Genomic DNA, 144179 nt, shown 5'->3' with positions numbered 1-144179 from the left:
GTTGGCCCCAGCTTGCCAGGGACATTTTGTAAGACAAGGAGCTAGTGAAGTACAACTAGACCTCCATGTTCTGAAACAAGTTGATTAAAGCCTTGCTTTATGCTCAAACCAAGTGTGTAGTGAGTTTTATTACGTCAGTGCCATATTAGATAGGAGCAGACTAAGAAAGACTACGAAAAATTCAAAAATGGGTTTAGAATGCATGTACGTAAACGCCCAAAGTGTGGTGAATAAGGTTGGTGAGCTACAAGCAACATTAGCTGTGTGGCAATATGATGTTGTGGCAATAACGGAAATGTGGCTTAAAAATGGTGAGGACTGGGCACTTAATATTCAAGGGTACAAGGTTCAGAAAAGATAGTGAAGGAAAAATAGGGAAGTGGGTGGCACTGCTGATTAAGGAAGACATTGTAGTGTTGGAAAGGGAGGATGTTCTTGAGGGGACAAGGACAGAATGCATTTGGTTAGAGTTAAGGAGCAAAAAGGGTATGATCACACTATTGGGGGTATTCTATAGGCCTCCAAATAGTGAGAGGGAGGTAGAGGAGCAAATCTGCAGGGAAATCACAGAGATATGCAAGAGCTATCGAGTGGTGATATTGGGGGACTTTAATTACCCAACTATCGATTGGGATAATGCTAGGGTAAAGGGAAAGGAGGGGGAGGAATTTCTGAAATGTGTTCAAGAGAATTTTCTTGATCAGTACGTTCTTGTCCCAACTAGGAAGGAGGCATTGCTGGATCTGGTGCTGAGCAATGAGGTGGGCCAGGTCGACCTAGTGTCTGTGGCAGAACACTTTGGTACGAGTGATCATCATATCATAAGATTTAGATTAGCAATGGAGAGGAGCAAGGAACAATCTAGAGAGGAACTTCTAAACTGGAATAGGGCTAACTTCAATGGGATGTGAAAGGATCTAGCCAGGTTAAAATGGAACCAAAGACTGACAGGAAAAACTGTAACAGAACAATGGGTGATCTTTAAGGAGCAGATGTTCCAAGTACAGGCTAGGTACATTCCAACAAGAGGGAAGGGTAAGGGAACCAAAGCAAGGGCTCCTTGGATGACGAGTGGGATAGAGAAGATGATGAAACAAAAAAAGAGGCTGTATGATGCATGTCAGGTGAATTCTTCAAGGGAGACCAGACCGAATACAATAAGTTGAGAGGGGAAGTGAAGATGAAAATAAGATTGGCAAAGAGAAAATATGAGAGTAGAATGGCAGTTAACATAAAAGGGAATCCAAAAATCTTCTACCAGCATGGAAACAGTAAGCGGGTAGAAGGAGGCGGGGTGGGGCCTATTAGGGACAAAGAAGGTGATATATGCTTAGAGGCGCAGGGCAAGGCTAGAATACTCAATGAGTACTTTGTATCGGTGTTTACTAAGGAGGTGGATGCTGACAAAATAGCGGTAAAATTGATGGACAGGATGTACTAGAAAGGCTGGGTATGCTTAGAGTGGATAAGTCGCCTGGTCCAGATGGCTTGCATCCCAGGTTGCTGGGGGAATTGGGGGAGGAGATAGCGGAAGGGCTTGCCATAATTTTCCAATCTTCCCTAGATGCGGGGGAGGAGCCTGAGGATTGGAAAGTGGTAAATGTGACACCATTGTTCAAGAAAGGGTGTAAGGACAATCCTAGTAACTACAGGCCGGTCAGTTTAACATCAGTGGTGGGTAAAGTTTTAGAAACAATAATCAAGGAAAAAATTAACAGGCACTTGGAGAGGTTTAAGCTAATTAAGGAGAGCCAACACAGATTTGTAAAATGCAGATCATGTTTGACTAATCTAATTGAAATTTTTAAAGAATTAACAGGGAGGATTGATGAAGGAAATGCAATGGGTCTTGTCTACATGGATTTTAGGAAGGCGTTTGACAAAGTACCACATAGAAGGCTGGTTAACAAAATTGAGGCTTATGGCATAGGTGGGTCAGTGGCAGCTTGGATAAGGAATTGGCTTAAGGACAGAAAACAGCGAGTTGTGGTAAATGGCTGTTCTTCAGACTGGAGGATGGTAGACACTGGTGTTCCTCAAGGGTCAGTGCTGGGGCCACTGCTTATTTTGATATATATATATATATATATATATATGAATATATATGACCTGGATATTGGAATGCAGGAAACTTTCTGGTATCCGGCACGGACGGGACCGAGCTGGTGCCGTTAGATCAAAACTGCCGTAGAAACCAGCACTAATGATAAAACATACGGAGCTCAGAGCTCCGTGTGAAGCAACAAACCCTGTTGCTTAGCAACAGCTTCAAAACAGTCGGCGCAGCTTGCAAGCGTCTAGCTGAAGCTGTTGCTTAGCTACAGAGACGCTTGCAGAGCCAGGACTGGAGAAAAGAAGCAACGAAAAGAAAAAAAATTATCTGAACCAACTCCTGAATTTTGCCGGTAGATACAGCTTTCCGGACATTTAAACTCCGGATAAACGAAAGTTTCCTGTACAGAGTAGAATTTCTAAATTTGCCGATGACACCAAACTTGGGGATGTGGCAAACAGTGATGATGATACCAATCAAAAGGACATAGAAAAGCTAGCAGAATGGGCAGACAAGTGGCAGATGTAATTTAATACATGAAGTGTGAGATGATGCATTTTGGCAGAAGGAACAGGGAGAGGCAATATACACTTAATAGCACAGTTTTAAAGAGTGTGCAGGGACAGAGGGACCTGGGAGTTAATGTGCATAGGTCCCTGAAGGTGGCAGGACACATCGAGAGAGTGGTTAGCAAAGCCTATGGGATCTTGGGCTTCATAAATAGAGGTATTGAGGACAAAAGTAGAGAAGTTATGCTGAACCTTTATAAAGCGCTGGTTAGGCCACAACTGGAGTATTGCGTCCAGTTCTGGTCACCACACTTTAGGAAGGATGTGAAGGTCCTTGAGAGGGTGCAGAGATTATTTACCAGAATGGTTCTGGGGATGGGGGATCTTAGCTACAAGGACAGGTTGTAGAAGCTGGATTTGTTTTCATTAGAGCAAAGGAGGTTGAGGGGTGATTTGATAGAGCTGTACAAGATTATGATGGGTTTGGATAGGCTAGACGGGGAAAGGCTGTTCCCACTAATCCTCACCAATCTACCTGTCGCAGATGCATCTGTCCATGACAGTATTGGTAGCAGTGACCATCGCACAGTCATTGTGGAGACGAAGTCCCGTCTTCACACTGAGGACACCCTCCATCGTGTTGAGTGGCACTACCACAGTGCTAAATGGGATAGATACAGAACAGATCTAGCAGCTCAAAACTGGGCATCCATGAGGCGCTGTGGGCCATCAGCAGCAGCAAAATTGTATTCCACCACAATCTGTAACCTTTTGGCCTGGCATATCCCTCACTCTACCATTACCATCAAGCCAGGCGACCAACCCTGGTTCAGTAAGGAGTGTAGAAGAGCATGTTGGGAGCAGCACCAGGCGTACCTAAATATGAGGTGCCAACCTGGGGAAGCTGCAACACAGGACTACATGCATGCTATAGACACAACTAAGCGATCCCACAATCAACGGATCAGATCAAAGCTCTGCAGTCCTGCCACATCCAGTCGTGAATGGTGGTGGTCCATTAAATAGCTAACAGGAGGAGGAGGTTCCATGAATATCCCCATCCTCAATGATGGTGGAGCCCAGCACGTGAGGGATGGCATTAAAAGGGAAATTAGAGAAGCCTGCAATAAGGTCACAGCAGTCATCATGGGTTATTTAAATAAAGGAAACTACGATGGTCTGAGGAGCGAGTTGGGTAGGATTGATTGGGGAATGGCACTCAAAGGGGTGATGGTGGATAGGCAATGGCAAACATTCAAAGACCGAATGGGTGAACTACAGAAGTTGTTCATCCCAGTTTGGCATAAAAATAAAACAAAAAAGGTGACTCAACTGTGGGTAACAAGGGAAATTAGGGATAGCATAAGATCCAAGGAGAGGACATACAAATTGGCCAGAAAAAGCAATAATCCTGAGGATTGGGAGCAGTTTAGGATTCAACAAAGGAGGACAAAGGGATTAATTAAGAAAGGGAAAATAGAATATGAGAGTAAGCTAGCAGGGAACATAAAAACTGACTGTAAAAGCTTTTATATATATGTGAAGAGAAAAAGATTGGTGAAGTCAAGCGTAGGTCCCTTGCAGTCAGAATCGGGGGAATTTATAATGGGGAACAAAGAAATGGCAGACCAACTAAATACATATTTTGGTTCTGTCTTCACAAAGGAGGACACAAATAACCTCCCAGAAATACCGGGGAACATAGGGTCTGATGAAAGGGTGGAACTGAAAGAAATCAGTATTTGTAGGGAAATGGTGTTAGGAAAATTGATGGGACTGAAGGCCGATAAATCCCCAGGGCCTGATAATCTACATCCCAGGGTACTTAAGGAAGTGGCCCTAGAAATAGTAGATGCATTGCTGGTCATCTTCCAGAACTCGATAGACTCTGGAACAGTACCCATGGATTGGAGGGTAGCTAATGTTACCCCACTATTCAAAAAAGGTGGCAGAGAAAAAGCGGGGAATTATAGACCGGTAAGCCTGACATCGGTAGTGGGGAAAATGCTAGAGTCCATTATAAAAGATGTAATAGCAGAGCACTTGGAAAGCAGTGACAGGATCGGACAAAGTCAACATGGATTTACAAAAGGTAAATCATGCTTGACTAATCACAGAATCACAGAAACCCCACAGTACAGATAGAGGCCATTTCAGCCCATCGAGCCTGCACCGACACATATCCCACCCGATCCCCGTAACCCCTACACCAACACATATCCCACCCTATCCCCGTAACCCCACGTATTTAATCCCCCTAACACTAAGGGTCAATTTATCATAGCCAATCATCCTAACCCACACATCTTTGGACTGTGGGAGGAAACCAGAGCACCCGGAGGAAACCCACGCAAACACGGGGAGAATGTGCAAACTCCACACAGACAGTCACCCGAGGCCGGATTCGAACCCGGGTCCCTGGCGCTGTGAGGCAACAGTGCTAACCACTATGCCACCGTGCTAGTGGAATTTTTTGAGGATGTAACTGGTAAAATAGATAAGGGAGAACCAGTGGATGTGGTGTATTTGGACTTTCAGAAGGCTTTCGATAAGGTCCCGCATAAGAGATTAGCGTGCAAAATTAAGGCACATGGGATTGGGGGCAAGGTATTGACTTGGATAGAGAACTGGTTGGCGGACAGAAAGCAAAGAGTTGGAATAAACAGGTCGTTTTCCGAGTGGCAGGCAGTGACTAGTGGGGTACCGCAAGGATCGGTCCTAGGACCCCAGCTGTTCACAATATATATTAATGATCTGGATGAGGGAATTGGATGTAACATCTCCAAATTTGCAGACGACACAAAGCTGGGTGGGAGGGTATGCTGCGAGGAGGATGTCATGAAACTCCAGTACGATTTGGACAGGTTAGGTGATTGGGCAGAAACATGGCAAATGCACTATAATGTGGATAAATGTGAGGTTATCTACTTTCGTGGCAAAAACAGGAAGGCACTTTATTATTTGAATGGCAATAGATTGGGAGAAGGGGAAGTGCAAAGAGACCTGGGTGCTCTTGTACACCAGTCGCTGAAGGTAAGCATGCAGGTGCAGCAGGCGGTTAAGAAGGCAAATGGTATGTTGGCCTTCGTAGCAAGAGGGTTCGAGTACAGGAACAAGGATGTCTTGCTACAGTTGTACAAGGCCTTGGTGAGACCGCACCTTGAGTATTGTGTGCAGTTTTGGTCACCTTACCTGAGGAAGGACATTCTTGCCATGGAAGGAGTGCAGCGAAGATTCACCAGGCTGATACCTGGGATGGCAGGAATGACGTATGAGGAGAGATTGTGTCGATTGGGCTTATACTCACTGGAGTTTAGAAGATTGAGAGGGGATCTCATCGAAACCTATAAAATTCTGTCAGGCCTGGACAGACTAGATGCTGGAAGGATGTTCCCGATGGTCGGGGAGTCCAGAACCAGGGGTCATAGTCTAAGGATAAGGGGTAGGACATTTAGGACTGAAATGAGGAGGAATTTCTTCACCCAGAGAGTGGTGAACCTGTGGAATTCTCTGCCACAGAGGGTGGTGGAGGCCAGTTCATTAAATATATTCAAGAAAGAGTTGGATATATTTCTTACAGCTAAAGGGATCAAAGGATATGGGGAGAAGGCAGGGACAGGGTACTGAATTTGAATGATCAGCCATGATCTCATTGAATGGCGGAGCAGGCTCAAAAGGCCGAATGGCCTACTCCTGCTCCTATCTTCTATGTTTCTATGTTTCTATGTGACTTTAATCTACATATAGATTGGGCTAAGCAAATTAGTAACAATACTGTGGAGGAGGAATTCCTGGAGTGTTTACGGGATGGTTTCCTGGACCAATATGTTGAGGAGCCAACCAGAGATCAGGCCATCTTCGACTGGGTATTATGTAACGAGAAAGGATTAATTAGCAATCTTGTTGTACGAGGCCCCTTGGGTCGGAGCGATCATAATATTATCGAATTCTTCATTAAGATGGAGAATGAAGTAGTTGACTCAGAGACTAGGGTCCTGAATTTAAATAAAGGAAACGACGATGGTCGGAGGCGCGAGTTGGGTAGGATTGATTGGGGAATGTCACTCAAAGGGTTGACGGTGGATAGGCAATGGCAAACATTCAAAGACCGCATGGATGAACTACAGAATTTGTTCATCCCAGTTTGGCATAAAAATAAAACAAAAAAGGTGACTCAACCGTGGCTAACAAGGGAAATTAGGGATAGCATAAGATCCGAGGAGAGGACATATAAATTGGCCAGAAAAAGCAGTAAACCTGAGGATTGGGAGCAGTTTAGGATTCAACAAAGGAGGACAAAGGGATTAATTAAGAAGGGGAAAACAGAATATGAGAGTAAGCTTGCGGGGAACATAAAAACTGACTGTAAAAGCTTTTATATATATGTGAAGAGAAAAAGATTGGTGAAGTCAAGCGTAGGTCCCTTGCAGTCAGAATCAGGGGAATTTATAATGGGGAACAAAGAAATGGCAGACCAATTAAATTCATATTTTGGTTCTGTCTTCACAAAGGAGGACACAAATAACCTCCCAGAGATGTAGGGGAACATAGGGTCTGATGAAAAGGAGGAACTGAAAGAAATCAGTATTTGTAGGGAAATGGTGTTAGGGAAATTGATGGGATTGAAGGCCGATAAATCCCCAGGGCCCGATAATCTACATCCTAGGGTACTTAAGGAAGTGGCCCTAGAAATAGTAGATGCATTGCTGATCATCTTCCAACATTTGATGGAATCTGGAACAGTACTCATGGATTGGAGGGTAGCTAATGTTACCCCACTATTCAAAAAAGGTGGTAGAGAGAAAACGGGGAATTACAGACCGGTAAGCCTGACATCGGTAGTGGGGAAAAAGCTAGGGTCCATTATAAAAGATGTAATAGCAGAGCACTTGGAAAACAGTGACAGGATCGGACAAAGTCAACATGGATTTACAAAAGGTAAATCGTGCTTGACTAATCTACTGGAATTTTTTTGAGGATGTAACTGGTAAAATAGATAAGGGAGAACCAGTGGATGTGGTGTATTTGGACTTTCAGAAGGCTTTTGATAAGGTCCCGCATAAGAGATTAGCATGTAAAGTTAAGGTACATGGGATTGGGGGCAAGGTATTGATGCGCTATCAATTACTCATAAAAGACTGAGAGTTAAGAGAGTAACTAAAGGCTTTTATTAACAAAAGAATGAAGGTCTGCCTCGAGTGGTCGACCGGTCCAGAATACAAAGGGCTGGGGAGCAGTCACCTTTATACTAGGACTTGTGGTGCGGAGGAATTTTTCGAGGTTTGCGTCATGGTCCTGCAAGTCACGGCCGCAGATGGTCACATTGTCCAGATATGGGAAAGTGGCCTGCAACGCATTTTGATCTACCATCCGGTCCATCTCCCTTTGGAAGACGGAGACCCCGTTGGTGACGCCAAAGGGAACCCTAAGGAAGTGATAGAGGCGGCCGTTTGCCTCAAAGGCAGTATACTGGCGGTCTTCAGGGCGGATAGGGAGCTGGTGGTACGCTGATTTCAGGTCAATGGTCGAGAAGACGCGGTACTGCGCGATCTGGTTGACCATATCAGCTATGCGGGGGAGTGGGTAGGCGTCCAGCAGGGTATAGCGATTTATTGTCTGGCTGTAGTCGATGACCAGGCGCTGCTTCTCGCCGGTCTTAACGACCACAACCTGGGCTCGCCAGGGGCTGGTGCTGCCCTCAATAATCCCTTCCTTCAGGAGCCGCTCCACTTCGGTTTTAATGAAAACCCTGTCCCCGGCACTGTATCGCCTGCTCTTTGTGGCGATGGGCTTACAGTCGGGGGTGAGGTTAGCAAACAGTGGGGGGGGGGGGTGACTCTGAGTGTGGAGAGGTTGCACCTGGTGCGCGGCGGGCAATTTGGAAGCTGCTGGCTGCGGACTGTGAGTGGGGGTAGGGGTCCACCGTACGCCATCGTAACACTTTTAAGGTGGCACTGAAAATCCAACCCCAGCAGGACGGCAGCGCAGAGGTCGGGCAGGACCAGAAGTTTAAAATGATCGTACACAGTCCCGTCTACTACGAGTGTCACCACGCAGTAGCCGCCGATGTCCGCCGACTGGGACTCGGAGGCCATAGAAATCCGCTGGTGCGCAGGCAGGACTGGGAGAGAGCAACGCCGCACCGTGTCGGGGTGGATGAAGCTCTCCGTGCTCCCAGAGTCAAAAAGGCAGATTGTATCGTGACCATTTACCTTAATGTCCATTGTGGAACTGGCCAGCTGGTGCGGTCTCGCTTGGTCCAGTGTAACGGATGCCAGCGTAGGGGTCGGTGTGTCGCTGCAGGTATCAGATGAGGCGGTGTTGGGGGCCTGCTGCGTTCCGGCTGTCGTCCAAGATGGCGGCGTCCATGATCCCCATGTGGCTGGAGGCGTCCAAAATGGCTGCTGTACCGGTGGTTCGCACATGGCCGGGGAGGCCCAAGATGGCGGCCCGCATGGCCCACACGCGGCGCTGCTGGGGTTCGGGGTGGCTTTGGCCCTGCAGACGCTAGCGTAGTGTCCCTTCTTCCCGCAGCCCGAGCAGATCGCGTTTTTCGCCGGGCAGCGCGCTCTGGGGTGTTTTGCCTGGCCACAGAAGTAGCATTTCTGGCCTTGGGACACTGCTGCGGTAGTTGGGCCGTTGCTGGGGTGTGGCTGGGGTGGCACGGCGCTATGAGGCGGTCCTACCGTGTCCCAGGCTGTCATTCCCCGCGGCGTCCACGGTGCAGAGGAGTAGGCATCCATGCCCCGGTAGGCTGCATCCAATGATAGTGCGAGTTCAGAGGCCTTGTTGAGGTCGAGGTCACTCTGCTCCAACAGTTGCTGTCGGGTGTAATTGGATCTGTGGCCCGCTACAAAAGCGTCCCGGATAAGTTCCTCTGTGTACACGGCGGCCTTTACATCCTTACAACCACAGGCCCGGCCAAGCACAGACAGTGCCTGAAGGTATTCCACGGTCGATTCCCCAGGTTGTTGTTTACGACTCCCCAGAAGGTGCCTAGCGTACACTTCGTTCACTGGGCGCGTGTACTGGTCCTTGAGGAGCTTGATAGCGTCCGCGTACGAGGTTGCGTCTTGGATGACCGAGTACACTCGGTGGTTCACTTTGGAGGTCAGGACATCCAGTTTGTCCTCGTCCGATTTGATTGCTGCGGAGGCGGTCAGGAATTTTTCGAAACACTTAAGCCAGTGAGTAAACTTGGTGGATGAGTCCGCCTCCCGATGATCTAAGTCCAGGCATGCTGGTGTGAGGATCTTCTCCATTATAAAAATTTTGTTAATAAAATTGATGCGCTATCAATTACTCATAAAAGACTGAGAGTTAAGAGAGTAACTAAAGGCTTTTATTAACAAAAGAATGAAGGTCTGCCTCGAGTGGTCGACCGGTCCAGAATACAAAGGGCTGGGGAGCAGTCACCTTTATACTAGGACTTGTGGGAGGAGTCAGCCGAGGCATGTCCAGGCATGTACACAGTGGAATACAAACAGTGGTTTACCACAGGTATTGACTTGGATAGAGAAGTGGTTTACAGACAGAAAGCAAAGAGTTGGAATAAACGGGTCTTTTTCCGAGTGGCAGGCAGTGACTAGTGGGGTACCGCAGGGATCGGTCCTTGGACCCCAGCTATTCACAATATATATTAATGATCTAGACAAGGGAACTACATGTAATATCTCCAAATTTGCAGACGACACAAAGCTGGGTGGGCGAGGAGGATGCCGAGAAACTCCAGGATGATTTGGACAGGTTGGGTGATTGGACAAAAGCATGGCAGATGCAATATAATGTGGATAAATGTGAGGTTATCCACTTTGGTGGCAAAAACAGGAAGGCAGATTATTATCTGAATGGCAATAGATTGGGAGAAGGGGAAGTGCAACGAGACCTGGGTGTCCTTGTGCACCAGTTGCTGAAGGTAAGCATGCAGGTGCAGCAGGCGGTTAAGAAGGCAAATGGTATGTTGGCCTTCGTAGCGAGAGGGGTTGAGTACAGGAACAAGGATGTCTTGCTGCAGTTGTACAGGGCCTTGGTGAGACCACATCTCGAGTATTGTGTGCAGTTTTGGTCGCCTTATCTGAGGAAGGATGTTCTTGCCATGGAAGGAGTTCAGCGAAGATTCACCAGGCTGATACCTGGGATGGCAGGAATGACGTATGAGAGATTGGGACGATTGGGCTTGTACTCGCTGGAGTTTAGAAGAATGAGAGGGGATCTCATTGAAACTTATAAAATTCTGACAGGACGGGACAGACTAGATGCAGGAAGGATGTTCCTGATGGTCGGGGAGTCCAGAACCAGGGGTCACAGTCTAAGGATAAGGGGTAGGCCATTTAGGACAGAAATGAGGAGGAATTTCTTCACCCAGAGAGTGGTGAACCTGTGAAATTCTCTACCACAGAAGGCAGTAGAAGCCAATTCATTAAATATATTCAAGAAGGAGTTGGATATATTTCTTAAGGCTAAAGGGGTCCAGGGGTATGGGGAGAAAGCAGGGACCGTGTACTGAAATTGGATGATCAGCCATGATCGCATTGAATGGTGGAGCAGGCTCGAGGGGCCGAATGGCCTACTCCTGCTCCTATCTTCTATGTTTCTATGTGAGTGCAAAAGACAGGGCTGAAGCGTTTGCAACCATCTTCAGCCAGAAGTGCCGAGTGGATGATCCATATCGGCCTCCTCCTGAAGTCACCACCATCACAGAAGCCAGTCTTCAGCCAATTCAATTCACTCCACGTGATATCAAGAAACGGCTGAGCGCACTGGATACAGCAAAGGCTGTGGGCCCCAACAACATCCTGGCTATCGTGCTGAAGACTTGTGCTCCAGAATTAGCCGTGCCTCTAGCCAACCTGTTCCAGTACAGCTACAACACTGGCATCTATCCGACAATTTGGAAAACTGCCCAGTATGTCCTGTCCACAAAAAGCAGGACAAATCCAACCCGGCCAATTACCGCCCCATCAGTCTACTCTCAATCATCAGCAAAGTGATGGAAGTTGTCATCGACAGTGCTATCAAGCGGCACTTACTCACCAATAACCTGCTCGCTGATGCCCAGAATGGGTTCCGCCAAGACCACTCGGCTCCTTACCTCATTACAGCCTTGGTCCAAACATGGACAAAGGAGCTGAATTCCAGAGGTGAGATGAGAGTAACTGCCCTGGACATCAAGGTTGCATTTGACCGAGTGTGGCATCAAGGAGCCCTAGTAAAACTGAAGGCAATGGGAATCAGAGAGAAAACACTCCACTGGTTGGAGTCATACCTAGCACAAAGGAAGATGGTTGTGGTGGTTGAAGGTCAATCATCACAGCCCCAGGACATCGCTGCAGGAGTTCCTCAAGGCAGTGTCCTAGGCCCAACAATCTTTAGCTGCTTCATCAATGACCTTCCCTCCAACATAAGGTCAGAAATGGGGATGTTCGCTGATGACTGCACAGTGTTCAGCGCCATTCGCAACTCCTCAGATAATGAAGCAGTCCATGCCTGCATACAGCAAAACTTGGACGACGTTCAGGCTTGGGCTGATAAGTGGCAGGTAACATTTGCGCCACAGAAGTGCCAGGCAATGACTATCTCCAACAAGAGAGAGTCTAACCACCTCCCCTTGACATTCAATGTTGTTACCATCGCCGAATCCCCCACCATCAATATCCTGGGAGTCGCCAATGACCAGAAACTTAACTGGACCAGCCACATAAATACTGTAGCAACAAGAGCAGGTCAGAGGCTGGGTATTCTGCGGCGAGTGTCTCACCTCCTGACTCCCCAAAGCCTTTCCACCATCTACAAGGCACAAGTCAGGAGTGTGATGGAATACTCTCCACTTGCTTGGATGAGTGCAGCTCCAACAACACTCAAGAAGCTCGACACCATCCAGGACAAAGCAGCCCGCTTGATTGGCACCCCATCCACCACCTTAAACATTCACTTCCTCCACCACCGGCGTACCGTGGCTGCAGTGTGTACCACCTACAAGATGCACTGCAGCAACTCGCCAAGGCTTCTTCGGCAGCACCTCCCAAACCCGTGACCTCTACCACCTAGAAGGACAAGGGCAGCAGGTGCATGGGAACACCACCACCTCCAAGTTCCCCTCCAAGTCACACACCATCCTGACTTAGAAGTATATCGCCAAAAATTCATCGTCGCCGAGTCAAAATCCTGGAACTCCCTCCCTAACAGCACTGTGGGAGTACCTTCACCACACGGACTGCAGCAGTTCAAGGCGGCGGCTCACCACCACCTTCTCGAGGGCAACTAGGGATGGGCAATAAATGCTGGCCTTGCCAGCGACACCCACATCCCAAAAACGAATTAAAAAAAAAACTAGTTGATGGTACAAGGACTAGGGGACACAGATTTACGGTTTGGGGCAAGAGATACAGTGGGGATGTAAGGAAAAACTTTTTTATGCAGCAAGTGGTGAGGACCTGGAACTCACTGCCGACAGAAGTGGTGGAAGCGGAGACACTCAATGTTTTCAAAAGGATACCGGATAGGCACTTGAGGGAAATAAACTTGCAGGGCTATGGGTGTAAAGTCCGCGCCTCAATAATACACGGACTTCAGGAGAACAGTTTAACAGGTACTTTACTGAACGCAGGGTAACGTCAGACTGAAATACAGAAGCCTGCTAGGGCCTTTTATACAGGGGTGGTCACTGCCGGTACTGCAGTCTAAAACCAGTTCTTCCCTTAAAGGTACATACACAACAATTCCTCCCCTTTTAGATAAACAGTACATAACATTCATTTAACAACTAAATAATAACTAATTACAATTACAATTTTCTGGGTACTATATACATCAACTGAAATAATCATTTATAAGTTCAGTCTTTGAGGAGGCTTCCTAATCCTGACTGGATAGCGCCTTTCCCGAGTATCCTGTTCTTGCGGTGGAGTCGATTCTGGCTCATTGTCATTGGTTGGTTCGTCAGCTTCCAATACCACTGCTTCTGAGGTAGGCTCAATCTGTACTTCGGGCTCATTACCAGGTGCACATGCTCGCGGTATAGGTTTGGCTTGTTCCTGTGACTCCAGAATCTGGTCAGCATGGCGTCTCACGATGCTCTCTCTAACGTCCACTGTGTACATTAGTGGCCCCTGCTGTGTGCATATCGTTCCTGGCTGCCATTTTTCTGTTCGGTAGTCACGGGCCAAGACTGGTTGCCCTATCTTGAAGCTCCTGGTTGGCCTCTCGTTGATGTGCTGGAATTGCTTATCCTCAACATCTCATCTTATGTTTGGTTTGAGCAAATCCAGGCGACATCTTAGCCTTCGGTTGAAGAACATTATGGCTGGAGCTTGGTTGGTGACTGCATGTGTCGCATTCCGGTAAGCAAACAAGAAATTATCTACTTTGTGTTGTAGTGGTATGTCGTCGTTATACATCGCCTTTATGGCCTTTTTAAAGGTCTGAACAAACCTTTCAGCCAATCCATTTGTGGCTGGATGATATGGGGCAGATGTGTAATGTTTCACCCCATTATTCCTCAGAAACCTCCGGAAATCCTTAGACACAAACTGTGGCCCATTGTCAGAGCAAATCTGTTCTGGCAACCCATTCCTGGCGAAGATGGTCCTTAGGACTGCAATAGTTTTCTCTGTGGTGGTGGAGGACATTTTAATGACCTCTGGCCATTTCGAATGGGCGTCCACAGCGATTAGAAACATTGAGTCCATAAATGGACCAGCAAAATCAATGTGTACCCGTTGCCATGGAGATGAGGGCCACTCCCATGGATGTAGCGGGGCCTGTGGTGGAGCGTTTTGGACCTTCTGGCATCCTGTGCATCTCTTGGTCATATCCTCGATTTCGTTATCGATTCCCGGCCACCACACACACACCCTGGCTAGGCTCTTCATTTTTACCCCTCCCAGATGACCCTCGTGAAGCTCATTGAGCACTCTATCTCTCAACTTGGGTGGAATTACCACTCGGGATCCACACATCAAGGTCCCCCGGCACACTGACAGCTGTTCTCTCCTTGGCGAGAATGCTGGCAACAGTGAGTCGCCATATGCTGGCCATCCCTTCACCGTCAAATCATAGACCCGAGAGTGAGTCGGGTCATTTCGGGTTTCCTTCTCTATATTTGAGTTTGTAACAGGCAGACATTCGACTATGGTCGCATGGAATATCTCAACAGGGTCCACTGCAGGTGCTTCTTCTACCATAGGCAACGGTAGGCGCAACAGCCCATCAGCGTTTCCATGCTGTTTCGTACCCTTGTACTCTATGTCATACTGATGTGCCCCTAGAAAAAGTGACCATTTTTGCAGCTGTTGCGCCGTCATCACCGGAACGCCCTTCTTTGGGTTAAAAATGGAGACCAGGGGCTGATGATCAGTCAGTAGGGTGAATTTCTGCCCGTGCAGATAGTGATTGAACTTCTTCACCCCCCACACCAAGCTGAGGGCCTCCCTGTCAATCTGGGCGTAGTTACGCTCGGCTGAGGTTAACGAGCGCGACGCAAAGGCTATTGGCCTCTCTGAACCGTCAAGGAATTTGTGTGACAGCACCGCTCCAATGCCGTAGGGTGACGCATCACATGCCAACCGAATCGGTAGTGTTGGGTTGTAGTGGGCCAATACTTCTTTTGAAGTGATTAGGCATTTACATTCCTGAAAGGCACGCTTACACTCATCACTCCATTTCCATGTAACTCCAGTTTGCAGCAGGGCGTTCAGTGGGTGCAGAATTGTAGATAAATTCGGCAAGAACTTATGGTAGTATTTCACCAACCCGAGGAACGACCTCAGTTGTGACACATTTTCCGGTGCTGGAGCCTTGACTACAGCCTCAATCTTGTCCGGCGACTTATGCAACCCTTCCTCATCAATCATGTGGCCACAATACGAGATTTATCTCCTGAAGAACTCGCATTTGGGGCGGTTGGCTCGTAGCCCATATTCCTGTAATCTCGTGAGCACCTGCTCCAGGTTGGCAAGGTGTTCACTGTCATTTTCGCCCGTAACCAGGATGTCGTCCAAATAACACTGGGTCCCCGGAATCCCTTGCAGGACTTGTTCCATCGCCCTCTGCCAAATAGCCGGGGCTGATGCTACCCCGAATACCAGTCGATTGTACTGGTAAAGGCCTTTGTGAGTGTTTATCGTGAGGTATTTCCTAGATGCTTCTTCCACCTCCATTTGTAGATACGCTTGGACCAGATCAATCTTTGTAAAACGTTTCCTTCCAGATAGTGAGGCGAAAATATCTTCTATCCGTGGAAGTGGATATTGTACTGTGTGCAGGACTGGGTTCACAGTCACCTTGAAGTCCCCACAGATGCGAACCTTCTTCGGCTCCCCAGGTGTGCTGCTCAATGCTTTCTTCATTACAGGAACGATGGGTGTGGCCCACTCGCTCCAGTCCACCTTGGACAGCACACCCGAATGCTCCAGACTCTCCAGTTCAGCTTCAACGGCTGGGCGGATCGCGTACGGCACCGGTCTGGCCTTAAAAATTTTTGGGTTTGCGTTATCTTCGATCTTTATCGTTGCCTTTACTCCTTTTAGAGTCCCAAGTCCTTGTTGGAACACCTCTTCCGCGTCAGTTAGAATTTGTGACAGACGTCCAGGTGCAACGTCATCATCCTTTTTGTCAGTCACAGTTAGCGCCTGAATGGAATGCCAATCCAATTGTATTTTTCGGATCCATTCACGTCCCAATAATGGTGGTCCTCCATCTTGTAGTATATACATATATAGTTTCTGTGTTTCCTTGCCGTTATATTTAACTGGCACCCTTATTTTTCCTCTGGGGTAGACCTTTTGCCCCGTGTATGTCTTCAATACAATGGACGTGTCCTTTAAGGGTATGTGTGAGAATAGCCGCTCATAGTCTCGTCAATTCATGAGAGTTAGGGCTGATCCTGTGTCCAATTCCATCTTTACTGGGGACCCTGCTATCATGAGGGTGACCCAAATGGTTCGGTGATCCTCCTTTGCGATCACGTTGTGTAACTTTAGACAACTTAGTCTCCTGCTCCCAGAGTCCTTATCACTCTCCTGATCTTCCGAACTATGTCTGTCAATTTCTTTACTTTCTTGTACTTTTCCTTAGTAGTTCTTGTAGTGTTGGTTTTCTTTCCTGACCTGCAGACTCTTGCTATATGTCCCATTTTTCCGCATTGCCTGCATACTTTGTCCTTAAACCAGCAGTCCTTCTGCTCATGGGTTGTTCTGCCGCAGCGATAGCACTTTTCTGCTCCATACGCCATTTAGTTAGCACTGTATTCTTGTGGTTTCTGTTGTATTTCCGCAGCTCCCCGTGCTGCTGCTTAGTAGGATACTGCCACGCTGAAAGCCTGTTCTAGCGTCAGGTCCTTTTTCGAAAGTAGTCGTTTCTGGGTTCCTTTACTCTGGAGCCCGCAGACAAACTTATCCCGTAAGGTGTCTGCCAGTCCTGCTCCGAACTGGCAGTGCTTCGATAACTTGCGTAGTTTCGTAAGATAGTCAGCATTGCTCTCATCTTTGTGCTGGTTTCTTTTATGGAACTTGAATCTTTCTGCTATCAGCAGCGGTGTAGGGTTTAGGTGTTCCTGTAAGATATTAACAATCTCCTCAAAACTTTTCTCCATTGGTTTAGCTGGGGTAATTAAATTCCGCAATAGGCCGTATGTACTCGCGCCCATCAAATTCAATAATACCGACGCCCTCTTTCCATCGGCCACCTCATTTGCCTTGCAGTACACTTCAATTCTTTCCACATACGTGGTCCAGTCTTCTACCTTGTTGTCGAAAGCAGTGATACTGCCACTTTTCGGCATCTTGGGTGATTTAAAATGGCGCCTCCCGCGCTTTTTCTTCTTCCCCAATGGAATAAAATGGCACCTCCCGTGCTTTTCCTTCTTCCCCAATGGGATAAAATGGCGCCTCCCGCACTTTTCCTTCTTCCCCTTGCTGCCACGCTGCTCCTAGCGTTCTACAGGGTAATAGCGGTGACCCGCGGCTTCGGCGCGTCTCACTTTCCTTCCCCCCGTTTATTTTCTCTCCGCTGCCCGGTTCTTGAGCACTGACCGTGCCCTGTGCGCTCCACCCTCTCTCTCTCTTCTTTTTTTTTCTTTTCCCGGCGATGCTGCGCGGCCCGTTTTGTAGAGCCGCTCAATCGAGCTCGAGCCCGCCGCAGTCCGGAAGGGTCAGCGCACTACCTGCTACCAGCACGATTTGCTGGAACACCTTAACTGGGGAACCAAGCTCAGCTCTCCACAGCCTCTCCCGCAATTCTCCGAACACCGATGAATCCTTGGGTGGTTGCTCGCAGTCGACACCCGTTGCTCAGACTTCGACCTCCAAGAAACCTCCTCTCAGGGTGAGATCCCCGTGAGATGATGCAACACTGCAGGTGAGTTCGAACTTACTCGTCGCCACTGTAAAGTCCGCGCCTCAATAATACACGGACTTCGGGAGAACAGTTTAACAGGTACTTTACTGAATGGAGGGTAACGTCAGACTGAAATACAGAAGCCTGCTAGGGCCTTTTATACAGGGGTGGTCACTGCCGGTACTGCAGTCTAAAACCAGTTCTTCCCTTAAAGGTACATACACAACAATGGGGAAAGAGCGGGGGAATGGGACTGACTAGATTGCTCTGCAGAGAGCCGGCATGGACTTGATGTGCTGAATGGCCTCCTTCTGTGCTGTTATGACTCTATGATATCATTAATGATAGAATGATACAGCACAGGAAAGGGACATTCAGCCCATTGTGCCTGTGCCGGCTCTTTGAAAGAGCTATCACATTAATCCCACTCCCCTGCTCTTTCCCCAGAGCCCTGCAAATTTTTCCCCTTCAAGTATTTATCCAATTCCCTTTTGAAAGTTACTATTGAATCTGCTTCCACCGCCCTTTCAGGCAGCGCGTTCCAGATCACAACTCGCTGCGTAAAAAATGTTTTCCTCATCTCTCGTCTGGTTCTTTTGCCAATTACCTTCAATCTGTGTCCTCTGGTTGCCGACCCTCCTGCCACTGGAAACAGTTTCTCCTTATTTACTCCATCAAAACCCTTCATGATTTTGAACACCTCTATTAAATCTCCTCTTAACCTTCTCTGCTCTAAGGAGAACAATCCCAGTTTCTCCAATCTCTCCACATAACTGAAGTCCCTCATCCTTGGTACAGTACCAATCTTGCAAATCTCTGCACCCTCTCGAAGATCTAGGCATCCCTCCTAAAATGTGGTGTGCAGAGTTGGCCACAATAGAATGCCCATGTGCAAAGCACATTGAACAATCAGAGGCACGTTACATTCGCCCCTTTGATGAACCAGCTGTTCGCCCATCAGCGTCCTTCTCTTGACCTTTCTAAGCATTCGCGAGATTCAAGTTTCCAGCAGGTGAAACACTCACCTTGTGTCCATTGGTGGCCTGTGGGTGCTGCAGTCGAGGCTAACTGGAGACATACTGTGAACTGGGGACATACTGTGAACTGGAGACATACTGTGAACTGGAGACATACTGTGAACTGGAGACATACTGTGAACGGAGACATACTGTGAACTGAGACATACTGTGAACTGGAGACATACTGTGAACTGGAGATATACTGTGAACTGGAGACATACTGTGAACTGGAGACATACTGTGAACTGGAGACATACTGTGAACTGAGGCATACTGTGAACCGAGACATACTGTGAACTGGAGACATACTGTGAACTGGAGACATACTGTGAACTGGAGACATACTGTGAACTGGAGACATACTGTGAACCGAGACATACTGTGAACCGAGACATACTGTGAACCGAGACATATTGTGAACCGAGACATACTGTGAACCGAGACATACTGTGAACCGAGACATACTGTGAACTGGAGACATACTGTGAACTGGAGACATACTGTGAACTGGAGACATGCTGTGAACTGAGACATACTGTGAACCGAGACATACTGTGAACTGAGACATACTGTGAACTGGAGACATACTGTGAACTGGAGACATACTGTGAACTGAGGAGTATCTTCACCAAGCTGAGCACACTCAAAACAACATGATTATTAAAATTAAAAGGGTCATGGCATATAGAGTGTTTATTGGGACAGTGTAGAGGGAGCTTTACTCTGTATCTAACCCGTGCTGTACCTGTCCTGGGAGTGTTTGATGGGACAGTGTAGAGGGAGCTTTACTCTGTATCTAACCCGTGCTGTACCTGCCCTGGGAGTGTTTGATGGGACAGTGTAGAGGGAGCTTTACTCTGTATCTAACCCGTGCTGTACCTGCCCTGGGAGTGTTTGATGGGACAGTGTAGAGGGAGCTTTACTCTGTATCTAACCCGTGCTGTACCTGTCCTGGCAATGTTTAATGGGGACAATGCAGAGGGAGCTTTACTCTGTATCTAACCCATGAAACACTTTATGGAATCCACCTGCCATTCACCCGGTTTGCTGGAGTTGTCTTTTCAGTGATCAGGTTAAGACTGAAACAAGACTTCACACTTTGCATTGATCAGTGATTAGCTGCATCATGGAGTTGGGACAGAATGAGGCAGTAAGTACACCGCGCCACCAGATGGCAGCAGAGTGCCTATCTGCACAGAATGGGTTGCACGGAGCTCAGTGGCAACACGCTGCTGTTTCTCTCCCCGAGCCTGAAGTACAAGCCAGAGACAGACTCGCACCTCAGAGTACTAGAAGTTTACGGCACAGAAGGAAACCTTTCAGCCTATCGTGTCTGTGCTGGCTGAAAGAGCTATCCAGCCTAATCCCACTTTCCAGCTCTGGGTCTGTAGGTTACAGCACTTCAAGTGCAGATCCAAGTACTGTTTAAATGTGATGAGGGTTTCTACCTCTACCACCCTTTCAGGCAGTGAGTTCCAGAACCCCACCACCCTCTGGGTGAAAAAAGTTCTCCTCAACTCCCCTCTAATCCTTCTCCCAATTACTTTAAATCTCTGCCCCCTGGTTATTGACCCCTCTGCTAAGGGAAATAGGTCCTTCCTATCCACTCTATCTAGGCCCCTCATAATTTTATACACCTCAATTAAATTTCCTCTCAGCCCCCTCTGTTCCAAAGAAAACAACCCCAGCCTCTCCAATCTTTCCTCATAGCTAAAATTCTCCAGTCCTGGCAACATCCTGGTAAATCTCCTCTGTACCCTCTAGTGCAATCACGTCTTTCCTGTAATGTGGAGACCAGAACTGCACGCAGTACTCTAGCTGCAGCCTAGCTAGTGTTTTATACAGTTCAAGCATAACTTCTCTGCTCTTATATTCTATGCCTCGGCTGATAAAGGCAAGTATCCTGTATGTCTTCTTAACCACCTTATCGGCCTGTCCTGCTACCTTCAGGGATCTGTGGACATGCACTCCAAGGTCTCTCTGTTCCTCTACACTTATCAGTGTCCAACCATTTATAGTGTATTCCCTTGCCTTGTTAGCCCTCCCCAAATGCATTACCTCACACTTCTCTGGATTGAATTCCATTTGCCATTGTTCTGCCCACCTGACCAGCCCATTGATATCTGCCTGCAGTCTATTTTGTATCATCTGCAAACTTCTTAATCATGCCCCCTACATTCAGGACCTCATCTGACTGCCCTCCGTCACCCGTGAGTCCAGACCGTTCATCAGCAACACCACTAAAACAGATTATCTGGTCATTATCACATTGCTGTTTGTGGGAGCTTGCTGTGTATAAATTGGCTGCCGCGTTTCCTACATTACAACAGTGACTACACTTTGAAAATATTTCATTAGCTGTAAAGCGCTTTGGGTCATCCCGTGGTCGTGAAAGGCGCTATATAAATGCAAGTTCTTTCTTTAACCCTGCACTATGATCCTTGGCCCTTCAATGAAAACAAAGGTAAACAGAAATGGTGAAGTTTGATGAGGATCTGCTGCCAGTCAGTGAGACTGGCATTAGCCCAAAGCTAACTTGCAGCGTCTTTACCACAAGGATTTGCACCATAATTTTTCAAAGGCTTATTTTGTAACGCACGGCAACTTAAAGCAAAGCCAGAAACAGATGTTTTATAAACCACTGACCACTACCCCTTATGAACCATCGACAAAAGGAAATAAAAGCAGTCTTCATTCAGGAAACATCTGTTTGATGCTCTAGTTTTCAAACGGGTCATTAGGTTGATTACAAGTCAATCAGTCAACAAAATAAAGTGTGGGAATATTTGGAGGGGCGGACCGCAGAGCTATCAAACCGCACTGAGCTACACCAAACTCCGCGCTAACCTCCTTATTCCCCGGCTCCCGAGGGAGACACAGACTGCAATAATAGGCCCACATTTCCTTGACTTGAGTGGAAATTTGAGGCCATTTCCAAACCTTAAACAGAGAAATTCAAATCACATTCTGTGAGGGAAAACTAGCTGTGTGTTCAGTAAAAAGATATTGAAATTTAGGCTGTATTGCAGTGATGAATGCTTCGCTTAAAACATAGAAGATGGGGGAAAATTCGCATTTACCCAAAGCCTCCGAGAACGATCTCGGCAGTTTGTAGCGGCCCGAAGGCCCAGCTCCAGCTCCACCACTGGCTTGTGTTGAGTTAGCTGATCTGAGGCAGCGTTGCACTGGCCTCTGCAATTAGCCACAACCATCCCTGGGCTACAGAAGGATTAAAGCAGCCAAGGGACCTGATCCTGATCAGTGAATGCTGCTGGAAAGTGCCCATGTGGGCATCAGAGAGTGGCAGGTTTGGGCTCAGCTATGATGCTCCCTGCTGTCCAGTGTCCTGCCAACTTTCACCATTTAGCCTCACTTTAAAAATGGCCACCTGGTGTGTTAGCAGAATATAAATGGTGCCTCGGGCCTGTCCCCGGTCCATGGTCCCACCTCGGGCCCAGAGTCCCGCCCCCGCCTCGGGCCTGCCCCCGGCCCATGGTCCCATCTCGGGCCCGCCCCCAGCCCATGGTCCCGCCTCAGGCCCGCCCCCGGCCCAGAGTCCCGCCTCGGGCCTGCCCCTGGCCCATGGTCCCGCCTCGGGCCCAGAGTCCCATCTCGGGCCTGCCCCCGGCCCATGGTCCCACCTCGGGCCTGCCCCCGGCCCAGAGTCCCGCCTCGGGCCTGCCCCCGGCCCATGGTCCCACCTCGGGCCCAGAGTCCCGTCTCAGGCCTGCCCCCGGCCCATGGTCCCGCCTCAGGCCTGTCCCCGGCCCAGAGTCCCGCCCTCGGCCCAGAGTCCCGCCTCGGGCCTGCCCCCGGTCCATGGTCCCACCTCGGGCCTGCCCCTGGCCCAGAGTCCCGCCTCGGGCCCAGAGTCCCGTCTCAGGCCTGCCCCCGGCCCATAGTTCGCCTCAGGCCTGCCCCCGACCCAGAGTCCCGCCCCCGGCCCATGGTCCCACCTCGGGCCTGCCCCCAGCCCATGGTTCCGCCTCGGGCCCGCCCCCGGCCCAGAGTCCCACCTCGGGCCCAGAGTCCCGGCCCGGCCCAGAGTCCCGCCTCGGGCCCAGAGTCCCGTCTCAGGCCAGCCCCCGGCCCATGGTCCCGCCTCAGGCCTGCCCCCGGCCCAGAGTCCCGTCTCAGGCCTGCCCCCAGCCCATGGTCCCGCCTCAGGTCTGCCCCTGGCCCAGAGTCCCGCCTCGGGCCCGCCCCCGGCCCATGGTCCTGCCTCGGGCCTGCCCCCAGTCCATGGTCCCGCCTCGGGCCTGCCCCCGGCCCAGTGTCCCGCCCCAGAGTCCCGCCTCGGGCCTGCCCCCGCCCCAGAGTCCCGCCTCGGGCCTGCCCCCGCCCCAGAGTCCCGCCTCCGCCCCAGAGTCCCGCCTCGGGCCTGCCCCCGCCCCAGAGTCCCGCCTCCGGCCTGCCTTTGATGTATTTCGGAGAAGAGAAGCAAACTGGTTAAAAACGAACTGACAGCCAAATTCAAAGTACCGTGATAAGTTGAATTAAGCATATTTAATTATATCAAAACGAGGAAATGTGTAGGTGTGACTGTTGATGTTTTTAAAACCAGCCAGATAATTGGAGCAAGTATTGGAGGGTCCAGGCAGCAATAAATGAGGATTTGTAAAGTGACTTCAGATTACAGGAAGTGCATCAGCTCCTCCTCGGGGCTCAGTTTAAATAAAATTCTGACCTTCTCTCCCTCATTCTATTTTTTTCCTGTTCCTCTTTCTCTTTCATCTATTTTTAATTTTGATCATCTGCCCGGCTCGAGTTCCAATCTCCGGCTAGGCATGTGGTGCAGGAGGATAGTGAGCAGAGGTTAGGTACTTTCCTCTAGGGAGGAAGGGAAGGAGTGAAGAGAATATCGAAGTTATTGTCCCCATGGCGCTCGCTCTCTCGGTCATATATTCCACCGTTACTGGACAGCACAGATTCATTGTCTGGAGCTTCTGCACAAGCGGATTACTCCCCAACAGAACCCCAGGAATGAAAACCCAATGCTCAGTTTCCAATCTGTTCCATTCGAATTCAACTCAATGGCATTTATAGCATGCCTTTCATGTCAATGAAATTTTAAAATGCCTTATTGATCCATGTGCTAAATGAAATAAGAAAGACTTGCATTTATACAGCGCCATTCACGACCTCAGGCCATCCCAAAGTGCTTTACAGCCAATGAAGTACTTTTGAAATGCAGTCACTACTGTAATGTAGGAAACGCAGCAGCCAATTTGCGCTCATTAAGCTCCCACAAACAGTAATGACAATGACATAATGGCCACATCATCTGTGCTTTTGTGGTGCTAGTTGAGGGATAAACAGAGGCCAGGACCCCAGGGAGAACTCCCCTGCTCTTCATCCAACAGTGCTGTGGGATCTTATACACCCACCATTGAGAGCAGGCAGTAAATTCCCTGGTCCCTTACTCCCATCGTTGAGCTGCGCGCAAAGGAAGTGTGGGTCGGAGAATTGGTGCTAGTTTTATATCCCCATCTCCAACCCCTGGTCCCCTCAAGCACTTTCCCGCTAGGGACCTGCAATTGGTAACCCTGTAGTGTCTGAAACAATATCTTCAGATGCTACCTAAAGAGAAAGATCAGCATTTATCTTCACCCTCATCACATCCCTCAGAAAAATATCAAAGTGATTCACGACAATGAGTCACTTTTTAAGTGCAATGTCTGTTATGTAGGCAAATACAGCAGCCATTTTATGCACAGCAAGATTCCACACAGCAATGAGATGAATGACCAATTAATATGGTTGAGGGAGGAATGCTGGTCAGGGCAATTGCCAGCTCTTCTACAAATAATGCCATGTGAACCTTAACTTCCACCAAGACAGGAACTTGTTTTAACGTCTCATCCAAATGTCGTCACTTCCAAAAATGCAGCACTGACTCAGTAGGAGTGTCACCCTGGCTCGTGTGCTGGTGTTTAGGAGTCAGGCACTGTACACAGAGGAGCTTGATCTGCTCTAGTCGCTCGCAGTAACTTCTCATTCAAAGTGACAATCAGCAAATTTTATTCACAGGTCACAAGAGGAAAAACAATAGAGAAATCATTAAACTTCATTGAAAAGTAATCACATGACTGAACGCCATTCCCATGGCAACACCTAGTCCAGGCAGGAACCAACTCTCAAACCAATGCCAACAACTGACATCCTTCATACAACCTGTCTACATGCCTGGATCTGTTCCAGTCACTGCTCACATTTAGACAATAATGAATATTTCATATTATTAGGAGTTGTACAAATAATAGAAACTATTATCTCTACACTGTCCCAAACACTCCCAGGGCAGGTACAGCACGGGTTAGATACAGAGTAAAGCTCCCTCTGCCCTGCCCCATCAAACACTCCCAGGGCAGGTAGAGCACGGGTTAGATACAGAGTAAAGCTCCCTCTACACTGTCCCATCAAACACTCCCAGGGCAGGTACAGCACGGGTTAGATACAGAGTAAAGCTCCGTCTACACTGTCCCATCAAACACTCCCAGGGCAGGTACAGCACGGGTTAGATACAGAGTAAAGCTCCCTCTACACTGTCCCATCAACCACTCCCAGGGCAGGTACAGCACGGGGTTAGATACAGAGTAAAGCTCCCTCTACAGTGTCCCATCAAACACTCCCAGGGCAGGTACAGCACAGTGTATCTAACCCGTGCTGTACCAGGTATGGATAGAATTGGGCCCGGCTATGATGCCTCCATCATGCATCCCTCTACCGACACTCAGTCAAAGTTGACACAGGAAGAGTGGGCTCTTGTGTGAGGCGCCACAGCAGCCGTGGCTCAGGGGGCAGCACTCTCAGGTCCAAGTCAGAAGGTCGTGGGTTCAAGTCCCACTCCAGAGACTTGAGCACAAAATCTAGGCCGACACTCCAGTGCAGTGCTGAGGGAGTGCTGCACTGTCTGAGGTGCCGTCTTTCAGATGAGACGTTAAACCGAGGCCCCGTCTGCTCTCTCATGTGGACGTAAAAGATCCTATGGCACTATTTCAAAGAAGAGCAGGGGAGTTCTCCCAGAGTCCTGGCCAATATTTATCCCTCAATCAACATCAATAAAACAGATTATCTGGTCATTATCATGTTTGTGGGATCTTGCTGTGTGCACATTGGCTGCCACGTTTGTTACATTACAACAGTGACTACACTTCAAAAAGTTTTTTGTTGGATGTAAAGCGCTTTGGGACGTCCTGAGGTCATGAAAGCTGCTTTCTTTCAAGAGTCAGCACCTGCAGTGAGCAGTTTAAGAATAGATCTTTGAGCAGAGAGTTGTGCAGTTCACCCATCCCCGTCATTCACTCTCGAATATTTTTGTAACACACCATTGATTGCTCTCTGCCAGCACAAAAATAAACTAATGAGGACTGCACAGTGTGTTCCAATACCGACTGCCCCGCGGGATCAGGAACATGAAATCAGTCTGCTGGCTGCAAAATCGGGGCGGCTCCTTGCACTGGAAGAACAACTTCAGGAAAAGAAGTGGCTGGCATTAACATTTCATTCTGTTTCTATAGAAACCATGATTTCATTCTTCCGTAACTGGACCCCAGGAGTGGTGACGGTCTCTCCGACACACACTGGAAAACTTCTTCAATTAATGTTTCTGCTTGTTCAAATTGCCCACAACACGATTCCTCCTGTGATGGGGCACAACAGGAGCTGCTAGAGAATAATATTGGAGAGAGATTTAATCCACACCTCACAGCTAGATGCTCTCATTCACAATGAGTCGCTTTCTTTACTCATTTCCATATAAGTGCAGGTTCATCAACACTGAGGAACGGAATACTTCCACCCAGTTTCAGCACCTCAGATACAGAGTAAAGCTCCCTCTACACTGTCCCATCAAACACTCCCAGGGCAGGTACAGCACGGGTTAGATACAGAGTAAAGCTCCCTCTACACTGTCCCATCAAACACTCCCAGGGCAGGTACAGCACGGGGTTAGATACAGAGTAAAGCTCCCTCTACACAGTCCCATCAAACACTCCCAGGACAGGTACAGTACGGGTTAGATACAGAGTAAAGCTCCCTCTACACAGTCCCATCAAACACTCCCAGGGCAGGTACAGCACGGGGTTAGATACAGAGTAAAGCTCCCTCTACACTGTCCCATCAAACACTCCCAGGGCAGGTACAGTACGGGTTAGATACAGAGTAAAGCTCCCTCTACACAGTCCCATCAAACACTCCCAGGGCAGGTACAGTACGGGTTAGATACAGAGTAAAGCTCACTCTACACTGTCCCATCAAACACTCCCAGGGCAGGTACAGCACGGGGTTAGATACAGAGTAAAGCTCCCTCTACACTGTCCCATCAAACACTCTCAGGACAGGTACAGCACGGGGTTAGATACAGAGTAAAGCTCCCTCTACACTGTCCCATCAAACACTCCCAGGGCAGGTACAGCACGGGTTAGATACAGAGTAAAGCTCCCTCTACACTGTCCCATCAAACACTCCCAGGGCAGGTACAGCACGGGTTAGATACAGAGTAAAGCTCCCTCTACACTGTCGCATCAAACACTCCCAGGGCAGGTACAGCACGGGGTTAGATACAGAGTAAAGCTCCCTCTACACTGTCCCATCAAACACTCCCAGGGCAGGTACAGTACGGGTTAGATACAGAGTAAAGCTCCCTCCACACTGTCCCATCAAACACTCCCAGGGCAGGTACAGCACGGGGTTAGATACAGAGTAAAGCTCACTCTACACTGTCCCATCAAACACTCCCAGGGCAGGTACAGCACGGGTTAGATACAGAGTAAAGCTCCCTCTACACTGTCCCATCAAACACTCCCAGGGCAGGTACAGCACGGGGTTAGATACAGAGTAAAGCTCACTCTACACTGTCCCATCAAACACTCCCAGGGCAGGTACAGCACGGGTTAGATACAGAGTAAAGCTCCCTCTACACTGTCCCATCAAACACTCCCAGGGCAGCTACAGCACGGGGTTAGATACAGAGTAAAGCTCCCTCTACACTGTCCCATCAAACACTCCCAGGGCAGGTACAGCACGGGGTTAGATACAGAGTAAAGCTCCCTCTACACTGTCCCATCAAACACTCCCAGGGCAGGTACAGCACGGGTTAGATACAGAGTAAAGCTCCCTCTACACTGTCCCATCAAACACTCCCAAGGCAGGTACAGCACGGGTTAGATACAGAGTAAAGCTCCCTCTACACTGTCCCCATCAAACACTCCCAGGGCAGGTACAGCACGGGTTAGATACAGAGTAAAGCTCCCTCTACACTCCCCCATTACAATAATCACTGAACCCTGACCTACACCAATAATCTGACTACACTCGCCCATGATTACAATGCTGATACAGATCCCTACCCTGTATATTGATTAGTCCACTCTCAATCATCGGCAAAGTGATGGAAGGTGTCATGGACAGTGCTATCAAGCGACACTTACTCACCAATAACCTGCTCACTGAAGCCCAGTTTGGGTTCCGCCAAGACCACTTGGCTCCCGACCTCATTACAGCCTTGGTCCAAACATGGACAAAGGAGCTGAATTCCAGAGGTGAGCTGGGAGTGACTGCCCTTGACATCAAGGCAGCATTTGACCGACTGGGGCATGAAGGAGCCCTAGTAAAACTGAAGTCAATGGGAATCGGGGGCAAAGCTCTCCACTGGCTGGAGTCATACCTAACACAAAGTATTATGTCCGTGTGTAATTGAGACACGGACTGCAGGAGTTGGTTATAACAGGTCTTTACTGAGTGGAGACAAACTGGAAGTCTTTGAGGCGGCTTCCTGATTCTGTCTGGATAACGCCTCTTTGGGGTATCAGGTTCTTCTGGCAGAGTTGATTCGGAATCAACGTCGTTGTTGGGTTCGTCTGCTTCCAATATCACCGATTCTGCGGTAGCTGCAATTGGTACGTCGATTTCATCGCCAGGTGTATCGGGTCATGGTGTGGAATTGACGTTTTCCAGTGACTCTAGAATCTGGTCAGCATGGCGTCTTACAATGCTCTCTCCAACGTCCACGGTATACATTAGAGGTCCTTGCCGTGTACAGATCGTTCCTGGCTGCCATTTCTCTGTGCGGTAGTCCCGGGCCAAAACTGCTTGACCTATCTTAAAACTCCTGGTCGGCCTTTCATTCATATTCTGAAACTGCCTGTTCTCCACATCTCTTCTGATGTTTGGCTTAACCAAATCCAAGCGGCATCGTTGTCTTCGATTGAAGAACATCATGGCTGGAGTTTGGTTGGTAACCGCATGTGTCGCATTCCGGTAGGCAAACAAGAAGTTATCCACCTTGTGTTGTAGGGGTATATCTTCATTACACATTGCCTTGATAGCCTTCTTGAATGTTTGAACGAACCTCTCAGCCAATCCATTGGTGGCTGGATGATATGGGGCGGATGTGTAATGCTTAACACCATTGTTCTTTAAGAACCTCCGGAACTCTTCAGACACAAACTGTGGTCCATTGTCGGAGCAAATCTGTTCAGGCAGCCCATTTCTGGCGAATATGGTTCGTAAGACTGTGATAGTTTTTTCTGTGGTGGTTGAGGACATTTTTATTACCTCTGGCCACTTTGAATGTGCATCCACTGCAATTAAAAACATCGAGTCCATAAATGGACCAGCAAAATCAATGTGCACCCTTTGCCATGGAGATGAGGGCCACTCCCATGGATGTAGAGGGGCTTGTGGTGGGGCGTTTTGGACCTTCTGGCATCCTGTACAGCTCTTGGTCAGCTCTTCAATTTCTCTATCGATTCCTGGCCACCACACAAACGCTCTGGTTAAGTTCTTCATTTTTACCCCTCCCATATGACCCTCATGAAGCTCATTGAGCACTCTATCCTTCAATTTGGGTGGAATTACTACTCTGGATCCACACATCAAGGTTCCTCTGCACACTGACAGCTGTTCTCTTCTCAGCGAGAATGCTGGCAGCAGTTGTTCGCCATGTGCTGGCCATCCCTTCACCGTTAAATCATAGACCCAGGAGAGTGTCGGGTCATTTCGTGTTTCCTTTTCTATGTTTGCATTCATCACAGGTAGACATTCGACTATGGTCGAGTGGAATATCTCCACTGGATTCACTGCAGGTGCTTCTTCCACCGTCGGCAACAGTAGGCGCGACAATCCATCAGCATTCCCATGCTGTTTAGTTCCTTTGTACTCGATGTCATATTGGTGTGCCCCTAGGAAAAGGGACCAGCTCTGTAGCCGTTGTGCTGTCATTATCGGGACGCCCTTCTGAGGGTTGAAAATGGAGACAAGAGGTTGATGATCAGTTAGTAGAGTAAATTTCTGACCGTGCAGGTAGTGATTGAACTTCTTCACCCCCCACACCAGGCTGAGGGCCTCTGTCAATCTGGGCGTAGTTACGCTCAGCTGAAGTTAACGAGCGTGACGCAAAAGCTATCGGCCTCTCTGAACCATCAAGGAATTTGTGTGACAGTACCGCTCCAATGCCGTAGGGAGACGCATCACACGCCAGTCTTATCGGTAGTGATGGGTTGTAGTGAGCCAATACTTTTCTTGAAGTGATTAGGTCTTTACTCTTCTAAAAGCCCCGCTTACATTCATCGCTCCATTTCCATGCTACTCCAGTTTGTAGTAGGGCGTTCAGTGGGTGCAGAATTGTGGACAAATTCGGCAAAAACTTATGGTAGTAATTCACCAATCCGAGGAATGACCTCAGTTGCGACACATTTTCAGGCGCTGGAGCCTTAACTACCGCTTCAATTTTGTCAGGGGACTTATGTAACCCCTCTTCATCAATCACGTGGCCACAATACGATATCTGTTTCTTAAAAAACTCGCACTTGGGGCGATTGGCTCGTAGCCCATGTTCTCTTAGTCTAGTGAGCACCTGCTCTAGGTTGGCAAGGTGTTGACTGTCATCTTCACCTGTCACTAGGATGTCGTCCAAGTAACACGGAGTCCCCGGAATCCCTTGCAGGACTTGTTCCATCGCTCTTTGCCATATCGCCGGAGCTGATGCTACTCCGAATACCAGTCGATTATACTGGTAAAGACCTTTGAGAGTGTTTATCGTGAGATACTTCCTAGAGGATTCTTCAACCTCCATCTGCAAATATGCTTGTGCTAGGTCAATTTTTGTAAAACGCTTCCCTCCAGATAGTGAGGTGAAAATATCTTCTATCCTCGGGAGAGGATATTGTACTGTGTGATGGACTGGGTTCACCGTCACCTTGAAGTCCCCACAGATGCGAACCTTCCTTGGCTCCTCAGACTTATTGTTTAACGTTTTCTTCATGACAGGAACGATGGGTGTCGCCCACTCGCTCCAGTCTACCTTAGATAACACGCCTGCATTCTCCAGCTCTGCCTCGACGGCTGGGCGAATTGCATATGATACCGGTCTTGCTTTGAAAAACTTGGGAATTGCATTCTCTTCTATTTTTATCGAGGCGGTTACGCCTTTAAGAGTTCCCAGTTCTTGTTGAAATACCTCTTTGGCGTTAGCTAAGATTTTTGACAATCGTCCAGGTGTGACGTCGTTATCCTTTTTACCAGCCACCGTCCATGCCTGAATGGAGTGCCAGTCTAAACTTATCTTTCTGATCCATTCACGTCCCAATAACGGTGGTCCACCATCTTGCAGTATGTACAGATACAATTTCTGTATTTCCTTGCCGTTGTATTCGACAGGCACCCTTATTTTCCCTCTGGGGTATACTTTTTGCCCCGTATACGCCTTCAAGACAATGGATGTCTCTTTCAAGGGTATGTGTGAGAATAGCCGCTCGTAGTCTCGTCGATTCATGATGGTCAGGGCTGATCCTGTATCCAATTCCATTTTGACTTGGGACCCTGCTATCGTGAGGGTGACCCAAATGGTTCGGTGATCCTCTTTTGCGATTACGTTGTGAAGTTTGAGACAGCTTAGTCTCTTGTTCCCGGATTCACTATTGCTCATCTGGTCTTCGGAACTACTGTCCGTCATCTTTTATACTTTCCTGTACTGTTCCTTAGTAGCCTTTTTGTTGTCGTTAGTCTTCTTCCCAGACCTGCAAACTCGTGCAATGTGTCCCATCTTTCCGCATTGCCTGCATATTTTGTCCTTGGACCAGCAGTCCTTCTGGTCATGGGTTGTTCTGCCACAGCGATAACATTTTTCAACACCCCGTGTCATTTCGTGGGTGCCGTATTCCTGTGGCTTTTGCTGTATTTCCGCAGCTCCCCTTGCTGCTGCTTCGTACGATACTGCCACGCTGAAAGCCTTAGCGTCAGCTCTTTCTCTGAGAGTAACCTCTTCTGGGTTCCTTCACTCAGGAGTCCACAGACAAATTTGTCCCGTAGGGTATCTGCCAGTCCTGCTCCAAACTGGCAGTGCTTTGATAGCTTGCGTAGTTCCGTAAGGTAATCAGCATTGCTCTCATCTTTATGCTGATTTCTCCTGTGGAATTTAAATCTTTCTGCTATCAGCAGTGGTGTAGGATTTAGGTGTTCCTGTAGGATATCAACAATTTCGTTAAAACTCTTCGCCATCGGTTTGGCTGGAGTAATCAGGTTCCGCAATAGGCCGTACGTTCTTGCGCCCATTAAGTTTAGTAGTACCGATGCCTTTTTCTCATCGGCTACTTCGTTTGCCTCGCAATATACTTCGACTCTTTCCACATACGTGGTCCAGTCTTCTATTGCATTATCGAAGGCAGTGATATTGCCAGTCTTCGGCATCTTGGAAATCTAAGATGGCGCCTACCGCGCTTTGCCTTCTTCCCCGATTTAACAAAACGGCACCTCCCGCGACTTCCGTCTTCTCCGCTGCTGCTAGCACTGTTGCTGGCGTTTTATGCCTTGATGGCGACGCCCTATGGTCTTCGCGCACTTCCCCCCGCGCTGCTGCTAATGCAGCTCTCCGCGGTTCCCGTGGCAAACTGCAGCTCCTCGCGGCTTTCTGCGCTTCCAATTTCTTTTATTTCCCCGTCGTCGGAGCAACCCTGCGGGACACTTTCCTCCCTCTTCTCGGGTCTGTACGCTGCCCGGCTTCATAGTACCGGCCGCGCCCTGTGTGCTCCACCCTCTCTCTATCTCCTCTTCCCGACAACGCTGCTCGGCCCCGTTGAAAAGCCACCCGATCGAGCTCTAGCCCGCCGCAGCCCAGGAAGGATCAGTGTACTACCTGCCACCAGCCCGATTAGCTGGAACACCATCGACAGGATAACCAAGCCCCGCTCTCGACAGCCTCTCCTGCAAATCTTTCACTCCGATGAATCAGAGGCGGTTGCCCATGGTCAACGCCCGTTTCTTCTGATTGTTTTCTTTTTTTTTCTTTCTTCCTTCTGGCCTCGACCTCTGACAACTTCGCTTCAGGGATGGATCCCCATGAGGTGGTGCAGACTGTAGGTAAGTTCGGATCTGCTCGTCGCCAGTATTATGTCGGTGTGTAATTGAGACACGGACTGCAGGAGTTGGTTATAACAGGTCTTTACTGAGTGGAGACAAACGGGAACTACTATGCAAAGTTACTACACGGGCTTATATACAGGGGTGGTCACTACTGGTACTGCAGTATACAGGGGCTGCAGAATATAGTTCCTTCTGCAAAGTACATACACTGCACAAAGGAAGATGGTTGTGGTGATTGAAGGTCAATCATCACAGCCCCAGGAGATCCTCAGGGCAGTGTCATCGGCCCAACCATCTTCAGCTGCTTCATCAATGACCTTTATAGAAACATAGAAGATAGGAGCAGGAGTAGGCCATTCGGCCCCTCGAGCCTGCGCCGCTATTCAATGCAATCATGGCTGATCATCCAAATTCAGTACCCGGTCCCTGCTTTCTCCCCATACCTCTTGATCCCTTTAGCTTTAAGAAATATATCCAACTCCTTCTTGAATATATTTAATGAATTGGCCTCTACTGCCTTCTGTGGTAGAGAATTCCACAGGTTCACCACTCTCTGGGTGAAGAAATTCCTCCTAATTTCTGTCCTAAATGGCCTACCCCTTATTCTTAGACTGTGACCCCTGGTTCTGGACTCCCCGACCATCGGGAACATCCTTCCTGCATCTAGTCTGTCCAGTCCTGTCAGAATTTTATAAGTTTCAATGAGATCACCTCTCATTCTTCTAAACTCCAGCGAGTACAAGCCCAATCGACCCAATCTCTCCTCATAAGTCATTCCTGCCATCCCAGGTATCAGCCTGGTGAATCTTCACTGAACTCCTTCCATGGCAAGAACATCCTTCCTCAGATAAGGCAAACAAAACTGCACACAATACTCAAGATGTGGTTTCACCAAGGCCCTGTACAACTGGAGCAAGACATCCTTGTTCCTGTACTCAAACCCTCTCGCTACGAAGGCCAACATACCATTTGCCTTCTTAACCGCATGCTGCACCTGCATGCTTACCTTCAGCGACTGGTGCACAAGGACACCCAGGTCTCGTTGCACTTCCGCTTCTCCCAATCTATTGCCATTCAGATAATAATTTGCCTTCCTGTTTTTGCCACCAAAGTGGATAACCTCACATTTATCTACGTTATATTGCATCTGCTATGCTTCTGCCCAATCACCCAACCTGTCCAAATCATCTTGGAGTTTCTCGGCATCCTCCTCACAGCACACACGCCCACCCAGCTTTGTGTCGTCTGCAAATTTGGAGATATTACATCTAGTTCCCTCGTCTAGATCATTAATATATATTGTGAATAGCTGGGGTCCAAGGATCGATCCCTGCGGTACCCCACTAGTCACTGCCTGCCACTCGGAATAAGACCCGTTTATTTCAACTCTTTGCTGTCTGTCTGCCAACCAGTTCTCTATCCCATGTGCCTTAACTTTACACGCTAATCTCTTATGCGGGACCTTATCGAAAGCCTTCTGAATGTCTAAATACACCACATCCACTGGTTCTCCCTTATCTATTTTACCAGTTACATCCTCAAAAAATTCCAGTAGATTAGTCAAGCACGATTTACCTTTTGTAAATCCATGTTGACTTTGTCCGATCCTGTCACTGTTTTCTAAGTGCTCTGCTATTACATCTTTTATAATGGACTCTAGCATTTTCCCCACTACCGATGTCAGGCTTACCGGTCTGTAATTCCCCGTTTTCTCTCTACCACCTTTTTTGAATAGTGGGGTAACATTAGCTACCCTCCAATCCATGGGTACTGTTCCAGATTCCATCGAATGTTGGAAGATGATCAGCAATGCATCTACTATTTCTAGGGCCACTTCCTCAAGTACCCTAGGATGTAGATTATCAGGCCCTGGGGATATATCGGCCTTCAATCCTGTCAATTTCCCTAACACCATTTCCCTACAAATACGGATTTCTTTTAGTTCCTTCCTTTCATCAGACCTTATGTTCCCCGACATCTCTGGGAGGTTATTTTTGTCCTCCTTTGTGAAGACAGAACCAAAATATGTATTTAATTGGTCTGTCATTTCTTTGTTCCCCATTATAAATTCCCCTGATTCTGACTGCAAGGGACCTACGCTTGACTTCACCAATCTTTTTCTCTTCACATATATATATAAAAGCTTTTACAGTCAGTTTTTATGTTCCCTGTAAGCTTACTCTCATATTCTATTTTGCCCTTCTTAATTAATCCTTTTGTCCTCCTTTGCTGAATCCTAAACTGCTCCCAATCCTCAGGTTTACTGCTTTTTCTGGCCAATTTATATGTCCTCTCCTTGGATCTTATGCTATCCCTAATTTCCCTTGTTAGCCACGGTTGAGTCACCTTTTTTGTCTTATTTTTATGCCAAACTGGGATGAACAAATTCTGTAGTTCATCCATGTTCATCCAACATTTGAATGTTTGCCATTGCCTATCCACAGTCAACCCTTTGAGTGACATTCCCCAATCAATCCTACCCAACTCGCGCCTCAGACCATCGTAGTTTCCTTTATTTAAATTCAAGACCCTAATCTCCGAGTCAACTTTAAGTTCCTCGGAGTCCACATCACGGAAGACCTCTCCTGGTCACTCAACACCTCCTCTCTGGTGAAGAAGGCCCAGCAGCGCCTATATTTCTTGAGGAGGCTGAAGGGATGTAATCTGTCACCCCCGATCCTCTCTAACTTCTACCGCTGCACTATAGAGAGCATCCTGACAAACTGTATCACGGTATGGTACGGCAGCTGTAGCTCCCATGACTGGAAAGCCCTGCAGCGGGTAGTCAAAACTGCCCAACGCATTACCGGCACCCGGCTACCGACCATAGAACATATATATCAGAAACGCTGCCTACGGAGGGCACGGTCCATCATCAAAGACCCTACCCACCCCAGCCACAGTCTGTTCGCCCTCCTACCATCTGGAAGACGCTACAGATGCATTCGCACCCGTACGACCAGATTTAGGAACAGCTTCTTTCCCAGGGCTGTCATCCTACTGAACTCCACAAATAAACACTAAAGCCTGCACACCTGCCGATGCACTTTATTATGGTCATATTTATGCTAATATATATGTACAAATGTATGTTGAAATGTTTAGTGTCCTAATCCAAATTGTACACTCTCGGGAGCCGCAAGCCTACATTTCGTTGTACTGCACTTGTGCACTAACAATGACAATAAAAGTTGATTTGATTTGATTTGATCTACTTCATTCTCCATCTTAATGAAGAATTCGATCATATTATGATCGCTCTGACCCAAGGGGCCTCGTACAACAAGATTGTTAATTAATCCTTTCTCGTTACATAATACCCAGTCTAAGATGGCCTGATCTCTGGTTGGTTCCTCGACATATTGGTCCAGGAAACCATCCCGTAAACACTCCAGGAACTCCTCCACAGTATTGTTACTAATTTGGTTAGCCCAATCTATATGTAGATTAAAGTCACCCATGATGACTACTGTGCCCTTATTGCACGCTTCTCTAATTTCCCTTTTAATGCCATCCCCAACCTCCGCATTACTGTTTGGAGGTCTATATACCACTCCCACTAACGTTTTCTGCCCCTTGGTATTTGAGTTCCTTACAATTGTGTTAATCCCTTCTTTAACCAGCAATGCTACCCCACCTCCCTTTCCTTTTTGCCTATCTTTCCTGGATGTTCAGTTCCCAGCCTTGGCCACCCTGGAGCCATGTTTCCATAATCCCAATCAAATCATATTCGTTTACTTCTATTTGCGCAGCTAATTCATCCACCTTATTACGAATGCTCCTCGCATTAAGACACAAAGCCTTCAGGCTTGTTTTTTTAACACTTAGACCTATTAGAATTATTATTTACTGTGGCCATGTTTGATTTAAACCATTGATTTCTCTGACTGCCACTTTTGTTTTTCTCCTTCCTATCTTTTCTTTTTATCCTCGTTTCCCTTTCCTCTGTCCCCCTGCTCAGGTTCCCAACCCCCTGCCATTTTAGTTTAAACCCTCCCCCAGAGCACTAGCAAACACTCCCCCTTCCCTCCAACATAAGGTCAGAAATGAAGATGTTCGCTGATGACTGCACAGAGTGTTCAGTGCCATTCATAACTCCACACATAATGAAGCAGTCCATGCCCGCATGCAACAAGACTTGGACAACATCCAGGCTTGGGCTGATAAGTGTCAGGTAACATTCGTGCCACAGAAGTGCCAGGCAATGACCATCTCCAACAAGCGAGAGTCTAACCACCGCTCCTTGACATTCAATGGCATTACCATCGCCGAATCTCCCACCATCAACGTCCTGGGGGGTCACCATTGATCAGAAACTTAACTGGACCAGCCACATAAATACTGTGGCAACAAGAGGTCAGAGGCTGGGTATTCTGCGGCAAGTGTCTCACCTCCTGACGCCCCAAAATCTTTCTACCATCTACAAGGCACAAGTAAGGAGTGTGATGGAATTCTCTCCACTTGCCTGGATGAGTGCAGCTCCAACAACACTCAAGAAGCTCGACACCATCCAGGACAAAGCTGCCCGCTTGGATTGGCACCCCATCCACCACCTTAAACATTCACTCCCTCCACCACCAGCGTACCGTGGCTGCAGTGTGTACCATCTACAAGATGCACATGCAGCAACTCGCCAAGGCTTCTTCGGCAGCACTTCCCAAACCAGTGACCTCTTCCACCTAGAAGGACAAGGCAGCAGGCGCATGGGAACACCACCACCTCCAAGTTCCCCTCCAAGTCACACACTATCCTGACTTGGAAGTATATCGCCGATCCTTCATCGTCGCTGGGTCAAAATCCTGGAACTCCCTCCCTAACAGCACTGTGGGAGTACCTTCACCACATGGACTGCAGCGTTTCAAGAAGGCAGCTCACCACCACCTTCTCAAGGGCAACTAGGGATGGGCAATAAATGCCGGCCTTGCCAGCGACACCCACATCAAATAAACAAATTTTTAAAAATATTGATTAGTACAACTACTGCACATATAATTGATTGTTAAAGACGTTGGCACAAAGATCAAATGTAAATCATTATAAACACCAATTAAATCCAAATTTTTCTGGTTTTAACCATCATTCTGCTGAATCTTCTGTCCAAAAAAGTGAAAGTTTGGAAAAGAGTATCACTCTTATTTCTTATACACTATTAATCTAACATGACAACTTGTGCCTTCTGAGAAATGTCTCCAGCTGGGCTCCAACTTCAGACAGATCATCTCCACATCAGACAGTTCACAGTCCTTCACCGAGATCTCCTCCATCTGCCGTTCCAGACCATCCCCAAACATTGACAGCACTGTTTTAAAGCTCCACATTAACAAACAGCTGCAGTGATGTTTCAGGGGGAGTACAGCACAGTTCCATCTGTTGTATTTGTGGTCGTTTGGCTGTTGCTGGATTCCACTCTCTGTGCCTGTCTTTTGATCCATTGCTTCCCCTCTGTTACCCAGCTCTATAGGATAGCCGTTGTATGCTTTCATTCCTACCGGTCCAAACACAGCCAGCACGTCGCATAAGAAATAAAAGTAGGCTATACATCCCCTCGAGCCTGCACTGCCACTCAATAAGATCATGGCTGATCTAATCAACTCCACTTTCCCGCCTGATCCCTAACTGTCATTGCACTGCACTCGCGCAATGGGCCCACAGTCCATCCCCCTTAATCTTCTCTAGTAGTCTCCCATGTGGTACCTTTTCAAAAGCATTCCTAAAGTCCACGTACACTACATCCACTGCGTCTCCCCATCCACAATGGGTGTTACCTCAGAGAATTCTACGAGGTTGTCAAGCACGATCATCCCTTTTGAAATCTATGCTGGCTACTTCAAACTGTATACATGGTCATTTCATCCTTAAAGACTCTAAAATGTTCATCACAGAGGTTAGGCTAACCAGCCTGTTGTTACCCTTTTTTAAAAGTGGGTACGACACTGGCCACTCTCCAATCCTCCGACACACATCCACACTAAGTAGAGCCTGAAATATAATCCCAGGGTCTGTACAATCTCCTCTCAGGATCCACGGGTATATCCCACTGGACTCTGGCGCTTGGTCTTTAGCCTAATTTACCTACAGTTTTCATTTTATCATCACCATATCGCTCACCCTGCTCGCACCCACTCCAGGATTCACCTCTCCAATATCCTTCTCTTTAGTAATGACTGACATGAAAGTATTTATTAAATCCCTCCGTCATTTTTTGATCATCTAGATCGTCAATCCTCACCCTCAGGGGATCCCACCTTACTCTCAACAATTCTATACTTGGAAAATACTTCACTGTTCCTTTGACTGTTGCTCCACAGTCCTGTGTGTGAGTTCTTCCTTCCACCTCACCTCTGCTAGCTCGCCCTTCACCTTTCTACCCCTTCCTCCTCAGATTCCTCCACTGATAAACCCAAGAATTTACTCCGAGCTCCTCCTGGTCACTGTTTTATTTGCTCAGATCCTCCCTCCTTCCCCTCAGTTAATGTAATATATTGTGTCTTTGTAGTTTCAAAAGGAGAGGCTAATTTACCTCCGGGCTGTTGGTTACTCCGTTACCCTTTCAGTTACATAGAAACATTGAAGATAGAAGCAGGAGTAGGCCATTCGGCCCTTCGAGCCTGCTCCGCCATTCAATGAGATCACAGAATCACAGAAACCTCACAGTACAGATAGAGGCCATTTCGGCCCATCGAGCCTGCACCGACACATATCCCACCCGATCCCCGTAACCCCTACACCAACACATATCCCACCCTATCCCCGTAACCCCACGTATTTAATCCCCCTAACACTAAGGGTCAATTTTTATCATAGCCAATCAACCTAACCCGCACATCTTTGGACTGTGGGAGGAAACCGGAGCACCCGGAGAAAACCCACGCAAACACGGGGAGAATGTGCAAACTCCACAAACAGTCACCCGAGGCCGGATTCGAACCCGGATCCCTGGCGCTGTGAGGCAACAGTGCTAACCACTATGCCACCGTCTCACCAAGGCCCTGTACAACTGTAGCAAGACAGCCTTGTTCCTGTACGCGAACCCTCTTGCTACGAAGGCCAACATACCATTTGCCTTCTTAACCGCCTGCTGCACCTGCATGCTTACCTTCAGCGACTGGTGCACAAGAACACCCAGGTCTCTTTGCACTTCCCCTTCTCCCAATCTATTGCCATTCAAATAATAATCTGCCTTCCTGTTTTTGCCACCAAAGTGGATAACCTCACATTTATCCACATTATAGTGCATTTGCCATGTTTCTGCCCAATCACCCAACCTGTCCAAATCGTACTGGAGTTTCACGACATCCTCCTCACAGCATACCCTCCCACCCAGCTTTGTGTCGTCTGCAAATTTGGAGATATTACATCCAATTCCCTCGTCCAGATCATTAATATATATTGTGAACAGCTGGGGTCCTAGGACCGATCCTTGTGGTACCCCACTAGTCACTGCCTGCCACTCAGAAAACGACCCGTTTATTCCAACTCTTTGCTTTCTGTCCGCCAACCAGTTCTCTATCCAAGTCAATACCTTGCCCCCAATCCCATGTGCCTTAATTTTGCACGCTACTCTCTTATGTGGGACCTTATCAAAAGCCTTCTGAAAGTCCAAATACACCACATCCACTGGTTCTCCCATATCTATTTTACCAGTTACATCCTCAAAAAATTCCAGTAGATTAGTCAAGCATGATTTACCTTTTATAAATCCATGTTGACTTTGTCCGATCCTGTCACTGCTTTCCAAGTGCTCTGCTATTACATCTTTTATAATGGACTCAAGCATTTTCCCCACTATCGATGTCAGGCTTACCGGTCTATAATTCCCCGCTTTTTCTCTGCCACCTTTTTTGAATAGTGGGGTAACATTAGCTACCCTCCAATCCATGGGTACTGTTCCAGAGTCTATCGAGTTCTGGAAGATGACCAGCAATGCATCTACTATTTCTAGGGCCACTTCCTTAAGTACCCTGGGATGTAGATTATCAGGCCCTGGGGGTTTATCGGCCTTCAGTCCCATCAATTTTCTTAACACCATTTCCCTACAAATACTGATTTCTTTCAGTTCCACCCTTTCATCAGGCCCTATGTTCCCCGGCATCTCTGGGAGGTTATTTGTGTCCTCCTTTGTGAAGACAGAACCAAAATATGTATTTAGTTGGTCTGCCATTTCTTTGTTCCCCATTATAAATTGCCCTGATTCTGACTGCAAGGGACCTATGCTTGACTTCAACGTTTTTCTCTTCACATATCTATTCACAGTTCTATTGCTAAGGCCGGCAGGTTTGTCTGTTTAAATTGGGTGGTCCTGGTTGCTTGGAGTATCTGTTCTGGGTGCTTTTTCCTCACTGGTGGATTTAGGATTTCACCAAAGAGCTCACAGCACTGAACAGCCCCTTCCAAACTGAAACAGGTGAACTGGACATAGAAATGGTATAGACTGCAGGCAGGAGATTACTGGGCTTCAGCCTTGTGTCAGCTGTAGCACTCTCACCTCGGAGTCAGAGGATTGTGAATTCAAGAGATTTGGGCAGAAAATCCAGGCCAACACTCCCAGTGCAGTGCTGAGGGAGCGCTGCACTGTCGGAGGTGCGGTCTTTCAGACGAGTCATTAAGCCGAGGCCCCGTCTGCTCTCTCAGGTGGACATAAAAGATCCCACAGCACTGTTTAAGGAAGAGCAGGGGAGTTATCCCCGGTGTCCTGGGGCCAATATTTGTCCCTCAATCAACATCACTAAAACAGATTACCTGGTCATTATCACATTGCAGTGTGTGGGAGCTTGCTGCGTGCAAATTGGCTGCCGCGTTTCCTACATTACAACAGTGAATACACTTCAAAAAGTACTTCAGTGGCTGTAAAGCATTTTGAGACGTCCTGAGGTAATGAAAGGCGCTACAGAAATGCAACTCTTTCTTTATCAAATGGCCCACAGGCAATAAGCTTGGTCACCTCAGGTCTCACTGTCAAATCCTGGAAGAAAGCAGCTTTAGTGAAATAACGGCACGAGCCAGCGGGAAAAACGTACCTGTTCACAGCAGCGATGCGCTGATATCACGTCACTGACAGCTGAAGCAGTTCTGCTTACCAAGGGTTCTTGAGAAAAGAGCGCTCAACTCTTCCAATCATCCATGCCATTCAGGTTGATGCACAATACCCCCTTGTGCACAGGCCCCTGCACACTTGGTTGAAACATTGACCTACACTGGATCCTGGTCCTCGATTTCAAAATTCTCATCCGAGTGTTCAAATCCCCCATTGCCTCTCACCTCCCAAGCTCTAGAACATCCTCCAGCCCTAAAACCCTCAGATCTCAGCGCTCTCTCAATTCTGATCCTTCATCTCCGACTTCCTTTGCCCCACCATTGGCGGCCGTGCCTTCTATTGCCGGGGCCCCAAGCTTGAATTCCCTCCCTAAACCTCTCTGCCTCTCTCTCCTCCTTTAAGACGATCCTTAAAGCCTACCACTTTGACCAAGCTTTTGGTCACCTGTCCTAATATCTCATGTGGCTCGATGTCAAATTTTGTCTGAAAGCTCCTGTGAAGCGCCTTGGGACGTTTTTACTGTGTTAAAGGTGCTGGAGAATTGAAAGTTGTTCAAACGGAAATTCTGATTTTGTTTATAAACATTCCAACTAAGTCAAAGGTTACAGTGCCGGACACCAGCTTCCTAGAGTCATCTCAGTGAGCTGGCAATCCTTCACCACCTGCTGAAACTAGGGAGATACCCCTCTTAACGAGCGACATTCCTCATATTCAGAACTCCCCTCAGACCCACAGCAATCAAAGGGCACAGATAGAATTTTTATTTAACTATTAATTTAAGTTTCAGGAAAACAAATACAATGCATGACTGGGACCATCTGAACAAAGGAACAGGTCCAGCACAAAGCACAAATGACTCAAAAACACATTACAAAGTTAGAAACTAATGAAACAAAGTGCTGAAGAGAAGGAAGGGATTTGCACATAACTCCTGGTTGGGTGGGGGGTTTAAAGGGAGAGAAAATAGGAGGCCAAGTAAAGCAGCAAGGTGAGGGCTAGGAACTGCATCATTCTGGTGCGAGAAACCGAGAACCAGTGAAGAGCCAGGGCTCAGGATAGCGCTCACTGTCAAAGGAACGAGGAGAGGGCTCAATCATGGGGTGGATGGAAGGATAACAAACAGATGAAGGGGACTAGATGGGATTGCTAAGGCTTGAGGATGTAGAAGGGGCTGGGATTAAAGAGGGCAGGGAGATCCTGTGGGATGTAGAAAGATCAGCAAACATTCTACCTGCCTTGTAAACTACTCCCAATGTGGGGTGTGATCTGGGCTCACCAAGGGACGGTCATAGATGAGAGCAACCGTTTCATTCCGAGCCAGGTAGTGCGTTAGTCAAGAATACTAGCAGCCAAGGGTCCAATTGCCAAGGCAAGGTAGCAATGGAGTAGTGCACAACCTTGGTGCATGGCCCTGGATCGTCAAGAGAATGGAGACAACATCTTCTGACCATTGAGGTAAGAATGAAGTGGAAGTAACCAACTGTTAGTTGCCTTAAACGCCAGTGCTCAGCACCCACTTTCAGGAAGGGCCATTCGGGGAGTGTGAGCGCGCGCTGGTGTGAGAGTGTCAAACATAGGCCGTGCACTCTGTTAAGAGGTCATCCCGAGATATGCCCCATCTGATGAGGTGGAGATTTAGTAATCAGATAATTCTGATGGATGGCTAGAAACCTGTCAAAGATTTTTTATTCAGAATTTCACAAGAAAGTGTGCAATAATCCATCCAGATATATATGAAAGGCACTGCAGCATTGCCCCAGTACTCATTAACGGAACTAGATGCTGTACATTTGCAGTAAGGAGCTAAAGGCCCTCGCACCTCCACATGCACTCTACTGCTCCAGGTGAGTGGGGATTAATGGAAGCCAAAGAAATAACTGTTGCAGCAGGAACAAGTACTGTGATGCGTGTTATTACAGCTTGTGGAAAAGTAAAGGTTATCAGTACTTGGAGTTTAGCACTGTGATTTACGCAGTTCTAAACGGACGACCTGCATTAAATTGGACAGCAGTCTGTGCTGCTCTGACTCAAGACCAGTAAATATCAGCAACAGAAAATGCTGGAAATACTCAGCAGGCCAGGCAGCATCCGTGGAGAGAGAAACAGAGTTAACGTTTCAGGTCTGGGACCCTTCATCAGAACTGGAAAAAGCTGGAGATGTAAGGGTCCCAGACCTGAAACGTTAACTCTGTTTCTCTCTCCACGGATGCTGCCTGGCCTGCTGAGTATTTCCAGCATTTTCTGTTGTTATTTCAGATTTCCAGCATCCGCAGTATTTTGCAATATCAGCATCAAGTTATTTTCCAGAGACCAGTTAGAACTGGCAGAGACAGAATGTGCGTTAATATTTTATAACCCACCCTCATCCCCACTGAGGACAGTTAAAGTTCCTCCAGCCAGAGTGCCACGCCTGACCTCATTGTGCATTTGAAGGCCACGTGTGGAGAACAATCAGCCCAACTCAATCCCTGGGTGACGTCAGGGAAAATGGGGTGTGTGGGTGGTGAGAGAAAGGAGAACAGATCCAGGAGAGGGTAAACAATTTTTATAAATATTTCATCCCCTTTCCCTTCATTGAAGGTCTCCCTACAACACACAGCCCAACCAAGAGGGCAGCTGGAGAGAGCTGCCTCCCAGGCATGGGCCAATGACAAACTTGTGTTCAGATACTCGGAGACAGGAAGGAGAAGTCCGAGTGAGATTAAAGTTACCGTGCCAATTTTCTCCCCTCTCCGTTGAACCTCTGGTCCACGCCTGCCATTTATTCCCACCCCTCCCCGGTGAGACCATCGTGTGGGGAATATTGAGGGTGCAGAACTTTAGCCTCTTTAGGAAAGTGTAGTTTCTCCCTGCGTTGACAGGGTGGCCATTTGGCAATGTTCGCTGTCACTCACTCAGTGATGGTGGCACTAAGAACTGGTTAGACAGGGATGCTAGCAGCATGGTGCAGTATACAGTGCAGGTGAGCGTGTGACAGTGCTACTGATAAGGTAATGATCTCCCACTGCCCCAAAACACTCCGCTCCGGCCACAATCTTCAAGTAGCAAAGTAAAAAAGTTGGGACAAGCCACCTTGTCATCTCATCGAGCACCGACTCTCAATCAGTAGTATGGTGACTCCTTCCCAGCTTTCTTGCAGTACTCGGGGTAGTTAGCACAAGCTTGCTGCATGGCTTTCAGAAAGGAAGGCACTCCGGTCTGTGGAAAAACACCATCGTGTTAATGACCTGAAACAAGTTTTCACAAGTTTAAATATGCACAACATGATCACAGCTCTGAATAGTGGCCATTTCATGTGAAGGGTGGAGCAGAGTGTGACATCAGCAATAGTGCAGCCCCTCAGTCTAGAGCCACTCCTTACCACTGCTGAATGGGATTAGGCTGTGCATAGCAAAATACTGCGGATGCTGGAAATCCAAAATAACAACAGAAAATGCTGGAAAAACTCAGCAGGCCAGGCAACATCCGTGGAGAGAAAATAGAGTCAACGTTTCAGGTCAAAGACCCTTCGTCCTGACGAAGGGTTTCGACCCGAAACGTTGACTCTATTTCTCTCTCCACAGATGTTGCCTGGCCTGCTGAGTTTTTCCAGCATTTTCTGTTGTTATTTCAGGTTGTGCATAGTCTGACTGAATGGGATCAGGCTGTGCATAGTCTGACTGAATGGGATCAGGCTGTGCATAGTCTGACTGAATGGGATCAGGCTGTGCATAGTCTGACTGAATGGGATCAGGCTGTGCATAGTCTGACTGAATGGGATCAGGCTGTGCATAGTCTGACTGAATGGGATCAGGCTGTGCATAGTCTGACTGAATGGGATCAGGCTGTGCATAGTCTGACTGAATGGGATCAGGCTGTGCATAGTCTGACTGAATGGGATCAGGCTGTGCATAGTCTGACTGAATGGGATCAGGCTGTGCATAGTCTGACTGAATGGGATAGTCTGACTGAATGGGATCAGGCTGTGCATAGTCTGACTGAATGGGATAGTCTGACTGAATGGGATCAGGCTGTGCATAGTCTGACTGAATGGGATCAGGCTGTGCATAGTCTGACTGAATGGGATAGTCTGACTGAATGGGATCAGGCTGTGCATAGTCTGACTGAATGGGATAGTCTGACTGAATGGGATCAGGCTGTGCATAGTCTGACTGAATGGGATAGTCTGACTGAATGGGATCAGGCTGTGCATAATCTGACTGAATGGGATAGTCTGACTGAATGGGATCAGGCTGTGCATAGTCTGACTGAATGGGATAGTCTGACTGAATGGGATCAGGCTGTGCATAGTCTGACTGAATGGGATCAGGCTGTGCATAGTCTGACCACAAGTAGTTTCTCTCCCTCCTCTGCAAGCACATGCTAAACACAGAGAACGGAAAAGTTAGAGAAGTACAAAGATGGCTTGTGTGTGATTTATAAACAGACCCATCTCATTGGCACCTGCCTCAAGGACGAGATGTTGAGGGTCACGCACGGCCAATATCGGAGTGCTTGTTTCAATCCTTGCTGAACAAAACCAACATGGTTCCACAGGAGACCCCCATAAACACAATTTATTATCCCTCCTATTTTTTCTCATGAAGGTATGGATTCCTCCATGGTAATGGCTCAGTCACTCTCCCTTATCTTGTCCAAGTGGCCATCCGTCAGGTCTGAGCCAAGACGATGACTCCTGGCAAGCTATTCCACCATGTAGGGCACCACAGCCAGGTCTGGCCCAGACCAGCAGGTGTCTCAGGATAGCAATAAGGAGGCTGGTTTTCACCCTTCCTGACCCACTGCCACTCTGCTTGAGGTGAGCTATTCAAGGACAGACCTCCATTCTCTCCCACAGTTGCCTGAACCACTGTTCCCCAAACAGGAGGAGCTGGCTGATGATTCCAACACATCCTTAATACTCTGCCACCAAAGCTGCAGATGTTTCAGCTCCCTGTGCTGCTCCTTGTTCACGGACAGGAGCTGGAAACAGTCATTCCTTGCACGGTGACACACTCATTACTTCCTAGACATAAAGCCACATCATCACTGAGAGCCAACACTCACTCACCTTTGCTGCCCAGTTAACGAGGAAGGATGGGATCATACCCCCAGGGTTATCGAAGTAATGCAGAAACACTGAAAAAATAAAACTCCAGATGTAAACAGGGCCGTATACCATCTCTTTCACAAACAATATTGGTCAAGTAATTGAAAACGATAACATTACAGGTCAAATACACAAGGGGCTTAGAGGATTTCACTTGGAACTTTGTAGGGACAAGGCTAAGACGGTTGAAAAATAAAGTGAACGGTCAGTGACTATCACCTCCTCCTCAGCTCCCCCGCCCATCAGACCTCCAAATTTGCCCCCCCAGGAAGGGGCTGACCCTGGCTGAGTTATAGTCCCACAGGTGACAGCTACCCTCCTGTACCTCATCCAAGAGGCCAGAAAGTGATCATTAGCAGAGAGCGAGGGCCCGAGAGAGCGAGAGACAGACCGAGACCAAGAGCAAGAGTGAGAGCCCGAGAGAGAGAGACCCCGAGACCGAGAGAGAGAGAGAGAGAGAGAGAGAGAGAGAGAGAGAGAGAGAGAGAGAGAGAGAGAGAGACCGAGAGAGAGAGAGAGACCGAGAGAGAGAGACCGACTCAATCTCTCTTGGACACCTTTCTGGAAAACACATACACTCACAATAAAGGCGGCGTAAACCGGGCAGTGAATAACCTAAATAATATTTTTGATAATTTGGCATCAATGTCGAACTTGAAATCTCACAAGAATAAACACAAAACACAAAACCACGAAAAATGGTTTGATTCAGACTGTCATAACATGAGGAAAAAACTCAGAAAAATATCAAACCAAAAACACAGACAACCAGAAAACAAGGAATTACGCCTTGCTTATGGTCAGGCACTAACAATAAAAAAACACTCAGAACCAAGAAAGAACAGTATATTAAGAATAAACTCCACTCCATTGAGGAATCTATTGATTCTAATTGTTTCTGGGACAACTGAAATACATTACACAAAAAACAAAACGACAAATTGCCCATTCAAAATGGAGACATATGGGAAAACCATTTTGAAAAATTATACCAGAAAAACACACTAAGCCCAGAGCAAAATCAAATATGTAAAAAATTGGAAAAGCTCGAACTGACCATAAAAGATCACCAAAACCCGTTAGACTCCCCAATAACTGAAAAAGAGCTATTTGAAAAACTCAAGGACCTGCGACCAAGAAAAGCTTGCGGTGCAGATGGCATCCTAAATGAGATGCTTAAACACACTGACGATAAAATGAAATTGGCTATCCTAAAACTCTTCAACTTGGTTCTGAGTGTCGGTTACTTCCCTGATATCTGGAACAAAGGACTCATAACGCCCATATACAAAAGTGGAGACAAAGCTGACCCAAATAACTACCGAGGCATCTGTATGAACAGTAATCTGGGGAAGATATTCTGTAGTATCATAAACCAAAGACTTATAAGCTTCCTTAAGGAGCACAATGTCTTGAGTAAAAGCCAAATTGGATTCTTACCAAATTATAGAACATCGGGTCATATTTTCACCCTACACACCCTAATTGACAAACATGTTCACCAAAACAAGAGCAAAATTTTTGCCTGCTTTATAGATTTCCAGAAGGCTTTCGATTCTATTTGGCACGACGGCCTATTCTTAAAACGTATTGAAAGTGGTGTAGGGGGAAAAACATATGTAATTAAATCAATGTATACAAACAATAAATGTGCAGTTAAAATTGGAGACAAACAAACAAAATATTTCTCACAGGGGCGTGGCGTGGCACAGGGCTCGCCTATCTCACCAACACTCTAATATTTATATAAATGAATTGGCAAAATTACTTGAACAATTTACAGCACCTGGCCTCGCCCTATATGACTCCAAGGTTAAATTCCTCCTCTATGCAGATGACCTGGTTCTGCTCTCACCAACAGAGGAGGGTCTATAGCAGAACCTGGATCTGTTAAGAGTCGTTCTGTCAGACCTGGGCCCTGACAATAAACCTCCAAAAAACCAAAGTTCTTGTGTTCCAGCAAAGATCCAAACATCAGGGACCCAGAATAAACGTCACATTAGGAGCAACTAAAATTGAACAAATTACAAATTACACATACTTAGGCTTAAAAATCAGTTCTACGGGAAATTTTCATTTGGCTGTGAATGAACTGAAAGAGAAAGCAAAAAGGGCTTTCTATGCCATTAAAAAGTCAATCCAAATAGAAATTCCAATTGGCATTTGGCGCAAAATTTTTAAATCAGTAACTGAACCAATTGCACTTTATGGCAGTGAGGTGTGGGGTCCGCTAACACAACAAGAATTTGCAAAATGGGACAAACATCCAATTGAGATCCGACATGCAGAATTCTGTAATAGTATCCTCCGGACTCAGAGGAAAACCGCAAACAATGCATGCAGGGCAGAATTAGGCCAATATCCACTACTAATTAATATCCAAAAAAGAGCCATCAAATTTTGGAAACACCTAAAAATGAGCAACCCCCACTGCTATCATTACAAAGCCTTGAAATGCCAAGAGATGATCATAGAGAAGAGTCCCCTCAGTCAACTGGTCCTGGGACTCAGTGAAGTAACTACTAACACTACTAATAATAATCAGCCCCAGGACAGTGACACCCTAGCACAGAGAATTCGACCCAACACAATCATTAGTAAACAAAAAGAAAAATATTTGACCTACTGGACAGAAATGACAAAAACCCAAAACAAACTCGATTGCTATTTGGCCCTAAACAGACAATACACCATGGCTGAATACCTGACCATGGTAAAAGATAGCAAACTGAGAAAAACCTTGACAATGTACAGACTTAGTGAGCATAGCCTGGCCATCGAAAAAGGTAGACACAGGCAGACCTGGCTGCCAAGAGAGGACAGGATATGCTCTCACTGCAGTCAGGGAGTGGTGGAGACAGAGAGGCACATCCTCACAACTTGTGGAAACTATCAGGACATAAGGGGGAATTTCTACCCAAAATTCATAAAAATATGCCCTGAATTCAAAAATTTGAATGACCACCAAAAACTCCCATATCTATTAGGGGAACAGAGAAAATGCGTAACTTTAGCGGCAAACTATGTTACAGCTTGCCATAAGCAGAGGGACAACCAGTGACCATTAAATCTAAGAAAAGATTATATGCATATTATATGTGTGTATATTTATGTATACATGGGTATATTTGTCTATACACTGTATGTCTAGATCTGCGTTTACGTGTTCAATCATACATGTTTTTCTGTGCTTTGGCAACATAAGATGTATCTTGTCATGCCAATAAAGCAATTTGAATTGAGAGAGAGAGAAAGACCGAGAGAGAGACCATCCAGGACAAAGCAGCCCGCTTGATTGGGACCCCATCCACCACCTTAAACATTCACTCCCTCCACCACCGGCACACCATGGCTGCAGTGTGTACCATCTACAAGATGCACTGCAGCAACTCGCCAAGGCTTCTTCGGCAGCACCTCCCAAACCCACGACCTCTTCCACCTAGAAGAACAAGGGCAGCAGGTGCATGGGAACACCACCACCTCCAAATTCCTCTCCAAGTCACACACCATCCTGACTTGGAAGTTTATCGCCGATCCTTAAGCGTCGCTGGGTCAAAATCCTGGAACTCCCTTACCCAACAGTACTGTGGGGAGCACCTTCACCACACGGACTGCAGCGGTTCAGGTAGGCAGCTCACCACCACCTTCTCAAGGGCAATTAGGGATGAGCAATAAATGCTGGCTTTGCCAGTGACGCCCACATCCCATAAACACATTAAAAAAAAAAAATTTTTATAAAGTACAGTACCGCAGTTAGTGAGACCTGCACCCACCAGTACTGTACCCGTGTTATACAGTGACAGACCTGTACCCACTTTTACTGTACCCCAATGTTAGTGACAGATTTGTACCCACCAGTGTGACAGACCTGTACCCACCAGTACTGTACCCGTGTTATACAGTGACAAACCTGTACCCACCAGTACTGTACCCGTTAGTGACAAACCTGTACCCACCAGTACTGTACCCGTGTTATACAGTGACAGACCTGTACCCACCAGTACTGTACCTGTGTTATAGTGACAGACCTGTACCCACCAGTACTGTACCCGTTAGTGACAGACTGTACCCACCAGTACTGTACCCCAGTGTTATACAGTGACAGACCTGTACCCACCAGTACTGTACCCGTGTTATACAGACCTGTACCCACCAGTACTGTACCCCAGTGTTACACAGCGACAGGCCAGTACCCACCAGTACTGTACCCGTGTTATACAGACCTGTACCCACCAGTACTGTACCCATTATACAGACCTGTACCCACCAGTACTGTACCCTAGTGTTATACAGTGACAGATCTGTACCCACCAGTACTATACCCGTTATACAGTGACAGACCTGTACCCACCAGTACTGTACCCGTTATAGTGACAGACTGTACCCACCAGTACTGTACCCGTGTTATACAGACCTGTACCCACCAGTACTGTACCAGTGTTATACAGACCTGTACCCACCAGTACTCAGAGTCATAGAGTTATACAGCGCAGAAAGAGGCCCTTCGGCCCATCGCGTCTGCGCCGTCCATCAATCCCTGTCCAGTCTAATCCCATTTTCCAGCATTTGGTCCATAGCCTTGTATGCAATGGCATTTCAAGTGCTCATCCAAATGCTTCTTGAATGTGGTGAGGGTTCCTGCCTCTACCACCCTTTCAGGCAGTGAGTTCCAGATTCCAACCACCCTCTGGGTGAAAAAGTTCCTCCTCAAATCCCCTCTAAATCTCCTGCCCCTTACCCTGAATCTATGCCCCCTTGTTATTGACCCCCCTACTAATGGGAAAAGTTCCTCTTTATCTACCCTATCTATGCCCCTCATCATTTTGTACACCTCAATCAGGTCCCCCCAGTCTTCTTTGCTCCAAGGAAAACAACCCCAGCCTGTTTAGTCTTTCTTCATAGCTGAGGCGCTCCATCCCAGGTAACATCCTGGTGAATCTTCTCTGCACCCTCTCCAAAGCAATCACATCCTTCCTATAGTGAGGCGACCAGAACTGCACACAGTACTCCAGCTGTGGCCTCACCAGCATTTTGTACAGCTCCATCATAACCTCCCTGCTCTTATATTCTATGCCTCGGCTAATGAAGGCAAGTATCCCATATGCCTTTTTAACCACCTTATCTACCTGTTCCGCTGCCTTCAGGGATCTATGTATATGTACACCAAGGTCCCTCTGACCCTCTGTACTTCCTAGGGTCCTACCACTCATTGTGTATTCCCTTGCCTTATTTGTCCGTCCAAAATGCATCACCTCGCACTTTTCAGGGTTAAATTCCATTTGCCACTTTTCCGCCCATCTGACCAACCCGTTTATATCGTCCTGTAGCCTGAGGCTTTCCTCCTCGCAATTTACCACCCCACCAATTTTCGTGTCATCTGCGAACTTACTGATCATACCTTTTACATTCTCATCCAAATCATTTATGTAGATCACAAACAACAAGGGACCCAGCACCGATCCCTGAGGTACCCCACTGGACACAGGCTTCCAGTCACAAAAACAACCTTCGACCATCACCCTCTGCCTCCTGCCACTCAGCCAGTTTAGGATCCAACGCGCCAAGGCACCCTGGATCCCATGGGCTCTTACCTTCTTGACCAGTCTCCTATGCGGGACTTTGTCAAAAGCTTTACTGAAGTCCATGTAAACCACATCCACAGCATTTCCCTCATCCACCCCACTAGTCACCCCCTCGAAAAATTCAATCAGATTTGTCAGACATGATTTACCCTTGACAAAGCCATGCTGACTATCCCCGATTAATCCTTGCCTCTCCAAGTGGAGACTAATTTTGTCCCTCAGAATTTTTTCCAATAATTTCCCTACCACAGATGTTAGGCTCACTGGCCTGTAATTCCCTGGTTTATCCCTGCTACCCTTCTTGTATAATGGTACTACGTTAGCTGTTCTCCAGTCCTCTGGTACAACCCCTGTGGCCAGAGAGGTTCTGAAAATTTGTGTCAGAGCCCCTGCAATCTCCTCCTTTGCCTCCCACAGCAGCCTGGGATACATCTCGTCCGGGCCTGGGGATTTATCCACTTTTTGGCCTGCTAAAACCGCCAGCACCTCCTCCCACTCGATGCTAATATGTTCAAGTATGTCACAGTCCCCTTGCCCGATTTCTATGTCTACATCGTCTTTCTCCATAGTGAACACAGATGCAAAAAATTCATTTAAAACCCCGCCTACATCATCTGGCTCCACACAGATTGCCACTTTGGTCCCGAATGGGCCCTACCCTTTCCCTGGTTATCCTCTTGCCCTTAATATACTTATAAAACATCTTAGGATTTTTCTTTATTTTGCTCGCCAGTGTTATTTCATGGCCCCTCCTCGCCCTCCTAATTTCTTTTTTAAGTACGCCCCTGCACTTTTTATACTCCTCTAGGGCTTCTTCCGTCTTTAGTCTTTTGTAACTGCCAAAAGCCCCCCTTTTTTTCCTAATGCATTTTTGCATATCCCTTGTCATCCAAGGTTCCCTTTGCTTGTTGGTCCCACCCTTGACCTTTACAGGAACATGTTGGCATTGTACTCTCTCTATTTCCCTTCCGAAAGTCTCCCACTGTTTTGATGTGGATTTTCCTATAAGTAGCTGCTCCCAGTCCACTTTGGCCAGATCCTGCCTTATCGTATTAAAATCGGCCTTCCCCCAATTTAGAACCCTTATTTCCGGGCCGTCTTTGTCTTTTTCCATGACCACCTTAAATCTCACCGAATTATGGTCACTGTCGCCAAAATGCTCTCCTACTGACACTTCCACCACTTGCCCGGCTACATTCCCCAGAATTAGGTCCAGTACCGCCCCCTCTCTTGTAGGCTTGTAGGACTTTCTACATGTTGGCTCAAAAAGCTCTCCTGGATGCACTTTAAGAATTCTGCACCCTCTAAGCCTTTCACACTCTGACTATCCCAATTTATATTGGGGAAGTTGAAATCCCCCACTATTATTACCCTATTATTTTCGCACTTCTCTGAGATTTGCCTACATATCTGTTCCTCTATCTCCCCCTGACTGTTTGGGGGCCTATAGTACACTCCCAACAACGTGCTTGCCCCCTTTTTGTTTTTAAGTTCTACCCATATGGCCTCATTAGAGGAACCCGCTAATATATCATCCCTCCTTACAGCAGTAATTGACTCCTTAATTAATATTGCAACACCCCCTCCCCTTTTACACCCCCCTCTGTCTCGCCTGAAGATTCTATACCCCGGAATATTGAGCTGCCAGTCCTGACCCTCCCTCAACCATGTCTCCGTGATAGCAACGCTATCGTACTCCCATGTGTTCAACAACAACTTCAGTTCATCCACCTTATTTGCAAGACTCCTTGCATTAAAATAAATGCCTTCCAGCCCTGCCATATTCCCTTTTGCCTTCACATATTTGCTCTGCCTTCCCAGCTGACTTGTTTTTTCCTCCGTATTTGGCTGTAAATCACCCCCTACTATAGCTCCACTCTGTACCCCATCCCCCTGCCAAGTTAGTTTAAACCCCCCCCAGCAGTGCTAGCAAACCTCCCCGCAAGGATATTGGTTCCCCTCTGGTTCAGGTGTAAACCGTCCGACTTGTACAAGTCCCACCTTTCCCAGAAGCAGACCCAGTGATCCAGGAAACTAAAGCCCTCCCTCCTGCACCATCCCTTTAGCCACGCATTCATCTGTTCTATCTTCCTATTCCTATACTCACTAGTACTGTACCCGTGTTATACAGACCTGTACCCACCAGTACTGTACCCCAGTGTTATACAGCGACAGGCCAGTACCCACCAGTACTGTACCCGTGTTATACAGACCTGTACCCACCAGTACTGTACCCGTGTTATACAGCGACAGGCCAGTACCCACCAGTACTGTACCCGTGTTATACAGTGACAGACCTGTACCCACCAGTATTTCACAGCTCCGATGGACACACTATGAAAAATGGCGATGTCCCCATTACGCGTCTGAGAGATCTGAGAGTAGACAATACTGAGATGAAGATCTCGGAGATGTACCTTTGGTGCCTCGTTCACCATCACCCTCCAGCGCCACTGTTTGATGATAATCCTCCACTCTGATGATGCCAGATTTCGCTGGTAAACCCGGCACACATTTTGCCACAATCACCCAAATTTTTCGTCCATCGACATCCAAGTCATGACGCTCACGAGCGTAAACGTACTGAGGGTGAAGTTAGGGAAAAAACCACTCAGTCTCAAAATGACGACATGTTTTGTTCATTGGCGGGATGTGGGCGTCACTGGCAAGGCTGCATTTATTGGTCAACAACTCAATTATCATTGTATCCTGCGACTACCAGGATGGTACAAGACAAAATAGATGGACTTTGGTCTTTTTTCACCTAGCATTTCCAATATTATTGCCCATTCCTAGCAGCTTGATACAGCGGAGTGGCTCGCTCGGCCTCTTCAGAGGGCAGTTCAGAGTCAACCACATTGCTGTGGGTCTGGAGTCACATATCGGCCAGACCGGGTAAGGACGGCAGATTCCCTTCCCCAAAGGACATCAGTGAACCAGCTGGGATTTTACGACAATCCGACAGTTTCATGATCACTTCTATTTCCAGATTTTAAATGATTTTTATTCTCAAACTGCCATGGTAGGATTTGAACTCACATTCTAGAAAAAAATAGGAGCAGGCGGCCATTCGGCCCTTTGAGCCTGCTCCACCCACCTTCTCTAGATTACAAGCCCAGTAACAGAATCACTACACTATCGCACCCTCTGCAATACTGCTACAATAATCACTACACTACCACACCCTCTGCAATACTGCTACAATAATCACACTACCACACCCTCTGCAATACTGCTACAATAATCACACTACCGCACCCTCTGCAATACTGCTACAATAATCACGACACTACCACACCCTCTGCAATACTGCTACAATAATCACTACACCACCGCACTCTCTGCAATACTGCTACAATAATCACTGCACTACCGCACTCTCTGCAATACTGCTACAATAATCACTACACTACCGCACCCTCTGCAATACTGCTACAATAATCACTACCGCACCCTCTGCAATACTGCTACAATAATCACTACACTACCGCACCCTCTGCAATACTGCTACAATAATCACTACACTACCGCACCCTCTGCAATACTGCTACAATAATCACTACACCACCGCACTCTCTGCAATACTGCTACAATAATCACTGCACTACCACACCCTCTGCAATACTGCTACAATAATCACGACACCACCGCACTCTCTGCAATACTGCGACAATAATCACTACACTACCGCACCCTCTGCAATACTGCTACAATAATCACTACACTACCGCACCCTCTGCAATACTGCTACAATAATCACACTACCGCACCCTCTGCAATACTGCTACAATAATCACGACACTACCACACCCTCTGCAATACTGCTACAATAATCACTACACCACCGCACTCTCTGCAATACTGCTACAATAATCACTGCACTACCGCACTCTCTGCAATACTGCTACAATAATCACTACACTACCGCACCCTCTGCAATACTGCTACAATAATCACTACCGCACCCTCTGCAATACTGCTACAATAATCACTACACTACCGCACCCTCTGCAATACTGCTACAATAATCACTACACTACCGCACCCTCTGCAATACTGCTACAATAATCACTACACCACCGCACTCTCTGCAATACTGCTACAATAATCACTGCACTACCACACCCTCTGCAATACTGCTACAATAATCACGACACCACCGCACTCTCTGCAATACTGCGACAATAATCACTACACTACCGCACCCTCTGCAATACTGCTACAATAATCACTACACTACCGCACCCTCTGCAATACTGCTACAATAATCACTACACCACCGCACCCTCTGCAATACTGCTACAATAATCACTACACTACCACACCCTCTGCAATACTGCTACAATAATCACTACACCACCGCACCCTCTGCAATACTGCTACAATAATCACTGCACTACCGCACCCTCTGCAATACTGCTACAATAATCACTGCACTACCGCACCCTCTGCAATACTGCTACAATAATCACTACACTACCGCACCCTCTGCAATACTGCTACAATAATCACTACACTACCGCACCCTCTGCAATACTGCTACAATAATCTCTACACTACCGCACTCTCTGCAATACTGCTACAATAATCACTACACGACCGCACCCTCTGCAATACTGCTACAATAATCACACCACCGCACACTCTGCAATACTGCTACAATAATCACTACACTACCGCACCCTCTGCAATACTGCTACAATAATCACACTACCGCACCCTCTGCAATACTGCTACAATAATCACTACACTACCGCACCCTCTGCAATACTGCTACAATAATCACTACACTACCGCACCCTCTGCAATACTGCTACAATAATCACTACACCACCGCACCCTCTGCAATACTGCTACAATAATCACACTACCGCACCCTCTGCAATACTGCTACAATAATCACTACACCACCGCACCCTCTGCAATACTGCTACAATAATCACTACACTACCGCACCCTCTGCAATACTGCTACAATAATCACTGCACTACCGCACCCTCTGCAATACTGCTACAATAATCACTACACCACCGCACTCTCTGCAATACTGCTACAATAATCACTGCACTACCGCACTCTCTGCAATACTGCTACAATAATCACTACACTACCGCACCCTCTGCAATACTGCTACAATAATCACTACACTACCGCACCCTCTGCAATACTGCTACAATAATCACTACCGCACCCTCTGCAATACTGCTACAATAATCACTACACCACCGCACCCTCTGCAATACTGCTACAATAATCACTACACTACCGCACCCTCTGCAATACTGCTACAATAATCACTACACTACCGCACCCTCTGCAATACTGCTACAATAATCACTACCGCACCCTCTGCAATACTGCTACAATAATCACTACACTACCGCACCCTCTGCAATACTGCTACAATAATCACTACACTACCGCACCCTCTGCAATACTGCTACAATAATCACTACACCACCGCACTCTCTGCAATACTGCTACAATAATCACTGCACTACCACACCCTCTGCAATACTGCTACAATAATCACGACACCGCCGCACTCTCTGCAATACTGCGACAATAATCACTACACTACCGCACCCTCTGCAATACTGCTACAATAATCACTACACTACCGCACCCTCTGCAATACTGCTACAATAATCACTACACCACCGCACCCTCTGCAATACTGCTACAATAATCACTACACTACCACACCCTCTGCAATACTGCTACAATAATCACTACACCACCGCACCCTCTGCAATACTGCTACAATAATCACTGCACTACCGCACCCTCTGCAATTACTGCTACAATAATCACTGCACTACCGCACCCTCTGCAATACTGCTACAATAATCACTACACTACCGCACCCTCTGCAATACTGCTACAATAATCACTACACTACCGCACCCTCTGCAATACTGCTACAATAATCTCTACACTACCGCACTCTCTGCAATACTGCTACAATAATCACTACACGACCGCACCCTCTGCAATACTGCTACAATAATCACACCACCGCACCCTCTGCAATACTGCTACAATAATCACTACACTACCGCACCCTCTGCAATACTGCTACAATAATCACACTACCGCACCCTCTGCAAATACTGCTACAATAATCACTACACTACCGCACCCTCTGCAATACTGCTACAATAAACACTACACTACCGCACCCTCTGCAATACTGCTACAATAATCACTACACCACCGCACCTCTGCAATACTGCTACAATAATCACACTACCGCACCCTCTGCAATACTGCTACAATAATCACTACACCACCGCACCCTCTGCAATACTGCTACAATAATCACTACACTACCGCACCCTCTGCAATACTGCTACAATAATCACTGCACTACCGCACCCTCTGCAATACTGCTACAATAATCACTGCACTACCGCACCCTCTGCAATACTGCTACAATAATCACTACACCACCGCACCCTCTGCAATACTGCTACAATAATCACTGCACTACCGCACCCTCTGCAATACTGCTACAATAATCACTGCACTACCGCACCCTCTGCAATACTGCTACAATAATCACTACACTACCGCACCCTCTGCAATACTGCTACAATAATCACTACACTACCGCACCTCTGCAATACTGCTACAATAATCACTGCACTACCGCACCCTCTGCAATACTGCTACAATAATCACTACACTACCGCACCCTCTGCAATACTGCTACAATAATCACTACACTACCGCACTCTCTGCAATACTGCTACAATAATCACTACACTACCGCACCCTCTGCAATACTGCTACAATAATCACACTACCGCACCCTTCTGCAATACTGCTACAATAATCACTACACCACCGCACCCTCTGCAATACTGCTACAATAATCACTACACCACCGCACCCTCTGCAATACTGCTACAATAATCACTGCACTACCGCACCCTCTGCAATACTGCTACAATAATCACTGCACTACCGCACCCTCTGCAATACTGCTAACAATAATCACTACACTACCGCACCCTCTGCAATACTGCTACAATAATCACTACACTACCGCACCCTCTGCAATACTGCTACAATAATCACTACACCACTCACCCTCTGCAATACTGCTACAATAATCACTGCACTACCGCACCCTCTGCAATACTGCTACAATAATCACTACACTACCGCACCCTCTGCAATACTGCTACAATAATCACTAGACTACCGCACCCTCTGCAATACTGATACAATAATCACAACACCACCGCACCCTCTGCAATACTGCTACAATAATCACACTACCGCACCCTCTGCAATACTGCTACAATAATCACTACACTACCGCACCCTCTGCAATACTGCTACAATAATCACTACACTACCGCACCCTCTGCAATACTGCTACAATAATCACTACACTACCACACCCTCTGCAATACTGCTACAATAATCACTACACTACCACACCCTCTGCAATACTGCGACAATAATCACTACACTACCGCACCCTCTGCAATACTGCTACAATAATCACTACACTACCGCACCCTCTGCAATACTGCTACAATAATCACTGCACTACCGCACCCTCTGCAATACTGCTACAATAATCACTACACTACCGCACCCTCTGCAATACTGCTACAATAATCACTACACCACCGCACCCTCTGCAATACTGCTACAATAATCACTACACTACCGCACCCTCTGCAATACTGCTACAATAATCACTGCACTACCGCACCCTCTGCAATACTGCTACAATAATCACTACACTACGGCACCCTCTGCAATACTGCTACAATAATCACTACACTACCGCACCCTCTGCAATAATCACTACACCACCGCACCCTCTGCAATACTGCTACAATAATCACTACACTACCGCACCCTCTGCAATACTGCTACAATAATCACTGCACTACCGCACCCTCTGCAATACTGCTACAATAAGCACACTACCGCACCCTCTGCAATACTGCTACAATAATCTCACTACACTACCGCACCCTCTGCAATACTGCTACAATAATCACTGCACTACCGCACCCTCTGCAATACTGCTACAATAATCACTACACTACCGCACCCTCTGCAATACTGCTACAATAATCACTACACTACCGCACCCTCTGCAATACTGCTACAATAATCACTACACTACCGCACCCTCTGCAATACTGCTACAATAATCACTACACTACCGCACCCTCTGCAATACTGCTACAATAATCACTACACCACCGCACCCTCTGCAATACTGCTACAATAATCACACTACCGCACCCTCTGCAATACTGCTCCAATAATCACTACACTACCGCACCCTCTGCAATACTGCTACAATAATCACTGCACTACCGCACCCTCTGCAATACTGCTACAATAATCACTACACTACCGCACCCTCTGCAACACTGCTACAATAATCACTGCACTACCGCACCCTCTGCAATACTGCTACAATAATCACTGCACCACCGCACCCTCTGCAATACTGCTACAATAATCACTACACTACCGCACCCTCTGCAATACTGCTACAATAATCACTACACTACCGCACCCTCTGCAATACTGCTACAATAATCACTACACTACCGCACCCTCTGCAATACTGCTACAATAATCACTACACTACCGCACCCTCTGCAATACTGCTACAATAATCACTACACCACCGCACCCTCTGCAATACTGCTACAATAATCACACTACCGCACCCTCTGCAATACTGCTACAATAATCACTACACTACCGCACCCTCTGCAATACTGCTACAATAATCACTACACTACCGCACCCTCTGCAATACTGCTACAATAATCACTACACCACCGCACCCTCTGCAATACTGCTACAATAATCACTGCACTACCGCACCCTCTGCAATACTGCTACAATAATCACTACACCACCGCACCCTCTGCAATACTGCTACAATAATCACTACACTACCGCACCCTCTGCAATACTGCTACAATAATCACTACACTACCGCACCCTCTGCAATACTGCTACAATAATCACTGCACCACCGCACCCTCTGCAATACTGCTCCAATAATCACTACACTACCGCACCCTCTGCAATACTGCTACAATAATCACTGCACCACCGCACCCTCTGCAATACTGCTACAATAATCACTACACTACCGCACCCTCTGCAATACTGCTACAATAATCACTGCACTACCGCACCCTCTGCAATACTGCTACAATAATCACTACACTACCGCATCCTCTGCAATACTGCTACAATAATCACTACACTACCGCACCCTCTGCAATAATCACTACACCACCGCACCCTCTGCAATACTGCTACAATAATCACTACACTACCGCACCCTCTGCAATACTGCTACAATAATCACTGCACTACCGCACCCTCTGCAATACTGCTACAATAATCACACTACCGCACCCTCTGCAATACTGCTACAATAATCACTACACTACCGCACCCTCTGCAATACTGCTACAATAATCACTGCACTACCGCACCCTCTGCAATACTGCTACAATAATCACTACACTACCGCACCCTCTGCAATACTGCTACAATAATCACTACACTACCGCACCCTCTGCAATACTGCTACAATAATCACTACACTACCGCACCCTCTGCAATACTGCTACAATAATCACTACACTACCGCACCCTCTGCAATACTGCTACAATAATCACTACACCACCGCACCCTCTGCAATACTGCTACAATAATCACACTACCGCACCCTCTGCAATACTGCTCCAATAATCACTACACTACCGCACCCTCTGCAATACTGCTACAATAATCACTGCACTACCGCACCCTCTGCAATACTGCTACAATAATCACTACACTACCGCACCCTCTGCAACACTGCTACAATAATCACTGCACTACCGCACCCTCTGCAATACTGCTACAATAATCACTACACCACCGCACCCTCTGCAATACTGCTACAATAATCACTGCACTACCGCACCCTCTGCAATACTGCTACAATAATCACTGCACCACCGCACCCTCTGCAATACTGCTACAATAATCACTACACTACCGCACCCTCTGCAATACTGCTACAATAATCACTACACTACCGCACCCTCTGCAATACTGCTACAATAATCACTACACTACCGCACCCTCTGCAATACTGCTACAATAATCACACTACCGCACCCTCTGCAATACTGCTACAATAATCACTACACCACCGCACCCTCTGCAATACTGCTACAATAATCACACTACCGCACCCTCTGCAATACTGCTACAATAATCACTACACTACCGCACCCTCTGCAATACTGCTACAATAATCACTACACTACCGCACCCTCTGCAATACTGCTACAATAATCACTACACCACCGCACCCTCTGCAATACTGCTACAATAATCACTGCACTACCGCACCCTCTGCAATACTGCTACAATAATCACTACACCACCGCACCCTCTGCAATACTGCTACAATAATCACTACACTACCGCACCCTCTGCAATACTGCTACAATAATCACTACACTACCGCACCCTCTGCAATACTGCTACAATAATCACTGCTACCACCGCACCCTCTGCAATACTGCTCCAATAATCACTACACTACCGCACCCTCTGCAATACTGCTACAATAATCACTGCACCACCGCACCCTCTGCAATACTGCTACAATAATCACTACACTACCGCACCCTCTGCAATACTGCTACAATAATCACTACACTACCGCACCCTCTGCAATACTACTACAATAATCACACTACCGCACCCTCTGCAATACTGCTACAATAATCACTGCACTACCGCACCCTCTGCAATACTGCTACAATAATCACTACACTACCGCACCCTCTGCAATACTGCTACAATAATCACTGCACTATCGCACCCTCTGCAATACTGCTACAATAATCACACTACCGCACCCTCTGCAATACGGCTACAATAATCACTACACTACCGCACCCTCTGCAATACTGCTACAATAATCACACTACCGCACCCTCTGCAACACTGCTACAATAATCACTACACTACCGCACCCTCTGCAATACTGCTACAATAATCACGACACCACCGCACCCTCTGCAATACTGCTACAATAATCACTACACTACCGCACCCTCTGCAATACTGCTACAATAATCACTGCACTATCGCACCCTCTGCAATACTGCTACAATAATCACACTACCGCACCCTCTGCAATACGGCTACAATAATCACTACACTACCGCACCCTCTGCAATACTGCTACAATAATCACTGCACTACCGCACCCTCTGCAATACTGCTACAATAATCACTGCACTACCGCACCCTCTGCAATACGGCTACAATAATCACTGCACTACCGCACTCTCTGCAATACTGCCACAATAATCACTGCACTATCGCACCCTCTGCAATACTGCTACAATAATCACTACACTACCGCACCCTCTGCAATACTGCTACAATAATCACTACACCACCGCACTCTCTGCAACACTGCTACAATAATCACTACACTACCGCACCCTCTGCAATACTGCTACAATAATCACACTACCGCACCCTCTGCAATACTGCTACAATAATCACTACACTACCGCACCCTCTGCAATACTGCTACAATAATCACTACACTACCGCACCCTCTGCAATACTGCTACAATAATCACTGCACTACCGCACCCTCTGCAATACTGCTACAATAATCACACTACCGCACCCTCTGCAATACTGCTACAATAATCACTACACTACCGCACCCTCTGCAATACTGCTCCAATAATCACTACACCACCGCACCCTCTGCAATACTGCTACAATAATCACTACACCACCGCACCCTCTGCAATACTGCTCCAATAATCACTACACCACCGCACCCTCTGCAATACTGCTACAATAATCACTACACCACCGCACCCTCTGCAATACTGCTACAATAATCACTACACCACCGCACCCTCTGCAATACTGCTACAATAATCACTACACCACCGCACCCTCTGCAATACTGCTACAATAATCACTGCACTAACACACCCTCTGCAATACTGCTACAATAATCACTGCACTACCACACCCTCTGCAATACTGCTACAATAATCACTACACTACCACACCCTCTGCAATACTGCTACAATAATCACTACACTACCGCACCCTCTGCAATACTGCTACAATAATCACTACACTACCGCACCCTCTGCAATACTGCTACAATAATCACTACACTACCACACCCTCTGCAATACTGCTACAATAATCACTGCACTACCGCACCCTCTGCAATACTGCTACAATAATCACTGCACTACCGCACCCTCTGCAATACTGCTACAATAATCACTACACTACCGCACCCTCTGCAATACTGCTACAATAATCACTACACTACCGCACCCTCTGCAATACTGCTACAATAATCACTACACTACCGCACCCTCTGCAATACTGCTACAATAATCACTGCACTACCACACCCTCTGCAATACTGCTACAATAATCACTACACTACCGCACCCTCTGCAATACTGCTACAATAATCACTACACCACCGCACCCTCTGCAATACTGCTACAATAATCACTACACTACCGCACCCTCTGCAATACTGCTACAATAATCACTACACTACCACACCCTCTGCAATACTGCTACAATAATCACACTACCGCACCCTCTGCAATACTGCTACAATAATCACTACACTACCGCACCCTCTGCAATACTGCTACAATAATCACTACACTACCGCACCCTCTGCAATACTGCGACAATAATCACTACACTACCGCACCATCTGCAATACTGCTACAATAATCACTACACTACCGCACCCTCTGCAATACTGCTACAATAATCACTACACTACCGCACCCTCTGCAATACTGCTACAATAATCACTACACCACCGCACCCTCTGCAATACTGCTACAATAATCACTGCACTATCGCACCCTCTGCAATACTGCTACAATAATCACACTACCGCACCCTCTGCAATACGGTTACAATAATCACTGCACTACCGCACCCTCTGCAATACTGCTACAATAATCACTGCACTACCGCACCCTCTGCAATACTGCTACAATAATCACTGCACTACCGCACCCTCTGCAATACGGCGACAATAATCACTACACTACCGCACCCTCTGCAATACTGCTACAATAATCACTACACTACCGCACCCTCTGCAATACTGCTACAATAATCACTACACTACCGCACCCTCTGCAATACTGCTACAATAATCACTGCACTACCGCACTCTCTGCAATACTGCTACAATAATCACTACACTACCGCACCCTCTGCAATACTGCTACAATAATCACTACACTACCGCACCCTCTGCAATACTGCTACAATAATCACTACACTACCGCACCCTCTGCAATACTGCTACAATAATCACTACACTACCGCACCCTCTGCAATACTGCTACAATAATCACTGCACTACCGCACCCTCTGCAATACTGCTACAATAATCACTGCACTACCGCACTCTCTGCAATACTGCCACAATAATCACTGCACTATCGCACCCTCTGCAATACTGCTACAATAATCACTACACTACCGCACCCTCTGCAATACTGCTACAATAATCACTACACTACCGCACTCTCTGCAATACGGCGACAATAATCACTACACTACCGCACCCTCTGCAGTACTGCTACAATAATCACTGCACTACCGCACTCTCTGCAATACTGCCACAATAATCACTGCACTATCGCACCCTCTGCAATACTGCTACAATAATCACTACACTACCGCACCCTCTGCAATACTGCTACAATAATCACTACACTACCGCACTCTCTGCAATACTGCTACAATAATCACTACACTACCGCACCCTCTGCAATACTGCTACAATAATCACTACACTACCGCACCCTCTGCAATACTGCTACAATAATCACGGCACTACCGCACTCTCTGCAATACTGCCACAATAATCACTGCACTATCGCACCCTCTGCAATACTGCTACAATAATCACTACACTACCGCACCCTCTGCAATACTGCTACAATAATCACTACACTACCGCACTCTCTGCAATACGGCGACAATAATCACTACACTACCGCACCCTCTGCAATACTGCTACAATAATCACTGCACTACCGCACTCTCTGCAATACTGCCACAATAATCACTGCACTATCGCACCCTCTGCAATACTGCTACAATAATCACTACACTACCGCACCCTCTGCAATACTGCTACAATAATCACTACACTACCGCACCCTCTGCAATACGGCGACAATAATCACTACACTACCGCACCCTCTGCAATACTGCTACAATAATCACTGCACTACCGCACTCTCTGCAATACTGCCACAATAATCACTGCACTATCGCACCCTCTGCAATACTGCTACAATAATCACTACACTACCGCACCCTCTGCAATACTGCTACAATAATCACTACACTACCGCACTCTCTGCAATCCTGCTACAATAATCACTACACTACCGCACCCTCTGCAATACTGCTACAATAATCACTACACTACCGCACCCTCTGCAATACTGCTACAATAATCACTGCACTACCACACCCTCTGCAATACTGCTGCAATAATCACTACACTACCGCACTCTCTGCAATACTGCTACAATAATCACTACACTACCGCACCCTCTGCAATACTGCTACAATAATCACTACACTACCGCACTCTCTGCAATACTGCTACAATAATCACAACACTACTGCACCCTCTGCAATACTGCTACAATAATCACACTACCGCACCCTCTGCAATACTGCTACAATAATCACTACACTACCGCACCCTCTGCAATACTGCTACAATAATCACTACACTACCGCACCCTCTGCAATACTGCTACAATAATCACTACACTACCGCACCCTCTGCAATACTGCTACAATAATCACAACACTACCGCACCCTCTGCAATACGGCTACAATAATCACTGCACTACCGCACCCTCTGCAATACTGCTGCAATAATCACTGCACTACCGCACTCTCTGCAATACTGCTACAATAATCGCTACACCACCGCACCCTCTGCAATACTGCTACAATAATCACTGCACTACCGCACCCTCTGCAATACTGCTACAATAATCACTACACTACCGCACCCTCTGCAATACTGCTACAATAATCACACTACCGCACCCTCTGCAATACTGCTACAATAATCACTACACTACCGCACCCTCTGCAATACTGCTACAATAATCACTACACTACCGCACCCTCTGCAATACTGCTACAATAATCACACTACCGCACTCTCTGCAATACTGCTACAATAATCACTACACTACCGCACCCTCTGCAATACTGCTACAATAATCACACTACCGCACCCTCTGCAATACTGCTACAATAATCACTACACTACCGCACCCTCTGCAATACTGCTGCAATAATCACTACACTACCGCACCCTCTGCAATACTGCTACAATAATCACTGCACTACCGCACCCTCTGCAATACTGCTACAATAATCACACTACCGCACCCTCTGCAATACTGCTACAATAATCACTACACCACCGCACCCTCTGCAATACTGCTACAATAATCACTACACTACCGCACCCTCTGCAATACTGCTACAATAATCACTACACTACCGCACCCTCTGCAATACTGCTACAATAATCACTGCACTACCGCACCCTCTGCAATACTGCTACAATAATCACGACACCACCGCACCCTCTGCAATACTGCTACAATAATCACTACACCACCGCACCCTCTGCAATACTGCTACAATAATCATTGCACTACCGCACCCTCTGCAATACTGCTACAATAATCACTACACTACCGCACCCTCTGCAATACTGCTACAATAATCACTGCACCACCACACCCTCTGCAATACTGCTACAATAATCACTACACCACCGCACCCTCTGCAATACTGCTACAATAATCACTACACTACCGCACCCTCTGCAATACTGCTACAATAATCACACTACCGCACCCTCTGCAACACTGCTACAATAATCACTACACCACCGCACCCTCTGCAATACTGCTACAATAATCACTGCACTACCGCACCCTCTGCAATACTGCTACAATAATCACTACACCACCGCACCCTCTGCAATACTGCTACAATAATCACTACACTACCGCACCCTCTGCAATACTGCTACAATAATCACTACACTACCGCACCCTCTGCAATACTGCTACAATAATCACTGCACTACCGCACCCTCTGCAATACTGCTACAATAATCACTACACTACCGCACCCTCTGCAATACTGCTACAATAATCACTACACTACCGCACCCTCTGCAATACTGCTACAATAATCACTACACTACCGCACCCTCTGCAATACTGCTACAATAATCACTGCACTACCGCACCCTCTGCAATACGGCTACAATAATCACTGCACTACCGCACCCTCTGCAATACTGCTACAATAATCACTACACTACCGCACCCTCTGCAATACTGCTACAATAATCACTGCACTACCGCACCCTCTGCAATACTGCTGCAATAATCACACTACCGCACCCTCTGCAATACTGCTACAATAATCACTGCACTACCGCACCCTCTGCAATACTGCTACAATAATCACTGCACTACCGCACCCTCTGCAATACTGCTACAATAATCACTGCACTACCGCACCCTCTGCAATACTGCTACAATAATCACTACACCACCGCACCCTCTGCAATACTGCTACAATAATCACTGCACTACCGCACCCTCTGCAATACTGCTACAATAATCACTGCACTACCGCACCCTCTGCAATACTGCTACAATAATCACTGCACCACCGCACCCTCTGCAATACTGCTACAATAATCACTACACTACCACACCCTCTGCAATACTGCTACAATAATCACTGCACTACCGCACCCTCTGCAATACTGCTACAATAATCACTGCACTACCGCACTCTCTGCAATACTGCTACAATAATCACTGCACTACTGCACCCTCTGCAATACTGCTACAATAATCACTACACTACCGCACCCTCTGCAATACTGCTACAATAATCACTGCACTACCGCACCCTCTGCAATACTGCTACAATAATCACTACACTACCGCACCCTCTGCAATACTGCTACAATAATCACTGCACTATCGCACCCTCTGCAATACTGCTACAATAATCACTACACTACCGCACCCTCTGCAATACTGCTACAATAATCACTACACCACCGCACTCTCTGCAATACTGCTACAATAATCACTGCACTACCGCACCCTCTGCAATACTGCTACAATAATCACTACACTACCACACCCTCTGCAATACTGCTACAATAATCACTACACTACCGCACCCTCTGCAAGACTGCTACAATAATCACTGCACTACCGCACCCTCTGCAATACTGCTACAATAATCACTACACTACCGCACCCTCTGCAATACTGCTACAATAATCACTGCACCACCGCACCCTCTGCAATACTGCTACAATAATCACACTACCGCACCCTCTGCAATACTGCTACAATAATCACTACACCACCGCACTCTCTGCAATACTGCTACAATAATCACTACACTAACGCACCCTCTGCAATACTGCTACAATAATCACTACACTACCGCACCCTCTGCAATACTGCTACAATAATCACACTACCGCACCCTCTGCAATACTGCTACAATAATCACACTGCCGCACCCTCTGCAATACTGCTACAATAATCACGACACTACCGCACCCTCTGCAATACTGCGACAATAATCACTACACTACCGCACCCTCTGCAACACTGCTACAATAATCACTGCACTATCGCACCCTCTGCAATACTGCTACAATAATCACACTACCGCACCCTCTGCAATACGGCTACAATAATCACTGCACTACCGCACCCTCTGCAACACTGCTACAATAATCACTACACTACCGCACCCTCTGCAATACTGCTACAATAATCACTACACTACCGCACCCTCTGCAATACTGCTACAATAATCACTACACTACCGCACCCTCTGCAACACTGCTACAATAATCACTGCACTATCGCACCCTCTGCAATACTGCTACAATAATCACACTACCGCACCCTCTGCAATACGGCTACAATAATCACTACACTACCGCACCCTCTGCAATACTGCTACAATAATCACTGCACTACCGCACCCTCTGCAATACTGCTACAATAATCACTGCACAACCGCACCCTCTGCAATACGGCTACAATAATCACTACACTACCGCACCCTCTGCAATACTGCTACAATAATCACTGCACTACCGCACTCTCTGCAATACTGCCACAATAATCACTGCACTGTCGCACCCTCTGCAATACTGCTACAATAATCACTACACTACCGCACCCTCTGCAATACTGCTACAATAATCACTACACTCCCGCACTCTCTGCAATACTGCTACAATAATCACTACACTACCGCACCCTCTGCAATACTGCTACAATAATCACTGCACTACCGCACCCTCTGCAATACTACTACAATAATCACTGCACTACCGCACCCTCTGCAATACTGCTACAATAATCACTACACTACCGCACTCTGCAATACTGCTACAATAATCACTGCACTACCGCACCCTCTGCAATACTGCTGCAATAATCACTACACTACCGCACCCTCTGCAATACTGCTACAATAATCACTACACTACCGCACCCTCTGCAATACTGCTACAATAATCACTACACTACCGCACTCTCTGCAATACTGCTACAATAATCACTACACTACCACACCCTCTGCAATACTGCTACAATAATCACTACACTACCGCACTCTCTGCAATACTGCTACAATAATCACTACACTACCGCACCCTCTGCAATACTGCTACAATAATCACTACACTAGCGCACCCTCTGCAATACTGCTGCAATAATCACTACACTACCGCACCCTCTGCAATACTGCTACAATAATCACTACACTACCGCATCCTCTGCAATACTGCTACAATAATCACTACACTACCGCACCCTCTGCAATACTGCTACAATAATCACTACACTACCGCACCCTCTGCAATACTGCTACAATAATCACTACACTACCGCACCCTCTGCAATACTGCTACAATAATCACTACACTACCGCACCCTCTGCAATACTGCTACAATAATCACTGCACTATCGCACCCTCTGCAATACTGCTACAATAATCACACTACCGCACCCTCTGCAATACGGCTACAATAATCACTACACTACCGCACCCTCTGCAATACTGCTACAATAATCACTGCACTACCGCACCCTCTGCAATACTGCTACAATAATCACTGCACTACCGCACTCTCTGCAATACTGCTACAATAATCACTACACTCCCGCACTCTCTGCAATACTGCTACAATAATCACTACACTACCGCACCCTCTGCAATACTGCTACAATAATCACTGCACTACCGCACCCTCTGCAATACTACTACAATAATCACTGCACTACCGCACCCTCTGCAATACTGCTACAATAATCACTACACTACCGCACTCTGCAATACTGCTACAATAATCACTGCACTACCGCACCCTCTGCAATACTGCTGCAATAATCACTACACTACCGCACCCTCTGCAATACTGCTACAATAATCACTACACTACCGCACCCTCTGCAATACTGCTACAATAATCACTACACTACCGCACTCTCTGCAATACTGCTACAATAATCACTACACTACCGCACCCTCTGCAATACTGCTACAATAATCACTACACTACCGCACCCTCTGCAATACTGCTACAATAATCACTACACTACCGCATCCTCTGCAATACTGCTACAATAATCACTACACTACCGCACCCTCTGCAATACTGCTACAATAATCACTGCACTACCGCACCCTCTGCAATACTGCTACAATAATCACTACACTACCGCACCCTCTGCAATACTGCTACAATAATCACTACACTACCGCACCCTCTGCAATACTGCTACAATAATCACTGCACTATCGCACCCTCTGCAATACTGCTACAATAATCACACTACCGCACCCTCTGCAATACGGCTACAATAATCACTACACTACCGCACCCTCTGCAATACTGCTACAATAATCACTGCACTACCGCACCCTCTGCAATACTGCTACAATAATCACTGCACTACCGCACTCTCTGCAATACTGCTACAATAATCGCTACACCACCGCACCCTCTGCAATACTGCTACAATAATCACTACACTACCGCACCCTCTGCAATACTGCTACAATAATCACACTACCGCACCCTCTGCAATACTGCTACAATAATCACTGCACTACCGCACCCTCTGCAATACTGCTACAATAATCACACTACCGCACCCTCTGCAATACTGCTACAATAATCACTACACTACCGCACCCTCTGCAATACTGCTACAATAATCACTACACGACCGCACCCTCTGCAATACTGCTACAATAATCACTGCACTACCGCACCCTCTGCAATACTGCTACAATAATCACACTACCGCACCCTCTGCAATACTGCTACAATAATCACTACACCACCGCACCCTCTGCAATACTGCTACAATAATCACTACACCACCGCACCCTCTGCAATACTGCTACAATAATCACTACACTACCGCACCCTCTGCAATACTGCTACAATAATCACTACACTACCGCACCCTCTGCAATACTGCTACAATAATCACTACACCACCGCACCCTCTGCAATACTGCTACAATAATCACTACACCACCGCACCCTCTGCAATACTGCTACAATAATCACTACACTACCGCACTCTCTGCAATACTGCTACAATAATCACTACACTACCGCACCCTCTGCAATACTGCTACAATAATCACTACACTACCGCACCCTCTGCAATACTGCTACAATAATCACTACACTACCGCACCCTCTGCAATACTGCTACAATAATCACTACACTACCGCACCCTCTGCAATACTGCTACAATAATCACTACACTACCGCACTCTCTGCAATACTGCTACAATAATCACTACACTACCGCACCCTCTGCAATACTGCTACAATAATCACTGCACTACCGCACCCTCTGCAATACTGCTACAATAATCACTACACTACCGCACTCTCTGCAATACTGCTACAATAATCACTGCACTACCGCACCCTCTGCAATACTGCTACAATAATCACGACACTACCGCACCCTCTGCAATACTGCTACAATAATCACTACACTACCGCACTCTCTGCAATACTGCTACAATAATCACTGCACTACCGCACCCTCTGCAATACTGCTACAATAATCACACTATCGCACCCTCTGCAATACTGCTACAATAATCACTGCACTACCGCACCCTCTGCAATACTGCTACAATAATCACACGATCGCACCCTCTGCAATACTGCCACAATAATCACTACACTACCGCACCCTCTGCAATACTGCTACAATAATCACTACACTACCGCACCCTCTGCAATACTGCTACAGTAATCGCTGCACTACCGCACCCTCTGCAATACTGCTACAATAATCACTACACTACCGCACCCTCTGCAATACTGCTACAATAATCACTACACTACCGCACTCTCTGCAATACTGCTACAATAATCACTACACTACCGCACCCTCTGCAATACTGCTACAATAATCACTGCACTACCGCACCCTCTGCAATACTGCTACAATAATCACTACACTACCGCACTCTCTGCAATACTGCTACAATAATCACTGCACTACCGCACCCTCTGCAATACTGCTACAATAATCACGACACTACCGCACCCTCTGCAATACTGCTACAATAATCACTACACTACCGCACTCTCTGCAATACTGCTACAATAATCACTGCACTACCGCACCCTCTGCAATACTGCTACAATAATCACACTATCGCACCCTCTGCAATCCTGCTACAATAATCACTGCACTACCGCACCCTCTGCAATACTGCTACAATAATCACACGATCGCACCCTCTGCAATACTGCCACAATAATCACTACACTACCGCACCCTCTGCAATACTGCTACAATAATCACTACACCACCGCACCCTCTGCAATACTGCTACAATAATCACTGCACTATCGCATCCTCTGCAATACTGCTACAATAATCACTACACTACCGCACCCTCTGCAATACTGCTACAATAATCACTACACTACCGCACCCTCTGCAATACTGCTACAATAATCACTACACTACCGCACCCTCTGCAATACTGCTACAATAATCACTGCACTACCGCACCCTCTGCAATACTGCTACAATAATCACGACACTACCGCACCCTCTGCAATACTGCTACAATAATCACTACACCACCGCACCCTCTGCAATACTGCTACAATAATCACTACACTATCGCACCCTCTGCAATGCGGCTACAATAATCACTACACTACCGCACCCTCTGCAATACTGCTACAATAATCACTGCACTACCACACCCTCTGCAATACTGCTACAATAATCACTACACTACCGCACCCTCTGCAATACTGCTACAATAATCACTACACTGCCGCACCCTCTGCAATACTGCTATAATAATCACTGCACTACCGCACCCTCTGCAATACTGCTACAATAATCACTACACTACCGCACCCTCTGCAATACTGCTACAATAATCACTGCACTACCGCACCCTCTGCAATACTGCTATAATAATCACTGCACTACCGCACCCTCTGCAATACTGCTACAATAATCACTACACTACCGCACCCTCTGCAATACTGCTACAATAATCACTACACTACCGCACCCTCTGCAATACTGCTACAATAATCACTACACTGCCGCACCCTCTGCAATACTGCTATAATAATCACTGCACTACCGCACCCTCTGCAATACTGCTACAATAATCACTGCACTACCGCACCCTCTGCAATACTGCTACAATAATTGAATGGACATCTATTTTTTGTAAAGTGACTGCCACTTTCTTTTGAAGTCATTTTCTCCTATTCCTTAAAGTCTGTGCCTGGGCCACACAACATCCGAGGGCAACGAGGCAGGTCAGTGAGCTGCTCCCAGGCCCCGTGCGAGACCAGGCCAGGGGTACTTCCTTGCTCCCTGAGTGGAGGCCAGGTACTCTCAGTGACATGGCAGGGGGAAACTGCAGACAGACAGCCAGCCATGTCCCGTCACTTTGTGGCACCACTGCCCCACCCTTCACTCTCACAATAAGTTAGCCCAGCAGTGTGCTGCGGAGAGCACAGGTCCGGTGACTCCCCAAGTCATGAGACCTGCGAGTAACTGAGTGAAGCCATCAGGCCAAGGCTGCGTGTTTAGCCCCCGGGAAGGCAGTGAGAAACCAGACCATGCCCTTGGGCACTGTCCTTGTGCAGGGCCACAGAGTGCACCTGACAGGAGGCTGGCGAGCAAGGCACTGAGGCGAGCACCAAGCACATGTCTAACAGGAGACACACATACTTTTGTTTGAAGAGCTTCACCTGTTTCAATGTCTACACACTGACACCAACAAAGCAATCGCATTGAAGGGTCACTAAAATCGACTAAAAATAGAATCTTACAGCACAGAACGAGGCTGTTCGGCCCATCGTGCCTGTGCCGGCTCTTTGAAAGAGCGAACAATTAGTCTTACTCCCCCTGTTCCTATAGCCCTACAACCTTTTCTTTATCAAGTATTGATCCAATTCCCTTCCAGGCAGTGCATTCCAGATCATAACTTGCTGCACCAAAAACATATTTTGCTTTTTCAGCAAACCACTTAAGCTGATGGTTGAGCGATATCACAATTCCTTTCCATCGCTTGCAAGACCGATGCACACAACAAAGGCAGCTCAGCAGCAAACCACACTGAATTACTGAGAGACACAGGGATATTATGGATCCTAATATCTTCACTGCATTAAAGCATTTATCAGAGGACTTCAGAAGGTGACTGAAGTCACATTCAAACAGTGCTGAATAAAGCGTCAACATTTCACTGGCAACAAACCGCTTTCTCAAAACAACTGAGAAAACAAGAACCTTTAAATTCCAAGGAAATCTGAATTCCCCCACACACCACCCCCTCACCCTCCACCCTCCACCCCCCGGGCTCCTCTGCACTGCAGTTAGAAAAACAAACAGGCCACAAACACTGCGAAGGATACATCGCGGTTGGACAAAAGGAATGGGTATTTGACTTCCCAGTAAATCATTTTCTGGCCGTTGTACTCCTGCTCGTAGAGCTCTGTAGAGTAAAAGAAAGAAAAGATTTACTGCTGACCGATTGATTCATCAGTTCCCCGAACATAATTACTCTGTGCTTCTGCCCATTTAATGCCACCTCCCCCCACCCACTCCCAATTCTCCAGAAGGGACTCACATTCCAGGGTGTGGGACCGCAGGCACCAGCTGCCCAGTGATCTCCCAACAGGGCATTATACACAGCAGGCCATTTCACTGACAGGAGCATCACAGGCCAGCCCAATTCAGTTCTCACCCAACGTCTACAGGGCAGGTACAGCAACCCCAGCTCAGTTTTCCCCTCAGACACTAAACAATCCCAGTACCCCTACCCTAGCCTTGATATCAGCTAACACGCAGAGCAGGGATGGAATCTGGGACCTCGCAAGCCTGTGGGGGGGGCGGGGGGGGGGGGGGGGGGGGGGGAGAGGCCACAACTTAAAATAACTCAATCCTTTTATAACACACTAGGAAGTTACAGAAAGACATTTCTACAAACTGCTTCTCATTAAAATGAATAGTTTGCAACAAGGACACTATAGGGAAGGGATGCATTCACCAAGAGTGCATTCTCCTGCTAAAATACAATGACTTAATTAAAACACCCCAAGCCCTCTAGAGTGCAAGGCCTCATCTAGTCAATGAAGGGCAACCATATTCTCATCAAAATTATTATGAGACTGTCCCATCAAACACTCCCAGGGCAGGTACAGCACGGGTTAGATACAGAGTAAAGCTCCCTCTACACTGTCCCATCAAACACTCCCAGGGCAGGTACAGCACGGGTTAGATGCAGAGTAAAGCTCCCTCTACACTGTCCCATCAAACACTCCCAGGGCAGGTACAGCACGGGTTAGATACAGAGTAAAGCTCCCTCTACACTGTCCCATCAAACACTCCCAGGGCAGGTACAGCACGGGTTAGATGCAGAGTAAAGCTCCCTCTACACTGTCCCATCAAACACTCCCAGGGCAGGTACAGCACGGGTTAGATACAGAGTAAAGCTCCCTCTACACTGTCCCATCAAACACTCCCAGGGCAGGTACAGCACGGGGTTAGATACAGAGTAAAGCTCCCTCTACACTGTCCCATCAAACACTCCCAGGGCAGGTACAGCACGGGTTAGATACAGAGTAAAGCTTCCTCTACACTGACCCATCAAACGCTCCCAGGGCAGGTACAGCACGGGTTAGATACAGAGTAAAACTCCCTCTACACTGTCCCATCAAACATTCCCAGGGCAGGTACAGCACGGGTTAGATACAGAGTAAAGCTCCCTCTACACTGTCCCATCAAACACTCCCAGGGCAGGTACAGCACGGGTTAGATACAGAGTAAAGCTCCCTCTACACTGTCCCATCAAACACTCCCAGAGCAGGTACAGCACGGGGTTAGATACAGAGTAAAGCTCCCTCTACACTGTCCCATCAAACACTCCCAGGGCAGGTACAGCACGGGTTAGACACAGAGTAATGCTCCCTCTACACTCTCCCATCAAACACTCCCAGAGCAGGTACAGCACGGGGTTAGATACAGAGTAAAGCTCCCTCTACACTGTCCCATCAAACACTCCCAGGGCAGGTACAGCACGGGTTAGATACAGAGTAAAGCTCCCTCTACACTGTCCCATCAAACACTCCCAGGGCAGGTACAGCACGGGTTAGATACAGAGGTAATATTTTTTTACTCTGTTTGAATCACGTGCTTTAATCCCAAACTCTCAAGAACAGTCCCAGTGCACAGTGTTGCGGTATGAGCAGCTTTGATCCATCGGTCTGCACCCTTTGGGAAGTGATCTGATTTCCCATTGACTTAAAACTCTTGTATCCAATAAGTTGAGGCTGGATTCAAAGCCAAGTCGGTGATGAATGGGCTAACTCAACATTAGCAAACTTAATTTTGGTCTTTAAGATTATGAAGGGGTTTGATAGGGTAGAGGTAGAGAAGATGTTTCCACTTGTGGGAGGGACCAGAACTAGAGGTCATCAATATAAGAGCGTCACTAATAAATCCAACAGGGAATTCAGGAGAAACTTCTTTCCCCAGAGAGTGGTTTGAATGTGGAACTCGCTACCAGGGAGTGGTGGAGGTTAATAGCAGAGATACATTTAAGGGGAAGCTGGATAAGTACATGAGGGAAGAGAGGAATCGAAGGATATGGTGATGGGGTGAGATGAGGAGGGGTGGGAGGAGGCTGGTGTGGAGCAGAAACACCCGCCCGGACCTGTGGGGCCCAATGACCCGATTCTGTGCTGTAAAACCGGTGTAAAAACATTGTTAGAAGTTCCCACATTACACATGACCCAATCTACTGGACTCAAACTAGCACAAAACGTCTCAGCTACTCTAGTGACAAGCAGACACGAGCTTAGGCAGAAATGAATGGTACCTGAAGGAGGTGTTCGGAGGGAGCCCACACTGCAAACAGCCCAGGCAAATAAATAAAGTACCAAAAACAAACACAGAAGAGATGGTAAACAGTTTTTTTAGTCCAAGAAATACTTTTTTTAAATCACTTTAATATGGTTCATTTTTTATCAACCTTCAGTTCATTAAATTAGATCATGGAATGGGAACATTGCCCAGAGGAGAAAGTCTCGACCTGAAATGAGTTATTGGACCTGGAGGAGTCTTAAGAAGCTCTGTATGACTGCAGTAGTACGGCGAGTGTGCGCGCGCACGAGTGTAAATCGATTCAGCGCTACACTGGGCCAGAGGAATGGGTGTCCCTCGGGCCACCAGTTACACTGGGCCAGAGGAACACGTGCCCCTCGGGTCACCAGTTACACTGGGCCAGAGGAACACGTGCCCCTCGGGTCACCAGTTACACTGGGCCAGAGGAACACGTGCCCCTCGGGTCACCAGTTACACTGGGCCAGAGGAACACGTGCCCCTCGGGTCACCAGTTACACTGGGCCAGAGGAACACGTGCCCCTCGGGTCACCAGTTACACTGGGCCAGAGGAACACGTGCCCCTCGGGTCACCAGTTACACTGGGCCAGAGGAACACGTGCCCCTCGGGTCACCAGTTACACTGGGCCAGAGGAACACGTGCCCCTCGGGTCACCAGTTACACTGGGCCAGAGGAACACGTGCCCCTCGGGTCACCAGTTACACTGGGCCAGAGGAACGGGTGCCCCTCGGGTCACAAGTTACACTGGGCCAGAGGAATGGGTGCCCCTCGGGTCACCAGCTACACTGGGCCAGAGGAACGGGTCAAGCATCACTCCAGGTTACCAGAGACCAGAACATCCAAAAAGCAGTTAACAGGCAGAAAATCCCAGCACTGTGTGACAGAATGCACAGGGTGGAACTTCCCAGCAGCTTCCTGGGCTGGCTGTTTTAAAACACACAAATAGTCCATCACGTAAAGACGACATGTTACACCCCCCAATCCCCGCCACACACCAGGGACGTCTTTAACATCACACAGAGCAAGTGGAAAGAAAACGATTGTGTAAAGACTCCCTGACCTGTAGATCAGCAAAGCTCACAGATGTAAGGCAGCTGTTTAAACAAAGAACTGCATCAAAACATTTCAGCTGGGAATTTCCTCGGAGTTGTTCCCACTCCGTCGCACTTCCGACAAACTTACGGTGGAGAAGCGGGACCAGTTCCAAGAAAATTGCCCGCCTTTGAAAATACCAAGCGATACATACTTGATCGGTTAGTGTCAGTGACTTCACACCTAGCAGTGTACAACAACAACAACTTGCATTTATATAGCGCCTTTAACGTAGTAAAACGTCCCAAGACGCTTCACAGGAGTGTTGTCAAACAAAATTTGACACATTAGGACAGGTGACCAAAAGCTTAGCCAAAGAGGTAGGTTTAAAGGAGCGTCTTAAAAGAGAGAGTGGTAGAGAGGCGGAGAGGTTTCGGGAGGGAATTCTAGAGCTTGGGCCCAGGCAGCTGAAGGCACGGCCACCAATGGTGGAGCGATTAAAATCGGGGATGTGCAAGAGGCCAGAATTGGAGGATCGTAGAGATCTCGGAGGGTTGTGTGGCTGGAGGAGATTACAGAGATAGGAAGGGGCGAGGATGAAAGGATTTGAAAACAAGGGTGAGAATTTTAAAATCAAGGTGCTGCTTAACTGGGAGCCGATGTAGGTCAGCGAGCACAGGGCTGATGGATGAACGGGACTTGATGTGAGTTAGGATACCGACAGCAGAGCTCTGGATGAGCTCCAGTTTATGGAGAGTTGAACGTGGGAGGCCAGCCAGGAGTGCGATGGAATAGTCAAGTCTAGGGGGTAACATGGATGAGGGTTTCAGCAGAATATGAGCTGAGGCAAGGGCAGAGACGGGCGATGTTACGGAGGTGGAAGTAGGCGGTCTTAGTGATGGCGCGGATAGGTGGAGAGTGTAGGCCACATAATTCACCAACTCACCATGCCTGTACCTCTCGACATTCATTCACTAGCTTTTGTTTATTATCCCTTCCTCATTTTTTCCTCTCCTGAAGGTGCTGACTCCCCTCTTGGGTACAGGTCCACAGGCACTAGCAGCTTTTGTACCTCATTCACATTCAAGCCTAGACAACGATTGTTGACGAGCTATTCATCCATGGGGGCATCACATCCTAACCCAATTCTGCCCTCATCCCTATTTCAATATAGTTCAGCAGGGATTAGTGGATAGCGATCAGGAGCAGGAATACTGATATTATTCCCCCTTTTATGGTCCAGGAACATGCAGTTGAAGAAATGTAGAAGTTTGCTGGTCACTGTAGGTCAGTATCACACAAGGTACCTAATGTTTTGAAGATGAGCTGTTAAGACAGTGACCTCTGTATTATACAGTAATCTCTTCAGTTCAAAGAAACAAGGCAAGCTGTCATTGAAACACCGCCTATACAGAAGAGACTGTGAACCAACCTTTCACATAACTATCCCATTGCTTCCTATACTCCAGGTCCATGTACACGTCCACAAACAACTCCGGACTGCAATCTGAAAAGGTTCCATAGATCTTATATTCATAAAGGCACGATTCCTGCAAAATAGAGAAACAAAATATTGGAAAAGTGTTGGGCCGTCCCCGCCGGGCCAGAAACTGGCACCGGGCCGTCCCCGCCGGGCCAGAAACTGGCACCGGGCCGTCCCCGCCGGGCCAGAAACTGGCACCGGGCCGTCCCCGCCGGGCCAGAAACTGGCACCGGGCCGTCCCCGCCGGGCCAGAAACTGGCACCGGGCCGTCCCCGCCGGGCCAGAAACTGGCACCGGGCCGTCCCCGCCGGGCCAGAAACTGGCACCGGGCCGTCCCCGCCGGGCCAGAAACTGGCACCGGGCCGTCCCCGCCGGGCCAGAAACTGGCACCGGGCCGTCCCCGCCGGGCCAGAAACTGGCACCGGGCCGTCCCCGCCGGGCCAGAAACTGGCACCGGGCCGTCCCCGCCGGGCCAGAAACTGGCACCTGCTTTAGATAAGGTCAGGTCATATCAACAGAACCACAGGGTGCAAGAGAGCTTTTTGTTAATCAACACTGGGCAATGACATTGGGTTAGCACCAGACAGACCTGCCATGATCACATATGCTTCATAGAGGTCACTGCACAGCCAAATGAAGCTTTACATCCACTATGATAAATTTGACCAAAACCACCTCATTCTGAGTATCTGCTATTTATTTTTCCCTGTAAAACATTCCTAGCAACTTATTACCCCTGGCAGGATCTGCCAGACTTTCTGCAGCCTCAATGCCAACAATCCTTCCACTTGCTGATCTGAAACACTTGTTTAATGGTTGGTTCTCGGCCGATACCAAATTGAAAACTGACTGCATTAGAGTGACATGTAGGAGAGGAAATGATGCCGATTGCTGCAGAGCCAATGGAGGGCATTTCAGGAGCCACGTTGACTGTCAGGGCATGGTACAATGCCAATCGGGAAACTTTCTCCCAACATTTTCAGCAGTTCTATCACAGAGATATTAGCTGGGGAAATCATTAACTTTCAAAGCACTTTGACCGTGCCTCCGCCGGAGGCGCCCCTTGTTTTCGGAGGAGTGCCTTTCTTCCATCGACTGAACTCTGTCCTGTGCCACGCCCCACCAAAGCTGACAGTTTGCCAATGGCTTGGACCAGCTTCTGGAATTCTCCAGCATTGCTACAGACTAACTGGTCTCACCGGATTCTCCCGCCAGCGTCCCTCCCCCTCTCTCGGGCTCCGACAAACAGCTCCACACAGTGTTAAGCTTAAGCTCCTGGTCTCTCCACAGCTGCTCACCGATGTGTGTCCAAGAGAGCCAGCTAACACACTTCATGTCTCTCTTGGCTGCTTGTTCCATTCCTATTGATCACAAATTGTCTCAATTTCCATTGCTGCCTGGCTTTCTCTAGTGTGCTCACAATTTAACTCCTCAATTCTTCGAACCATACAAGTTAACTGTGCAGCAGAAAACCAGTTACAGAAGGTCCTGCAAGAGGTCAATACAATCTGACAAATCCTCCAACTTCCTGCACTTCTCCAGCTTCTTCCCTGTTTAGTGTCTAAAGATCTGCTCCATAATAAGAGGAAAACTGAAGCCTCTGCGGATCGATTTAATTCAACGTATGCTCATCAAGGCAATACAGTAAATGCTGGAAAATTGAATATTCTCCACTCTAACTCCAAACCCTCCCAGGGCAGGTACAGCACGGGTTAGATACAGAGTAAAGCTCCCACTACACTGTCCCATCAAACCCTCCCAGGGCAGGTACAGCACGGGTTAGATACAGAGTAAAGCTCCCACTACACTGTCCCATCAAACACTCCCAGGGCAGGTACAGCACGGGTTAGATACAGAGTAAAGCTCCCTCCACACTGTCCCATCAAACACTCCCAGGGCAGGTACAGCACGGGGTTAGATACAGAGTAAAGCTCCCTCTACACTGTCCCATCAAACACTCCCAGGGCAGGTACAGCACGGGTTAGATACAGAGTAAAGCTCCCTCTACACTGCCCCATCAAACACTCCCAGGACAGTACAGCACGGGTTAGATACAGAGTAAAGCTCCCTCTACACTGTCCCATCAAACACTCCCAGGGCAGGTACAGCACGGGTTAGATACAGAGTAAAGCTCCCTCTACACTGTCCCATCAAACACTCCCAGGGCAGGTACAGCACGGGGTTAGATACAGAGTAAAGCTCCCTCTACACTGTCCCATCAAACACTCCCAGAGCACGGGTTAGATACAGAGTAAAGCTCCCTCTACACTGTCCCATCAAACATTCCCAAGGCAGGTACAGCACGGGATAGATACAGAGTAAAGCTCCCTCTACACTGTCCCATCAAACACTCCCAGGGCAGGTACAGCACGGGTTAGATACAGAGTAAAGCTCTCTCTACACTGTCCCATCAAACACTCCCAGGGCAGGTACAGCACGGGTTAGATACAGAGTAAAGCTCCCTCTACACTGTCCCATCAAACACTCCCAGGACAGGTACAGCACGGGTTAGATACAGAGTAAAGCTCTCTCTACACTGTCCCATCAAACACTCCCAGGACAGGTACAGCACGGGTTAGATACAGAGTAAAGCTCTCTCTACACTGTCCCATCAAACACTCCCAGGGCAGGTACAGCACGGGTTAGATACAGAGTAAAGCTCCCTCTACACTGTCCCATCAAACACTCCCAGGACAGTACAGCACGGGTTAGATACAGAGTAAATCAGTCCTGGGACATCGCCACAATGGCTCCCACTTTGGTCTCTGTACAAGATCATCAACCCGCCACCAAATTATTACTGCCAGAGCACTCACTGGGAACTGGGTGAGACTGCCGTAGACATCTTATGCAGGAGCCTTAAAACTAGGAGAGGGAGATTGTCATCCCGTCAGGCAGTGACAAGGATTAACGAGAGGCACGATCGAAGCTGTTAAACAAGTGAAAAAAGTCCATAACCTGCAGAGGTATCCTGTGCAGACTGAGGCTGTAATTATAGGCTGTATGGATTACACAAAGATATCTCTCTTCGGCAGCCCCTCGGAACCGAGGATGACTTGTTTCCACACTAAAAATGAGTTCTCAGGTGACTGATGAGTCCAATGCAGGACCTACAGAGTCTGTCACAGGTGGTGCAGACGGTGGTTGAAGGGGCGAGTGGGTGGGGTGCTTGGGTTGACGTGCGCTCCTTGTGCTCCTTCCACTTGACTTCCGCTTGCTCCCGGCGAAGAGACTCGAGGTGTTCGGCGCCTTCCCGGATGCTTCTCCTCCACTTTGTACGGTCTTGGGCCAGGGATTCCCAGGTGTCAGTGGGGATGTTGCACTTTTTCAAGGAGGCTTTGAGGGTGTCCTTGAAGCGTTTCCTCTGCCCACCTGGGGCTCTCTTGCCGTGCCGGAGCTCCGAGTAGAGCGCTTGTTTTGGGAGTCTCGTATTGGGCATGCGGACAATGTGACCCGTCCATCGGAGCTGATCGAGCGTGGTCAAAGCTTCGATGCTGGGGATGTTGGCCTGAGTGAGAACACCTGTATGCTTCCTGTATGCTTCAGAGACATGAACCATGTACAGCAGACACCTCAAAGCACTGGAGAGGTACCACCAACACTGCCTTCGCAAGATCCTTCAATTCCATTGGCAGGATAGGCGCACCAAACAAAGATATAATAAAGGCCAAAGGACTGCTTCTGGGTCGAAGTACAAGTCAATGTTCAAAATATCAAACAAAAATATTACTTAGTTACAAGAAATGTCAAACAACAACAAACTAGTAAAATGTCCCAAGGCGCTTCACAGGAGCGATTATCAAACAAAATTTGACACCGAGCCACATAAGGAGATATTAGGACAGGTGACCAAAAGCTTAGTCAAAGAGGTTGGTTTTAAGGAGTGTCTTAAAGGAGGAAAGAGAGGCGGAGAGGTTTAGGGAGGGAATTCCAGAGCTTGGGCCCAGGCAACTGAAGGCACGGCCACCAATGGCGGAGCGATTAAAATCGGGGAATGCTCAAGAGGCCAGAATTGGAGGAGCGCAGAGATCTCAGAGGGTGTAGGGCTGGAGGAGGTGACAGAGCTGGGGAGGGGCGAGGCCATGGAAGGACTTGGAAACAAGGATGAGAATTTTAAAATCGAGGCGTTGCCGGACCGGAAGCCAGTGTCGGTCAGCGAGCACAGGGTGTTGGGCGAACGGGACTCGGTGCGAGTTAGGACACGGGCAGCCAGTGTCAGTCAGCAAGCACAGGGTGTTGGGCGAACGGGACTGGGTGCGAGTTAGGGCACGGGCAGCCAGTGTCGGTCAGCGAGCACAGGGTGTTGGGCGAACGGGATTCGGTGCGAGTTAGGACACGGGCAGCCAGTGTCGGTCAGGAAGCACAGGGTGTTGGGCGAACGGGACTCGGTGCGAGTTAGGACACGGGCAGCCAGTGTCGGTCAGCAAGCACAGGGTGTTGGGCGAACGGGACTGGGTGCGAGTTAGGACACGGGCAGCCAGTGTCAGTCAGCGAGCACAGGGTGTTGGGCGAACGTGACTGGGTGCGAGTTAGGACACGGGCAGCCAGTGTCGGTCAGCGAGCACAGGGTGTTGGGCGAACTGGACTCGGTGCGAGTTAGGACACGGGCAGCCAGTGTCGGTCAGCGAGCACAGGGTGTTGGGCGAACGGGACTGGGTGCGAGTTAGGACACGGGCAGCCAGTGTCGGTCAGCAAGCACAGGGTGTTGGGCGAACGGGACTGGGTGCGAGTTAGGACACGGGCAGCCAGTGTCGGTCAGCGAGCACAGGGTGTTGGGCGAACGGGATTCGGTGCGAGTTAGGACACGGGCAGCCAGTGTCGGTCAGGAAGCACAGGGTGTTGGGCGAACGGGACTCGGTGCGAGTTAGGACACGGGCAGCCAGTGTCGGTCAGCAAGCACAGGGTGTTGGGCGAACGGGACTGGGTGCGAGTTAGGACACGGGCAGCCAGCGTCAGTCAGCGAGCACAGGGTGTTGGGCGAACGTGACTGGGTGCGAGTTAGGACACGGGCAGCCAGTGTCGGTCAGCGAGCACAGGGTGTTGGGCGAACGGGACTGGGTGCGAGTTAGGACACGGGCAGCCAGTGTCGGTCAGCGAGCAGAGGGTGTTGGGCGAACGGGACTCGGTGCGAGTTAGGACACGGGCAGCCAGTGTCGGTCAGCGAGCACAGGGTGTTGGGCGAACGGGACTCGGTGCGAGTTAGGACACGGGCAGCCAGTGTCGATCAGCGAGCACAGGGTGTTGGGCAAACGGGACTGGGTGCGAGTTAGGACAAGGGCAGCCAGTGTCGGTCAGCGAGCACAGGGGGTGATGGGTGAACGGGACTGGGTGTGAGTTAGGACACGGGGCAGTGAGCACAGGGGGTGATGGGTGAGCGGGACTGGGTGTGAGTTAGGACACAGGGCAGTGAGTACGGGGGGTGATGGGTGAACGGGACTGGGTGTGAGTTAGGACATGGGGCAGTGAGCACAGGGGGTGATGGGTGAACGGGACTGGGTGTACGGGACTGGGTGAGAGTTAGGACACGGGGCAGTGAGCACAGGGGGTGATGGGTGAACGGGACTGGGTGTGAGTTAGGACACGGGGCAGTGAGCACAGGGGGTGATGGGTGAACAGGACTGGGTGTGAGTTAGGACACGGGGCAGTGAGCACAGGGGGTGATGGGTGAACGGGACTGGGTGTGAGTTAGGACACGGGGCAGTGAACACAGGGGGTGATGGGTGAACGGGACTGGGTGTGAGTTAGGACACGGGGCAGTGAGCACAGGGGGTGATGGGTGAACGGGACTGGGTGTGAGTTAGGACACGGGACTGGGTGTGAGTTAGGACACGGGGCAGTGAGCACAGGGGTGATGGGTGAACGGGACTGGGAGTGAGTTAGGACACGGGGCAGTGAGCACAGGGGGTGATGGGTGAACGGGACTGGGTATGAGTTGGGACACAGGGCAGGGAGCACGGGGTGATGGGTGAACGGGACTGGGTGTGAGTTAGGACACGGGGCAGTGAGCACAGGGGGTGATGGGTGAACGGGACTGGGTGTGAGTTAGGATACGGGGCAGTGAGCACAGGGGGTGATGGGTGAACGGGACTGGGTATGAGTTGGGACACAGGGCAGGGAGCACGGGGTGATGGGTGAACGGGACTGGGTGTGAGTTAGGACACGGGGCAGTGAGCACAGGGGGTGATGGGTGAACGGGACTCGGTGCGAGTTAGGACACGGGGCAGTGAGCACAGGGGGTGATGGGTGAACGGGACTGGGTGTGAGTTAGGACACGGGGCAGTGAGCACAGGGGGTGATGGGTGAACGGGACTGGGTGTGAATTAGGACACGGGGCAGTAAGCACAGGGGGTGATGGGTGAACGGGACTGGGTGTGAGTTAGGACACGGGGCAGTGAGCACAGAGGGTGATGGGTGAACGGGACTGGGTGTGAGTTAGGACACGGGGCAGTGAGCACAGGGGGTGATGGGTGAACGGGACTGGGTGCGAGTTAGGACACGGGGCAGTGAGCACAGGGGGTGACGGGTGAACGGGACTGGGTGTGAGTTAGGACACGGGGCAGTGAGCACAGGGGGTGATGGGTAAACAGGACTGGGTGTGAGTTAGGACACGGGGCAGTGAGCACAGGGGGTGATGGGTGAACGGGACTGGGTGTGAGTTAGGACACGGGGCTGTGAGCACAGGGGGTGATGGGTGAACGGGACCGGGTGTGAGTTAGGACACGGGGCAGTGAGCACAGGGGGGATGGGTGAACGGGACCGGGTGTGAGTTAGGACACGGGGCAGTGAGCACGGGGTGATGGGTGAACGGGACTGCGTGTGAGTTAGGACAGGGTGCAGTGAGCACAGGGGTGATGGGTGAACAGGACTGGGTGTGAGTTAGGACACGGGGCAGTGAGCACAGGGGGTGATGGGTGAACGGGACTGGGTGTGAGTTAGGACACGGGGCAGCGAGCACAGAGGGTGATGGGTGAACGGGACTGGGTGTGAGTTAGGACACGGGGCAGTGAGCACAGGGGGTGATGGGTGAACAGGACTGGGTGTGAGTTAGGACACGGGGCAGTGAGCACAGGGGGTGATGGGTGAACGGGACTGGGTGTGAGTTAGGACACGGGGCAGTGAGCACAGGGGGGGATGGGTGAACGGGACTGGGTGTGAGTTAGGACACGGGGCAGCGAGCACAGGGGGTGATGGGTGAACGGGACTGGGTGTGAGTTAGGACACGGGGCAGTGAGCACAGGGGGTGATGGGTGAACGGGACTCGATGTGAGTTAGGACACGGGGCAGTGAGCACAGGGGGTGATGGGTGAACGGGACTCGGTGTGAGTTAGGACACGGGGCAGTGAGCACAGAGGGTGATGGGTGAACGGGACTGGGTGTGAGTTAGGACACGGGGCAGTGAGCACAGGGGGTGATGGGTGAATGGCACTGGGTGCGAGTTGGGACATGGGGCAGTGAGCACAGGGGGTGATGGGTGTACGGGACTGGGTGTGAGTTAGGACACGGGGCAGTGAGCACAGGGGGTGATGGGTGAACGGGACTGGGTGTGAGTTAGGACACGGGGCAGTGAGTACAGGGGGTGATGGGTGAACGGGACTGGGTGTGAGTTAGGACACGGGGCAGTGAGCACAGGGGGTGATGGGTGAACGGGACTGGGTGTGAGTTAGGACACGGGGCAGTGAGCACAGGGGGTGATGGGTGAACGGGACTGGGTGCGAGTTAGGACACGGGGCAGTGAGCACGGGGGGTGATGGGTGAACGGGACTGGGTGTGAGTTAGGACACGGGGCAGTGAGCACAGGGGGTGATGGGTGAACGGGACTGGGTGTGAGTTAGGACACGGGGCAGTGAGCACAGGGGTGATGGGTGAACGGGACTGGATGTGAGTTAGGACACGGGGCAGTGAGCACAGGGGGTGATGGGTGAACGGGACTCGGTGTGAGTTAGGACACGGGGCAGTGAGCACAGGGGGTGATGGGTGAACGGGACTGGGTGTGAGTTAGGACACGGGGCAGTGAGCACAGGGGGTGATGGGTGAACGGGACTGGGTGTGAGTTAGGACACGGGGCAGTGAGCACAGGGGGCGATGGGTGAACGGGACTGGGTGTGAGTTAGGACACGGGGCAGTGAGCACAGGGGGTGATGGGTGAACGGGACTGGATGTGAGTTAGGACACGGGGCAGTGAGCACAGGGGGTGATGGGTGAACGGGACTCGGTGTGAGTTAGGACACGGGGCAGTGAGCACAGGGGGTGATGGGTGAACGGGACTAGGTGTGAGTTAGGACACGGGGCAGTGAGCACAGGGGGTGATGGGTGAACGGGACTGGGTGCGAGTTAGGACACGGGGCAGTGAGCACAGGGGGTGATGGGTGAACGGGACTGGGTGCGAGTTAGGACACGGGGCAGTGAGCACAGGGGGTGATGGGTGAACGGGACTCGGTGTGAGTTAGGACACGGGGCAGTGAGCACAGGGGGTGATGGGTGAACGGGACTGGGTGTCAGTTAGGACACGGGGCAGTGAGCACAGGGGGTGATGGGTGAACGGGACTGGGTGCGAGTTAGGACACGGGGCAGTGAGCACAGGGGGTGATGGGTGAACGGGACTGGGTGAGAGTTAGGACACGGGGCAGTGAGCACAGGGGGTGATGGGTGAACGGGACTGGGTGTGAGTTAGGACACGGGGCAGTGAGCACAGGGGGTGATGGGTGAACGGGACTGGGTGTGAGTTAGGACACGGGGCAGTGAGCACAGGGGGTGATGGGTGAACGGGACTGGGTGTGAGTTAGGACACGGGGCAGTGAGCACAGAGGGTGATGGGTGAACGGGACTGGGTGTGAGTTAGGACACGGGGCAGTGAGCACAGGGGGTGATGGGTGAACGGGACTGGGTGTGAGTTAGGACACGGGGCAGTGAGCACAGAGGGTGTCGGGTGAACGGGACTGGGTGTGAGTTAGGACACGGGGCAGTGAGCACAGGGGGTGATGGGTGAACAGGACTGGGTGTGAGTTAGGACTCGGGGCAGTGAGCACAGGGGGTGATGGGTGAACGGGACTGGGTGTGAGTTAGGACACGGGGCAGTGAGCACAGGGGGTGATGGGTGAACGGGACTGGGTGTGAGTTAGGACACGGGGCAGTGAGCACAGGGGGTGATGGGTGAACGGGACTGGGTGTGAGTTAGGACACGGGGGCAGCGAGCACAGGGGGTGATGGGTGAACGGGACTGGGTGTGAGTTAGGACACGGGGCTGTGAGCACAGGGGGTGATGGGTGAACGGGACCGGGTGTGAGTTAGGACACGGGGCAGTGAGCACAGGGGGGATGGGTGAACGGGACCGGGTGTGAGTTAGGACACGGGGCAGTGAGCACGGGGTGATGGGTGAACGGGACTGCGTGTGAGTTAGGACAGGGTGCAGTGAGCACAGGGGTGATGGGTGAACAGGACTGGGTGTGAGTTAGGACACGGGGCAGCGAGCACAGAGGGTGATGGGTGAACGGGACTGGGTGTGAGTTAGGACACGGGGCAGTGAGCACAGGGGGTGATGGGTGAACAGGACTGGGTGTGAGTTAGGACACGGGGCAGTGAGCACAGGGGGTGATGGGTGAACGGGACTGGGTGTGAGTTAGGACACGGGGCAGTGAGCACAGGGGGGGATGGGTGAACGGGACTGGGTGTGAGTTAGGACACGGGGCAGTGAGCACAGGGGGTGATGGGTGAACGGGACTCGATGTGAGTTAGGACACGGGGCAGTGAGCACAGGGGGTGATGGGTGAACGGGACTCGGTGTGAGTTAGGACACGGGGCAGTGAGCACAGAGGGTGATGGGTGAACGGGACTGGGTGTGAGTTAGGACACGGGGCAGTGAGCACAGGGGGTGATGGGTGAATGGCACTGGGTGCGAGTTGGGACATGGGGCAGTGAGCACAGGGGGTGATGGGTGTACGGGACTGGGTGTGAGTTAGGACACGGGGCAGTGAGCACAGGGGGTGATGGGTGAACGGGACTGGGTGTGAGTTAGGACACGGGGCAGTGAGTACAGGGGGTGATGGGTGAACGGGACTGGGTGTGAGTTAGGACACGGGGCAGTGAGCACGGGGGGTGATGGGTGAACGGGACTGGGTGTGAGTTAGGACACGGGGCAGTGAGCACGGGGGGTGATGGGTGAACGGGACTGGGTGTGAGTTAGGACACGGGGCAGTGAGCACAGGGGGTGATGGGTGAACGGGACTGGGTGTGAGTTAGGACACGGGGCAGTGAGCACAGGGGTGATGGGTGAACGGGACTGGATGTGAGTTAGGACACGGGGCAGTGAGCACAGGGGGTGATGGGGTGAACGGGACTCGGTGTGAGTTAGGACACGGGGCAGTGAGCACAGGGGGTGATGGGTGAACGGGACTGGGTGTGAGTTAGGACACGGGGCAGTGAGCACAGGGGGTGATGGGTGAACGGGACTGGGTGTGAGTTAGGACACGGGGCAGTGAGCACAGGGGGTGATGGGTGAACGGGACTGGATGTGAGTTAGGACACGGGGCAGTGAGCACAGGGGGTGATGGGTGAACGGGACTCGGTGTGAGTTAGGACACGGGGCAGTGAGCACAGGGGGTGATGGGTGAACGGGACTGGGTGTGAGTTAGGACACGGGGCAGTGAGCACAGGGGGTGATGGGTGAACGGGACTGGGTGCGAGTTAGGACACGGGGCAGTGAGCACAGGGGGTGATGGGTGAACGGGACTGGGTGCGAGTTAGGACACGGGGCAGTGAGCACAGGGGGTGATGGGTGAACGGGACTCGGTGTGAGTTAGGACACGGGGCAGTGAGCACAGAGGGTGATGGGTGAACGGGACTGGGTGTGAGTTAGGACACGGGGCAGTGAGTACAGGGGGTGATGGGTGAACGGGACTGGGTGTGAGTTAGGACACGGGGCAGTGAGCACAGGGGGTGATGGGTGAACGGGACTGGGTGTGAGTTAGGACACGGGGCAGTGAGCACAGGGGGTGATGGGTGAACGGGACTGGGTGTGAGTTAGGACACGGGGCAGTGAGCACAGGGCGTGATGGGTGAACGGGACTGGGTGTGAGTTAGGACACGGGGCAGTGAGCACAGGGGGCGATGGGTGAATGGGACTGGGTGTGAGTTAGGACACGGGGCAGTGAGCACAGTGGGTGATGGGTGACCGGGACTGGGTGTGAGTTAGGACACGGGTCAGTGAGCACAGGGGGTGATGGGTGAACGAGACTCGGTGTGAGTTAGGACACGGGTCAGTGAGCACAGGGGGTGATGGGTGAACGGGACTGGGTGTGAGTTAGGACACGGGTCAGTGAGCACAGGGGGTGATGGGTGAACGGGACTCGGTGTGAGTTAGGACACGGGGCAGTGAGCACAGGGGGTGATGGGTGAACGGGACTGGGTGTGAGTTAGGACACGGGGCAGTGAGCACAGGGGGTGATGGGTGAACGGGACTGGGTGTGAGTTAGGACACGGGTCAGTGAGCACAGGGGGTGATGGGTGAACGGGACTGGGTGTGAGTTAGGACACGGGGCAGTGAGCACAGGGGGTGATGGGTGAACAGGACTGGGTGTGAGTTAGGACACGGGGCAGTGAGCACAGGGGGTGATGGGTGAACGGGACTGGGTGTGAGTTAGGACACGGCGCAGTGAGCACAGGGGGTGATGGGTGAACGGGACTGGGTGTGAGTTAGGACACGGGGCAGTGAACACGGGGTGATGGGTGAACGGGACTGGGTGTGAGTTAGGACACGGCGCAGTGAGCACAGGGGGTGATGGGTGAACGGGACTGGGTGTGAGTTAGGACACGGGGCAGTGAACACGGGGTGATGGGCGAACGGGACTGGGTGTGAGTTAGGACACGGGGCAGTGAGCACAGGGGGTGATGGGTGAACGGGACTGGGTGCGAGTTAGGACACGGGGCAGTGATCACAGGGGGTGATGGGTGAACGGGACTGGGTGCGAGTTAGGACACGGGGCAGTGAGCACAGGGGGTGATGGTGTGAACGGGACTGGGTGTGAGTTAGGACACGGGGCAGTGAGCACAGGGGGTGATGGGTGAACGGGACTGGGTGCGAGTTAGGACACGGGGCAGTGAGCACAGGGGGCGATGGGTGAACGGGACTGGGTGTGAGTTAGGACACGGGGCAGTGAGCACAGGGGGCGATGGGTGAACGGGACTGGGTGTGAGTTAGGACACGGGTCAGTGAGCACAGGGGGTGATGGGTGAACGGGACTGGGTGCGAGTTAGGACACGGGGCCGTGAGCACAGGGGGTGATGGGTGAACGGGACTGGGTGTGAGTTAGGACACGGGGCAGTGAGCACAGGGGGTGATGGGTGAACGGGACTGGATGTGAGTTAGGACACGGGGCAGTGAGCACAGGGGGTGATGGGTGAACGGGACTCGGTGTGAGTTAGGACACGGGGCAGTGAGCACAGGGGGTGATGGGTGAACGGGACTGGGTGTGAGTTAGGACACGGGGCAGTGAGCACAGGGGGTGATGGGTGAACGGGACTGGGTGCGAGTTAGGACACGGGGCAGTGAGCACAGGGGGTGATGGGTGAACGGGACTGGGTGCGAGTTAGGACACGGGGCAGTGAGCACAGGGGGTGATGGGTGAACGGGACTCGGTGTGAGTTAGGACACGGGGCAGTGAGCACAGGGGGTGATGGGTGAACGGGACTGGGTGTCAGTTAGGACACGGGGCAGTGAGCACAGGGGCTGATGGGTGAACGGGACTGGGTGCGAGTTAGGACACGGGGCAGTGAGCACAGGGGGTGATGGGTGAACGGGACTGGGTGAGAGTTAGGACACGGGGCAGTGAGCACAGGGGGTGATGGGTGAACGGGACTGGGTGTGAGTTAGGACACGGGGCAGTGAGCACAGGGGGTGATGGGTGAACGGGACTGGGTGTGAGTTAGGACACGGGGCAGTGAGCACAGGGGGTGATGGGTGAACGGGACTGGGTGTGAGTTAGGACACGGGGCAGTGAGCACAGAGGGTGATGGGTGAACGGGACTGGGTGTGAGTTAGGACACGGGGCAGTGAGCACAGGGGGTGATGGGTGAACGGGACTGGGTGTGAGTTAGGACACGGGGCAGTGAGCACAGAGGGTGATGGGTGAACGGGACTGGGTGTGAGTTAGGACACGGGGCAGTGAGTACAGGGGGTGATGGGTGAACGGGACTGGGTGTGAGTTAGGACACGGGGCAGTGAGCACAGGGGGTGATGGGTGAACGGGACTGGGTGTGAGTTAGGACACGGGGCAGTGAGCACAGGGGGTGATGGGTGAACGGGACTGGGTGTGAGTTAGGACACGGGGCAGTGAGCACAGGGCGTGATGGGTGAACGGGACTGGGTGTGAGTTAGGACACGGGGCAGTGAGCACAGGGGGCGATGGGTGAATGGGACTGGGTGTGAGTTAGGACACGGGGCAGTGAGCACAGTGGGTGATGGGTGACCGGGACTGGGTGTGAGTTAGGACACGGGTCAGTGAGCACAGGGGGTGATGGGTGAACGGGACTCGGTGTGAGTTAGGACACGGGTCAGTGAGCACAGGGGGTGATGGGTGAACGGGACTGGGTGTGAGTTAGGACACGGGTCAGTGAGCACAGGGGGTGATGGGTGAACGGGACTCGGTGTGAGTTAGGACACGGGGCAGTGAGCACAGGGGGTGATGGGTGAACGGGACTGGGTGTGAGTTAGGACACGGGGCAGTGAGCACAGGGGGTGATGGGTGAACGGGACTGGGTGTGAGTTAGGACACGGGTCAGTGAGCACAGGGGGTGATGGGTGAACGGGACTGGGTGTGAGTTAGGACACGGGGCAGTGAGCACAGGGGGTGATGGGTGAACAGGACTGGGTGTGAGTTAGGACACGGGGCAGTGAGCACAGGGGGTGATGGGTGAACGGGACTGGGTGTGAGTTAGGACACGGGGCAGTGAGCACAGGGGGTGATGGGTGAACGGGACTGGGTGTGAGTTAGGACACGGGGCAGTGAGCACAGGGGGTGATGGGTGAACGGGACTCGGTGTGAGTTAGGACACGGGGCAGTGAGCACAGGGGGTGATGGGTGAACGGGACTGGGTGAGAGTTAGGACACGGGGCAGTGAGCACAGGGGGTGATGGGTGAACGGGACTGGGTGTGAGTTAGGACACGGGGCAGTGAGCACAGGGGGTGATGGGTGAACGTGACTGGGTGTGAGTTAGGACACGGGGCAGTGAGCACAGGGGGTGATGGGTGAACGGGACTGGGTGTGAGTTAGGACACGGGGCAGTGAGCACAGAGGGTGATGGGTGAACGGGACTGGGTGTGAGTTAGGACACGGGGCAGTGAGCACAGGGGGTGATGGGTGAACGGGACTGGGTGTGAGTTAGGACACGGGGCAGTGAGCACAGAGGGTGATGGGTGAACGGGACTGGGTGTGAGTTAGGACACGGGGCAGTGAGTACAGGGGGTGATGGGTGAACGGGACTGGGTGTGAGTTAGGACACGGGGCAGTGAGCACAGGGGGTGATGGGTGAACGGGACTGGGTGTGAGTTAGGACACGGGGCAGTGAGCACAGGGGGTGATGGGTGAACGGGACTGGGTGTGAGTTAGGACACGGGGCAGTGAGCACAGGGCGTGATGGGTGAACGGGACTGGGTGTGAGTTAGGACACGGGGCAGTGAGCACAGGGGGCGATGGGTGAATGGGACTGGGTGTGAGTTAGGACACGGGGCAGTGAGCACAGTGGGTGATGGGTGACCGGGACTGGGTGTGAGTTAGGACACGGGTCAGTGAGCACAGGGGGTGATGGGTGAACGGGACTCGGTGTGAGTTAGGACACGGGTCAGTGAGCACAGGGGGTGATGGGTGAACGGGACTGGGTGTGAGTTAGGACACGGGTCAGTGAGCACAGGGGGTGATGGGTGAACGGGACTCGGTGTGAGTTAGGACACGGGGCAGTGAGCACAGGGGGTGATGGGTGAACGGGACTGGGTGTGAGTTAGGACACGGGGCAGTGAGCACAGGGGGTGATGGGTGAACGGGACTGGGTGTGAGTTAGGACACGGGTCAGTGAGCACAGGGGGTGATGGGTGAACGGGACTGGGTGTGAGTTAGGACACGGGGCAGTGAGCACAGGGGGTGATGGGTGAACAGGACTGGGTGTGAGTTAGGACACGGGGCAGTGAGCACAGGGGGTGATGGGTGAACGGGACTGGGTGTGAGTTAGGACACGGGGCAGTGAACACGGGGTGATGGGTGAACGGGACTGGGTGTGAGTTAGGACACGGCGCAGTGAGCACAGGGGGTGATGGGTGAACGGGACTGGGTGTGAGTTAGGACACGGGGCAGTGAACACGGGGTGATGGGCGAACGGGACTGGGTGTGAGTTAGGACACGGGGCAGTGAGCACAGGGGGTGATGGGTGAACGGGACTAGGTGTGAGTTAGGACACGGGGCAGTGAGCACAGGGGGTGATGGGTGAACGGGACTGGGTGCGAGTTAGGACACGGGGCAGTGAGCACAGGGGGTGATGGGTGAACGGGACTGGGTGTGAGTTAGGACACGGGGCAGTGAGCACAGGGGGTGATGGGTGAACGGGACTGGGTGCGAGTTAGGACACGGGGCAGTGAGCACAGGGGGTGATGGGTGAACGGGACTGGGTGTGAGTTAGGACACGGGGCAGTGAGCACAGGGGGTGATGGGTGAACGGGACTGGGTGTGAGTTAGGACACGGGGCAGTGAGCACAGGGGGTGATGGGTGAACGGGACTGGGTGGGAGTTAGGACACGGGTCATTGAGCACAGGGGGTGATGGGTGAACGGGACTGGGTGTGAGTTAGGACACGGGTCAGTGAGCACAGGGGGTGATGGGTGAACGGGACTCGGTGTGAGTTAGGACACGGGGCAGTGAGCACAGGGGGTGATGGGTGAACGGGACTGGGTGTGAGTTAGGACACGGGGCAGTGAGCACAGGGGGTGATGGGTGAACGGGACTGGGTGTGAGTTAGGACACGGGTCAGTGAGCACAGGGGGTGATGGGTGAACGGGACTGGGTGTGAGTTAGGACACGGGGCAGTGAGCACAGGGGGTGATGGGTGAACAGGACTGGGTGTGAGTTAGGACACGGGGCAGTGAGCACAGGGGGTGATGGGTGAACGGGACTGGGTGTGAGTTAGGACACGGGGCAGTGAGCACAGGGGGTGATGGGTGAACGGGACTGGGTGTGAGTTAGGACACGGGGCAGTGAGCACAGGGGGTGATGGGTGAACGGGACTCGGTGTGAGTTAGGACACGGGGCAGTGAGCACAGGGGGTGATGGGTGAACGGGACTGGGTGAGAGTTAGGACACGGGGCAGTGAGCACAGGGGGTGATGGGTGAACGGGACTGGGTGTGAGTTAGGACACGGGGCAGTGAGCACAGGGGGTGATGGGTGAACGGGACTGGGTGTGAGTTAGGACACGGGGCAGTGAGCACAGGGGGTGATGGGTGAACGGGACTGGGTGTGAGTTAGGACACGGGGCAGTGAGCACAGAGGGTGATGGGTGAACGGGACTGGGTGTGAGTTAGGACACGGGGCAGTGAGCACAGGGGGTGATGGGTGAACGGGACTGGGTGTGAGTTAGGACACGGGGCAGTGAGCACAGAGGGTGATGGGTGAACGGGACTGGGTGTGAGTTAGGACACGGGGCAGTGAGCACAGGGGGTGATGGGTGAACGGGACTGGGTGTGAGTTAGGACACGGGGCAGTGAGCACAGGGGGTGATGGGTGAACGGGACTGGGTGTGAGTTAGGACACGGGGCAGTGAGCACAGGGGGTGATGGGTGAACGGGACTGGGTGTGAGTTAGGACACGGGGCAGTGAGCACAGGGCGTGATGGGTGAACGGGACTGGGTGTGAGTTAGGACACGGGGCAGTGAGCACAGGGGGCGATGGGTGAATGGGACTGGGTGTGAGTTAGGACACGGGGCAGTGAGCACAGTGGGTGATGGGTGACCGGGACTGGGTGTGAGTTAGGACACGGGTCAGTGAGCACAGGGGGTGATGGGTGAACGGGACTCGGTGTGAGTTAGGACACGGGTCAGTGAGCACAGGGGGTGATGGGTGAACGGGACTGGGTGTGAGTTAGGACACGGGTCAGTGAGCACAGGGGGTGATGGGTGAACGGGACTCGGTGTGAGTTAGGACACGGGGCAGTGAGCACAGGGGGTGATGGGTGAACGGGACTGGGTGTGAGTTAGGACACGGGGCAGTGAGCACAGGGGGTGATGGGTGAACGGGACTGGGTGTGAGTTAGGACACGGGTCAGTGAGCACAGGGGGTGATGGGTGAACGGGACTGGGTGTGAGTTAGGACACGGGGCAGTGAGCACAGGGGGTGATGGGTGAACAGGACTGGGTGTGAGTTAGGACACGGGGCAGTGAGCACAGGGGGTGATGGGTGAACGGGACTGGGTGTGAGTTAGGACACGGGGCAGTGAACACGGGGTGATGGGTGAACGGGACTGGGTGTGAGTTAGGACACGGCGCAGTGAGCACAGGGGGTGATGGGTGAACGGGACTGGGTGTGAGTTAGGACACGGGGCAGTGAGCACAGGGGGTGATGGGTGAACGGGACTGGGTGTGAGTTAGGACACGGGGCAGTGAACACGGGGTGATGGGCGAACGGGACTGGGTGTGAGTTAGGACACGGGGCAGTGAGCACAGGGGGTGATGGGTGAACGGGACTAGGTGTGAGTTAGGACACGGGGCAGTGAGCACAGGGGGTGATGGGTGAACGGGACTGGGTGCGAGTTAGGACACGGGGCAGTGAGCACAGGGGGTGATGGGTGAACGGGACTGGGTGTGAGTTAGGACACGGGGCAGTGAGCACAGGGGGTGATGGGTGAACGGGACTGGGTGTGAGTTAGGACACGGGGCAGTGAACACGGGGTGATGGGCGAACGGGACTGGGTGTGAGTTAGGACACGGGGCAGTGAGCACAGGGGGTGATGGGTGAACGGGACTAGGTGTGAGTTAGGACACGGGGCAGTGAGCACAGGGGGTGATGGGTGAACGGGACTGGGTGTGAGTTAGGACACGGGGCAGTGAGCACAGGGGGTGATGGGTGAACGGGACTGGGTGTGAGTTAGGACACGGGGCAGTGAGCACAGGGGGTGATGGGTGAACGGGACTGGGTGTGAGTTAGGACACGGGGCAGTGAGCACAGGGGGTGATGGGTGAACGGGACTGGGTGTGAGTTAGGACACGGGGCAGTGAGCACAGGGGGTGATGGGTGAATGGGACTGGGTGTGAGTTAGGACACGGGGCAGTGAGCACAGGGGGTGATGGGTGAACGGGACTGGGTGTGAGTTAGGACACGGGGCAGCCAGTTTTGGATGAGCTGAAGTTTCTGGAGGGTGGACGGTGGGAGGCGGCCAAACCTTCGATCTGAACATGGCGCAATGCCTCCAGACCCCACTCCCCGGCCGCGCATCCCAGACACCGACCCCCACCATCGCCAGGCGGCCGGGAGCGGTGGCGCTGCTCGCCGCAGTGTCAGGGCCTGGGCTCCCTCCGCGGTGCCCTCGCTCTGTCCCGGGCCGCACCTGGTGGTACAGGCGGTAAATGCGGATGCCGCCGATCTCCAGGAACAACTCCCAGTCGCCGCCCAACTCCGGCCGCTCCAGCTCCCGCCAGGCTGACTCCGGACAGCACAGCGCCATGGCAACGGCCCGGTCACTTGGGATCAGCCGGACCCGCCCCCGAGCCGGGTCACGTAGGATCAGTCGGCCCCGCCCCCGAGCCGGGTCACCTGGGACCAGCCGGCCCCGCCCCCGAGGGGGGTCACACCTGCCATGCAGCGAGTCAGGTGGTACACAGCACCCACCTGACCCAGGTGCACCCAGGCAGGGTGAGGGCAGCGCCCACCAGGGACAGGCAGGGTGAGGGCAGCGCCCACCGGGGACAGGCAGTGTGAGTGCAGCGCCCACCGGGGACAGGCAGGGTGAGGGCAGCGCCCACCGGGGACAGGCAGGGTGAGGGCAGTGCCCACCGGGGACAGGCAGGGTGAGGGCAGCGCCCACCGGGGACAGGCAGGGTGAGGGCAGCGCCCACCGGGGACAGGCAGGGTGAGGGCAGCGCCCACCGGGGACAGGCAGGGTGAGTGCAGCGCCCACCGGGGACAGGCAGGGTGAGGGCAGCGCCCACCGGGGACAGGCAGGGTGAGGGCAGCGCCCACCGGGGACAGGCAGGGTGAGGGCAGCGCCCACCGGGGACAGGCAGGGTGAGTGCAGCGCCCACCGGGGACAGGCAGGGTGAGGGCAGCGCCCACCGGGGACAGGCAGGGTGAGGGCAGTGCCCACCGGGGACAGGCAGGGTGAGGGCAGCGCCCACCGGAGCCGGGCTGGGTGAGGGCAGCGCCCACCGGAGCCGGGCTGGGTGAGGGCAGTGCCCACCGGGGACGGGCAGGGTGAGGGCAGCATCCACCGGGGACAGGCAGGGTGAGGGCAGCGCCCACTGGAGCCGGGCTGGGTGAGGGCAGTGCCCACCGGAGCCGGGCTGGATGAGGGCAGTGCCCACCGGGGATGGGCAGGGTGAGGGCAGCGCCCACCGGGGACGGGCAGGGTGAAGGCAGCGTCCACCGGGGCCAGGCAGCGCCCACCGGAGCCGGGCTGGGTGAGGGCAGTGCCCACCGGGCCCACCGGGGACGGGCAGGGTGAGGGCAGCGCCCACCAGGGACAGGCAGGGTGAGGGCAGCGCTCACCGGGGACAGGCAGGGTAAGGGCAGCGCCCACCGGGGACAGGCAGGGTGAGGGCAGTGCCCACCAGAGCCGGGCAGAGTGAGGGCAGTGCCCACCGGGGACGGGCAGGGTGAGGGCAGCGCTCACCGGGGACAGGCAGGGTGAGGGCAGCGCTCACCTGGGACGGGCAGGGTGAGGGCAGCGCTCACCGGGGACAGGCAGGGTGAGGGCAGTGCCCACCGGGCCCACCAGAGCCGGGCAGAGTGAGGGCAGTGCCCACTGGGGACGGGCAGGGTGAGGGCAGCGCCCACCGGGGACGGGCAGGGTGAGGGCAGCGCTCACCGGGGACGGGCAGGGTGAGGGCAGCGCTCACCGGGTACGGGCAGGGTGAGGGCAGCGCTCACCGGGGCCACTGGGGACAGGCAGCAACCCTGCAACCAGCCCACAAGCTGCCGGATTGCAGGCTGAATCTGGCATGGATTGGTTAAGATGAGCCAAGTGGCCTTTCTCATCCATAATCATCAAACAGATACACTCATATCAGCAAGACAACTCCTGATGTACACATTTAACACTAGTTTGGACATATAAGCAACTACAATATAAATACAAATTCATCCAATTACATACATATCTATATATAAACAAATAGCTTGCATTGCACACACATAAACTCAAATGGGAGAGAAAGAGAGATAACGTTTCAGGTCGATGATGAAGGTTCTGATGAAAGGTCATCGACCTGAAACGTTAACTCTGTTTCGCTCTCCACGGATGCTGCCTGACCTGCTGAGTATTTCCAGCATTTTCGGTTCTGATTTCAGATTTCCAGCATCCGCAGTATTTTGCTTTTGTTTGAACACAAATGGGTCTAGTTTGCATACACATAAATGCATAAATGCAAACAGCACCAACCACGGACATACAAACACAAACAGCTCCAATTGCATACATACAATTGGCCTGATCATAAACATATAAACACAAATAGATTGAACACAAATGGGTCTAATCAAACACAAGTGAGTCTAATTGTACACAAATAAACAAACAGGTCCGGTCGCAAGTGCACAAACACAAAACCGGTTAGATCTTACAGATCCAATTGTGCACATTTAAACACAAATGGATCTAATGGTACATGCAGAAAATAGATTTGATCACACAAATCGCACCTTATAAATTCAAAACGTGGCCAATCACACACACACAAATCGGTCTGATCATATTATTTAAACTATTATCAGCCTAATCCTACTTTATAAGCACAACATGGGTCTGATCACACACACGAATATACAAAATGGGTGCAATCACACATGTACATACACCTGTCCAGTTATCAGTCTAATTTTTGAGCAGGAAATTTGCAAAATGTAAACTCATAGTTTATTTCCCTTCCACTATCAGTCCAGTGTTTGAATTTCTGCCTGTGTCTCATGATGTGAAGTGATTCAGGTGTTTATTCCACACCAGTTTTATCACCTGTCCAGCTGTCAGTCCTTTTTTATATTTTGAATTACAGAGAATGATCAGAGTGTGGAAGTTGCTATGAATTATGGTGAATTAGCTGTATATGCCATCACTATAACCACATATAGTGTCACATCTCTGACTGGTGTTGGGTTAGTCTGTGTCCCCTGACTAATCGAAGCTTCAAAGCAATGGAAGGTCCCATTTCCTTTCCCGATATATCTCATGTTAGTTAGAATCGTGTTGTGAATTCACAGGGAATATGATTAATTTAGCAATCTGAGTTCGGAGGAAAGGTTAAGGAAGTTGGTTTGTTTAGTTTGGATAGGAGGAGACTTTGAGGTGAGTAATTGAAGTTTTCAAGATTATGTACAGGATTAACAAAACTGATCCAGGCAAACTGTTCCCTGTGGTGAATGGTCAAATCCCAGGGGATACAGGATAAAAATAAGGAAGTTGAGAATAAGAAGGGAAGCCAGAAGGAACTTATCCCCCAAAGGGTTATCGAGTTGTGAAGTTAGTTATCAGGGAAAGACATTGCAGTAGGGAGATTAAATGGGGTCGAGAGACAATTAGATGTGTTTCTGGAGAAAAAACAGATGGCAGGATATGGGGAGAAAATGGGTACGTGGGTTAATCTATCAAAATGGAGCGGATTTAGTGGGGCTCATAGTCTTTTCCTGTTCCTAGAAATGATTGTGTTTTTATAGATGTGATTGATTTAAACTCTCCTGTGGCTGAGCATCTTTAAGTGTTAAACAGGAGAGGACCCACAAAGTGGAGCTGTATGTTACAACTAGTGTCCCAAAAGTAGGCTGATCTGATAACTCACAGTCCCGAATGAGTAATGCTCAGTGCTGCAAGTGGAATTTAACTGGTAGCCTGGAACTCCTCACGTATTCTATTTATACCACATATTAGGTAAGTAATTGCATTTTAAATGATGAGTTGAATGTAAATAGTAATTTACTATGATATATTTTAATATATTGATTCATGGAGTGTGCAGAGTGACTGAAATACTTTTCTGTGAGTCATTTTTCTTACTCTGTGATTGTGTGTCTGAGTTTGAGTGTGTCTGAGTTTGAGTGTGTCTGAGTTTGAGTGTGTCTGAGTTTGAGTGTGTCTGAGTTTGAGTGTGTCTGAGTTTGAGTGTGTGTCTGAGTTTGAGTGTGTCTGAGTTTGAGTGTGTTTCTGAGTTTGAGTGTGTTTCTGAGTTTGAGTGTGTCTGAGTTTGAGTGTGTCTGAGTTTGAGTGTGTCTGAGTTTGAGTGTGTCTGAGTTTGAGTGTGTCTGAGTTTGAGTGTGTTTCTGAGTTTGAGTGTGTTTCTGAGTTTGAGTGTGTTTCTGAGTTTGAGTGTGTATCTGAGTTTGAGTGTGTGCCTGAGTTTGAGTGTGTGTCTGAGTTTGAGTGTGTGCCTGAGTTTGAGTGTGTGTCTGAGTTTGAGTGTGTCTGAGTTTGAGTGTGTTTCTGAGTTTGAGTGTGTTTCTGAGTTTGAGTGTGTGCCTGAGTTTGAGTGTGTGTCTGAGTTTGAGTGTGTGCCTGAGTTTGAGTGTGTGCCTGAGTTTGAGTGTGTGTCTGAGTTTGAGTGTGTGTCTGAGTTTGAGTGTGTGTCTGAGTTTGAGTGTGTGTCTGAGTTTGAGTGTGTTTCTGAGTTTGAGTGTGTGTCTGAGTTTGAGTGTGTGTCTGAGTTTGAGTCTGTGTCTGAGTGCATATTGGTCCCGGGGACGTGGGACTAGCTGAAGTGCTCTTGCAGAGAGCCTCGACGGGCCGAATGGCCTCCTTCTGTGCTGTAAACATTCTATGATTCGATATCTGTGTATTTGTCAGTGTGTGTGTGTATGAGCGTATGTGTATACGAGTGTTTCTGTGCACACAAGTGTGTATATGAGTCTGTATGTGTTAGTGTGTGAGTGTGCATCTGTATCTCAGAATAAGTGTGGGTGTGTGAATCTGCATTTGTGAGTGTGTGTTCATAACTGTGTGTGACTGTAAATGTGTGCGTGCACGTGTGTGTGTGTGCGGTTGGGTGGGTATAAGTGTGTGTGTCTGTGCATCTGTGAGAGTGGATATCTGTAGGTGAGTCTGTATGTATGTGAGTGTGATTGTGTGTGTCTGTGAGTCCGTGTCCACAAGTGTATGTGTATGTAAATGTTTACGTGACTGTATGTAAATGAGTGTGTGTGTGTGTGAATGAGTGTGTGTGTGTGTGAATGAGTGTGTCTGTGTAAATGAGTGTGTGTGAATGAGTGTGTCAGTGAATGATTGTGTATTTCAGTGTGTGCATGAGTGAGTCTGTAGCCAGGTGTATTTGTGTAAATGTGAGTGTGCATGTGTGTGCAAATGCATATATAAATGTGTATTTGAGTGTGAGTGGATGTGTGAGTGACTGTATGCATCTGTGTGACAGTATGAGTGTGAATCTGTGGATATGACTATAAGAGTGTGTTTAAGCATGTGTAGGAATAGATATGTTAATATGTTTATGAGTGTGCATGTGTGTGTCAGTTCATGTGTGGGGAGTGTATGTGTGTGTGTGTATGCATCAGTGTGAATGTCTTTGAGTTTGAACGTGTGTGAGTCTACGTGAATTGGATTATGTTTGTGCCTATGTACGTATCTATGTGTTTGAGTGTTTATATGAGACTGAGTGTGAGGCTGAGTGTGTGAGGCTGAGTGTGTGAGACTGTGTGTGTCTGTGACTCTGTGTGTGTGTGAGTGTGTGTGTGAGGCTGAGTGTGTGAGACTGTGTGTGTGACTGTGTGTGTCTGTGACTCTGTGTGTGTGAGTATGTGTGAGTGTGTCTGTGTGTGAGTGTGTGTGTGAGACTCTGTGTGTGTGTGTGACTGTGTGTGTGTGACTGTATGTGTCTGTGACTTTGTGTGTGTGACTATGTGTGTGTGTCTGTGTGTGTGTGTGAGTGTGAGACTGAGTGTGTGTGTGAGATTGTGTGTGTGTGTGTGTGTGTGTATGAGAGTGTGTGTGTGTGTGTGTGACTGTGTGTGTGTGTGACTGTGTGTGTGTGTGACTGTGTGTGTGTGTGACTGTGTTTGTGTGACTGTGTCTGTGTGTCTGAGTGACTGCGTATGTGACTGTTTGACTATGTGTGTGTGACTGTGTGCATGTGGATGACTGTGTGTGTGACTATGTGTGTCACCGTGTGTGTGTGTGACTGTGTGTGTGTGTGTCTGTGTGTGTGAGTGACTGCGTATATGACTGTGTATGTGTGACTGTGGGTGTGTCTGTGCGTGTGTGACTGTGTGTGTGACTGTGCATGTGTGTCTGTGTGTGTGGCTGTGTGTGCGACAGTCTGACTGAGTGTGATTTTGTACGTCTCTGACTGTGTGTGTGACTATGTGTGTGTGTGACTTTTTGTGTGTGTGTCACCGTGTGTGTTACCGTGTGTGTGTGTGTGTCTGTGTGTCTGTGCATGTGACTGTGTGTGTGTGTGTCTGTGCGTGTGACTGTGTGTGTGTGTGACTGTGTGTCTGTGTGTATGTGTGTGTGTGACTTTTTGTGTGTGTGTCACCGTGTGTGTTACCGTGTGTGTGTGTGTGTCTGTGTGTCTGTGCATGTGACTGTGTGTGTGTGTGTCTGTGCGTGTGACTGTGTGTGTGTGTGACTGTGTGTCTGTGTGTGTGTGTGTGTGTGACTGTGTGTCTGTGTGCGTGACTGTGCGTGTGTGAGATGGTGTGTGTCTGTGTGTGTGGGGGACTTTTAAAAATTTGTTTATGGGATGTGGGCGTCGCTGGCAAGGCCAGCATTTATTGCCCATCCCTAATTGCCCTTGAGAAGGTGGTGGTGAACCGCCTTCTTGAAACGTTGCAGTCCGTGTGGTGAAGGTACTCCCACAGTGCTGTTAGGGAGGGAGTTCCAGGATTTTGACCCAGCGACGATGAAGGATTGGCGATATACTTCCAAGTCAGGATGGTGTGTGACTTGGAGGCGAACTCAGAGGTGATGGTGTTCCCATGCACCTGCTGCCCTTGACCTACTAGGTGGAAGAGGTCGTGGGTTTGGGAGGTGCTGCCAAAGAAGCCTTGGCAAGTGGCTGCAGTGCATCTTGTAGATGGTACACACTGCAGCCACGGTACGCCAGTGGTGGAGGGAGTGAATGTTTAAGGTGGTGGATGGGGTGCCAATCAAGCGGGCTGCTTTGTCCTAGATGGTGTCGAGCTTCTTGAGCGTTGTTGGAACTGCACTCATCCAAGCAAGTGGAGAGTATTCCATCACACTCCTTACTTGTGCCTTGTAGATGGTGGAAAGGCTTTGAGGAGTCAGGAGGTGAGACACTCGCCGCAGAATACCTAACCTCTGACCTGCTCTTGTTGCCACAGTATTTATGTGGCTGGTCCAGTTAAGTTTCTGGTCAATGGTGACCCCCAGGATGTTGATGGTGGGGGATTCGGCGATGGTAATGCCGTTGAATGTCAAGGGGCGATGGTTAGACTCTCACTTGTTGGAGATAGTCATTGCCTGGCACTTCTGTGGCACAAATGTTACCTGCCACTTATCAGCCCAAGCCTGAATGTTATCCAGGTCTTGCTGCATGCGGGCATGAACTGCTTCATTATCTGAGGAGTTGTGAATGGCGCTGAACACTGTGCAGTCATCAGTGAACATCCCCATTTCTGACCTTATGTTGGAGGGAAGGTCATTGATGAAGCAGCTGAAGATGGTTGGGCCTAGGACACTGCCCTGAGGAACTCCTGCAGCGATGTCCTGGGGCTGTGATGATTGACCTTCAACCACCACAACCATCTTCCTTTGTGCTAGGTATGACTCCAGCCAGTGGAGAATTTCCCCCCCGATTCCCATTGACTTCAGTTTTACCAGGGCTCTTTGATACCACACTCGGTCAAATGCTGCCTTGATGTCAAGGGCAGTCACTCTCACCTCACCTCTGGAATTCAGCTCCTTTGTCCATGTTTGGACCAAGGATGCAATGAAGTCGGGAGCCGAGTGGTCCTGGTGGAACCCAAACTGGGCATCAGTGAGCAGGTTATTGGTGAGTAAGTGCCACTATATGCACTGTCGATGACACCATCCATCACTTTGCTGATGATTGAGAGTAGACTAATGGGGTGGTAATTGGCTGGATTGGATTTGTCCTGCTTTTTGTGGACTGTGTGTTTCTGTGTGTGTTTGTGACTGTGACTTTTTGTGTGACTGTGTGTCTCTGACTGTGTGTGTGTGAGTGACTGTGTGTGTGAGTGTGATCTGGTAATGTGTAATGAAACAGGATTAATTAATGATCTTATAGTAATGGATCCTCTAGGGACGAGTGATCATAACATGATAGAATGCCACATTCAGCTTGAAAGTGAGAAACTTGGGTCTGAAACTAGAGTATTAAACTTAAATAAAGGCAATTACAAAGGTATGAGGAGAGAGTTGGCTAAAGTGGACTGGGAAAATGGATTAGAAGGTAAGACGGTAGAAAAGCAGCAGCAGACATTTAAAGAGATATTTCATGACTTTCAACAAAGATATATTTCAGTGAGAAAGAAAGACTCAAAGAGAAGGATGAACCAACCATGGCTAACCAAGGAAGTTAAGGATGGTATCAAATTCAAAGAAAAGGCATACAATATTGCAACGATTAGTGGTGGGCTAGAAGATTTTAGAAACCAGCAAAGGATGACTAAAAAAAAATAAAGAGGGAGAAAATAGCTTATGAGAGTAAACTAGCAAGAAATATAAAAACTGACATGAAGAGCTTCTACAAGTATATAAAAAGGAAGAGAGTAGCTAAAATAAACATTGGTTCCCTTAGAGGACAAGACTGGGGAAATAATAATGGGAAACAAGGAAATGGCAGAGGCATTGAACAAATATTTTGTATCTGTCTTCACAGTAGAGGAAACTAAAAACATCCCAGTAATAGTAGAAAATCAAGGGACAAAACAATCATTATCACTAGAGAAAAAGTGCTGGCAAACTTATGGGTTTAAAGGCTGACAAGTCCCCTGGACCTGATGGCCTGCATCCTAGGGTCTTAAAAGAAGTGGCTACAGAGATAGTGGATGCATTGGTTGTAATCTTCCAAAATTCCCTTGACTCTGGAAAAGTCCTTGCGGATTGGAAAACCGCAAATGAAACGCCCTTATTCAAAAAAGGAGGGAGACAGAAAGCAGGAAACTATAGCTCAGTTAGTCTAACATCTGTCATTGGCAAAATGCTCAAATCCATTATTAAGGAAGTAGTAGCAGGGCATTTAGAAAATCATAATACAATCAAACAGAGTCAACATGGTTTTATGAAAGGGAAATCGTGTTTGACAAATCTATTAGAGTTCTTTGAGGAGGTAATGAGCAGGGTGGAAAAAGGGGAACCAGTAGATGTAGTGTATTTGGATTTCCAAAAGGCATTCGACAAGGTGCCACATAAAAGGTTACTGCATAAGATAACAGCTCATGGTGTTGGGGGTAATATATTAGCATGGATAGAGGATTGGCTAACTAACAGTGCTTGACTAATCTACTGGAATTTTTTGAGGATGTAACTGGTAAAATAGATAAGGGAGTGGATGTGGTGTATTTGGACTTTCAGAAGGCTTTCGATAAAGTCCCGCATAAGAGATTAGCATGTAAAGTTAAGACACATGGGATTGGGGGCAAGGTACTGACTTGGATAGAGAACTGGTTGGCAGACAGGAAGCAAAGAGTTGGAATAAACGTGTCTTTTTCCGAGTGGCAGGCAGTGACTAGTGGGGTACCGCAGGGATCGGTCCTAGGACCCCAGCTATTCACAATATATATTAATGATCTAGACGAGGGAACTAGATGTAATAGCTCCAAGTTTGCAGACGACACAAAGCTGGGTGGGTGTGTGTGCTGTGAGGAGGATACCGAGAAACTCCAGTATGATTTGGACAGGCTGGGTGATTGGGCAGATGCATGGCAGATGCAGTATAATGTGGAAAAATGCGAGGTTATCCACTTTGGTGGCAAAAACAGGAAGGCAGATTATTATCTGAACGGCAATAGATTGGGAGAAGGGGAAGTGCAATGAGACCTGGGTGTCCTTGTGCACCAGTCGCTGAAGGTAAGCATGCAGGTGCAGCAGGCGGTTAAGAAGGCAAATGGTATGTTGGCCTTCGTAGCGAGAGGGTTTGAGTACAGGAACAAGGATGTCTTGTTGTAGTTGTACAGGGCCTTGGTGAGACCACATCTTGAGTATTGTGTGCAGTTTTGGTCGCCTTATCTGAGGAAGGATGTTCTTGCCATGGAGGGAGTGCAGCGAAGATTCACCAGACTGATACCTGGGATGGCAGGAATGACGTATGAGGAGAGATTGGGTCGATTGGGCTTATACTCACTGGAGTTTAGAAGAATGAGAGGGGATCTCATTGAAACTTATAAAATTCTAATAGGACTAGACAGACTAGATGCAGGAAGGATGTTCCCGATGGCCGGGGAGTCCAGAACCAGGGGTCACAGTCTAAGGATAAGGGGTAAGCCATTTAGGACAGAGATGAGGTGGAATTTCTTCACCCAGAGTGTAATGAACCTATGGAATTCTCTACCACAGAAGGCAGTAGAGGCCAATTCATTAAATATATTCAAGAAGGAGTTAGATATATTTCTTAAGGCTAAAGGGATCAAGGGATATGGGGAGAAAGCAGGGACAGGGTACTGAATTTGGATGATCAGCCATGATCTCATTGAATGGTAACGCAGGCTAGAGGGGCCGAATGGCCTACTCCTGCTCCTACCTTTTATGTATCTATGTAACAGAAAACAGAGAGTCGGGATAAATGGGTCATTTTTAGGATGGCAATCTGTAACTAGTGGGGTGCCACAGGGATCAGTGCTGGGGCCTCAACTATTTACAATCTATATTAATGACTTGGATGAAGGAAGCGAGTGTATTGTAGCCAAATTTGCTGATGATACAAAGATAGGTGGGAAAGCAAGTTGTGAAGAGGACATAAATAATCTGCAAAGGGATATAGATAGGTTAAGTGAGTGGGCAAGAATTTGGCAGATGGAGTATAATGTGGGAAAATGTGAAGTTATCCACTTTGGTAGGAAGAATAGAAAAGAAAAATATTATTTAAATGGAGAAAGACTACAGAATGCGGCAGTACAGAGGGATCTGGGGGTCCTTGTACATGAATCACAAAAAGTTAACATGCAGGTGCAGCAAGCAATTAGGAAGGCAAATGTTGGCCTTTATTGCAAAGGGGGATGGAGTATAAAAGTAGGGAAGTCTTGCTACAACTGTATAGGGCGTTGGTGAGACCACACCTGGAGTACTGCGTACAGTTTTGGTCCCTTTATTTAAGGAAGGATATACTTGCATTGGAGGCAGTTCAGAGAAGGTTCACTCGGTTGATTCCTGGGATGGAAGGGATTGATTTATGAGGAAAGGTTGAGCAGGTTGGGCCTATACTCATTGGAGTTTAAAAGAATGAGAGGGGATCTTATTGAAACATATAAGATTCTGAGGGGGTTGGACAGGGTGGATGCTGAGAGGATGTTTCCCCTTGGGGGGGAATCTAGAATCAGGGGGCACAGTTTCAGAATAAGGGGTCGCCCTTTTAAGACGGAGATGAGGAGGAATTTCTTCTCTCAGAGGGTCGTGAATCTTTGGAATTCTCTACCCCAGAGAGCTGTAGAGGCTCAGTCAGTGAATATATTCAAGGATGAGATCGACAGATTTTTGAGCAACAGGGGGGTCGAGGGTTATGGGGAGCGGGCAGGAAAGTGGAGTTGAGGCCAAGATCAGATCAGCCATGATCTTATTAAATGGCGGAGCAGGCTCGAGGAACCGAATGGCCGACTCCTGCTCCTATTTCTTATGTTCTTATGTGACTGTATGTGTGTGACAGTGTGTGTGTGACTGTGTATGTGTGTGACAGTGTGTGTGTGACTGTGTGTGTGTAACTGTGTGTGTGACTGTGTGTGTGACTGTGTGTGTGGCTGTGTGTGGAGTGTAACTGTGTATGTGACAGTGTGTGGAGTGTAACTGTGTGTGTGTAACTGTGTGTGTGACTGTGTGTGTAACTGTGTGTGTGACTGTGTGTGTGGCTGTGTGTGTGTGTGACTGTGTGTGTGTGTGACTGTGTATGTGTGTGACAGTGTGTGGAGTGTAACTGTGTATGTGACAGTGTGTGGAGTGTAACTGTGTGTGTGTAACTGTGTGTGTGACTGTGTGTGTGACTGTGTGTGTGACTGTGTGTGTGTGGCTGTGTGTGTGTGTGACTGTGTATGTGTGTGACAGTGTGTGGAGTGTAACTGTGTGTGTGTAACTGTGTGTGTGTGACTGTGTGTGTGACTGTGTGTGTGTGTGACAGTGTGTGGAGTGTAACTGTGTGTGTGTAACTGTGTGTGTGTGACTGTGTGTGTGACTGTGTGTGTGTGGCTGTGTGTGTGTGTGACTGTGTATGTGTGTGACAGTGTGTGGAGTGTAACTGTGTGTGTGTAACTGTGTGTGTGTGACTGTGTGTGTGACTGTGTGTGTGTGTGACAGTGTGTGGAGTGTAACTGTGTGTGTAACTGTGTGTGTGACTGTGTGTGTGACTGTGTGTGTGTGTGACTGTGTATGTGTGTGACAGTGTGTGGAGTGTAACTGTGTGTGTGTGACTGTGTGTGTGTGAGTGTGTGTGTGTGACAGTGTGTGTGTGGCTGTGTGTGTGTGACAGTGTGTGTGTGACTGTGACTGTGTGTGTGACAGTGTGTGTGTGACTGTGTGTGTGAGATAGTGTGTTTGACTGTGTGTGTGACAGTGTGTGTGTGACTGTGTGACTGTGTGTGTGTGACTGTGTGTGTGATAGTGTGTTTGACTGTGTGTGTGTGACAGTGTGTGTGTGACTGTGACTGTGTGACTGTGACTGTGTGTCTGTGTGTGTGTGAGACTGAGTGTGTGAGACTGAGAGTGTGTGTGAGTTGTATTGTCAGTAATGGGCTCTGACAGTGGCTCCTTTTGAGCAATGGGTGAGAGGCTGCGGCTCCCCGTCTCTCACACACACAGATTCCCTCTTCACACCTAAGATAGCTTTAAACACAGATTTCATCAATAGATAAACGGATGAAAGCAAAGTTTGAGGTAACCCTTTAATGGGCATTAACACTCAGGATTCACCCCAGACCCCCGCTGATCTTTCCCCTTTCAACTGGAGACGGCGGGGGGGGGGCTTTGTGGTTGCACACAGACCAGCAATAATCTGTTATTAATATTCTGATATATTAGAATCTAATAAATTATTCATATCATCACATACTTGCCAGGATGCTTTACTTTGATGTTGCTGGGATGTTTTTCTTTCATATATAATATTTGAATTAAGTGGTTATAACATCAAGATAAGGACAGGCTGCTGTGTGCCAAGACTGAGCGCCAGGACTGTGGGGTCAGTGCAAGCAGAGAGAGAGAGGGGGAGAGCCCGATCTGTAGACGGCCTCCTCCGGGTAAGATCGCTGCACTGTCACTGTGCTGGGACCGAGCACAGCACAGACTGAGGGACCGGGGCCAAAGAACAGAGACTGGGAGCCGGAGAGCACAGCCGCTGTTCTACTTTCCCTCTTGCCAGTACTGAGAGAGTCTCGCTCCTGCTAAATGTACCTCAGCAGCGAGTCGGAGCCCGGCTCCTAACTCCTCTGTCCGTCCCACCGTACGGACTGTTTGGCGATTGCAAGGAGCTGGGGGATTGCGGGCAGCGACCGGGAGCAGCAGTGAAGGTGAGTGAGTGGATGAGTGTGTGAGTGGATGAGTGAGTGAGTGTGTGAGTGGATGAGTGAGTGTGTGAGTGGATGAGTGAGTGGATGAGTGTGTGTGTGAGTGAGTGTGTGAGTGGATGAGTTTGTGAGTGGATGAGTGGATGAGTGTGTGAGTGGATTGGTGAGTGAGTGGATGAGTGTGTGAGTGGATGAGTGTCTGAGTGGATGAGTGTGTGAGTGTGTCAGTGGATGAGTGTGTGAGTGGATGAATGTGTGAGTGGATGAGTGAGTGGATGAGTGGATGAGTGAGTGAGTGGATGAGTGAGTGAGTGGATGAGTGTGTGAGTGGATTGGTGAGTGAGTGGATGAGTGTGTGAGTGTGTGAGTGGATGAGTGTGTGAGTGGATGAGTGTGTGAGTGTGTGAGTGGATGAGTGTGTGAGTGGATGAGTGTGTGAGTGTGTGAGTGGATGAGTGAGTGAGTGGATGAGTGTGTGAGAGTGTGAGTGGATGAGTGTGTGAGTGGATGAGTGTGTGAGTGTGTGAGTGGATGAGTGTGTGAGTGGATGAGTGTGTCAGTGTGTCAGTGGATGAGTGTGTGAGTGGATGAGTGTGTCAGTGGATGAGTGTGTGAGTGTGTGAGTGGATGAGTGTGTGAGTGGATGAGTGTGTCAGTGTGTCAGTGGATGAGTGTGTGAGTGGATGAGTGTGTCAGTGTGTGAGTGGATGAGTGTTTGAGTGGATGAGTGTGTGAGTGTGTCAGTGTGTGAGTGGATGAGTGTGTCAGTGTGTGAGTGGATGAGTGTGTCAGTGTGTGAGTGGATGAGTGTGTCAGTGTGTCAGTGTGTGAGTGTGTCAGTGTGTGAGTGGATGAGTGTGTCAGTGTGTGAGTGTGTGAGTGGATGAGTGTGTCAGTGTGTCAGTGTGTCAGTGGATGAGTGTGTGAGTGTGTGAGTGGATGAGTGTGTGAGTGTGTGAGTGGATGAGTGTGTCAGTGTGTGAGTGTGTCAGTGTGTGAGTGGATGCCCCCGGCGCTGTGTGGTGCAGCATTCTGTGAATCCCCGGCCAGCCCCAGCACAGCCTGGGCGCTGAGACAGGACAGGAGATCTCTCCCGCAGACAGGTGGTGTGACCTGGAATGGGTGAAAGGGCGGTGGGAGCGGATTCAATAGTAACTTTCAAAAGGGAATTGGAGAAATACTTGAAGGGGAAAAATTAGCAGGGCTGTGGGGAAAGATAAAGTGGGACTAATTGGAAGTTCTTTCAAAGAGCTGGCACAGGCACGATGGGCCGAATGGCCTCCTGTGCTGTATCATTCTGTGAAAGAGCTTTAGAACAGATTGGTTTGTGAATAAAGCATCTTGTAGTTATTGTACTTGGTTGTTTTATCGTTACTATAATTGTGCATATTTGTATTATTGATGTAGTTATTAATGTTCCACGTTCTCATTCTTTTACTTTTCCATACTATGTAATATCCCAGTTATTATTGTGCTTGTTCCCCTATCTTTTGTTCAGTATTTGGCGTTTTGCTCTCTCTCTCTCTCTCTCTGACCATACACTCACTGTCTCTCTGTCTGAAATGACTTAGATCCTGGGATGTGCCGACTGGATGCTATGGAGGAGTGAAAGAAGGAAAGAAACTCATTTGGAAAATAAAAGGGGACGAGCAGGGAGCAGTCCTGGGAGGTGCAGGATGATAGAGGAACCGGTGAAGGAGATCCCGGGGCTCCAGGCTCTTCCCAGCATCCCAGACAAGGGCTCCGATTGCCCGGCTCCCGCGGCTGCTCAGCTCCTGACCAGCCAGGGCCAGCTGACGGCAGCTACAGGTGGAGCCGAGCTCTCCTGCTCCCGGTGCACCGTGCCCTTCGGTCTGGTCATCCTGATTGCCGGCATGGTGGTCACTGCCGTCGCCTACAGCTTCAACTCGCACGGTTCAATCATCTCGGTTTTCGGGCTGGTCCTACTAGCCTCGGGTCTTCTCCTGGTGATCTCCAGCGCCGTGTGCTGGAAAGTGAGACAGTGCAGAAAGCGAGCCAAGAGGAGAGAGAGCCAGACTGCACTGATGGCCAACAGAGGGCTGTTGGCCTAGGAAACACTCACTATCCAGGCAAGGAGACCGAATCACTTCATCTGGGACCTAAAGCCAGCAACCTATGCATCCAACTCACGGCGGTTTGCAATGACAGCATTGGATGGATTGTCATAAGCTTTGTTGGGACCGGTTTAGAATTTCACTTCAAACGTTAACAATTCTTCTACTCACGACTGTAAGTAACACAAGACAAACTCTCCATTATCTCTATCTGGAGCCGCCCGTGTGACCAGCTGAGGGCAACTTGTGAATGGTGTGATCTGGAGATGCTCCCAACACTGATGATCGAAAGGACTCGAGCAAATCTTTGGATCTAACTATGCGAGTCGGCATGCCCAGGACAGCAGTCAGTCCCGAGTGGAAGACTATGGTATTAAAACTCATTTTAGTACTAATTTATTGACGCCTCTACTCTCGGGTATAAGCTGGACCCTGTCACACAGTTATCTGGGCTGCACCTTGTCAAGAAAATGTTTAAACAGGAAAATGTCCTTCTACCTCCTAGTTTGCACGCAGTCTGCTATCTCTCCAGCTGCCCTTCCTGTCTCTGCTCATTCCTTTTCCCCTGACCGTTTTCTCCTACTCTCCCTTTCCAGTCTTGCTGCTGTCTTACACTCTGGACTCTGGTCCTTCCCATTCTGAAAACCCTGTGTTCTACCCGTCAACAGTTGGGTCTGTTAATGTCCCGCGTTCACTGAATGAACCTGTGTCGGTCATATCTTTATAACAAATTAAATTAATAAAATATAATCTATTCTTGGAATTGATAATATCATACAAACCCTCTCCATCTAATCTGAGGCATATTGGGGTTTGATGAATTCTCACTCCCAGGACCTTATTTCAATATTCAGTCCAATTATGGCAACGGGAATGAAGTCTTTGTAATGACCTAGGCAAAGCAGAAAAAGATCAATAAAAAGAAATAAGAATGAGGTCACCGAGGAATCACCAGGAATGAAGGCATTGAACTGATTCCCTGCTCTCCTCCTCCTGCCTTAGCCTCCCCACCCTCCTCCTGCCTTACCCTCCCCACCCTCCTCCTGCCTTGCCCTCCCCACCCTCCTCCTGCCTTGCCCTCCCCACCCTCCTCCTGCCTTGCCCTCACTCTCCTCCTCGGCCTCTCCGTCCCTCACCTCCTTCTCATTTCCACACCTCCCCCTCTCCTCTACTTTTCGTCCTTCCTCCTTCTGCAAAGTTCTCGTTGTCCAGCTACTTGAGTGGATTTTGATACGAAGGTCAGCTTCAGGTGGCACGTGCGAACTCCACCTGAATGTTAATCAATGTCTTTCTGGCTTTGATGGTGTGTCCAGCCTGGCACTTTGATATTTCTATATGTTTCCATTTGAACGGTACATGATCACATCAAATAAAACTCTTGTTTCACTGCCACCAGTACTGGCCTCTGGCTTCATTTCCTGGAGAAACAGTTCTATTCTTTTCTGGGATAAAAGTAAACGAATTCAACCTGGCATGGCAAAAGGTGAATAATACAGGACAGGTGAAATAGAGAACAGATACAGGGGAGTACAGGATAGATAGAGAGTAAAGGACATATACAGGGGAGTACAGGATAGATAGAGAGTAAAGGACAGATACAGGGGAGTACAGGATAGATAGAGAGTAAAGGACAGATACAGGGGAGTACAGGATAGATAGAGAGTAAAGGACAGATACAGGGGAGTACAGGACAGATAGAGAGTAAAGGACAGATACAGGGGAGTACAGGATAGATAGAGAGTAAAGGACAGATACAGGGGAGTACAGGATAGATAGAGAGTAAAGGACAGATACAGGGGAGTACAGGATAGATAGAGAGTAAAGGACAGATACAGGGGAGTACAGGACAGATAGAGAGTAAAGGACAGATACAGGGGAGTACAGGATAGATAGAGAGTAAAGGACAGATACAGGGGAGTACAGGACAGATAGAGAGTAAAGGACAGATACAGGGGAGTACAGGACAGATAGAGAGTAAAGGACAGATACAGGGGAGTACAGGATAGATAGAGAGTAAAGGACAGATACAGGGGAGTACAGGACAGATAGAGAGTAAAGGACAGATACAGGGGAGTACAGGATAGATAGAGAGTAAAGGACAGATACAGGGGAGTACAGGATAGATAGAGAGTAATGGACAGATACAGGGGAGTACAGGATAGATAGAGAGTAAAGGACAGATACAGGGGAGTACAGGATAGATAGAGAGTAAAGGACAGATACAGGGGAGTACAGGATAGATAGAGAGTAAAGGACAGATACAGGGGAGTACAGGATAGATAGAGAGTAAAGGGCAGATACAGGGGAGTACAGGATAGATAGAGAGTAAAGGACAGATACAGGGGACTTCAGGATAGAAAGAGAGTAAAGGACAGATACAGGGGAGTACAGGATAGATAGAGAGTAAAGGACAGATACAGGGGAGTACAGGATAGATAGAGAGTAAAGGACAGATACAGGGGAGTACAGGATAGATAGAGAGTAAAGGACAGATACAGGGGAGTACAGGATAGATAGAGAGTAAAGGACAGATACAGGGGAGTACAGGATAGATAGAGAGTAAAGGACAGATGCAGGGGAGTACAGGATAGATAGAGAGTAAAGGAGAGATAAAGGGGAGTACAGGAGAGATAGAGACTAAAGGACAGATACAGCGGAGTACAGGATAGATAGAGAGTAAAGGACAGATATAGGGGAGTACAGGATAGATAGAGAGTAAAGGACAGATACAGGGGAGTACAGGACAGATAGAGAGTAAAGGACAGATACAGGGGAGTACAGGACAGATAGAGAATAAAGGACACATACAGGGGAGTACAGGATAGATAGAGAGTAAAGGGCAGATACAGGGGAGTACAGGAGAGATAGAGAATAAAGGACAGATACAGCGGAGTACAGGATAGATAGAGAGTAAAGGACAGATATAGGGGAGTACAGGATAGATAGAGAGTAAAGGACAGATACAGGGGAGTACAGGATAGATAGAGAGTAAAGGACAGATACAGGGGAGTACAGGATAGATAGGGAGTAAAGGACAGATACAGGGGAGTGCAGGATAGATAGAGAGTAAAGGACAGATACAGGGGAGTACAGGATAGATAGAGAGTAAAGGACAGATACGGGGGAGTACTGGATAGATAGAGAGTAAAGGACAGATACAGGGGAGTACAGGATAGATATAGAGTAAAGGACAGATACGGGGGAGTACAGGATAGATAGAGAGTAAAGGACAGATACAGGGGAGTACAGGATAGATAGAGAGTAAAGGACAGATACAGGGGAGTACAGGACAGATAGAGAGTAAAGGGCAGATACAGGGGAGTACAGGATAGATAGAGAGTAAAGGACAGATACAGGGGAGTACAGGATAGATCGACAGTAAAGGGCAGATACAGGGGAGTACAGGATAGATAGAGAGTAAAGGACAGATACAGGGGAGTACAGGATAGAGAGTAAAGGACAGGTACAGGGGAGTACAGAATAGATAGAGAGTAAAGGACAGATACAGGGGCGTACAGGATAGACAGAGAGTAAAGGACAGATACAGGGGAGTACAGGATAGATAGAGAGTAAAGGACAGATACAGGGGAGTACAGGATAGATAGAGAATAAAGGACAGATACAGAGGAGTACAGGACAGATAGAGAGTAAAGGACAGATACAGGGGAGTACAGGATGGATAGAGAGTAAAGGACAGATACAGGGGAGTACAGGATAGATAGAGAGTAAAGGACAGATACAGGGGAGTACAGGATAGATAGAGAATAAAGGACAGATACAGGGGAGTACAGGACAGATAGAGAGTAAAGGACAGATACAGGTGAGTACAGGATAGATAGAGAGTAAAGGACAGATACAGGGGAGTACAGGATAGATACAGAATAAAGGACAGATACAGGGGAGTACAGGACAGATAGAGAGTAAAGGACAGATACAGGGGAGTAGAGGACGGATAGAGAGTAAAGGACAGATACGTGGAGTACAGGATAGATAGAGAGTAAAGGACAGATACAGGGGAGTACAGGATAGATAGAGGGTAAAGGACAGATACAGGGGAGTACAGGATAGATAGAGAGTAAAGGACAGACACAGAGGAGTACAGGATAGATAGAGAGTAAAGGACAGATACAGGGGAGTACAGGATAGATAGAGAGTAAAGGACAGATACAGGGGAGTACAGGATAGATAGAGAGTAAAGGACAGATACGGGGGAGTACAGGATAGATAGAGAGTAAAGGACAGATACAGGGGAGTACAGGATAGATCGAGAGTAAAGGACAGATACAGGGGAGTACAGGATAGATAGAGAGTAAAGGACAGATACAGGGGAGTACAGGATAGAGAGTAAAGGACAGATACTGGGGAGTACAGGATAGATATAGAGTAAAGGGCACATACGGGGAGTACAGGATAGATAGAGAGTAAAGGACAGATACAGGGGAGTACAGGACAGATAGAGAGTAAAGCACAGATACAGGGGAGTACAGGATAGATAGAGAGTAAAGGACAGATACAGGGGAGTACAGGATAGATAGAGAGTAAAGGACAGATACAGGGGAGTACAGGATAGATAGAGAGTAAAGGACAGATACAGGGGAGTACAGGATATATAGAGAGTAAGGGACAGATACAGGGGAGTACAGGACAGATAGAGAATAAAGGACAGATACAGGGGAGTACAGGATAGATAGAGAGTAAAGGACAGATACGGGGGAGTACAGGACAGATAGAGAGTAAAGGACAGATACAGGGGAGTACAGGATAGATAGAGAGTAAAGGACAGATACAGGGGAGTACAGGATAGATAGAGAGTAAAGGACAGATACAGGGGAGTACAGGATAGATAGAGAGTAAAGGACAGATACAGGGGAGTACAGGATATATAGAGAGTAAGGGACAGATACAGGGGAGTACAGGACAGATAGAGAATAAAGGACAGATACAGGGGAGTACAGGATAGATAGAGAGTAAAGGACAGATACGGGGGAGTACAGGACAGATAGAGAGTAAAGGACAGATACAGGGGAGTACAGGATAGATAGAGAGTAAAGGACAGATACAGGGGAGTGCAGGATAGATAGAGAGTAAAGGACAGATACAGGGGAGTACAGGATAGATAGAGTGTAAAGGACAGATACAGGAGAGTACAGGATAGATAGGGAGTAAAGGACAGATACAGGGGAGTACAGGACAGATAGCGAGTAAAGGACAGATACAGGGGAGTACAGGATAGATAGAGAGAAAAGGACAGATACAGGGGAGTACAGGATAGATAGAGAGTAAAGGACAGATACAGGGCGTACAGGACAGATAGAGAGTAAAGGACAGATACAGGGGATTACAGGATAGATAGAGAGTAAAGGACAGATACAGGGGAGTACAGGATAGATAGAGAGTAAAGGACAGATACAGGGAAGTACAGGATAGATAGAGAGTAAAGGACAGATACAGGAGAGTGCAGGATAGATAGAGAGTAAAGGACAGATACAGGGGAATAGAGGATAGATAGAAAGTAAAGGACAGATACAGGGGAGTGCAGGATAGATAGAGAGTAAAGGACAGATACAGGGGAGTACAGGATAGATAGAGAGTAAAGGACAGATACAGGGGAGTACAGGATAGATAGAGAGTAAAGGACAGATACAGGGGAGTACAGGATAGAGAGTAAAGGAAGGATACAGGGGAATACAGGATAGATAGAGAGCAAAGGACAGATACAGGGGAGTACAGGATAGATAGAGAGTAAAGGACAGATACGGGGGACTACAGTATAGATAGAGAGTAAAGGACAGATACAGGGGAGTACAAGACAGATAGAGAGTAAAGGACAGATACAGGGGAGTACAGGATAGATAGAGAGTAAAGGACAGATACAGGGGAGTACAGGATAGATAGAGAGTAAAGGAAAAATACAGGGTAGTACGGGATAGATAGAGAGTAAAGGACAGATACAGGGGAGTACAGGATAGATAGAGAGTAAAGGACAGATACAGGGGAGTACAGGATAGATAGAGAGTAAAGGACAGATACAGGGGAGTACAGGATAGATAGAGAGTAAAGGACAGATACAGGGGAGTACAGGATAGATAGAGAGTAAACGACAGATACAGGGGAGTACAGGATAGAGAGTAAAGGACAGATACAGGGGAGTACAGGATAGATAGAAAGGACAGCTACAGGGGAGTACAGGATAGATAGAGAGTAATGGACAGATACAGGCGGGTACAGGATAGATAGAGAGTAAAGGACTGATACAGGGCAGTACAGGACAGATAGAGAGTAAAGGACAGATACAGGGGAGTACAGGATAGATAGAGAGTAAAGGACAGATACAGGGGAGTACAGGATAGATAGAGAATAAAGGACAGATACAGAGGAGTACAGGACAGATAGAGAGTAAAGGACAGATACAGGGGAGTACAGGATGGATAGAGAGTAAAGGACAGATACAGGGGAGTACAGGATAGATAGAGAGTAAAGGACAGATACAGGGGAGTACAGGATAGATAGAGAATAAAGGACAGATACAGGGGAGTACAGGACAGATAGAGAGTAAAGGACAGATACAGGTGAGTACAGGATAGATAGAGAGTAAAGGATAGATACAGGGGAGTACAGGATAGATACAGAATAAAGGACAGATACAGGGGAGTACAGGACAGATAGAGAGTAAAGGACAGATACAGGGGAGTACAGGACGGATAGAGAGTAAAGGACAGATACGGGGAGTACAGGATAGATAGAGAGTAAAGGACAGATACAGGGGACTACAGGATAGATAGAGAGTAAAGGACAGATACAGAGGAGTACAGGATAGATAGAGAGTAAAGGACAGATACAGGGGAGTACAGGATAGATAGAGAGTAAAGGACAGATACAGGGGAGTACAGGATAGATACAGAGTAAAGGACAGATACGGGGGAGTACAGGATAGATAGAGAGTAAAGGACAGATACAGGGGAGTACAGGATAGATAGAGAGTAAAGGACAGATACAGGGGAGTACAGGATAGATAGAGAGTAAAGGACAGATACAGGGGAGTACAGGATAGAGAGTAAAGGACAGATACTGGGGAGTACAGGATAGATATAGAGTAAAGGACACATACGGGGAGTACAGGATAGATAGAGAGTAAAGGACAGATACAGGGGAGTGCAGGATAGATAGAGAGTAAAGGACAGATACAGGGGAGTACAGGATAGATAGAGTGTAAAGGACAGATACAGGAGAGTACAGGATAGATAGGGAGTAAAGGACAGATACAGGGGAGTACAGGACAGATAGCGAGTAAAGGACAGATACAGGGGAGTACAGGATAGAGAGTAAAGGACAGATACTGGGGAGTACAGGATAGATATAGAGTAAAGGGCACATACGGGGAGTACAGGATAGATAGAGAGTAAAGGACAGATACAGGGGAGTACAGGATAGAGAGTAAAGGACAGATACTGGGGAGTACAGGATAGATATAGAGTAAAGGGCACATACGGGGAGTACAGGATAGATAGAGAGTAAAGGACAGATACAGGGGAGTACAGGACAGATAGAGAGTAAAGGACAGATACGGGGGAGTACAGGATAGATAGAGAGTAAAGGACAGATACAGGGGAGTACAGGATAGATCGAGAGTAAAGGACAGATACAGGGGAGTACAGGATAGATAGAGAGTAAAGGACAGATACAGGGGAGTACAGGATAGAGAGTAAAGGACAGATACTGGGGAGTACAGGATAGATATAGAGTAAAGGGCACATACGGGGAGTACAGGATAGATAGAGAGTAAAGGACAGATACAGGGGAGTACAGGACAGATAGAGAGTAAAGCACAGATACAGGGGAGTACAGGATAGATAGAGAGTAAAGGACAGATACAGGGGAGTACAGGATAGATAGAGAGTAAAGGACAGATACAGGGGAGTACAGGATAGATAGAGAGTAAAGGACAGATACAGGGGAGTACAGGATAGATAGAGAGTAAAGGACAGATACAGGGGAGTACAGGATATATAGAGAGTAAGGGACAGATACAGGGGAGTACAGGACAGATAGAGAATAAAGGACAGATACAGGGGAGTACAGGATAGATAGAGAGTAAAGGACAGATACGGGGGAGTACAGGACAGATAGAGAGTAAAGGACAGATACAGGGGAGTACAGGATAGATAGAGAGTAAAGGACAGATACAGGGGAGTGCAGGATAGATAGAGAGTAAAGGACAGATACAGGGGAGTACAGGATAGATAGAGTGTAAAGGACAGATACAGGAGAGTACAGGATAGATAGGGAGTAAAGGACAGATACAGGGGAGTACAGGACAGATAGCGAGTAAAGGACAGATACAGGGGAGTACAGGATAGATAGAGAGAAAAGGACAGATACAGGGGAGTACAGGATAGATAGAGAGTAAAGGACAGATACAGGGCGTACAGGACAGATAGAGAGTAAAGGACAGATACAGGGGATTACAGGATAGATAGAGAGTAAAGGACAGATACAGGGGAGTACAGGATAGATAGAGAGTAAAGGACAGATACAGGGAAGTACAGGATAGATAGAGAGTAAAGGACAGATACAGGAGAGTGCAGGATAGATAGAGAGTAAAGGACAGATACAGGGGAATAGAGGATAGATAGAAAGTAAAGGACAGATACAGGGGAGTGCAGGATAGATAGAGAGTAAAGGACAGATACAGGGGAGTACAGGATAGATAGAGAGTAAAGGACAGATACAGGGGAGTACAGGATAGATAGAGAGTAAAGGACAGATACAGGGGAGTACAGGATAGAGAGTAAAGGAAGGATACAGGGGAATACAGGATAGATAGAGAGCAAAGGACAGATACAGGGGAGTACAGGATAGATAGAGAGTAAAGGACAGATACGGGGGACTACAGTATAGATAGAGAGTAAACGACAGATACAGGGGAGTACAAGACAGATAGAGAGTAAAGGACAGATACAGGGGAGTACAGGATAGATAGAGAGTAAAGGACAGATACAGGGGAGTACAGGATAGATAGAGAGTAAAGGAAAAATACAGGGTAGTACGGGATAGATAGAGAGTAAAGGACAGATACAGGGGAGTACAGGATAGATAGAGAGTAAAGGACAGATACAGGGGAGTACAGGATAGATAGAGAGTAAAGGACAGATACAGGGGAGTACAGGATAGATAGAGAGTAAAGGACAGATACAGGGGAGTACAGGATAGATAGAGAGTAAACGACAGATACAGGGGAGTACAGGATAGAGAGTAAAGGACAGATACAGGGGAGTACAGGATAGATAGAAAGGACAGCTACAGGGGAGTACAGGATAGATAGAGAGTAATGGACAGATACAGGCGGGTACAGGATAGATAGAGAGTAAAGGACTGATACAGGGCAGTACAGGACAGATAGAGAGTAAAGGACAGATACAGGGGAGTACAGGATAGATAGAGAGTAAAGGACAGATACAGGGGAGTACAGGATAGATAGAGAATAAAGGACAGATACAGAGGAGTACAGGACAGATAGAGAGTAAAGGACAGATACAGGGGAGTACAGGATGGATAGAGAGTAAAGGACAGATACAGGGGAGTACAGGATAGATAGAGAGTAAAGGACAGATACAGGGGAGTACAGGATAGATAGAGAATAAAGGACAGATACAGGGGAGTACAGGACAGATAGAGAGTAAAGGACAGATACAGGTGAGTACAGGATAGATAGAGAGTAAAGGATAGATACAGGGGAGTACAGGATAGATACAGAATAAAGGACAGATACAGGGGAGTACAGGACAGATAGAGAGTAAAGGACAGATACAGGGGAGTACAGGACGGATAGAGAGTAAAGGACAGATACGGGGAGTACAGGATAGATAGAGAGTAAAGGACAGATACAGGGGACTACAGGATAGATAGAGAGTAAAGGACAGATACAGAGGAGTACAGGATAGATAGAGAGTAAAGGACAGATACAGGGGAGTACAGGATAGATAGAGAGTAAAGGACAGATACAGGGGAGTACAGGATAGATACAGAGTAAAGGACAGATACGGGGGAGTACAGGATAGATAGAGAGTAAAGGACAGATACAGGGGAGTACAGGATAGATAGAGAGTAAAGGACAGATACAGGGGAGTACAGGATAGATAGAGAGTAAAGGACAGATACAGGGGAGTACAGGATAGAGAGTAAAGGACAGATACTGGGGAGTACAGGATAGATATAGAGTAAAGGACACATACGGGGAGTACAGGATAGATAGAGAGTAAAGACAGATACAGGGGAGTACAGGACAGATAGAGAGTAAAGCACAGATACAGGGGAGTACAGGATAGATAGAGAGTAAAGGACAGATACAGGGGAGTACAGGATAGATAGAGAGTAAAGGACAGATACAGGGGAGTACAGGATAGATAGAGAGTAAAGGACAGATACAGGGGAGTACAGGATATATAGAGAGTAAGGGACAGATACAGGGGAGTACAGGACAGATAGAGAATAAAGGACAGATACAGGGGAGTACAGGATAGATAGAGAGTAAAGGACAGATACGGGGGAGTACAGGACAGATAGAGAGTAAAGGACAGATACAGGGGAGTACAGGATAGATAGAGAGTAAAGGACAGATACAGGGGAGTACAGGATAGGTAGAGAGTAAAGGACAGATATAGGGGAGTACAGGATAGATAGAGTGTAAAGGACAGATACAGGAGAGTACAGGATAGATAGGGAGTAAAGGACAGATACGGGGGAGTACAGGACAGATAGCGAGTAAAGGACAGATACAGGGGAGTACAGGATAGATAGAGAGAAAAGGACAGATACAGGGGAGTACAGGATAGATAGAGAGTAAAGGACAGATACAGGGCGTACAGGACAGATAGAGAGTAAAGGACAGATACAGGGGATTACAGGATAGATAGAGAGTAAAGGACAGATACAGGGGAGTACAGGATAGATAGAGAGTAATGGACAGATACAGGGGAGTACAGGATAGATAGAGAGAAAAGGACAGATACAGGGGAGTACAGGATAGATAGAGAGTAAAGGACAGATACAGGGGAGTACAGGATAGATAGAGAGTAAAGGACAGATACAGGGGAGTACAGGACAGATAGAGAGTAAAGGGCAGATACAGGGGAGTACAGGATAGATAGAGAGTAAAGGACAGATACAGGGGAGTACAGGATAGATCGACAGTAAAGGGCAGATACAGGGGAGTACAGGATAGATAGAGAGTAAAGGACAGATACAGGGGAGTACAGGATAGAGAGTAAAGGACAGGTACAGGGGAGTACAGAATAGATAGAGAGTAAAGGACAGATACAGGGGCGTACAGGATAGACAGAGAGTAAAGGACAGATACAGGGGAGTACAGGATAGATAGAGAGTAAAGGACAGATACAGGGGAGTACAGGATAGATAGAGAATAAAGGACAGATACAGAGGAGTACAGGACAGATAGAGAGTAAAGGACAGATACAGGGGAGTACAGGATGGATAGAGAGTAAAGGACAGATACAGGGGAGTATAGGATAGATCGAGAGTAAAGGACAGATACGGGGGAGTACTGGATAGATAGAGAGTAAAGGACAGATACAGGGGAGTACAGGATAGATATAGAGTAAAGGACAGATACGGTGGAGTACAGGATAGATAGAGAGTAAAGGACAGATACAGGGGAGTACAGGATAGATAGAGAGTAAAGGACAGATACAGGGGAGTACAGGACAGATAGAGAGTAAAGGGCAGATACAGGGGAGTACAGGATAGATAGAGAGTAAAGGACAGATACAGGGGAGTACAGGATAGATCGACAGTAAAGGGCAGATACAGGGGAGTACAGGATAGATAGAGAGTAAAGGACAGATACAGGGGAGTACAGGATAGAGAGTAAAGGACAGGTACAGGGGAGTACAGAATAGATAGAGAGTAAAGGACAGATACAGGGGCGTACAGGATAGACAGAGAGTAAAGGACAGATACAGGGGAGTACAGGATAGAGAGTAAAGGACAGATACAGAGGAGTACAGGATAGATAGAGAATAAAGGACAGATACAGAGGAGTACAGGACAGATAGAGAGTAAAGGACAGATACAGGGGAGTACAGGATGGATAGAGAGTAAAGGACAGATACAGGGGAGTACAGGATAGATAGAGAGTACAGGACAGATACAGGGGAGTACAGGATAGATAGAGAATAAAGGACAGATACAGGGGAGTACAGGACAGATAGAGAGTAAAGGACAGATACAGGTGAGTACAGGATAGATAGAGAGTAAAGGACAGATACAGGGGAGTACAGGATAGATACAGAATAAAGGACAGATACAGGGGTGTACAGGACAGATAGAGAGTAAAGGACAGATACAGGGGAGTACAGGACGGATAGAGAGTAAAGGACAGATACGTGGAGTACAGGATAGATAGAGAGTAAAGGACAGATACAGGGGAGTACAGGATAGATAGAGGGTAAAGGACAGATACAGGGGAGTACAGGATAGATAGAGAGTAAAGGACAGATACAGAGGAGTACAGGATAGATAGAGAGTAAAGGACAGATACAGGGGAGTACAGGATAGATAGAGAGTAAAGGACAGATACAGGGGAGTACAGGATAGATAGAGAGTAAAGGACAGATACGGGGGAGTACAGGATAGATAGAGAGTAAAGGACAGATACAGGGGAGTACAGGATAGATAGAGAGTAAAGGACAGATACAGGGGAGTACAGGATAGATAGAGAGTAAAGGACAGATACAGGGGAGTACAGGATAGAGAGTAAAGGACAGATACTGGGGAGTACAGGATAGATATAGAGTAAAGGGCACATACGGGGAGTACAGGATAGATAGAGAGTAAAGGACAGATACAGGGGAGTACAGGACAGATAGAGAGTAAAGCACAGATACAGGGGAGTACAGGAGAGATAGAGAGTAAAGGACAGATACAGGGGAGTACAGGATAGATAGAGAGTAAAGGACAGATACAGGGGAGTACAGGATAGATAGAGAGTAAAGGACAGATACAGGGGAGTACAGGATAGATAGAGAGTAAAGGACAGATACAGGGGAGTACAGGATATATAGAGAGTAAGGGACAGATACAGGGGAGTACAGGACAGATAGAGAATAAAGGACAGATACAGGGGAGTACAGGATAGATAGAGAGTAAAGGACAGATACAGGGGAGTACAGGATAGATAGAGTGCTAAAAGGACAGATACAGGAGAGTACAGGATAGATAGGGAGTAAAGGACAGATACAGGGGAGTACAGGACAGATAGCGAGTAAAGGACAGATACAGGGGAGTACAGGATAGATAGAGAGAAAAGGACAGATACAGGGGAGTACAGGATAGATAGAGAGTAAAGGACAGATACAGGGCGTACAGGACAGATAGAGAGTAAAGGACAGATACAGGGGATTACAGGATAGATAGAGAGTAAAGGACAGATACAGGGGAGTACAGGATAGATAGAGAGTAAAGGACAGATACAGGGGAGTACAGGATAGATAGAGAGTAAAGGACAGATACAGGAGAGTGCAGGATAGATAGAGAGTAAAGGACAGATACAGGGGAATAGAGGATAGATAGAAAGTAAAGGACAGATACAGGGGAGTGCAGGATAGATAGAGAGTAAAGGACAGATACAGGGGAGTACAGGATAGATAGAGAGTAAAGGACAGATACAGGGGAGTACAGGATAGATAGAGAGTAAAGGATAGATACAGGGGAGTACAGGATAGATACAGAATAAAGGACAGATACAGGGGAGTACAGGACAGATAGAGAGTAAAGGACAGATACAGGGGAGTACAGGACGGATAGAGAGTAAAGGACAGATACGGGGAGTACAGGATAGATAGAGAGTAAAGGACAGATACAGGGGACTACAGGATAGATAGAGGGTAAAGGACAGATACAGGGGAGTACAGGATAGATAGAGAGTAAAGGACAGATACAGAGGAGTACAGGATAGATAGAGAGTAAAGGACAGATACAGGGGAGTACAGGATAGATAGAGAGTAAAGGACAGATACAGGGGAGTAACAGGATAGATACAGAGTAAAGGACAGATACGGGGGAGTACAGGATAGATAGAGAGTAAAGGACAGATACAGGGGAGTACAGGATAGATAGAGAGTAAAGGACAGATACAGGGGAGTACAGGATAGATAGAGAGTAAAGGACAGATACAGGGGAGTACAGGATAGAGAGTAAAGGACAGATACTGGGGAGTACAGGATAGATATAGAGTAAAGGACACATACGGGGAGTACAGGATAGATAGAGAGTAAAGGACAGATACAGGGGAGTACAGGACAGATAGAGAGTAAAGCACAGATACAGGGGAGTACAGGATAGATAGAGAGTAAAGGACAGATACAGGGGAGTACAGGATAGATAGAGAGTAAAGGACAGATACAGGGGAGTACAGGATAGATAGAGAGTAAAGGACAGATACAGGGGAGTACAGGATATATAGAGAGTAAGGGACAGATACAGGGGAGTACAGGACAGATAGAGAATAAAGGACAGATACAGGGGAGTACAGGATAGATAGAGAGTAAAGGACAGATACGGGGGAGTACAGGACAGATAGAGAGTAAAGGACAGATACAGGGGAGTACAGGATAGATAGAGAGTAAAGGACAGATACAGGGGAGTACAGGATAGATAGAGAGTAAAGGACAGATATAGGGGAGTACAGGATAGATAGAGTGTAAAGGACAGATACAGGAGAGTACAGGATAGATAGGGAGTAAAGGACAGATACGGGGGAGTACAGGACAGATAGCGAGTAAAGGACAGATACAGGGGAGTACAGGATAGATAGAGAGAAAAGGACAGATACAGGGGAGTACAGGATAGATAGAGAGTAAAGGACAGATACAGGGCGTACAGGACAGATAGAGAGTAAAGGACAGATACAGGGGATTACAGGATAGATAGAGAGTAAAGGACAGATACAGGGGAGTACAGGATAGATAGAGAGTAATGGACAGATACAGGGGAGTACAGGATAGATAGAGAGTAAGGGACAGATACAGGGGAGTACAGGATAGATAGAGAGTAAAGGACAGATACAGGGGAGTACAGGATAGATAGAGAGTAAAGGACAGATACAGGGGAGTACAGGACAGATAGAGAGTAAAGGGCAGATACAGGGGAGTACAGGATAGATAGAGAGTAAAGGACAGATACAGGGGAGTACAGGATAGATCGACAGTAAAGGGCAGATACAGGGGAGTACAGGATAGATAGAGAGTAAAGGACAGATACAGGGGAGTACAGGATAGAGAGTAAAGGACAGGTACAGGGGAGTACAGAATAGATAGAGAGTAAAGGACAGATACAGGGGCGTACAGGATAGACAGAGAGTAAAGGACAGATACAGGGGAGTACAGGATAGATAGAGAGTAAAGGACAGATACAGGGGAGTACAGGATAGATAGAGAATAAAGGACAGATACAGAGGAGTACAGGACAGATAGAGAGTAAAGGACAGATACAGGGGAGTACAGGATGGATAGAGAGTAAAGGACAGATACAGGGGAGTATAGGATAGATCGAGAGTAAAGGACAGATACGGGGGAGTACTGGATAGATAGAGAGTAAAGGACAGATACAGGGGAGTACAGGATAGATATAGAGTAAAGGACAGATACGGGGGAGTACAGGATAGATAGAGAGTAAAGGACAGATACAGGGGAGTACAGGATAGATAGAGAGTAAAGGACAGATACAGGGGAGTACAGGACAGATAGAGAGTAAAGGGCAGATACAGGGGAGTACAGGATAGATCGACAGTAAAGGGCAGATACAGGGGAGTACAGGATAGATAGAGAGTAAAGGACAGATACAGGGGAGTACAGGATAGAGAGTAAAGGACAGGTACAGGGGAGTACAGAATAGATAGAGAGTAAAGGACAGATACAGGGGCGTACAGGATAGACAGAGAGTAAAGGACAGATACAGGGGAGTACAGGATAGAGAGTAAAGGACAGATACAGGGGAGTACAGGAGAGATAGAGAATAAAGGACAGATACAGAGGAGTACAGGACAGATAGAGAGTAAAGGACAGATACAGGGGAGTACAGGATGGATAGAGAGTAAAGGACAGATACAGGGGAGTACAGGATAGATAGAGAGTAAAGGACAGATACAGGGGAGTACAGGATAGATAGAGAATAAAGGACAGATACAGGGGAGTACAGGACAGATAGAGAGTAAAGGACAGATACAGGTGAGTACAGGATAGATAGAGAGTAAAGGACAGATACAGGGGAGTACAGGATAGATACAGAATAAAGGACAGATACAGGGGAGTACAGGACAGATAGAGAGTAAAGGACAGATACAGGGGAGTACAGGACGGATAGAGAGTAAAGGACAGATACGTGGAGTACAGGATAGATAGAGAGTAAAGGACAGATACAGGGGAGTACAGGATAGATAGAGGGTAAAGGACAGATACAGGGGAGTACAGGATAGATAGAGAGTAAAGGACAGATACAGAGGAGTACAGGATAGATAGAGAGTAAAGGACAGATACAGGGGAGTACAGGATAGATAGAGAGTAAAGGACAGATACAGGGGAGTACAGGATAGATAGAGAGTAAAGGACAGATACGGTGGAGTACAGGATAGATAGAGAGTAAAGGACAGATACAGGGGAGTACAGGATAGATAGAGAGTAAAGGACAGATACAGGGGAGTACAGGATAGATAGAGAGTAAAGGACAGATACAGGGGAGTACAGGATAGAGAGTAAAGGACAGATACTGGGGAGTGCAGGATAGATATAGAGTAAAGGGCACATACGGGGAGTACAGGATAGATAGAGAGTAAAGGACAGATACAGGGGAGTACAGGACAGATAGAGAGTAAAGCACAGATACAGGGGAGTACAGGAGAGATAGAGAGTAAAGGACAGATACAGGGGAGTACAGGATAGATAGAGAGTAAAGGACAGATACAGGGGAGTACAGGATCGATAGAGAGTAAAGGACAGATACAGGGGAGTACAGGATAGATAGAGAGTAAAGGACAGATACAGGGGAGTACAGGATATATAGAGAGTAAGGGACAGATACAGGGGAGTACAGGACAGATAGAGAATAAAGGACAGATACAGGGGAGTACAGGATAGATAGAGAGTAAAGGACAGATACGGGGGAGTACAGGACAGATAGAGAGTAAAGGACAGATACAGGGGAGTACAGGATAGATAGAGAGTAAAGGACAGATACAGGGGAGTACAGGATAGATAGAGAGTAAAGGACAGATACAGGGGAGTACAGGATAGATAGAGTGTAAAGGACAGATACAGGAGAGTACAGGATAGATAGGGAGTAAAGGACAGATACAGGGGAGTACAGGACAGATAGCGAGTAAAGGACAGATACAGGGGAGTACAGGATAGATAGAGAGAAAAGGACAGATACAGGGGAGTACAGGATAGATAGAGAGTAAAGGACAGATACAGGGCGTACAGGACAGATAGAGAGTAAAGGACAGATAGAGGGGATTACAGGATAGATAGAAAGGACAGATACAGGGGAGTACAGGATAGATAGAGAGTAAAGGACAGATACAGGGGAGTACAGGATAGATAGAGAGTAAAGGACAGATACAGGAGAGTGCAGGATAGATAGAGAGTAAAGGACAGATACAGGGGAATAGAGGATAGATAGAAAGTAAAGGACAGATACAGGGGAGTGCAGGATAGATAGAGAGTAAAGGACAGATACAGGGGAGTACAGGATAGATAGAGAGTAAAGGACAGATACGGTGGAGTACAGGATAGATAGAGAGTAAAGGACAGATACAGGGGAGTACAGGATAGATAGAGAGTAAAGGACAGATACAGGGGAGTACAGGATAGATAGAGAGTAAAGGACAGATACAGGGGAGTACAGGATAGAGAGTAAAGGACAGATACTGGGGAGTGCAGGATAGATATAGAGTAAAGGGCACATACGGGGAGTACAGGATAGATAGAGAGTAAAGGACAGATACAGGGGAGTACAGGACAGATAGAGAGTAAAGCACAGATACAGGGGAGTACAGGAGAGATAGAGAGTAAAGGACAGATACAGGGGAGTACAGGATAGATAGAGAGTAAAGGACAGATACAGGGGAGTACAGGATCGATAGAGAGTAAAGGACAGATACAGGGGAGTACAGGATAGATAGAGAGTAAAGGACAGATACAGGGGAGTACAGGATATATAGAGAGTAAGGGACAGATACAGGGGAGTACAGGACAGATAGAGAATAAAGGACAGATACAGGGGAGTACAGGATAGATAGAGAGTAAAGGACAGATACGGGGGAGTACAGGACAGATAGAGAGTAAAGGACAGATACAGGGGAGTACAGGATAGATAGAGAGTAAAGGACAGATACAGGGGAGTACAGGATAGATAGAGAGTAAAGGACAGATACAGGGGAGTACAGGATAGATAGAGTGTAAAGGACAGATACAGGAGAGTACAGGATAGATAGGGAGTAAAGGACAGATACAGGGGAGTACAGGACAGATAGCGAGTAAAGGACAGATACAGGGGAGTACAGGATAGATAGAGAGAAAAGGACAGATACAGGGGAGTACAGGATAGATAGAGAGTAAAGGACAGATACAGGGCGTACAGGACAGATAGAGAGTAAAGGACAGATAGAGGGGATTACAGGATAGATAGAAAGGACAGATACAGGGGAGTACAGGATAGATAGAGAGTAAAGGACAGATACAGGGGAGTACAGGATAGATAGAGAGTAAAGGACAGATACAGGAGAGTGCAGGATAGATAGAGAGTAAAGGACAGATACAGGGGAATAGAGGATAGATAGAAAGTAAAGGACAGATACAGGGGAGTGCAGGATAGATAGAGAGTAAAGGACAGATACAGGGGAGTACAGGATAGATAGAGAGTAAAGGACAGATACAGGGAATACAGGATAGATAGAGAGTAACGGACAGATACAGGGGAGTACAGGATAGAGAGTAAAGGACGGATAGAGGGGAATACAGGATAGATAGAGAGTAAAGGACAGATACAGGGGAGTACAGGATAGATAGAGAGTAAAGGACAGATACGGGGGAGTACAGTATAGATAGAGAGTAAAGGACAGATACAGGGGAGTACAAGACAGATAGAGAGTAAAGGACAGATACAGGGGAGTACAGGATAGATAGAGAGTAAAGGACAGATACAGGGGAGTACAGGATAGATAGAGAGTAAAGGACAAATACAGGGTAGTACGGGATAGATAGAGAGTAAAGGACAGATACAGGGGAGTACAGGATAGATAGAGAGTAAAGGACAGATACAGGGGAGTACAGGATAGATAGAGAGTAAAGGACAGATACAGGGGAGTACAGGATAGATAGAGAGTAAAGGACAGATACAGGGGAGTACAGGATAGATAGAGAGTAAAGGACAGATACAGGGGAGTACAGGATAGAGAGTAAAGGACAGATACAGGGGAGTACAGGATAGATAGAAAGGACAGCTACAGGGGAGTACAGGATAGATAGAGAGTAATGGACAGATACAGGCGGGTACAGGATAAATAGAGAGTAAAGGACTGATACAGGGCAGTACAGGACAGATAGAGTGTAAAGGACAGATACAGGGGAGTACAGGATAGATAGAGAGTAAAGGACAGATACAGGGGAGTACAGGATAGATAGAGAATAAAGGACAGATACAGAGGAGTACAGGACAGGTAGAGAGTAAAGGACAGATACAGGGGAGTACAGGATGGATAGAGATTAAAGGACAGATACAGGGGAGTACAGGATAGATAGAGAGTAAAGGACAGATACAGGGGAGTACAGGATAGATAGAGAATAAAGGACAGATACAGGGGAGTACAGGACAGATAGAGAGTAAAGGACAGATACAGGTGAGTACAGGATAGATAGAGAGTAAAGGACAGATACAGGGGAGTACAGGATAGATACAGAATAAAGGACAGATACAGGGGAGTACAGGACAGATAGAGAGTAAAGGACAGATACAGGGGAGTACAGGACGGATAGAGAGTAAAGGACAGATACGGGGAGTACAGGATAGATAGAGAGTAAAGGACAGATACAGGGGACTACAGGATAGATAGAGGGTAAAGGACAGATACAGGGGAGTACAGGATAGATAGAGAGTAAAGGACAGATACAGAGGAGTACAGGATAGATAGAGAGTAAAGGACAGATACAGGGGAGTACAGGATAGATAGAGAGTAAAGGACAGATACAGGGGAGTACAGGATAGATAGAGAGTAAAGGACAGATACGGGGGAGTACAGGATAGATAGAGAGTAAAGGACAGATACAGGGGAGTACAGGATAGATAGAGAGTAAAGGGCAGATACAGGGGAGTACAGGATAGATAGAGAGTAAAGGACAGATACAGGGGAGTACAGGATAGAGAGTAAAGGACAGATACTGGGGAGTACAGGATAGATATAGAGTAAAGGACACATACGGGGAGTACAGGATAGATAGAGAGTAAAGGACAGATACAGGGGAGTACAGGACAGATAGAGAGTAAAGCACAGATACAGGGCGTACAGGACAGATAGAGAGTAAAGGACAGATACAGGGGATTACAGGATAGATAGAGAGTAAAGGACAGATACAGGGGAGTACAGGATAGATATAGAGTAAGGGACAGATACAGGGGAGTACAGGATAGATAGAGAGTAAAGGACAGATACAGGGGAGTACAGGATAGATAGAGAGTAAAGGACAGATACAGGGGAGTGCAGGATAGATAGAGAGTAAAGGACAGATACAGGGGAGTACAGGACAGATAGAGAGTAAAGGACAGATATAGGGGAGTACAGGCTTGATAGAGAGTAAAGGACAGATACAGGGGAGTACAGGATAGATAGAGAGTAAAGGACAGATACAGGGGAGTACCGGATAGATAGAGAGTAAAGGACAGATACAGGGGAGTACAGGATAGATAGAAAGGACAGATACAGGGGAGTACAGGATAGATAGAGAGTAAAGGACAGATACGGGGGAGTACAGGGTAGATGGAGAGTAAAGGACAGATACGGGGGAGTACAGGATAGATAGAGCGTAAAGGACAGAGACAGGGGAGTGCAGGATAGATAGAGCGTAAAGGACAGATACAGGGGGGTACAGGATATATAGAGAGTAAAGGACAGATGCAGGGGAGTATAGGATAGATAGAGAGTAAAGGACAGATACAGGGGAGTACAGGATATTGTTGTCGGAAAAAATGATTCCTCGGAAACTAGACTTTGAGTAAGAGAGACAACTTTATTAAATGACAGAGCTCTGGGCGAAGAGTCTGCAACCACTCGGTCTGCGAGAGCACCTTCTCCCCGATTGTAGTACGTGCCGAGCTTATAAATAATTCCAAGAAGTTGGTTTTAGATCATTTAGATTCATCCAATCAATTCGTTTTTTAGCGCATATCATTATTTTCCTCCAGTCAGGAGTTTACACACTTGTGTTGCTAATTCTGCCTCTTCAGGTCTTCGTTCCGACTTGTTCCCCGGCGGAATGTGATTAGTTCGATAATAGGATACAAGTGATTAGTTCGATGATAGGATACCAGTGAACCTTGTTAGTCCTCAGCGATTCAATTAGTCCCAGTCAGGACACGAGATTAACTTTGTTCCAGCCATGCGTAAGCGTGGCATGTCTCACTGTGCAGTGATTCAATTAGTCCCAGTCAGCGAATTTGTTGTTTGTGTCTTTTCCAGCAAAATCTTGTCCAGCAATCTTGTCCAGCAAAATTTTATTCTAACAGTCCCTCCTCTTGGTCCTGGAGCACGATTCATTTGCTCCCAGATGACCATCCTCGGTCCCCCTTTCGTCGGTGCTTACAGCCACTGGCTTATGTCCGGGGTTTCGGTTGTTCCTTCGACAGTGTCGTATTAGTGTTCTTCGTCCCTTGGTAGCAGGTTGGTGTGTTCCGCCTCGATAGAGGCGATCGGCATCACGGTTTTCATAGCAGTTTGGCAACACAACTTTATAAGGCTCAGCGCACAACACATCAACATACAAATTACAACTATTATTATTATCCCTTGCATCATCCACGCTCCCCACCCGGTCTTCCCTAGCAACCAATCAAGCCATCCCCCTGTGCTTGTGGGTTGATGGAGCTTCTTTATTTCTTCTTGGATATGATCTGCTAGGTTCGTGATATTCTCGGAGCTATCTGGGACATATGTACAGCAGTCTGTCCCAATCAGGGCACAGGTGCCTCTTTGCGCCGCCAACAGATAATCTAGGGCTATCCTATTCTGTAAGGCGGTGGTCCGGATCGGCCACTATTTCGGCACTAATTTCTCTCAGGGACTCAGCCGTATCGTTAGCTATTTGTTCGAGCACTGCTGCCATGTTTATGGATTCCCTTGCTATTTTTCCTGTTCCGTACCAGGGGAATGCTATAGCCCAGAATCTTTCGGTTTCCGTAATAGCTCTCTTAACACGCTTGGCTGGTTGCCATAATGACTGGTACCCGTAGTGGTGGGTTAGGGAGGATAAATGATGGATGTATGGTACTACGTATCCTATATAGCATGACCCAGTCCAGGTTCGTGGAAGCCATGGGTACGCCTTATATCCGCAAATGAAATAGGTATTATTATAGGCCTCAAATTTGTTCCAAAGTTGGTACATGATCCCAGGTATTCCCCTCCAGGGTAGATTGCTAGTCCGGTTTAGCACTTCGGATAAATTAAACATTCCCACGTAGGGCCATTCTAGGGCACCTGGTGGTTTAGTACTGGTTTTGGTTAAAGTGTAATTATACTTGCACTTACTCCATCCAACCACTAACCCTGTCTCGTCATAGTTTACCAAGCAGACTGCCCCCTCTGCATTGTTTAGTTTTCCCCCTGTGCTGACTAATAGCTCTTCTGGATACCTTTGATTATCGTACTGGGGATGAAACCATCCTTTAAAGTTCGTGGGGTTATACCCTGCCTGTTTCCACTCATGTTCCAGCTGATCTGGATTCAAGCTATTTTGGGTTTGTATGGTATCCTCCTTATTCTAGGTGGTATTAGAGTATAATAACCACCCTACCATCTCCTCTACCTTAAAGGGGATAGGTCTTAATGGGATTCCTCCCCCCGTATGGGTGGGCACATGGGCGCACACCCAGCAGGAGCTTTGGCCCATTTTTTTCGCATAGACATATGACATATACAGAAAGGTATTTACATGCAATCCTCTCTCTTTACGTAAATGGGGTACCGCGCTTCCCGTGACAATATGAAATAACGCCATTACCCATAATACTCTAAACATGATTAATATATCACTACAGTCCAGTCTTTACAGGAATTTTATGACAAAGGGTATGCAGGTCACCTGTAAAACAGATTCAGAAAGTAGCCAGTCAGTTGTCTTTATATACTTTCAATTGTGTCCAATGCTTCCATACTCCTTTACCCCTTATGTCTAGACAGGCACAGGTATCCCCACTGATTATGATTTCATATGGCCCACTCCATTTTGGGGCGAACCCTGGTTTGCTGGGCAGAGTTTTCACCATGACTTTACTACCCGCTGAGGGAACATAAGCCGTCATTGTGAGCTCTTGTGCCCGATCCTTGTCCTCCTGATTATCGCGGACATTCTTTCGCATCTCCTTTAATTGAGTGCTAAGTTCCAGAACGTATCGTTTTAGTCTATCTTTTAAAGGGCCTACATCGGCCCCACCTGTTATGATGCCTTCTGGCAATTGCATCGCCCTTCCTGTCATCAATTCATAAGGGGTCAAGCCTGTCGTTCGGTTTTCAGTGACTCGCAGCTTCATTAGGATAATGGGCAATACTTCAGTCCAGGTTTTCCCCGACGTCTGCATTGCCTTTGCCAATGCATTTTTAAGGGTTCGGTTCCTTCGTTCCACCATGCCCGAACTTTGAGGGTGGTATGGGATGTGGAATTTTTGTTTAATTCCCATTAATTGGCATACCGTTTTTATGACACTCCCGGTAAAGTGGGTACCTTGATCAGAGTCCATTTGAATTGGTATTCCCCACCTGGGGATTACTTCTTCAGCTAAGACTCTGGCAACCGTCAAAGCGGTGCAATTTCGCGTGGGGAAAGCCTCTACCCAGTGGGTGAATTGGTCTATGACCACGAGGCAGTATGTTTTGCTGTGTGACGGTGGAAGGGGACCTGTGAAGTCTATTTGTATATGCTCCCAGGGCCCTCGTGGCCTTGGCTGATGTCCCATTTTGACCTTTATGGGTCGCCCGGAGTTATACTGCGCACAGGTGATACATCGATGGCAGTATCTCGCGATATCTCTTCCCATCCCCTTCCACCACCATTCTTTGCTGAGGCTTCCCACCATCGCTTCTCTCCCTGAGTGTACAAGCCCATGGTGGAGTTCTAATAGCGTATTTTGAATGCACTTGGGGGCCATTACCCTGTTATCCTTTCGCCAGACATTATCGCTTCCCCGCTTTGCGCCTTGTTCTTCCCACGTACCTTTTTCGACGTCGGGGGTGTCCTCATGGAGTTCGTCAATACTTATCTCGTCCTCGGAGCTGCTCACAGCGGCTATTGGTACTTCTTCGATCCTTTCTTGCTCTAGCGCCCTTTGTGCTGCTTGGTCCGCAGCCTGGTTCCCCTGGTGATTTAACCAGTCCGGGCTAGTCTGGTCCAGTTCCCTCTGATGTGCCTTAATCTTAATTACTGCTACCTGTTGGGGTTTGTCGCTAGCTTCTAGGAGGGCTTCTATCCTCAGCTGGTGTTTTATGGGATTGCCTCCCGTAGTAATGAATCCCCTCCTACCCCATGCAGTCATATAATCGTGGACCACCCCAAAGGCATACCTACTATCTGTGTAAATGTTCACGATTTTATTCTCTGACAACTCTAGTGCCCTGGTGAGAGCCACTAGCTCTGCCACTTGGGCCGATAGGCCTCCATCAATCCGTCCTGACTCTACGGTTTTTAATTCGCCATTAACCACCGCCCACCCCGTTCGGGGCAGCCCATCTATATACTTGCGTGAACCATCTACGTACAACGTCTCTTCCGCTGTCGCTAAAGGGGTGTCTTTTATCCTATCTTCTTCCAGGTTCATATCTACGTCCCCACAGTTGTGGGGCTCCCCAGTTCCCAGTATTCCTTCTGCCGGGTTCTCCCCTGTGTCTCTAACAATGGTTACTGCTTTACTCGGAGGGAGGAGGACGGCCTCCCACTTGGCACGTCTCATGTTCGAGACGGATCTTAATTTCCCGGTATTCAGCATCTCTACCAGAGTGTGTTTAGTGTGCAATATAATGTTTCCTGTCATTACTATTGGCTCACTAACCTTTACTGCCCAAGCCGCACAATCCAATGCAGCTATGCACCGGGAGAGCCCTGTGACTACCGGTCCCTCCGCTGTGGAATAGTAGGCGACGGGCCTTCTTTTATCCCCATGATCCTGTGTAACTACTGCTGTGTAAAACCCTTCTTCATTGTTGCAATGTATGTGGAAGTCCTTACTCATATCTGGCAGTCCTAGCCCTGGGGCTGATACTAGCTCAGACTTTAGTTGAGTATAAGCTTCCTCTTGTTCCGGTCCCCAATCTATCAGTTCCAACGCGGGTTTACCCCCTTTCACTAATCTTTGTATAGGTTCTGCTAATTTAGCGAACCCCGGGATAAAATTTCGACTGTAATTAAAGAGCCCCAGTACCTTCCTGACTCCGCGTACTGTTACGGGTCTCGGCATGCCCTGGACAGCGTGTTTCCTGTCCTGTGGCATTTCTTTAAGTCCTTGGGAGATTAGATGTCCCAGGTATAGGACCTGAGTTTTTCCTATCTGTGCTTTTTTAGGGCTTACCTTGAGGCCAGCCATCTCTAGGGCCCTTAGTACTAAATATAGGGTTGCCAGATGATCTGCCTTCGTTTCCGAGGCTATTAGTATGTCGTCGACGTACTGCAAAATAGTGCTTCCTTTAGGTACTTCTATCTGTTTTAGGATATCACTCATGACGCGGTGAAAAATAGCTGGGCTATTATGGAATCCCTGTGGCAATCGGGTCCACGTATATTGTTTATCCCCCACTGTGAATGCAAATTTCTCTTGTGATTCCGGATCTAATGGGAGTGCCCAGAATCCGTTAGCTATGTCTAAAACGGTGAATATCTTCTGTTCAGGGGATAGCCCATTCAAAATTGTTGAGGGGCTGGCAACGATGGGGTGTAATTTAGGAGTGACCCTGTTGAGGGCCGTATAGTCTATAGTCAACCTATAGCTCCCATCAGGTTTCTCTACTGGCCATGTGGGGGAATTAGTAGTGCTCGTGGTTTCCCTCAGGATACCCCTTTCTACTAGCCCCTTCACTATGTCCATGACTGCCTTCCTGGCCTCCGCCTTTATTGGGTACTGGCGGTGGGATTAGCCAATGTCCCGCCCCGACTCACAGGAGCCATCTCGACTATTTCAACGTCCCCCTCGCCTGCAGGGGCTGTTGGTTCTGTACTGTAATATGGGGGAAGGGAGGTGGTGTCTGGACAAGTCCCCATTCAATTCAATTCAATTCAAATCGCTTTATTGGCATGACAAGTTACACCTTATGTTGCCAAAGCATCGGAAAACATTCATGTTTGTTCACAAAAATACAGATCTATCCATACAGTGTATAAACAGATATATCCCTGAGTGTATAAATATACTTTCATATAATTTATATATACTCTTATCTTATCTTTAGTGGTTGTCCCTCTGTTTATGGCAAGCTGTAACATAGTGTGCCGCTAGTGTTATGCAACTTCTCTCTTCCCCTAGTAGGTATGGGAGTTTTTGGTCATCATTCACCCCCCCTCGTATACCTTACACTCTAATTCCTTTATAATCTTTGCTTGACATTTCGCCTTTGTCTCTAGTTCCATAACCATCTGTACTTTGTCTTGTGCAACTTTCTTTATTACGTTTACTTGTTCAATGAGTCCTGCTAGTTGGTGTACTAATAACACTCCTGCCTTCTTGGTTTTATCCTTTGTCTGTTTAGTCAACCAGCTTCTCTGGAGTTGTAAAGTCTGTGACACATCCCACCCGTCTTTCTGCATCTTCTTAATTAACAACTGTCGGTTTGTCATGTAAGAATATGTGAGGGGGCCCGAAGGTCCCCTCTTAACTTCCTCACCTGACATCGCCGCTGCTTCACCGATCGTTCCTTCATGTCTGGAGATCTGTTCCTTAGAGAGCCCCCCTATTCTTTCCTTCCGAGAATACCCGAGCTTCTTGTCGCACTCTATGCCAGTGTTCTCAGAGGTCCGGGTTTGTCTTTCTCTCAAAACTGCCCGGACGTGTAACGCTTGCTTGTTGGACGGGGTTTCTACCCCTCCCTGTTTGTCTGTTTACCTGATCAGGGTCCTACAACACCGACACTAACAATCTCCTAGTTCACTTAGCAACATGATATAATGCAGAAAAATGTTAACCATACTCGACTAGTATCACGACTTTAGAACACCTTGGAGTCTCGAGTCTCGGCACCTACTTCATGGTCCTGGCCTTCGCGTGGGGCATTTGCCCTCTTAACAACCGGCCTGAGGCTAGGTGTCTGAGACAAGTGTCCTCCTGATCCGAGGTTTTTCTTAGTTACTTAGTTACTATTACACAAATACAAATACACACATACAAATCAAGTAGTGTCTCTTACCCACTCAGTCTGTGTCCCAGATTCGTTTTGGTGCCGCTTCGCCGTTCAGTCGCCTTGTCGAGTGTCTCTGATTTATGGGCGGTCAAAAATCTGACTACTCACCCTGGTCACTGATTCGAACGACTGTTCAGCTCCGTGGCACCCTGCTCGCAGCGCCAATTTGTTGTGGGAAAAAATGATTCCTCGGAAACTAGACTTTGAGTAAGAGAGACAACTTTATTAAATGACAGAGCTCTGGGAGAAGCGTCTGCAACCACGCGGTCTGCGAGAGCACCTTTTCCCCGATTGTAGTACGTGCCGAGCTTATATACAATTCCAAGAAGTTGGTTTTAGATCATTTACATTCATCCAATCAATTCGTTTATTAGCGCATATCGTTATTTTCCTCCAGTCAGGAGTTTACACACTTGAGTTGCCAATTCTGCCTCTTC

The 144179-nt window shown here is 48.6% G+C and overlaps 2 protein-coding genes across 3 annotated transcripts; one reads left to right on the top strand and one right to left on the bottom strand.

Annotated features, from left to right (window-relative positions):
* Positions 1 to 44506: 44506 nt before the first annotated feature.
* pctp (phosphatidylcholine transfer protein) lies at positions 44507 to 100914 on the bottom strand. Its single transcript, XM_085964025.1, has 6 exons — positions 100721 to 100914; positions 82095 to 82212; positions 77142 to 77221; positions 55398 to 55563; positions 47360 to 47427; positions 44507 to 45507 (listed from the first exon to the last, which is right to left on the bottom strand). Exons 1-6 carry the CDS (start codon positions 100835 to 100837, stop codon positions 45412 to 45414), a joined length of 645 nt encoding a protein of 214 aa, XP_085820151.1. The 5' UTR covers positions 100838 to 100914; the 3' UTR covers positions 44507 to 45411.
* Positions 100915 to 103542: 2628 nt separating this feature from the next.
* On the top strand, positions 103543 to 117476 carry LOC147103003 (transmembrane protein 100-like). 2 transcript variants are annotated; one of them, XM_085964024.1, is made up of 2 exons: positions 103543 to 104248; positions 115581 to 117476. In XM_085964024.1, the coding sequence occupies exon 2, from the start codon at positions 115602 to 115604 to the stop codon at positions 116079 to 116081; it is 480 nt and encodes a 159-aa protein (XP_085820150.1). In that variant the 5' UTR covers positions 103543 to 104248; positions 115581 to 115601; the 3' UTR covers positions 116082 to 117476. The 2 variants fall into 2 exon arrangements, with proteins under 2 accessions (XP_085820150.1, XP_085820149.1); XM_085964023.1 differs by lacking the exon at positions 103543 to 104248 and adding an exon at positions 113672 to 114012.
* The last annotated feature ends 26703 nt before the right edge of the window (positions 117477 to 144179 follow it).

The sequence above is a fragment of the Somniosus microcephalus genome, chromosome 21 (genome assembly GCF_052327205.1).
Source record: "Somniosus microcephalus isolate GS21.2 chromosome 21, FLI_Smic_1.0, whole genome shotgun sequence".
Classification (NCBI taxonomy): domain Eukaryota; kingdom Metazoa; phylum Chordata; class Chondrichthyes; order Squaliformes; family Somniosidae; genus Somniosus; species Somniosus microcephalus.
The sequence above is the reverse complement of the archived record's forward strand: the minus strand, read 5'-3'. Positions and strand labels throughout refer to the sequence as shown.

Bases quoted from the DNA above. Each gene is read 5' to 3' on its own strand.
- LOC147103003 (XM_085964024.1), top strand. From the start codon at position 115,602: ATGCTATGGAGGAGTGAAAGAAGGAAAGAAACTCATTTGGAAAATAAA.
- pctp (XM_085964025.1), bottom strand. From the start codon at position 100,837: ATGGCGCTGTGCTGTCCGGAGTCAGCCTGGCGGGAGCTGGAGCGGCCG. The intron at 77,222-82,094 runs GTTGGTTCACAG...TTTACTCTACAG, and splicing joins ATGGGATAGTTATGTGAAAG to AGCTCTACGAGCAGGAGTAC. The intron at 45,508-47,359 runs GTGAGTGAGTGT...GTTTTTCCACAG, and splicing joins TCGTTAACTGGGCAGCAAAG to ACCGGAGTGCCTTCCTTTCT.